The sequence below is a fragment of the Bos indicus x Bos taurus genome, chromosome 3 (assembly GCF_003369695.1).
Source record: "Bos indicus x Bos taurus breed Angus x Brahman F1 hybrid chromosome 3, Bos_hybrid_MaternalHap_v2.0, whole genome shotgun sequence".
NCBI classification, from domain to species: Eukaryota; Metazoa; Chordata; class Mammalia; order Artiodactyla; family Bovidae; genus Bos; species Bos indicus x Bos taurus.
Genome location: NC_040078.1, coordinates 26,263,615 through 26,406,939, shown reverse-complemented (window position 1 = coordinate 26,406,939; position 143,325 = coordinate 26,263,615). Strand labels below are relative to the sequence as shown.

The window sequence follows — 143,325 nt, the reverse complement described above, 5'->3', positions numbered from 1 at the left end:
GAAAGGACAGGGCCTTTTAACTGAAGATGTTAACATTTGTAGGTTGACATGGAGAAGGGTTGTTGTTGTTCGGTGTCCTTGCTAATGAATAAAACCAAAGGGAGAGCACTGTGTTGTATACCTAAAACTAGCACAGCGGTGGTGGTGGGGGGTGGTGGTTTAGTTGCTAAGCTGTGTCCAACTCTTGCGACACCATGGTTCCTCTGTCCATGGGATTTCCCAGGCAAGAATACTTAAGTGAGTTGCAATTTTCTTTTTCAGGGGATCTTCCTGACCCAGGGATTGAACCTAGGTCTTCTGCACTGTAGGCAGATTCTTTACTGATTGAGCCGCCAGGGAAGCTCAACTAATACAGTGTTATATGTCAATTATATCTCAATTTTTAAAAACTTGAAAAAATTAAAAAAGAAGTTAGAGGCTTCAAGGCCTTCCCCAGTGGCCCAGTAGTTAAGATTCCATGCTTCCACTACAAGGGGCAGGGGTTCGATCCCTATTCAGAGAACTAGGATCCCACTTGCTGTGTGGCATGGCCAATAAATAAATACGTTTTTTAAGTTATAGGCTTCCAGATGAAAGCTGGTAGAATCTTAACCCTACTCTACTCTAATTCCCCCTGGGAAAATAAATCATAAAATGCTACCTTTTCCCTGAAGATTCCTGACTTCCCATTCTCCTCAAATTAGATACATTCTTTCTCTTCTTCAGCTCTCCGTGTCTCGTTGCCACCGGTATTTCTCCTAGTGTGCCTCCCAGAATTTACCTTATGTGATAGCCAGTCATGTTCTTCTTTCTTTCCTGTTCACCTGCACCAGGCTCCGCCATCAAAATTTCCTAAGATCAGAGGCTACACTTTTCCATGTGTGTCTCTGGCACCTGGTAAGGTGCTTATCCTAAAGCAGGTGCTCCGTGAAGTAATTCATGACCTCATCATCTCTCCCAGCTCTGGCTTTATGTTAAATGCCCTAATTCAGGCCCGTACCATTGCTCCTACAGAAAATTGCAAAAGGCTGTATCTGGCCTTCCTGCTTCTACCCTTGCCTCCCTTCCTCACCTTGGTACTCAGCTTAAAAGGAAAACATGACCAGGCCATTTTCCTACTTAAAACACAAGCCAACAAACAACGTCTTAATAGCTTCCCTTTTCTATAAGGTTAAGACCAGTTTCTTAGGCCTGGCGTACTTGACCAACTCAGGTCTGTTCCAGCCCACCTCCATAGACCCTTCTCCCTTCGCACCAGCCTCTAACTTTACTCCAAGAGGGCACAGCTGATGCATCACGATCCATGCTGGATTGTCTCCCCAACCGCGCACCTCGGCGCCCCCCACTTCCTCCCTGGTTGCCTCAGGTGACCCAGCTGATCTTGACCCTCCCTCCCACCCACTCACTTCCCAGACTCCCTTGAGGTACCCCACTGATTGTTGTGCTTGCAAAATTACCTTGTGGTTATCTGAGTAAGTGGAAGCTTCCTGAGAACAAAGACTTTGTATTGAGTTGGTCAAAAAGAAACATTTTGTCCACCCCAGTATGTGCAGCACCTGCCACAGCACCCAGAAGATTAAAAAAAATAATCGTTGGATGGATTGGTGGATGGATGGAGCAGGGATCTGCTGTAACTGTGGCCTGAAGCAGACCAGACCATTCCTGACGTATCTAAATAGAGGCTTGGTCTGGAGAACTAACATCCTTAGTAAGCTTGTCCCTTGTACAGTCTTGTCTTTGAGTACTAGGATTAATTTGGCCTGGATTCAGGGCCATTCTTAGTGGCCAGGTCCACACTGAGCAGCTGAAGATTCCCTTAAATGTTCCTTGATATCCATTGGGCACTTCCTATGTACTAGATGTTGTTCTGAGCACTTTCAGTGAATTAGTTCATTCAATTCTCACAGCAATCTTATGGGACGTACACAGTATCTCTATTGTGTAGATGAGAGTTAGGAAATGTTAATTAACTTTTCTAAGATCAACTACTAAAATCAGAGTTTGTGTGCACACCCAGGCAGCCTGATTCGAGAACATGCCAGCATCACCGCCACCTCATGTTTCCCTGGGTTCCTGTTTTCCACCTGTGCTTCTCTCTTTTCTCAACCCTTTCCTCTCCCAAGATGGGAGGCAAGGTAAGGGCTAAGAAGAGAAAATTTCTTCTTGATTGTTTTATTTATTCTGTCTACTTAAATTCCCTCATTATGACCTAATTATGCATATTTAGCCAGAAGGAGGTCATCTTTTCTTATTTGTATCTATATATAATTACCTGCCCATGAAGATAACTTTTCACACCGAATTTGAATGATTATCAAAGAGCCATATAAAGCAAACTGTATTGCCCTTTGCAGGCCATCTCTGCTTCTCAGTGGGCTGGAAACCGCACGATTGCTTCCTCTTTATCTTTGTAGTGAGAGCGCAGCATTTGTCACTCGGCGTCTGAGCAACTTCAGTGACACCACCAGGAAAGGTCTACATTGGTCCAAATGGCACGCTTCCCACATGTGGCATCATTTTTTCTCTTTCTGAGTAAGTGTCATACTTTTGTATGTTACTGTTGCCACAGGAACTAGTCAAACAGAGACTGTAGGGTGATAAAATGGGACAGTTTGGTCTCTATAGGGAAAACACGTCTCCGGTGCTGGCAATCATTTTTGACTTTTGATGATGTTCTTGGCTACCTAGACAACCTTGATTCCAGGTGGTGCAATGCTTGGTTGAGCCCCATGAACCTGATCCCATAGGTTTTTATATTTGTGTGCATTGCTAGATCTGCCAGTTTTGCTGGCCCTGCCTTCACCTTATTTTCTTGGGCTAACTGATTCCTGGAGATAGGATGAGGCTTAACTCTTCAGACTGACAGGGGATGCCTGATAAGAGCTTGTCTAGATTAATTTACCTTGGGGATGTGGCTGGATGAAAGGCTTATGAGAGCATGTAATAGTTTTAGGCTAATTTAAAAGAAGGTTCCAACTTCACCTGTGAGCTGAAGTGGGCGTTGACTACTGTAAAGCTGAGAAGGGGGCAGGAAGAGTCACATGGCTCTGCTGAGGGGCATGTGGAAGGGCCTCAGTGAGCCTAGGGGCATTTGTACATGGTTGAACAGGGTGGAGGAAGTAGAAATTTGGGGGTGGATGGAGAACAGATGAACTGGGAAGGGCATGAAATAGTTTCAGAGCAGACAGAACAGGGAGCAAGTACTCTTTAGTGCTATGGGTTCGTTTAGCATCTGGTGAAGCTCATCTTCACCCCCATCTCAGAACAGTTTTTAAATATATAAATTAAAACATATAAGATTATAGGGAAAAACAATCATATTGAAATGCAGTTATCAAAATATTTTAAAGTAAATCATAATGTAGTCATTTATTTTCTTCTTTATTCATTATATGATAAGATCTAGAGGTGGTCTATTAACCCCCAAATTTCAATTTAGTAATGAGTGTGAACAATATTTCAAGACTCTGCAATAGATGTGATGTGAAAATATCTATGGTTTGTTGTCTACCTTCATAGCTGAAGAAAATACTGAATTTCCATAAAGGTTAGTGAAAATAAAGATGTAGGGTGTTTTTCCACCCAAGTTTACGAACTCTTTAATCCCCCAAGTGGACTCAGGTTTAAAACTTCTGCTTTAGAGTGACTAGATGGAATTAGTGAAGGAATTCTGACAACAGGGGAACGAAAAGAGCTTAGAATCAGAGTAACCAAGGCTGTGGCTAATAGACAAAAAGGGTGCTGCATTCAGCTCAGAGGGGCGCTTAAGAAACCCTTGGCTTGAATTGAACTGGGCTCATGTCTCAAAGGACATTGGGTAGTGAGAGGTGAAGGTCAGATATGGGGCCTGAAGGCGAAGTTACTGGGAGCAGTTGCTGGTTAATTGCTGCCCACCAGACTGGCTTTGCAGGCACTGATGACCAGGAGACTGTTGGGGTCCTCTGGGGACTTGCCTGCCATGTTCCTACTTGTCCTATTTGGGTATCTGAGTGTGATTCTCAAGTGTCTGTGCCTTGTGTCTCTGAACTGTGTTTGGCTTGTGTATGGGGAAACTGGGCTTACATTGTGCAACAAGTCAGACGGTTGCAAATTTTGTGTCTTTTTTTTTTCGGGGGGGGGGTTGGCGATGAGGGGTGAGCGGTCTGGAAGGCCTGGGAAAAGGAAAGTAACCAAGGTTCAAAAAGGGGAAGCTACCAGGCTTTCCCTAGTTCATTTGAACCATTACCTGAACTGGGTTATACATTTATTTCTTCTAAATTTAGATTCCATAAATACTAATTTTGTATAGAGCCACATATAATTTTGTATAAAAACACATTAATCAGAAAGTAACTTGAAAAAGATGTTGCAAGCCTGCTATTTGTCATTACAAATACAAAGGGAGAAATTAAGGAAATACACTAAACGATGGATGATCAGTTGAGCACTTGCATTGTTTAGCAAATGTTTACCTTGTCCTAATTAATTTTAAAAAATAAATATGTAAATGTATATGTATGACTGAGTCCCTTCACTATTCACCTGAACCTATCACAACATTGTTTAACTGGCTATAACCCAATATAAAATTAAAAGTTCAAAAAAATATGTAGAGACTGATGAATCCTGTTAGAATATGGGCCCAGATGAGGTTAAAGTCATGGATAAATGAGTCCTTGGACTTAGCTTTCTCCTCTTGGTCTGTCACCACTCACCCTAACTAGCTGCCCTACAAATAAAAGTCATTAACTTGGGAGGGTCCTGGGGAGGACATACTGTTTGTCCTACTACGACTGTATTCATGAAAAAAAAAAATCCACTAAATTATGGATGAAAACGCTTTCAGCCTCCAAGCATGCAGAGATTTTGTATGGGTAAAGAAAGAGAAGTTGTTTGTTGTGTTTGATGTTCTCCAGCTAGGTTTTGTATAAGGTGGAAGTATTTGAAGTTGCTGTTTTTGTATATCAAAAATGGTCAGGTGTGGACCATTTTATATAGTTCAATCAAATAACTTCAATTCAAATAACACTGAAATAGAAAATTTGGCAATGCCAGTGATGTTTTTGAAAAAAAACCAATACCATCAGGAAATTCTTCATGTATCAAAAGTGTTACTCTGATGCAGTATGTCATTATTAAGCTGTGTGTGCATCAGTCAGCAAGAATCTGCTGTCCAGAGGTGCCTAACCATCTGTCCATTAAAACAGAAAGCAACAGGCCAGTCCTCTAAGGTATTTTCCTCTTTTGGAGGAGAGATATGTGCAACATCCCACAGAAAATAGATTTATAATAAGATGCTTCAAGTGTATGATTCCCCATGCATGACCATTTGAACTGGCCTCTGTCCATCATTCCTTTGTACCTCCATAATGCCTATTAATCCTTCACATTGTCTTTTTCACTTTTCTGAGAAAGTGGTACTCTCCCAAACAAGTTCTTGACCTCATGCTTCCACTAAGACCTTACTGCATTCATCATCATCTCTCTGGCTTCATCCATCTCTCTCCCCTCAGCAGCTCCTCTGCCCATAAACATGCAGAGGCACCCGTGTCCATCTGTCCTCACTGCTCTGCCCCATTGAGCTGCTCTTTCTAACTACCACCCTATTTTTCTCTTTCCCTTCTACATGAAACTTCTTGAAGTAGTTTAGTTTAAGCTTCTTGTAGTTGCTTCTTACCCTTGAAATGCTCTGCTTCTGCTCTCTTGAAATCTCTTTTACAAAGATCACCACTGACATCCTCATCATCAAACTAAAAGGACACTTCTCTGCCTTTCGAATCCTTACCCTCTCAGCAGCATTCAGCAGTGCTGACAAGCTCTTTCTTCTTGGAACTTTTTGCTCCTTTGGTTTTCAAGCTGCAGTGTACTGGCTACCCTCCCACCTCCCTGATTCTTCTTTCTGTAGCATGCATTTCTCATCTTATTTCCTAAATAGAGAGATCCTCTAATAATCTCTCTTTAGCTCTCTTCTTATATCCCCTAACATTTTCCACTACTTAACGTGTAAATGACTTAATCAGCATCTACAACCCAGAACTCTCCCTAGTTACAAACAAGTGTTTACAGGAAGCAGTGAGGAAGCAATGGAGACAGTCAGGAATTTGACATTGGTAGATCCAAGTTCAAGTCTGGCTCCACCATTTATAACTTTGACATTGCTAAATACGGGAATATCACAGAGTTCTTAAGATAACTAGATGACAAATATTTTCAAAGAGTATATTTTAAAGTATAGAAAAAGATACAGATATTGACATATATTTTAATAATATTTCTAAATAATTGCTGGATTTCCTTGTTTATTCCATAGCACTCTAATTTAGTGTTTCCAAGATTAAATTCTTTATCTTCTCCTTCACCCTTGAAAGCACAATAGTACTTCTTCTTGATAGCCTTATTCCTGTTAATAGTACTGTTACTCCCAGTCACCCTTACAAAATCTGGTATCATCTTTGATTTCCTCTTGTCTTCCATCCACCTCTTTAACTTCCAAGCATCTAAGACGCTGAAAAACTCTATAGATTTATCTCCACAGTGGCTCTCAAATTATAGCCCCTTTCTTTCCATTTCTACTGCCTTCATCACTTATCTCCTGAGCTTCTGTAATTATCTGATATCTACTTCTAACTCCATCATCCTACACACCATCAGGTTAATTTTACTAAGAATTTTATAACACTTCCTGTGGGTTCCCCATTGCCTATCAATCAAGCCCAAACTTTTAAACATGCCAGTTAAGCCCTTCATGCTTTGGACTCAAAATTTCTGCCCAATCTTACCTCTTTCTATTAGTCTTTGTGTAACCCACCCCCGAATCCAACTGATTACTCCCTATTTCCTGAACAATTCTTTTGATTACTACTTATACAGTCTTTTCATGAAGTCTCCTTCACTGAAAAATACCCTTTCTCTCCACTTAAATTGCCATAACCTTCTCCAAGGTCCATTTTTAATACTATCTCTTCCATACACCTTACCTATTTTCCTCCTCTAAAATGTAATCTCTCCTTCCTTCAAATTCCTCAAAGAAGTTTTATCATATATCTTTCCAGGAGAGATGACAACCACCCTACTTGACTAAATTGTAAAATCGAGAAGTCAGAGACTATCCTAAACTCATCTTCATATCTTAGTCTTTGAAGCATCAGAAATACTATAAGTGGTTAGATAAATATTAATTGAATTAGCAACTGAAGCAGAAGAAAATAAAGTACTACTTTTCACAATAAAATGTTTCAAATGTACCCATCTCTCTGAAAAGTCATAAAAAATCTGGAGTAAATGCTGCCTAGGCACAAAAAATAATATTGTGGAAACATCCCCTGACATAAATGTATCAGTGGAACCTCAGAAATCATATTTTTTAAAAAATTTCTACTGTGCAAATATAACACATAAGAAAAGGGACTTCCCTGGTAGTCCAGTGGCTAAGAATCCACCTGCCAAGGCAGGGGACACGGGTTCGATCTCTTGTTGGGGAAGATTCCACGTGCTGCAAGGGCAGCTAAGCCCACGTGCCACAGCGACCGAACCCATGCTCTGGAGCCCCTGCTTGGCAACAAGAGAAGCCACCGCAAGGAGAAGCTCTCTCACACCGCAATGAAAGATTAGCCCCCGCTCACCGCAAGTGGAGAAAGCCTGCTTGTAGCAACGAGACCCAACACAGCCAAAACTTAATTAATTAAAAAGGAAAGCTAATAAAACACAGCAATGAAATTTAATAAATAAAAAGTAAAAACCATGTAATCGCTATGCAGGAGAAGAAATAGAACATCGCTAGGACCCTAGAATCACCCATCTACCTTGCTGTATGCCCCACCAGATACACACACAATCACTTTACTGACTTCCATGATTACTACTTCTTAGCTTTTTTAAAAAAAAAAAAAAAAAGGTTTAATTTCTTTTGTTTGCATCACTAAACAATACAGTGTGGGGTTTTTTTGCCTTTCTTTAAATTTTATATTCATTTTGCATACAGTCAAAAAGATTCTAAGTGTTCAGCATCTTTCCTTAAACACAGGGATCCATGTTTCTGCAGCCAGCTGCAATTCACTCACTTTCATTTCTGTATAAGATTCCGTTTTATGACTGTACCATGGCCTGCCTGTTCTACTACTGATGGACCTATAGGCTGTCTCCAGTTTGGGGCTGCAATGAACGGTGATGCTGTGGATGCTTTCCCATGTGTAGGCTGGTGCAGTGCTCACATTTCTTTAAGATGTATGCCTAAGACTGGCTAGCATTGCTGACAATGTTTCACATTGCCTCTGTAGAATAATTTTTTGGTAAATAATATTTTAAAATTTGACTACTGTATGGCGTAGGGAACTATACTCAATATCCTGTAATAACGTATAATGGAAAAGAATTTGAAAAAGAATAGATACATAAGTATGTATAACTGAATCACTTTGCTGTACACCTAAAACTAACACAACATTGTAAATCAACTATACTTCAATAAAAAGTCCTGTTTTGAAAAAAATTAAAGTAACAAAATCTTTTCTCATATTTTCTAACTTCTATTCCTAAGTGCTTATTACAAAAAAAAGCCTAGTGTATATGTATCATATTTAACTGGGATTTATGAATAAATTAGTATATTTTAAATGATTACTGGAAATGTATACAGTTGGTTGATTGATTGGATGTTTGTTTTCAGTTTTGCATTGATTGTATCCATATGCAATTTTTAGTTGACTGCATCGTGACCAGTTACACTTTCTCCCTGTTTTTGCAGGTCCCCTCCTATCAGAACTGTTTTCATTCTAAAATTTCTATATTTAACCTTACCATGGTCTCTGTAATGTCATTTTTCCCTTCTCCCACTTTTTTTTCCAATCTGGTCTCCCTTACTCTTTGTCCTTGTGGATTCACAAAATTCAGCAGATGCTCTGCTTCTTCCATTCCTGCTTATGAACTCTACTCTGTAATTCCGTAATACCAGTAATTGCTCCCTGCTGGACTCTTCTGATGTCTTTCCCCTCGGCCCTAGGCCCCGGGGAAAGACCTAGCTCACCTTTGTGGCATCTCTATCACTTGTTCATTGTTCTTTCTATAACACAGAATAAACCAGCCTTTAATATTAACATAAGAAATAAACACATACACTTTAATTTCTTAAAAAGTCTTGATTTTGAAAATGTGTATGTCAAAAGAAATATTATCACTAAATAATATTTTCTCCTTTAGATCTAATACTTGAGCTTTGTCCTAACATGAAGCATTCCACTGTGATCCCAACAGAAAGCTTTAAATAAGAGAGCAACTAAACTAAGTCTGATCCCGGATCCTGTTGGACTTGACAGTCATCTTTTATGAAGCTTTTCAATAAAGCTGTAGTGCCTCTTTAAAAAATTACAAAATGAAAAACCCTCTATGGTATAGAAAGGAAGTACTGCTGCTTCTTCAGATGCTAAGTTTAGCTAATCTTGCACCAGACCTGGCCGGGAGCTACAAATAGTTCCAACCAACCAGCAGGAAAAGGCATAGCACCAGGGCAGTACCATGGACTCGGTCTCTCCAGCAATCATTTCTGTCAGGACAGCTCGATGACAGGTACCTAAGAATTGGAGGCTTGAGGAAGTATACTGAGAATTTTTCCATAAAATAATATAAAAGGTGAATTATCATACATCATATTTACTTCAGGTGCACTTAGGTAAGTAGGTGTATTTTATAGAAGTGGTCATGTTACACTGATGAAGCTATTCTTTTTTAAGAGACTAGAGATTACTCTAGAAGTTAGAATTATAAAAGGACAATTAACTCATCAAGCCATTCCACTGCTCCTCACCCTGAAGAAGGTATTGAACATTTGAGTTGATTATAGCTAATAACCTGCGATCTCATTTTCTAGAACTGTAATACAGGGAGCTACATAATGTGGCACATTGGGAACTGGAGCACTAATCTATTTTTATTCCCTTTTCTTTCTCCTACTTGCAAGCTAAGCTCAGCATTGGCCAGCGAGAAGTAACAGTTCAGAAAGGACCGCTGTTCAGAGCTGAAGGTTACCCCGTCAGCATTGGCTGCAATGTAACTGGCCACCAAGGACCTTCTGAGCAGCATTTCCAATGGTCTGTTTACCTGCCGACAGCCCCGACACAAGAAATCCAGATCATTAGCACCATGGATGACACCTTCTCTTATGTGGTGTATGCAAACCGGGTAAAAAGTAGGGAAATCTACGTGGAGAGGGTCCAGGGTAACTCAGTCTTTTTGCACATTTCCAAGCTCCAGATGAAGGATACTGGCGAGTATGAGTGTTTTACACCCAACACTGATGAAAAATACTATGGGACTTACAGTGCGAAGACTAATCTTACTGGTAAGCTGTGTGTGCTTCTTTGCTAGCCAGCCCCTGACAAACCAGAGTCTCCATCATAACAATGCCTTGCACTGTGACATGGCTTTATATTGTTCTGTTCGTTTTAGCAAAAGAGCCCATGAACCCCTCTGGATATTTTGGAGTTTGTCACAGATAGATATCTCATGTTCTCTAAAACTCTCAATTCATTTTCCCAATCAACTTTGTCATGAAGAGTTAGATATGATGTGGTATTCCTAGGCCTTGCCCACAGCTATCCATAGGTTGATAATAACACAGCATCAGACAAAGCTTTGAGAGTTCTCATGTCTCTTCTTGGAAGCAGAATATTAACTTGATAGAAGAGCTGGTATTGATATAATACATTTATATATAACACGACTGAGTGATGGAACTGTACTGAATATCATACGAAGTAAGTCATTAATGTGGAAATAGTTATTCTCAAACTACCATTCTCTAGTGTATTTTCCTATGTGGCAAGGATCATATTTGAAATTACTGTTTTGTCCCTTTGCCTAGAATATCTTATCACTTCCTTTTCAGCCTAGCAAACTCCTACATATACTTTCAAACCCAGTTTAAACATTTCCTCTCCGGTGAAACCTGTTCTGACTGTTGTGGGCAGTATTCCCATCTTTGTTCCTTGTTGATGTTCTATTCACACCACTGTTATTAGCACTCACCCAGTTTATGTGGTAATTGGCTTCTTATATGACCATCTCTGATCTTACCCCAAGCACTGTAAGAGAACATTTACTTCACTCCCTAGCACACTGGTTAGCACTGAGTAGAGGCTCAATAAACATTCATTGTTGAATCTAAATGTTGCTTTCACATAAACTTAGGCTGTGTGATCTCCTTTGAGGAGGAAGAGAATGTTAGGGTATAGGATGGTTATGAAAACTTTGGTAAGGGTTGCATTTTGGCTCTGAAAGATAAATCATAACAGATTATTTCAGAACTTTGTTTTATAAAGGAGCAGGTGAAGGCCCAAACAAGTGAAGTGACTTGTTCCAGTTCCTGGAGTCAAATAGGGACAAACATAGGATCAGAATATAGGTCTTCTAGCTCCTTGTGCTTTTCCCATTTAAAACCTCTGTGTCTGAGTAGCTAAATGGGTTACAGACTGTGCTAAAAACATAACAGTGAACCAAGAGCTTTGCCAGGTTCCGTAGAGTGTATGTACTAGATGCCAATGTTCCTGTTGGTAATAGGTAAAGCATACGGCTGATGGGAAGCAACTCAAAGAACGTACTTTACAGATGGAGGGTCAGGCCACCACCTTCATCTAGAGAGGCTAGTCTAACTAAGCCTCTAATTGATCTAAGTCAATTACCATCATTCCTTTGTGTCCAGTTATTCCAGATACCCTCTCGGTGGCCATGGCTCCCCAGACTCTAAATAAGGAGGAAGGTGAGCAGTTGGAACTTACCTGTGAGGTGTCCAAAGCCACAGCTCAACATACCCACCTCTCTATCACCTGGTACCTGATGAAGGATGGAGAAGGAAGCCAAGCCAGCAAGATTATTTCCCTCTCCAAAGATTTTACGTTGCTCCCTGGGCCCTTGTTTACAGAGAGGTTTGCAGCTGGTGACGTGCGACTCGACAAGCTTGGGGTCACTACCTTCAGGCTGTCTATGGGGAGGCTCCAGCCTTCAGATCAAGGTCAGCTGTTCTGTGAGGCATCTGAATGGATTCAGGATCCTGATGAAACCTGGACTTCCATCACGAAAAAGCAAACAGATCGAACAACTCTCAGGGTCCAGCCGACAGGTAATTATCTTCTCAGGAAATTCATTAATATGCTAGTGGTGGGTATTTGGGGGATATCTTTCTGTTTGTTTGGGTTTTTTCCCCTTTTTTTGGCTGTGCCCCATGTCTTGCGGGATCTTGGCTTCCTAACAAGGGACTGAATCAGTGCCCTCAGCAGTGAAAGCCTGGAATCTTAATCACAGGACCACCAGGGATGGAGTCTTAACCACAGAACCACTAGGGAACTCCCGATTTTTATTTTAAAATCTTTGGTTGAATATAAAACAAGATCATTTAGAAAGTTTGGGTAAATTTTGCTTTTGTCATTTTTGGAGCATAAATAAGAAAGATATTCATTTGGGGCTCTGTCCACAGGCTTTGTCCACGGGAGGTTTTATATGGGATAAAATCTGTTGACTCTTAGGTAGATTCCACAAACCATACAGGGAAATAGTTCTGTTGCCATTTTTGCCAGGCTCTGTGTAAGCACTTCAGCTGCATTATCTAACGTAGTCCTAACAACCAGCCTCAGAGCAAGTTGTCAAATTCCGGTTTTCAAAACACAACCCAGAGCCCCAGCTAATGGTCTGCCTAAGCTTGCTCAGCTGGTGAGAAGTGGAGCTGGTGTTTGAAGACAGGTGTGTCTGTCCAAGGCCCTCTCTCCACAGTCACTTGGGCCTCAGAATAGCCCCAGTTTCCAATGTGAAGCCTTGTCAGTGCTCCCTTCGCCTGACTCCTTTACCTTGCAATAATGTCACTCTTCGTGATCCATTGGCATTTTCACCAGAGCAAGCAGGAAGCCTCCATTGTAATTTCTGGTCTCTCCACATGAGCTTCAGTCCACTAGGAGGAGATCTAAAACCATAAACATTCATGCTAACAGCAATGATCCAGTGGTGGTTGACTGAAGTTTTCTTTCTTCTTTTTTCTTAAAGAGGAGTATTAATCTGTTCCATTAAAAACTGTCCTGATGACGTTACATGTCCAAATTATACACGGGGAGTCCTGTGGAGACACATCATATATGCTTTTTTTTCTCCCCTTTCTTTGAAAATAAATTTTTTTAATGTAAAAGTCTTTATTTTTAAAATGTATTTATTTAAATCAATAAAAAATTGGATATGTTTAAGGTGTACAGTACTGTGTTTTGATATCTGTTTGCATTGTGAAATGACTATGATCAAGTTCGTTAGCATATCCATCACCTCACATGGTGTGTCATGTATGTGTAACACTTAAGATCTACTTTCTTAGCAAATTTCAGGTAACACCACACAGTATTACTGACTGTAATCATTAGATCTCCAGAACTTATTCATCCTGCATAACTGAAACTGTACTCTTTGACCAACGTCTCCCCATTTACCCACCTCCCACAAGCCCTGGCAACCACCAGTCTACTCTGCTTCCATGTGGTCAACATTTTTCGTTTCCACAGTCTTTCTGTGTCTGGCTTATTTCACATAGCAAAATGTCCTCCAGGTTGATCCATGTTTTTGAAAACAGTAAGATTTCCTTTTTTCTCATGGCTTAATAATAGTCCATTGTGTATATATACATTTTCTTCGTCCATGTATCCTTTGGTAGTCACTTGCGTTGTTTCTGTATCTTGGATATTATGAGTAATGAACATAGTGCAGTATCTCTTTGAGACACCGTGTCGTTTCCTTTGGATATGTACCCTGACGTGGGGATTGCTGGGTTATGTGGTAGTTCTACTTTTAGTTTTTGAGGAACCTCCACACCGTTTTCAATAATGATCATACCAATTTACATTCCTACTAACAGTATACAAAGGTTCTTTTTTCTTCTCCATCCTCACCAACACTTGCTATCTTTTGTCTCTTGATGACAGCCATTCTAACAGATGTGACGTGATATCTTGTGGCTTCAATTTGCATTTCCCTGGTGATTAGTGATAAGCATCTTCCTTTCCATATTTTTAGCCATTTATATGTCTTCTTTTGAGAATATCTAGTCAGATCCTTTTTCATTTTTATGTCAACTTATTTGGAATTTTTTGCTATTAATGTGTATGAGTTTCTTATACATTTTGAATAGGAACCTCTTTTTGAATACATGGTTTGCAAATAATTTCTCCCATTTTATAGATTGTCTCCTCACTCTGCTGATTGTTTCTTTTGTGTACAGAATCTTTTTGGTTTGATGCAATTCTACTTGTCTATTTTTGCTTTTGTTGCCTGTGCCTCTGGGGTCATATCCAGAAAATCATGGCCCAAACTAATGTCAGGAAGGTTTTCCTTCTATTTTCTTTTCTTTTTTCCTTTGGCCATGTTGCATGACATGTGGGATCTTAGCTCCCTGACCAGGGGTCGAACCCATGCCCCCTGCAGTAGAAGCACAGAGCCTGAACCACTGGACCACCAAGGAAGTCCCCCCTTTTTATTTTCTTCTAGTAGTTTTTCAATTTCAGGTCTTGGGTTTAAATCTTCCATTCATTTTGAGTTTATTTTTTTTAATATGCTGTGAGATAGGGGTCCAGCTTTATTCTTCTGCATATGGATATCCAGTTGGTTCAACACCATTTATTGAAGAGACTATCTTTTCCCTGTTGTGTGTTCTTGGCACCCTTATTGAAGATTAATTGACAAAGATTCATGAATTTATTTCTGGGTTCTCTATCCTGTTTCATTGGTTTATATGTCTTTATGCCAGTATCATAGTTTTGATTACTGTAGCTTTGTAATGCATTTTGAAAACAGGTAATGTGAAGCCTACAGCTCTTGCTCAAAATTCTTTGGCCAGTCAAGGTCTTTTGTGGTTCTATATGAATTTCAGAATTGTTTTTATCTATTTCAAAATGCTATTAGAATTTTGACAGGGATTGCAATGAATCTGTAGATTGCTTGGGTGATATGAGCATTTTAATAATATTAATTTTTCTAACCCATGAACATGGGATATCTTTTCATTTATTTCTTTCATCTTCAGTTTCTTTCATCAGTGTTCTACAGTTTTCATTGTACATCTCTTTCACCTCCTTGGTTAAATTTATCCTTAAGTATTTTCTTCTTTTTGATACTATTGTAAATGGGATTATTTTCTGAATTTTTTTGATAGTTTACTGTTAATGTATAGAGATGCAACTGATTTTTTTCATGTGTTGATTTTGTACGCTGAAGCTTTACTTAAATTCTTTATTAGTTTAACAGCTTCTTGGTGGAGTTTGGTGGGGTTTTTTCTTTTTTTCTTTTGGTTCCTATATGTAAGAACATGTCATCTGCCAACAGTGAGTCTTTCTTCTTTTTTTCCAATGTAGATGCTTTTAATTTCTTTTTCTGTCTAATTGCTCTGGCTAGGACTTCCAATACCATGTTGAATAGAAGTGGTGAAGAGTGATCATCCTTGTCTTATTCTTGATATTAGATGAAAAGCTTTCCGTTTTCCACTATTAAGTGCGATGTTAGCTGTGGATTTGCCATATATCACATATGCTTTTAACTTAGGAAAATTCCACTGGATATTCTCAGCCAAAAATGAGAGCAAGAAATCACAATTTATATCAGTTCAACATAGTATAAAATATTTTATTTTAAAAGATACATTACTATGTACTTTACACATCCATGCATTCATCTTGCTTAATAGTATTGCATTTAGAAAATCACATGTGTTGTTCTTTCCAGATAATTTAAAAAATAGTCAAGGGCATTTTGATTCTAGGCATTTCTTTGGCATCTCTGATCCCCCACATTAAATTCAATCCCTGTACTATCCTGATAGGAGATACCATCTCTCTCTGGTATTAAAGGGATAGGTGCAGTGACCTCTCTAAATATCTGCCTTGCTTTTGTTTCCTAGTGAGAGATTTTCAAGTCAACATTAGAGCTGAGAGCACAGTACATGAAGGAAAATCCTTAGAACTGGTTTGCCTGGTCATGGGCGGTGGCCAGGACCCACACCTTCAGGCCACTTGGTTCTTCAATGATGTTGAAATGGCCCACATTGATGCTGGCGGAGTTCTGGATCTGAAGAAAGATTACCAAGAAAGAGCAAGTCAAGGACAGCTCCAGGTTTCAAAGTTAAGCCCCAAGTCTTTCTCTCTCAAGATCTTCTCTGTGGGCCCAGAGAATGAAGGTGCATACAGATGTGTAGTGGCGGAGGTGACAAGAGCTCAGATGGGCTCCTGGCAGGTGCTTCAGAAAAAACAATCACCAGACAGCTTTGTGCGCCTTTGGAAACAAGCAGGTATGTGAATTCGGGGCCAGACACGGTTGGGCTGCATTTCGATGTCCTCCTTTTTGAGTACTGGATACCTTCATGGACACGGGAGGTCTCCTGAAGTCAGGTATCAATCAGGTCACTCTGAGGTGGAGTGGAATAAAGGGAAGCACCCAAACTAGCTGAAAACCTGGGAGCTTCCCAGGTGGTTTAGTGGGTAAAGAATCCGTCTGCAGTGCAGGAAACCCAGGAGACTCAGGTTTGATCCCTGGGTTGGGAAGATCCCCTATAGGAGGAAATGGCAAGCCACTCTAGTATTCTTCTCTGAAAATCCCATGGACAGAGGAGCCTGGTGGGCCACAGTCCATGGGGTCACAAAGAGTTGGACACAACTAAAGTGATTGAGCACGCACCCATATAGCTGAAGACCTGAGTCCTACTCCTGAGCCAATAAACAGGCTGTGACCATGAACACTCCATGTACTTCACTTCACTAATTCTCAGCTTCCTCAGTTGTAAGATAATCTAATTTCACTGTCTTTAAGTCCCTTCTTGCCATCTTAGATTCTTGATTCTATTTGCTATTATTTCTGATTGGTGTGTTGGGTTTTCTTTCAGCCGAGAATACCTGCATTCATGAAGCCCCTGTCTCCTTGTGTGTGTGTGTATTTTGAGTTGATTAAGGGAAAAGAGCTTATACTTGCCTCTTTCCTGAGAAATAAACACCCACATTACCCCCTCTACTTTTTCAACATCTTTCAGGTGTCTTTCATCAGTTCTCTGTGTTCTTAACCTGATACAGGGAACAATACTTAGTCTTAATTCTGCATCCACCCATGACACAGAGTAAGAAAAGAAGAAGCAAGAGTGGGCAGACTCTATTGCCTGCATGTTGCTGTGATGTGGTGAGATGCCTATCTGACCCAGATAGGCTGGGTCTGATTATCTGGAAGGCCATCCAGCTCCTGTTAAGTTTCTGAAGGCTGTGTGACCTTAAGCATGTTTGAATAATCAGTGCTTTTTGTGTGGAGAGAAAACTGATAAATCCACAAGCAATACTACGATTTTCTGGGCTGAGTATTAAATTCAAAGTCTAGGAAGATGAATTGCCCCAAAGCAAAAACCAAAAAAATTAAATAAATAACAAACCCAAAATGAAGATGTCCTTGTTGTACTCGCTTATTGGAGGCATCTCCATAGACACAAACACTTCCATGCTCTTCTCCATCACCCCATTTGCTTGGAGTGGAGATGCACAGCTTTGGCCTAGACTGGCGAGCCAGGAAGTGTGTTGGTGTTAGTTTTTACACTAAACATTTGGTCTTTCTTGTTAGGATTCAGAAAAAACTATGTAGGCGTGTTTACATATTTACACAGAGCTAAATCTCAACCTTGTGTATCCATCTCCACTGGAGCAGAACTGTAAACCTTTCATAAACTCAGGACATAGGAATCTGTGCCAGAGGGACCAAAAGGTATGCTTTGGGGCACACAGATCACACGCCTATCAAATAGGTGGTCTGCCCAAGCTGAAAATAATACTGTGCAGGCTGGAGTCCAAACTGTTTCTTTTTATGGAGAAACAGAAAAAGTTAGTAGCAGATTTATTAAAGACCCTATTGAGCACTTGGTTTTGAAACTCAAACCATTACTTGAGTATGAGCAGTTTCATCATCCCGTGAATGTTTTAAACAGAAGAGGGTACTTCCCTACCACTATGCAGGCGCGCCTCACGCATGCCTGGTGAGTGTGTCACTTCTGACTCAGAGACAGCAATGACCACAATAAAGTAAGGAAACCACAGTTTTTTTTAAAAAACTGAAACTGCTCGAAACCTATCATAATGGTTATATTTGAATAGTAAGATTATGACTAACAATTTCCCCTATAATTTTGAAACTTTAGTTATGAGTCTATTTTTAACTTCAAAAAAAAAAAGTGTAATAATGCCTCTAATACCCCAAATTTGGAAGCAAGTTTTATATAAATATATGTTATGTTATATACATATATATATAATAGGTAGATATATATTAATCTATTTGTGGACATTAGCCTTCTTTCTGTCTTGGTAACATATGTTCATCCATAAAGCTGTTAAAGACAGAATTCTTCTTCAGCAGAGAAGATCAGTTTGCAAATTCATTTAGATCCTATTAAGATTTCAAATGCCAGTTCTGTTTTGTTTTCCTGGAAATTCCCTGGTGGTTCAGTGATTAGGACTCCATGCTCTCACTGCTGAGGGCCCAGTTTATCCCTGATCAGGGAACTAAGATCCCACGAGTCTAGAAAATATAAAATTTTTAAAAATCTTTTTATTTTCCTTTTCTGACTTTGAACACCTCTGCTCTCATGAAGGGACTATCATTACACACTAATGCTAGTAGCTCTCTTTTGCTGGGAACTTTTCCTTGCCAGCCAGGGTAAGCCCTTTGCACGTGTCGTTCACTTAGTCTTCTCACAGTGCAAAAGTGAGGTGCTATTATTACCCCCTTTCCTTTACAGGAAAGGAAATTGAGGCTCAGAGAGGTTCACTTTGTTGTCCAGGGTAATTCTATAATAACTCCAGGGACCTTGGCCTTAAGCATGAGGCTGGGCTGCCTAGGATGCATGAGCTTGAGGGATCTTTGCATTGCCCGCAAAGCACTCAGGACAAGGCCTCGCACAGGAAGTATCTGTTGAAAGGAAGTCCACATTTCTGATCATCTTGAATTTTCCATCTGGGAGCCGGACTTACATTTACTGTTTTACACTGTAGTTCAGGTATAGGAAGGATGTCCCTTCAACCAACAATATATATGAGTGAATATATGATTTGAAAAAAAGAAATGTATATATATGTGTGTGTGTATAGGTGTGTATATATATATATATTTTAAAAATACTTAAGGGGGAAGTATATCTGTATTTATAGTATATATATTTATATATACATACATTTTCCCCCAAATAATTTTTTAAAATAAGACATTTTTAATTAAAAAAATTTTTTTATTGGAGTTTAGTTGCTTTACAATTTTGTGCTAATTTCTGCTAATTAACAGAAAAGCTAATCAGCTATACATATACATATATATACATATTAGCATATTAGCAGAAAAGCTAATAATCAGAACAGCTAACCAGCTATACATATACACATATCCCCTTTTGTCACCACGGAGCATTGAGTAGAGTTCTCTGTGCCCCAACAGAGGTCCTTGTTAGTTATCTGTTTTATACATAGCAGAGTATATATGTCAATCCCAGTCTCCCAATTCATCCCACCCCTTGTATCCCCTCTTGGTGTCCATATGCTTGTTCTCTACATATGTGTGTTTGTTTCTGCTTTGCAAATAGATTCATCTGTACTATTTTTCTAGACTCCACATATACGCATTAATACACAGTATTTGTTTTTCAACTTCTGACTTTCTTCATTCTGTATGACAGCTCTAGGTCCATCCAAGTCTCGGCAAGTGGCACAATTTCATTCCTTTTTATGGCTGAGTGATATTACGTTGTATATATGTGCCACATGTGCTTCACCCTTTTCTCTGTTAATGGACATTTAGGTGGCTTCCATGTCTTGCCTGTTGTAAATGGTGCTGCAATGAGCATTGGGGTGCATGTATCTTTTGTAATTATGGTTTTCTTTGGTATGTGCCCAGGAGTGGGATTTCTGAGTCATACAGTAGTTCTATTTTCAATTTTTAAGGAACCTCCATACTGTTCTCCATAGGGTCTGTATCAATTTATATTCCTACCACCAGTGTAAGAGGATTCTCTTTTCTCCACGCCCTCTTCAAGTAATTGCTTTTTAATGGCAGTATTTTGAACAGAAATATAATTAACAGTACTTCTTCACTGTTCAGATACATACTAATTAGGGAAAGATAAGTAAGGAGAGGAAGGTCATTTTGAACTGTGAAAGTCTGAATTCTAGAAAACTAAACATTGAAATAAACACAGCTTCATTACTTTCAGTCTCATACACCAACTCTAATTAATTTAACAAAATAATACCATGTGTTTTCCCAACTAGATGTGCCTAAGGAACAAATCACTAAAACTTAGGGCAAACTGTAAATTGTTTACATGTAAATTAGTTCTTCTGGTGTTCTTTCTGCCATTTCTACTATTTAAGTGTTGATTAAATCTTTTATTCTGGGGGATGGTGCAAGAGTGAACAATTTGATTGGATTTGTCACAAAGTAGTCAAGTCTTAATTAATGAGAGTTCACTGTTTTTTAGAAAACTTTTCATTTACTCGAAATATCTTTTTCTTCTAAAACCTGTAATCCACAGCAAGAAATGTGGTCGTGTCTACCAAGAACCGGCAGCAAGCAGTGTGGGAAGGAGAGGCATTAACCCTTCTCTGCAAGGCAGATGGAGCTGAGAATCTCCTGACTGTGGCCTGGTGGCATGTCCCACAAAACCAGACACAGCCGGTGTTTGTGGCTGGCATGGAGCAGGATGGCACCGTGAAGCTGGGTGCTTCCTATGCGGAACTCGATAACCTCAGAAATGCAAGACTGGAGAAAATGGACTGGGCCACCTTCCAACTTGAGATTGCCTCCACCACCCTCACAGACAGTGGCATGTACGAGTGCAGAGTGTCTGACAGGACCGGGAGCCAGGCCAGAAACCAGAGCTGGACTCAGAAGTTGTCGATCACTGTAAAGCCCCTTGGTAAGTGTCAGGGAAAGCCTTTGCTGAACTTGCATATCATCAGTATCTTCCTTCTGTAGTGGGATGCTGTGGAATTTGATTGCATGTCATCCTGAATCCTCTAGTTACAGTACGTATACCCCAGAATACAGAGCAGAGTCTCTGGTTACCATGTCTGCCAACTGGTCTCTAAAGTTTACTCATTTTTATAAAGATGGTCTTTAGGGTGCAACTTATTGTTGTTATTCAAGGCTAAGAACAAAATCGTATCATTTGGAGTAGACTTAGGAAAGAGATATGCCAAGCGAAGCAGACCCTCATACCTTCAGGCTTCTGACAGCTGCAGCCTGGGATTGCGGAATCTCCCTTGCAAGTGTAGAACAGGGATAGCGCGCCCAGCAGTGGGGTAAGGGAAGGAGGCTGGCCAGCAGGGCTGGGGCGCGCCCCACCCCCTCAGTAGCAGCTGTCTAAGCAGTGGACTGGGGAAACACTGCCTGTTTGTTGTCTCTGCTGAGAACACTCTTACAAGAGGGTCAACTTTAGAAAACTGAGGTCAGAATTCAGGACGGCCTGTACTGTGAATCAATTTCTACCCCCAAATATTTGATACTCCCAGTGTATGAACACATGGTTCAGTGTGAAGAGGTAATGACTAGGAAAACTTAGAAGCACTGTACCTCGATTTGATAAACATGTTAGGAATTGTGTTTTGCGTTTCTGCCCACAGAGTCAAGTTTACAAGTTAGTCTGATGAGCCGTCTACCACAAGTGAAATTAACCAACACCTTTGACCTGTCCTGCATAGTGAGGGTTGGCTACTCTGACCTCAAGGTTCCACTCACCGTGACATGGCTGTTCCAGCCCCCCAGATCTCGAGCCTTTGATCTGCTTCTTCAAATCACCCACAATGGCACTATTGAATGGGGGAGGGGCCTACCGCAGTTCCAGAGGAAGACGAAGATTTCACAGTCTTCATTTCATTCTCGGCTCCTAATCCACGATGCCACTGAGGAAGAAGCAGGAGTTTATCAGTGTAAAGTAGAAGTGTATGACAGAAATTCTCTGCACACAAACAGTCCTGTGAGGGCTTCTGCCTCCTCTCACCCACTAAGGATCACTGTCACTTTACCAGGTTAACACTACTTGAAATTAATTCCGCTTTTTAAAAAAACATTCTTCCCATTTAGGGAAAGTTGTGGAATTAAAGCATAAAATACTTTCTCCCCATGTATGTACTATAAGTAAGTACAATATATAAGTGATATCCAGGAAGCGGGGTAGGGATAGATTAGGAATTTGGTATTAACAGATTTAATGGACATGACAAACTCTGGGAGATGGTGAGGGACAGGGAAGCGGTCGATGGGGTCACAAAGAGGCGGACACGACTTAGTGAATCAACAACAACAACATTAACAGATGCTCACTAGTATATGTAAAGTGATTAAGCAACAAGGACCTGCTGTATAGCCCAGGGAACTATATTCGATAGCTTAGAGTAACCTATAATGGAAAAGAATCTGAAAAAGAACATAGAAATCACTTTGCTGTACTCCTGAAACATTGTAAATCAACTATATTTCAATTAAAAGAAAATTAACCAGAAACAAAAACATACCCCCCACCCACACACACATACAGACACACACATGCAAAGTGATCTAGGTTAACATTGAGCTGATATGCACAAAATGGCCACACTGGTTTTTAAAACATTGGAATACTTCCACACTAATAATAACTGTTGCCCTTTCCTCCTTTCCTGTAAGTCCCCACCACTCAGCAACTGGACACCGCATGGCACAGCAGGGGGCCTCCAGGATCGGCTCCAGTGCTGGGGCATTCTTTCAGATTGGTCCCTGCCTGTGCCTGGCCAGTCATTAAATGTTTAGAATATCTCTCCTAGTGGTATGGATAATGCAAATTCCATTCAATACACTTAGCCATTCATTTTGATATGTTAATGTATAAGAATTAGAGAATTTGTGATTATAGTCAACATAATTTACCTTGTCAATTGGTAATAGAGCATAGAGATGAAAAGTAAGACACAATTTACAAATTCTGCTGTGCCAGTATCTTCTTTCCTGATTTCCATCCTCTTAAGGTGGAGTGTTCAAGAGCCTTTGACATCACTTAGATCTAATGAGAACTTAATCTGTCCAAGCCTACTGACTCCATGGGTAAATTGCTGATGTGCAATTTAAAGATGGTGACATGTTTCTAGTGCAGTGCCTGACAAACCAAGCAGATGCTCAAACATGTTAACCATCATTCTCTCAGCTACTGAGCAATAGTTTTGGTTATAGTAGTCATCTCCTTGTTGATTAACTCATGCCTTAATTTACTTGTCTTTTCTGATGTATTTCAAATTGTTGGTTCAATCCTTTCTTCTTAAAACTTCTTTTTCCATGGCCTTGTGACACAAGATTGTCTTGGTTTCCTTCCTAGCCCTCTCATGGCGCCTTCTCATTCTCTTTTGCAGAGTCCTCTTCTCGCACTGACTCAGCCCTTTGGGCTTCATTCTCAACTTTCTCTCTTCTCATTCTATACAGTCTCCCAAAGTAGGTTTATTCCTACCCAGGGATTTATGCTATGTATTGACAACTCCCAAATTCACTATCTTGAATGACTTCTCTTCTGATCTCCAGACTCATGCAATTGCCTTCAAGACATGTCTACACTCAATATGTCAGAACATAAATACACCATTATCATCCTGCCAAAGCTACTCCTCTGACATCGTTCTCTATGTCCCCACCATCCATCAGTGATCCAAGCAAGAAACCTGAGTCATCCACTACTCCTCCACATCCAACTCATGTTCAAACTTGCGTTACATAGCAGGCAAGGTCCTTTGTGATCTGGTACATTTATGTCTTCCCAGCACCATCTCTTTCCACTTTCCATCTTGAATTTGAGCTTCAGCCACACTGAATCACTTGCAGTTCCTCCAATACGCTATGCTCTCTCTCATTTTTAGTCTTTGTTCAAGTTGCTTCTTTTGCATGGAATTCCTTTACCTCTTCTCCATCAGCTTAATTCCTATTAACCCTTAAGACTTAGCTTAAAGATATCTCCTCCAGGAAGCCTCACTCCCGTATTTGGGTTATACAATCCTGCTGTGTGCTCTGATAGAGCTCTTTTGCAGACTTCTGTCCTGCTTGGGTGACACAATCCTATAATCTCTCAGCCTCTGTCCCAGTACTAGTCTCTCCCTCTAGGCAGAAACTGAGGGGAGGGATCCACAGAGCCTGGAATAGTCTGGCACATAAAATAGTATGCATTAATGAATGTTTGTTGAAGGAGGAATAAAGAGACCTACTGGCAGCATCAGTAAGCAGCCACAAAAGTATAATCTGCGATGTCAGCAAGAAGATAAGAATAAGATTTAGAAGCCAGGTTTTGCCATTCATCTTTCTGACAAAGCAGAAAAGCTCTGGGGTTAAAGGATAGTTGACTCCATATCCATACAATGTTCCCAGAGTTGAGTGACTGCAAAGAGACATTCAGTTTTAATAGTGAACATACAGCTTTCTCTTGTTTACCCATGTCTGCAGACAGGTACAACTAGACTTGGGCAAATTATGGGTCAAGGAGTATTCTGGATAGCAAACACCCAGACAAAGCATCCAAGGGCCACTTTCTCTCAATTTGATTTATGAAATGGTATAAAAGAGAAGATGTCTGTGCCTAAATATTAAAGAATTTTCTTTTTTAAAATTTTATTTTATACTGGAATATAGTTCATTAATAATGTTGTGTTAGTTTCTGGTATACAGCAAAGTGATTCAGTTTTATATGTATATGTTCTTTTCCTGTATGATTTATTATAGGATGTTGAATATAGTTCCTTGGGCTATACAGTAGGTCCTTTTTGGTTATCTAATATTGAAGCATTTTCATGTGGGAGAGATTGATACTTCCTCCCTCCCCTCCCCATTCCACTCTCAGGGCAGGGTAGAACTAGGACCAGTGGGTGGAAATTATGAAAAAGTAAGATTCAACTTGATATTGGAAAGAATTCTCTAGTGGCAGCATGTCCAAAGATGGAATGGGTGCTTTGTTAGTGAGTTGTTCAGAGGCTGAATGAGCGGTTAGTGGGGCTACTAAAGAGAGAATTCACACAGCTGATGGATCTAGGAGCTGTGGCCTTAGTTGACCTCTAATGTTCCTTCTACCTTCAAGTTCTATTTTCTAGCAAAGTAACAAAAGTAACTGTACTGTTCTTCTCATTTAGAGAGCAAACTGAAGGTGAATTCAAGCAGTCAAGTCCAAGAGATTTCCATCAATTCCAACACGGACATAGAGTGTAGCGTCCTGTCCCAATCCCCTGGAAACCTTCGGTTGGCCGTGACTTGGTACTTCTCTCCCATTTCCACTGATGCACCCTGGCTGAGGATCCTGGAAGTGGACCAAAACCACGTAGTAAAATATGGGGATGAATTTCAGACCACACGGAGAAAACAAAAATTCCACGCTGAGAAAGTTTCCCAAGACTTGTTTCAGCTACACATTCTGAATGTGGAAGACAGTGATCAGGGCAGATATCGCTGTGCTGTGGAGGAATGGCTCTGGTCTACAAATAGCACTTGGCACAAGCTTGGAGGACAGACATCAGGTCTCACAGAATTGAAACTCAGGCCCACAGGTAAACCTTGCAAGTGTATTCTCTAGCATCTTTCTGTAGAATGACCCCCTTCTCTTGGGCAGCTGTTCTATGGGATGATAATATGCAGCTGAAAATATGACCTAGAGTCATAGGAATAGTGGCCACCAGCACAGTGACTGCAGGACGGAATAGCCCATCAGAGGAGGTAGGGGTCATTTCCGGTGAGTCAGTCTGAGATTTGGAGAAGTTTAGATGGGAACAAGATGCCTTTGAATGGTTGGCTTCTCAGCCTGGCTGCCTGGTCTAGGCAGCTACCCAGGGTATCGTATCTCCAGCTCTCTATAATAACAAGCTGTGTCATTCCAGTGGGGCTCTACCGTAATTTGGCAGAGAAAGAGTAATACAAAGCATATTTCTCCCACTGTGAACAGAAACTGTACAACTCTATAGGGATGTGTAGAGAGATTGCTTTTCAACATTCGGCCGCCTCAACATAAGGCAAATAAGAGTAGTTAACTGTTGGAATGGCTTACTGAGGGCATCTCCTCCCCCTCAGGAGATCTTTAAAAATGAAATAGAAGTTCCATTCATTTGCATTTGTCCAAGAGTGCTGTGGTCTAAATGTGGGCAGGGTTGATTAGATCTGTCAGCATTAGTTAGGTCACCTCCAATGTTGATTAAAATTAAATGAATGTCACATCTAAGGTTCGGGAACTGGCCGAGATCCAAAAGCACAATGCAAATAAGTTGATCTAGTTTGGCACTTAAAATTCTATTTTCAATGTAACATCAAAAAATAAGATTATAATGAACATTGCTTTGTGTTAGGCAATTAGGGCTCCAAAGATAAATAAGGCAGAGTCTTAAGGAGCTCACAGTCAGTTGGGAGCAGTAGGGGCAAAATAGTAGCTGAGTGCGAGGGTCTCTTCCTTCTGCTCTGGCTCCCCTTCTCCATGCCCTTCAGGCCCTTCTTCTTCTCCCTGCTCAATGTGAGTGTTCCTCAGGGACACATGAACCCATTTTTATTCTTACTCTCTGCTCCCTTCAGAACCTCCTAAACACTGCCTGGGTTCCAGCTACCACCTTCAGTGAAACAAGCTCTAAGTTTTTTACGCTTAGCCCCCATCTCCTGAACTCCAGGCCTTTCCACTCAATTGCCTGTTGCACATTTCTACTTGGCTGCCCCAAAGACCCTCACACTCCACTTGTTCCAAATCATCCTTATGTCCCGTATTATGATACTGTCTATCATCTGGTCCATCTCACAAGGCTTTCTGTTGTTGCTGCTCAGTCCCACAAGGCTTAGGCCCACTCAATTCTCCATCTGTGTGGCTGGCATCCCTTTCTTCCAATTGTCCAGGCTGAATCTTGATAATGCGTGCCCACCTCTTTAAAAAGTGCACACCAAGGGACCTGCCTGGTGGTTCGGTGAATAAAACTTTGCCTTCCAATGCAGGACGTGTGGGTTCCACCCCTGGTCAGGTAACTAAGATCCCATATGCCTCCTGGCCAAAAAATCAAAACATATAACAGAAGCAATATCATAACAAATTCAATAAAGGCTTTAAAAGTGGCCCACATTAAAAAAATCTTGGAAAAAAAAAAATTGCACACCATTTCTTAGCTGGAGCCAGTGCTTCCTGTTCAGAAATGAGGAACCAGTGTTGTCCAATCTTTTAGTCTATCAAGAAATGCCTGAGCTCTTTTTTTGGTGGCATCACCCATTTTGAGACTGTCCATAATGAATTCAAATTCTTTTAAAATACTGAAGATGTCAAATAAATCATTACTGTGGTCTGGGTGTGGCTAGCTGGGGGTAGCTAGCTGGTTACCCTGGTGTAGGAAGTAAGGTAAGGAAGAGGCCCCAGGGAAAGATACTGAGGATTGGTCAGAGCTGTAGGAGGGGGCGGGGATGTTTTCTCTGAAATCAAAGGAGGAGAGGATTTCGGAAGAAAATTGGTTTTGGTGACAAAGACTGCAGAGAGAACAGAAAATCCTGGAGGATCTCTTGAGTTGGGAAATTGCACCTTTACCGGGAGGGAACCTTGGCCAGAGCATAGTGATGGGATTGGAAAGCTGATGGCAATAAGTTAGAGAGTAATTTGATGTGAGGAAGCAGACACAGTACCATGTAAACTAATATTTCACACACTTCTCTACAAAGAGGAGAGAGTAAAGATATAACTAGAAAAGAATCTAGGAGCAGACACAGTTAATCTTTTAAAGATAGACCAATAAATATGTTTGTAGTAGAGTTGAAAATTTAGCACATACTCATTGGAAAAGGGGGCTTCCTAGGTGGCGCTAGTGGTAAAGAACCCACTTGCCAATGCAGGAGAAATATGAGATGCAGGTTTGATCCCTGGGTCAGGAAAATCCTCTGGAGAAGGAAATGGCAACCCACTCTAGTATTCTTGCCTGGAGAATCCCATGGACAGAGAAGCCTGGTGGATTGCAGACCATGGGGTCACAAAAGAGTCAGACATGACCAAAGTGACTTAGCAAGCACATTGGAAAAGACTCTGATGCTGGGAGAGATTGAAGGCAAAAAGAGAAGGGGGCAATAGAGGATGATATGGTTAGATAGTATCACAGACTCAGTGGACATGAGTTTGAGCAAACTCCAAGAGACAGTAGAGGACAGAGGAGACAGGCATGCTATAGTCTACGGGGTCACAAAGAGTTGGACAAGACTTAGTGACTGAACAACATAATTTCTTTATTTTGTTTGTGACTGCTCTAGACTTCCTTCCAAGTCCTCACCTGCTGGTTAACAGGAGAACATTTCAAAAAAGCAAATGTCAAAATCTGTTAAAAAGTTAATCTAATCTAGTAATGTAAATAGTCTCCTTGAATAGTATTATCTTTTAAAAAATATTTATTTGGCTGTTGTATTTTAGTTGCAGCACACAAGATCTTTTGTTGTGGCCTCAGTAGTTATAGCTCCTGGGCTTAGCTGCCCAGTGGTATGTGCGATATTAGTCTTCCCACCAGAGACTGAACCTGTGTCCCCTGCATCGCAAGATGAATTCTCAACCACTGGACCACCAGGGAAGTCCCTTGAGTGATATTCTAACACATGTGTGAAAATGTTCAGTCTCTCACCTAACCTCCTCTTTTCCTGTGTCCATACCTGAGGTTGATATCTAGGTATATGGGAAGAGGGTAATTTTCTAAGAAAAAGGGGTAGTGGTGGAATACAGGGCTTGAGGAGAGGACTAGAAGTTTCCAATGACCTTTCTGAGTAGCAGAAGGGAGAGCTGACGTGGGAGAAGTATTGATAAAAGCAGAAGGGCAGAGCTTCCCACAAACCTGGGTGGTTTTCAGGGACAGGGCCAGTGGACAAGGGGCGGGCTGAAGAATGAAAGTGGCTGGCTTGATTCACAGCAGAGAATGTTCTGGCAAATATGGAAGAAGGACAGGAGTCAAGGCAAAGTGTTAAAGATGAAGGACCTGATATCTAAAGGTTATCAGACAGCATCACTTCAACGAGAAGTAGTTTTTTCAGGGGAGGTGTCCAATCTGAAGTCTGGCTTCCTCTCAAATTTACTGCCATTTTGTTTCCTAGGAAGTAAGGTACGCATCTCCAAAGGGTCCCGGACAGAAAATGCCTCTGAGCACAGTGAGGTAACCATCTGCTGCAGCCTGGAGGGTGCCATCAGCCCTGCCTCCCTGTTCTCTGTGATGTGGTACCGGCAGAGAGAAGATTCTGGAAGTAGGATGTTGGTGCACCTGCAGCATGATGGCTTGCTGGAATATGGTGAAGAGGGGCTCAGGTGGCGCCTGCATTCTTACCGCTCATCCGCTGCTGACTTTGTCCTGGCGCTACAGCGGGTGGAGATGAAGGATGCTGGAAAATACTGGTGCAAGGTGGCGCAGTGGCAGCTCCACAGCAACCCAAGCAAGTGGGTCAGCCAAGCATCAGACGAGTCACAGCCTGTGGTGCTCAGAGTGCTGCCTTCAGGTAACCAGAGGTTCATCGGCCACGGCTCGCAGTCAGGAGAATCTCTGTCTCTGCTCCTATGCTTTCCTGCCCTGCTATGTTTTGCTTCCTCTCCGGCTGAACACAATTTACAGAAAGAAAATGACTTCTCCATTTCTCTCAATAGTAACTCATTCAGACAGACAAGGTTACATGAGGTTTTGGCATGGACGTTTAAATGTCAAGGGCATCTGACCTCCTCCCCCACTTCCCCTCATAAACAAAAAAGCCATCAATATTGTATCCCTTTAAGTAACCAAATAATGTTTGAAGCAGACAGCTTTATCTCTTAGCTGACACTCCAATCTCAGAATACTGACCGGTGGTGAGAGTGGGGTGAGGAATAGTGACATGGTGACTTTGTCTGTAACCTTGTTCAACCAAAATCAGCTACATCTAAATGCTCCCTGAGTCAAAAACCAATCAAACAAACAAACAAAGTCTTTCTCAATGAATAAGTGCCAAGCTTCTTACTGATGTGCTCAACAAACTACCAGATCTTTGATCGTGATAGTCACTGGGTGTGCCTCTCCTAATTGCAGCTCGAAAGGCATCACAGGAGCAAGTATGCCCCATAGAACTTGTTTACAGGCTCTAGCAAAAGTGCAGGTACGTGAAGACCATTGGCTACAATGGTCTTCTCTGTGTGGACAGTCAATCTAGTCCGCTGAGCACTCAGCTTCAGGAGGCATGCAGAATAAGAGGTTGTGAAGGAGAAGAGGGGTTCCTTCCAGCCAGTGCAGTGCCAAGCATATAACAGGCGTTCATTAAGCAAAATTTCCTCCAGCCAGACTGCTAAATCTTCCCAGGTGATCAATGAGCTGGTAGATGTCATAGTCTGCTCATCCTTTGAGCAACTTCTTTCTGGTGGGGTTTAAGGAGAAGGCGAGAGCTGAGCTATAGGTTGCACTTGCAGTAAGAGAGGATCACTGGAGAGGCAGGGGTGTGGTCTTGATGCCCCACGCCAGGAAGAGCGCTGCTGCTAAGTTGCTTCAGTCATGTCCGACCCTGTGCGACCCCAGGGACAGCAGTCCACCAGGCTCCCCCGTCCCTGGGATTCTCCAGGCAAGAACACTGGAGTGGGTTGCCATTTCCTTCTCCAGTGCATGAAAGTGAAAAGTGAAAGTGAAGTCTCTCAGTCGTGTCTGACTCTGAGCGACCCCATGGACTGCAGCCTACCAGGCTCCTCCATCCATGGGATTTTCCAGGCAGAAGTACTGGAGTGGGGTGCCATTGCCTTCTCCAGCCAGGAAGAGTAGAAAGCATCAATAAAGATGACCTCCTTACAGTGCCAGCTAGCTTTGGAGACAGACCATAGGTGGGAACGAGGGCTACTGAGAATGAATGGCATTGTCTCAGAGTAGTAATAGTTGCATCCCAGCCCCAGCAAGGCTTCTGGAGTGGAAATCAGAGTTATCTAACCTGTTCCCTGGAGTCCATCACTCCCTCTCCCTGACTATTCTTCATCAGGATTCTTTTGCCAAGTTTCCAAGCAGAATTGATTTTCCTATCAGCTTTTCTTCCATTCCAACAGTTGTAGGAAGTCCTTACCTTGAGCATATTCTGTAAACATTTTCCCACTGGAATTCCTGGGCTCTGTAGATTCAGCAGTTTGTATAGTAAAATAAATAGATAATAACTGTAAAAAGTATATATTCTATGACTAAAAAGCACATCTCTCCTGAGACAGATGGGATTGTTCACAGCATGTGTGTGTGTGTGTGTGTGTGTGTGTGTGTGTGTATACCGCTCATCTTTGTGGAATTCTTAGAAAGCAGGTGTAAGGTTTTTTAAAAAATGAACTCTGAAAAGAAAGCGTTACAAACCAAATGGTCTTTGTATTCTTCACCAGTGAAGGTGCTTAGAAGTCTGTGCCGTAAGAACCTGAGGGTTTTCATTGTAAGTATAGTTATGTGTTCCCAAGTCGATCTTTATAATACAGCATCTCACTTCCTCTACCTGACTGTTCCTTTCTGGTATTTGGGGAGACAGTGTGGGATAATAAAAATTCCAGCATTTGGAATCAGAGAAGCCTGGGCTCAAATTGTTGCTCTGTCATCTCCCTACTAGCTGTGAAGTCATCCCCTGGTTACTCAGCTTTCTCATAAAATGAGGGTCGTAATACAAATGCATATGAAGTATCTAGCAAGTCCCTGGCATGTTGTAAGTGCTTAACAAATGCTACCTCAGTTTCCCCTTATGCCTCCAGACATGCTAACACACACACACATCTACATTTGTATATTTCTATTTGTGTGGGAAGATATTTTAATTTGTTCAATAAATAACCGTATGAGATTCTAAGGGCACATAAAAAAATATATTATGAAGTCTGTTCCCACAGAGCTGAGGCTGGTAGGGGCAGGAGAATCCAACATAATAGGAGTCATGAATGAAGTAGTCTCAGGATGCTAAGGAGGGAGCAGAGGCAGGGCTAGGTGGGGAGGGGGTCTGGGAATGTTCCCAGAGTATGGGGCCTGTACAAAGGAAAGCACAAATTTTGGGAAAAGGAAAGGATATGCAAGATGATCAGAGAAATTGTGGTAGGATGGCAAGAGAGGAGGCTCGGGAGATGGAAAGGGTACTGATGTCAAATGGGTCCTCTGTACAGAGCCAGGAAAGGTGAACTTTATCATGGAAGTTACAGAGTGTCATTGAACAAATTCAGGCAGGGTAGTGACATGTCAGATTTGCATTTTAGAAAGCTCCCCCTGGGAGCAATGTTAAAAGTGAATTGGAAGGGAGGCAGGCACAGACCTGGAAGAACTATTTGAAATTGACTGTAGGGGCCCAGGAGAGACGAGATGAAGGCCCAAATGAAGTCAGTGCCCATGAGGGCTGAGAGGACAGCACTCGGCATAGGAAATGGCGTCTTCGGGATTTAGAGACTGATTATGTGTATGTGGCTTCCCCAGTGGCTCAGGAGTAAAGAACCTGCCTGCAAAGCAGGAGATGCAGGAGACGCAGTTCGATCCTGGGTTGGGAAGATCCCCTGGAGGAGGGCACGGCAACCCTCTCCAGTATTCTTACCTGGAGAATCCTGCGGACAGGAGCCTGACAGGCTATAGTGCGTGGGGTCGTGAAGAGTCGGACATGACTGAAGTGACTGAGCTCACATGCCTATGTGTGTATGTGGAGGGTGAATGAGCAGAAGAAGAGAATCAAGAATAAATACCAGGTTTCTGGTATAGGGGGGACAGTCACTAGATGAGGTAATATAAGAAAAGGATCTAAAGAAGATTAGTTCAATTTTGAGTAAGTTGGGCTGGAATTGAGTTTGGAGTACCAGTGTATTATCTAGGGAGATCTATCCAATAAACTTTGGAATTTCCAAGTGAGATCTCTGCCAGAGTTATAGATTAGAAATCAACTAATAGCCTATAATGATGCCCAAGGATGGACCCCTGAGGTACCACTATTTCTCAGGGGATTGCAGAAGAGAAGCCTGTGAAGGAGAACGGAAGGAGTAGCCAGAGACAGGAGAACTGGGGTTTGGTGGTATCACAGACACCAAAAGTGGAAGGGTATCAAGAAGAAAGGGAGAGCCAATAGATTCAGCTGGTTCAAGGAGATCAATTAAGACAAAAATAGGAAAATATCCTTTGGGTTTGACAACATAGGACAATCACAGAAAAGTAGTAAAATGAGACTGCAGGGAGAAAGTGGACACATCAAATCCAGCCCATGATTTTAAGAGCTTGTGTGTGTGTGTGTGTGTGTGTGTGTGGCTGCACTGGGTCTTCATTGAGGTTTATGGGCTTTCTCTAGTTGCGGTGCAAGGACTTCTTGTTGCAGTGTGTGGACTTAGTTGCGCTACGGCATATGGGATCTTAGTTCCCCAACCAGGGATCAAACTCATGTCCCCTGCATTGGAAGGTGGGTTCTTAACCATGGGACTACCTGCAAAGTCCTTCAAGAGCTTTGACGTGAAGGGAGAGAAGACAAAAACAAAAGGCAAGAGGTTCACTGAAACTTTGCTTTGTTCTGTTTTGGTTTGAAGTTAGTAGGGAGTTGAGCATGTTTATATTCTAGAGAGAAAAGAGCCATTGGAGAATCAGAAGAGGAAGTTTAGAAGAGAGTGGATAAGACTGACAGTCCAACATCTTGAGTGAATTTATACCACCTCCTGATTGGATTTCTCCTTCATGTTATCTGTCCCTGGTCAACACTCACTAATCCTTCACCAACCAACTCAACTGCTACATTCTCAGTGACTTACTTTTGTCTCTTAGTCATCACACTTGTTTGACATCCATCATCAGGGCCAGACAGTACCTTCTGGGAAGGCAGAGACTGAGTGTCTTGTTCTCAGCCCCAGCACAGTGCCTGGCACACAGAAGATGCTCAAATACACTTACTGAATCAGTATAGCTGCCCTCCTGGTCAGGACCAGCTCTGTATGTTAATGAAGTTCAGGTCAAATGCAATAGGCTACCAGTTCTCGCTTCTCAAATGGTTTTCTACCATCTCTGTTTGTCAATACTGGGTTGGGTTAGTTTGGGGCTACTTAATAAAACCATGAAGCATGTGACTCCTGCGAAGGCAGAAAATGGAGAAGTGTTTCCCTGGTGGATCTCATCTTGCATTTTTCTCTCCATCTTACTTTCTTAGCTATGACTAAGCCAGCGCAGGGGCTAACAACTACCTGAGTTGTTTTGTATCTCATTCTAGAGAATTCTCTGATTAATTAATAGGCAAGGTTATAAGGCTTTCTGGGTGCTGGATTATTTGTAGTAGTATGGTGTTTGTTACTATTTCCCAGCTTTTGGATGGTAAGGATATGTTTAGAAAGCAAGTCCTCATAGGAGACTTGAGCCCCTATCACACTGACGTTTCTGGAGAGGACGTGTCATTTATCAATGCTACTCCGGTGCTTTCAATAAGGCCTGGCACATAGCGCTCAGTTCAACAAATGCCTGATGAAAGAATGGGCAAGCGAGTCTTAATGGAGTTGAAACCAATGCTGTCAGGGGCTCATTTATTCTGGGATGTACTTGTATCACATTACCTACTCTTGCCTTCCGTTCTTGGCAGGAGCCACCTCTCCCACATGGCCACACCTGGCATGTCAGTTGCCCAAGGGTGGGTTGGGGTTGAGGGGGAGTTGCTAGTCCCCTCATTATCCTCTGCCTTTCTCCTCCAAAGTCTGTATGCATGTGTGCATGCTAAGTTGCTTCAGTTGTGTCCGACTCTTTGCGACGCTATGGACTGTAGCCTGCCAGGCTCCTCTGTCCTTGGGATTCTCCAAACAATAATACTAGAGTGGGTTGTCAGGCCCTCCTCCAGGGGATCTTCCCAACCCAGGGATAGAACCTGTGTCTCTTACATCTCCTGCATTGGCTGGCTAGTTCTTTACCACTAGCCCACCAGGGAAGCCCAAAGTCAGTATACCTGGGGTAGTATCAGACAAGAACACTCCTCATGCTATGCTTGGCTGCAAGGTGGAAACAAGTTATGAACTAAACCCTGTGATGGAGCATTCTCATTACACTTCTGGCTCTGCCTCACAGGCCTTGTGCTTGGAGCACGGGTCATTTACTAGGATTGCTTCAAAACGCCAAACCTTAATGGTTCTGAATGTCACTACTGCTCATCCAGATATGGGTGAGAGGCAGATGGTGGGAACAGTGACTGTGGAACCCAGAGCAAGTGCTGCCCTCCCAGGAGAGGTCATCTAGAAGCACTGGAGCTGACAGCTTCTAGCTGCGGGCCAATTCAGCTCTGTGAGGGGTCTGTTTTGTCGTCCTTGGATGACAGGTTGCTCGAAGTCAAGCAGCCTCCTCCCCATTTATATAGTCAGGCCCTCTGGCAGTCCCTTCATGCTGAAGGGTAGAGTCTCAGTGGCAGAAAAATCCAAGAGCCAAGTTTCTTTCCACCTTCTCTGCGCCGGCCCTGTCTCCCCATCAGCATGCCACCATCCTAGCAACAGTGACACATGGGCGCCATGGGACTCTTACCTCCCAATTCTCTGCTTCCCATGATTGGAAAAGGAAGCCAGAGTCTCACAAGCAATCATTTGACTCTCAACTGAATGTCTCCCTGCCTTGGGGACAGAGAGATTAGAGATTTGAGGAAGAGGCTTGGGCTGTGGAAGGACAGAGCCAAGCCTGCGGCCTTCTTTTCTGCCTGGTCTCCTGGGGAAAATTTGCTTGTGATTTTCCTAACTTTGTTAGTAGCTTTCTAGCTGATATTTATTCTTTGTTGATTCAACAAATGTGCCAAGCGCTGTTTAATGCTTTACTAAGCATTATCTCATTATAACTCTGGAAATTATTATCCTCATTTGATTGACAAGGAAACTAATGATTAGAAAGAGAGGATAAGTAATGTATCCAAAGTCAATAATGGTTAAGTTGTAGAGTCATAATTTGAACCCAACTATCTTTGAGACAAAGATACTCAACCCTGACTCCCTACATGAGTAGTGTGAAGTAGCAAGGCCAGAGCTCTTGCTCACTGGCCTCTATAACACCATTCTTTTTGAACATTGCATTCTGTACCTTTTTCTTAACTATATGCTTTCAAATGTATTCAGATAAGACCTAGAAGAATCATTATAGGAGGGCCTTGGAGAGAAGAGTCAGGAAGGATGTGGAAAGGAGTGAGAAAGAATTCAAAATCTAGCTTTATCATTGCCCACTCTTTCAAAAACAAAAGCCAGATTTAGGGTGGAGAATATAAATGAGGCCAGAGAAAAGCCAGGGAATAAACCCTTGTAGCTCCTTGCCAGCCCTGTGCAAAGCTGCCAGCCTTATGTTTAGAGATGATCTGTATTCTGGGGAACATCATGGCAGTGACCCCTGACTTCCTGTGTGTGCAAATCACTCATGCAATTATCTCATTCTTTAATCTCCACTGATGACCTGTGAACAAAGAGCTACACAGGAGGAAAAGAAGCGTAAGACTTGGGCCTTCTCCTCTGGAAGTTTGCAAATGCAGGAGCTGTACCCAGGTTAAGATTCTTTCTTGACTTCCCACAAAGAGACGTTCTTCAAGGTACAAAATGTATTAGCAATGCCAAAAATGGAATTCTTGCAGCATGAGGTTGGTCACAAGGACATCTCAACCTGTTGTCCTCATCTGGAAGCATCTGTAATCCCACGAATCCTATAGTTTTACCTCTGAAGAAGAAAGTGCTTAGGTCATTGCAATTTTCCAATAAAAGCACAGCTACCATTAACATCAGATTTTTCAGAACAGCCCTGATTTTGAATATCCTGTTGTAAATAAACGTAGTTGGAAGACTGCATTTAATAGTTGGTGTCTCTTTAAGTATGTGTCTTTCTGCACCAAGAGACTAAATCCCTGTCTTTTGACTAGTAACTCAGGGCGCTGCTTCCTAGAGCCTATGGTGTTGGCAGTCCTCCGCTTGCCTTTGCTTTCCTGGTTGCAGGGCCAGGAACCCCTCGGGGCTGCTGGTGCGTGCTCTGCGTGTCTGTGTGCTGATAGCACTTCCTCGCGGGCTGCAGCTGCCAGATGCTTCAGCATGCCTTTATATAGTAGCCTTTGCCCATGAGGTTGCAGGCCAGCCAGTTTAATTCAGATCAGTAAGCATTATCAAGGCACATGTGCTAGGCACTGCAGGGGCTATAGAAGCAAAGGACACTGTGAGACCTACTGGAGTAACTGTGATGACAAAGATGGTTAAAAGGGAATGAAAGAAGTCTAAACAAAGGTATATGTGAGAAGAGGATGGAAAGAAGAGAAAAACTGTGCCTGAGGCAAGGTGGGACGGCCAATGTGATGGACAGTGAGGCCGGCAGGACCCAGAGGCTATAGGATATGATAGATGGAGGATATGATAGGGGAGCAGAGAGCTCACAGGTAGAGGCAACAGTAAGAGGGAGAGGTGAAGGGGCTGAATGGGGTTGAGGCGGGGCTGCCAGGGGATGAGAGGCCAATTTGGAGATTCAGGAAGGCATGGTGCTTCTCATTTGTGGGTGCTCTTGTTATATAAGGACAGTGTAGAATGTGTGTGTGTGTGTGCTCGCCTGTGTGTGTGTTTCAGAAGCAGCCAGTGGGAATAACTCAGTTAAAAATTCAGGATCGGCAACAGAGTTGGGAACGAGGGTTGAATTATAGATATCTTTTCTGAGGAAAGAAGATTAAAGGAGAGGTTTTCTTTTTTGTTTTGTTTTCATTTCTGACTGTTAGTTTTAAGTAGGTCATCAGAACCTCTGGTGGTTGGAAATTGCTGGGTGAGGGGGAGTCGGGCTGGAAGAAGCCGCCCTAGAGCCCTCTTCTCCCAACTCCCTTTCCTTGGCTCCTCGAGTGTGATTTAAGGGGCCCCCTGCTATCTGGCCCCGTTATTTTTACATATATTTTCCTGTAACAATAAATCCCAGAAGTGTTTATAATTGATGAGTACAAATAAGCTGGAGACTAATGATTTTCTTTATTTTCTTCCTTTTTGGTACAGAGCCCACGCTTCCTTCCAGGATCTGCTCGTCAGCACCTTTAGTCTATTTCCTATTCATCTGCCCCTTCGTCATACTCCTCTTTCTGCTCATGTCCCTCCTCTGCCTGTACTGTAAAGCTAAGAAGTTGTCAGCTCTGCGTCTAAGCATGCAGAAAGAACAGAGCCTCTGGGTGAACTTGAAAGAGGCTGGAGGCAGGACCACAAACAGGATGGGAGATGATGATGAAGACAGCTGAATCCTGAGAGGTGCCCACAAAGAGGAAAGACTTTGGAACTGGACTGCCCAAGATAGGCGCACCCCTCGGTTCTGTCCTTCTCTGAGTCTGTGGCCTGGGGTAAAGTACCTAGGACTCAGAGGGAACACGTATTGAACGTGTTTGTGGTTCCAGAAACAGTTAAGTGTTTCTTTGTATTTCATCTAATCACCCCCTTGCATCCCCTACAGGAGCTAGGTCTTACATTTGCCACACCTCCCAAGGCTTAGGCTCCTCATCCGGAAGACCTGTACGGAGAAGAGTACCTCCCTCACTCAGTTGCTGGGGATGAAGTGAGATCCTATGGCAGACTCCAGGGCCATGCTTCTTTTGCCTTGCTCTCTTAGGTCACTGATTATCTGGAGAATACTCAGCGGTCCAGCCCCCCTGGCTCTAGGTGATCTTTGCCTCCAGATCAGAGGCATAGGAAAGGACCAGAAGCCAGCAAGGCAAGAAAAGTTGGGAATGTGCCCTTCATTCACATCAAATGTGCCTCCCAAACAGACTGTGACAACCTTGAAGACAGAAATCCCATCTTCTCCTCCACCCCATCGCCATCTCTTCTCTAAAAGCTACTCACAAACAAGCTCGGCATAGTAGGTTCATAATCAATATGGGTTCCTTAATGAAATGATCAAGAATTTTGTAGCGTTTCTTTCTTTTTTTTTCCTCCATAAGACTTAGTAAGTCATTGGTAAAAAAAAAAAAAAAAAAAATTTTTTAATTTTTGCAACAGTGCTCCGGTCAGCTCCCCAAGGCCTCAAATTCCCTTTCCTCCCACACCCAAAGGTCCATCTGGCTTCTGGCTCTTCTTAGCCAAAGGCCTTATTTTCCTTGACCTGACAGCACTGAGTAGCTGGAAAAGGGGCTGTGGTTGGTATGTGAGGGCAGAGGGTTAACAGTGCTTCTCTCCTGCCCTGCTCTGGCAGGGACTAGGAGCTCCGGGGGAGTAGTGGGTCAAACTGGCTCCTCTGCGTCCTCTATTCTCAGCCAGGAAAATCAGGGGCTGGGGGATGGGGAGTGTCATGGCTGATGACTTTCAAACACCATCCCCTAAGAGATATCAACTGTCCCCACTGAGCCTGAGGTCCCCTCACCTTTGTTTCAAAAGCTGCTCAGGCCCTGTTGTAGCCAGAATTGGAAATCAATCAGTGCCACCTAACAGACTTGAGAAAACACGTCTATTTATTAGCTATGTGACCAACAGGGTTGCTCTAACACTCGTTAATTTGGATTTCCAAGGAGAGCAATTTATTTTTAATTATTTTATCAGGCACACACGTCTTCTCCAAACATAATTAGTTCCTTTGCAAGGGGATTATGGGTGACTATGAGAACTCCCATTGCAGACCTACAGGTTCCTTGAATTCATCTTCCATTGTAGCCCTATTTGAAATATTCCAAATATATTCTTAAACAGGTCAGTGCATTTATTTCTTCTCTCTCAGGTGAAGGGAACAATGTTTTCCAAAAACAAAGCTAATGTTAAGATATCTTAGAAAGTGTGATGCCTTCCGTACCCCCACCATTTTTTCCCAGAAACCTTTATTTTAATTAGATATTGAAGGGAAAGAGTGGAATGGAGCTCCATCAGAGAATCAGAGTAGATTCTAGCGCTGCCCCTGCTCGGGTACCCTTTTCCCCAAACACTGTTCTCCCTCATTACCTGAATACTGCTTTTCAGCTCTCAGCTCAAACAGCAGTTCTTGACATTTGAATTCAGCACAGAGATTGCACAGAACACACACTCAGATATCCAACTGCTCCCCCTGGAGCAGATTTATTGAACAGTGAGCACTTCCTGGGTGTGAAGATTGCTGTTGTGACTTGGGAAGACGTAGCCCCGTCCCCCTGGGGTGATCACCTTGTTTTGTTCTGGACGCTCTGCTTTCCTGAATGGGGGCTGGAGCACATTAGATTTTCTAAGAAGTCACATCATGCTGTTTGGCCCACAGTAGTTTTCTGGCAGCTAAAACCTGAGTGTCCTCTTTTTACCTTTCTGAACTTTTTTAGAATAAAATTTGTTTTTATCCAATTCAGTAGGCATTTTATATGGAATCTCTCTGATTATGGGCTTGTTCTTTTTAGTTTTTTAGACTCCACAGAGATCTCCTCCTTGGCAATGGGACAATCCTCTACCTCAGGAGTTGGCTACCTGTAGCCCACAGGCCAGAAACAGACCCACCGCCTGTTTTTATAAATGCAATTTGTTGGAATACAGACGCTCTTGTTTGCCTACATATTATCTATGGCTGCTGAAACGATATAAAGTAGTTGCCACAGTAACCTAAAATGTTTACTATCTGACCCTTCATGGAAAAAACTGGCCACTCCCTGCTCTCTTTCAGTAGCTTATGTTCTATCTTAGCCATGTATTATGTTCCTAGGAAGCTTGATTTGAGCAATTATATCTGTCTCTGTTATACAGCTCATGACTTTAATAAATAATTTTAGGCTCTCCGGATTGGTGTCTGGTCCAAGTAGTTCTGAAGCATGAATCCTTTCCTGCACATTCCCACTGAAGATGAGAAACACATCACCCTGAGGTATTCCACACCATCCTAAATTGCAGGATGAGATGACACAGAGAGGAATAAGGCATGAATACATTCCTTTTGGTATTTTCAGTCTCTTGAGACATGTATGGAAACAACTGATTCATGGCAGAAGGTGAATGCCATTGGTACAAAGTCATGTGCCATGATAATTTCTCACAATTGCACAGGAGTTGTTCATCATCTCAGAGGTTCACAGCATCCCCATGCGAAATGAACTGTTATTCCTCTCCTGCCGGTAAGAAATTAAAGCTCAGAGATTAATTAATTAAAGCTCAATATTAGGCCTACTGACAGTAAGTCTAGACTCTTTCCACAATCAATACTGTGCTCAAATCCACTAATATCAGAAAAATCTGGTGATAATTAATTCCACCTCATATGGTTGTTATGAGGTGATCAAATCAGATACTTACATGAAGATAAGTTTTAAACCATTTCAAGTCATAAATGAACATTTGTATAACCCAAGTTTTTCCAGGCCTTCCTTGTCTGTGCACATAAATGAAATTGAATCAACACTAATAATCCAAATTCTATAGGCTTTTGCCCCAGGTTTACACAGAGTCTTGTGTGTGTGTGTGTTAGTCACTCAGTCGTGTCTGACTCTTTGTGACCCCATGAACTGTAGCCCACCAGGCTTCTCTGTCCATGGAATTCTCCAGGCATGAATACTGGAGTGGATTGCCATTCCCTTCTCCAGAGGATCTTCCCGACCCAGGGATTGAACTCTGGTCTCCTGCATAGCAGGCAGATTCTTTACCATTTGAGCTACAGGGAAGTCCTTACACAGAGTCTTGGCCATCTATTAAGCATTCTTAAAGCATTTCTGAGGCTTCCATCAGATTCTGGGAATTCAGATGAACTCACAGACAAGTCCCTTCCCACAGGACTTCCCACTGCTCTGCTCAGATCTATGGGCTCCCCGTGCAATGCTGGAGCCCACGAGATGCCAAAGCTGGACTCTAAGACTGGGAGAGTGCCCACCCTCATTCTGTCTTTGCATGACTCTGCTTGGATTGCAGACAGATCCAAGGTTGCTTGTGCCCCCATATCTCTAAAGATTCTCTTGTGAACACTGCTCCCTTAGGTTCACGCATCGTCTCCTTTTTCTCTATAGGGCCCAAATGCTGGCCAGTCTAGAACCAATATGGGAAACAAACCTTGCACTGTGCTCTTCACTTCCCATTCTCAGCTCCCAGGAACCCCTGAAACGTCTTCATCACAGGCCCCCTTTTTCCTGCAGGTGTGTCATGAAGATTGTGCTCGTGGGAGGCTCCCCACTCATCAGACAGGTCTGGAGAAATTGGTATTCCTGGTAGGCTCAGTTCAGATTTCTGTCATGCTAGCTTTCAATTTTTACCTCCCCCTCAGTGCAGTGAAGTGCTGTGGGCAATGGGAAATCAGAGACAATTTCACAAAAGAGGTGTCATTTAAACTTTCAAAATGTCAGGAAATATTTTGATAGAAGTTGGAGTAAACAGTAGTCTGAAGGCAGAGATTGTTCCATGTAGAGCACAACGTGTAGAATATCTTTGGTTTGATTTTAAGGGTCAGATTTATGAAGGGGAGAAATGAAAGAGTTTGTTACATGGAAAGGTAACAAACTCTAAGGGTGGGGAGGGGCAGGAAAAGAGGTTGCGAACATGGGTAAGAACTTGGACCTTAAACTGGAAGATTGGGATTGACACATACAGTCTTCTATATATAAAATAGGTAACTAATAAGAAGCACTTCCCTGGTGGCTCAGTGGTAAAGAATCCACCTGACAATGCAGGAGACTTTGGTTTGATCCCTGGATCGGGGAAGATCCTCTGGAGAAGGAAATGGCAACTCACTTCAGTATTCTTGCCTGGGAAATCCCATGGACAGAGGAGCTTGGTGGGCTACACAGTCCATGGGATTGCAGAAGAGTGAGACACAGTTTAGTGACTAAATAACAACAACAACTAGTAAGGACCTTCTGTATGGCACAAGGAGCTTCCCCGGTGGCGCTAGCAGTAAAGAACCTGCCTGTCAATGCAGGAGACATAGGGCATGAGGGTTCAATCCCTGTGTTAGGAAGATCCCCTGGAGGAGGGCATGGCAACCCACTCTAGTATTCTTGCCTGGAGAATCCCATGGACAGAGGAGCCTGGTGGGCTACAGTTCATAGGGTCACAAAGGAGTCAGACAGAACTGAAGTGACTTAGCACACACGCACATGTAGCACAAGAAACTCTACTCAATACTCTGTAATGGCTTATATGGGAAAAGAATCTTAAAAAGAGTGGATATATGCATATGTATAACTGATTCATTTTGCTGTACACCTGAAATTAACACAAATTGCAAACCAACTATACTCCAATAACTTTTTTAAAAAAAGAACTTGGATCTTATTTGGTGGACAAGGTGGGTCATTTGGGTGTTATTTAATAGGGAAAAGAACAGGTGTCCTTTAGGAGGATTGAAAAAGCAACAGCTTAATGGAGACGCAGACACAGAGAACAGATTTGTGGAGCAGAAGGTGGCGGGAGGGTGGGGGAAGGAGAGGATAGGATGAATGGAGAGAGTGCCATGGAAACACATACACCACCATATGTAAAATAGATGGCCAGTATGTATGACTGGCTATATGACTCAGGGAACTCAAACTGGTACTCTGTGACTACCTAAAGGGCGAGATGGGCTGAGAGGTGGGAGGGAGGTTCAAGAGGGAGGGGACATATATATATACCTATGGCTGATTCATGTTGATGTATGGCAGGAACCAACACAATATTGTAAGCAATTATCCTTCAATTAAAAATAAATAAACTTTAAAAAAAGCAGCAGCTTGGGTGATGGAGAGGGTTTGGGGTGAGGGCTGTGGTTGTACCATGATAAAGCAAGGTAGCCATCCTCAGCAAACTATCTCTGCTTTCCCAAGTTATATAATGAAGATAATACCAATTTTTGTGAAGATTTTGAACACTTAACAAAATTATCAGAAAGTTTCAAGTATTCGATCAAGCTCACAGAGGTAGCTAGTATGTGTGCTTAGTCACTCAGTCTTGTCCAGCTCTTTGCAACTTCATGGACTTTAGCCCAGCAAGCTCCTCTGTCCATGGGATTTCTCTAGGCAAGAATACTGGAGTGGGTTGCCACTTCCTCCTCCAGGGGATCTTCCTGACCCAGGGATTGAACCCATGGCTCCAACATTGGCAGGCAGATTTTTTTTTCTTACCACTGAGCCACCTGGGAAGCGTTTAGTAAATATTTGTTAACCAAATTTCCTACTGATAAGTGTAGGGACAAGATAGAGTTACATTGTTCATTATCTTAACTGGTTTTCTATTTATCTTTCGATACTTGATTTTACATTAGAAATTTGGAGTTCCTACCATGTCATGTTTGAATCCAAGTCTCCTTCTGCACCTCATTCTGCAGCTCTGACTGCCAGATAGAGATGTTTTGACTAGAAGCATATTTATCACATTAAACCACTTACTAAGATGGAGGATCACATTGGATAAGGAATTATTAATAAGTTCATAAGTTATAAATAACCCTCAAATGAAAACTCAAATTCATTACATCAAGATGGCTAAAATTGAAAAGACTGACAATATCAGATGCTCGTAAGACAGGGGCTTCCCTGCTGGCCCAGTGCTTAAGACTCCATGCTTCCAGTGCAGGGGGTACAGGTTCTATCCCTGGTCGGGGAACTAGGATCCCATGTGCCACACAGTGTGGTTAAAAAAATAAAATTGAAAAAAAAGGAAATGCTCATGTAAGAATTTGGAGGAATTGGAATTCAATACATTGCTGAGGAGAGTATAAGTCTGTACAACTATTTTGTAAAATAATTTTGTAGTTTCTAATAAAAGTAAACATACCCTATGACCTAGTAATTCCATTCCTTGCATTTACCCAAGAGAAATGAATGCCTACATGCACTAAAAGATGTACACAAGTATATTTCTAGCTTTATTCATCATTGCTAAAAACTGGAGACAAACCCACTGTCCATCATTAGGTAAGTGGATTAATTACAGTTTATATAAACCACAGAACACTGCACAGTGGAAAAAGTGAACAAACTACTGATGTACATGACAATATGGATGAATCCCACAGCACTGTTGAATGAAGGAATCCAGACACAGCAGGGAACATAGTCTAAGAATGAGCAAAATGAATCGACGGTGACAGAAGTCAGAATAATGATTTTCCCTAGCAAGGGGAGCCTTGACTACAAATAGCGTGAAGGAAACTTCTGAAGCAACTGAATTGCTTTTTATTATATTTATCTGGGTGGTGGTCCCATGATTGTATAGATATGTAAAAATTCACTTAAGAATGAGTCCTCTTAAGATTGAGTACTTTATTGTATGTAAATAACTGAACTTAATACTAATAATACTAATATATAACTTAATAGGTAGCTTATATGTAAATAACCTAAACCTGAGTTTTTTAAAAAAACATCTTTCTCTTTAAAAAAGCATTTAAGAATCAACTAGATGACCAACATATAGAGAGGTATTTTAACATATGAGAGAAATGAGACACACATTTTACAAGCACTTTTTGATGTCTAACATAAGCCAAGACATACACTAGGAGCTGCTGCTGCTAAGTCGTTTCAGTCGTGTCCGGCTCTGTGCGACCCCATAGATGGCAGCCCACCAGGCTCCCCCATCCCTGGGATTCTCCAGGCAAGAAGACTGGAGTGGGTTGCCATTTCCTTCTCCAGTGCATGAAAGTGAAAAGTGAAAGTGAAGTCGCTCAGTTGTGTCCGACTCTTAATAACCCCATGGACTGCAGCCCACCAGGCTCCTCCATCCATGGGATTTTCCAGGCAAGAGTACTGGAGTGGGGTGCCATTGGAGCTAGACATAAGGAAATAACTGACATCATCCATTTCTTCAAAGAGGAAAGAAGAAAGGGGTTCATGAGTGATGATGACTAGATCTTTATGATAACCTGCAAAGAAATGGAAATTAAACCACAAACCAGGAAAAAGCAGTTAAACATTATGCCTAAGGTCACCAGGCGTTAAGGGGCAGAGCACGAGCTTGGCCTCCAAAAACAATGCTCTGTCACAGCATGCCTCCTCTAGCTGTGGAGATTCCACAGTCTGATCACCAGTGAAGATCTATATTTACAAGGTAGTGAGAGGATGGCTGGGACAGAAAACAATGCCATGTGCTTCTTTGCCGCTTGCTCTCTGAGGCCAGTTAGCTCTACAAAGGGGAGATGAATTTGGACTGGAGGACCAGGGGATCCCATTGCCCTCTTTGCCCTGGTTCCCACAGATCTCCATTCAGCTCAGTGCAAGTTGATTAAATGGCTACTCTGCATTGCCTGATGATGCTGTTCAAATAGACACACGAGAGCATGTTGTTATAGTCTCCCATGACTAAAGGCAGATGCTATGAGTTCTTAAGACTGTCTTAAGGGAATCTTTGTATTGTTTAATGGTCTGTCCAACAACAGCTATTTATACCACACTGCTAGCAGCAGGAAATTATTTGAAGATTCTTCTGTTCTCCATATCCAAGATAGAATCAGCCCAATAAAAGGATCCAAGTGTTAGGGTGCCCTTTTTTTCCCACGTGTGGGCCAAATATCTTTTAGCCTTAAAATTGGCAAATGAGGATGCTTGTGTAAAAAGCATCACCATGGAAGCAAAAAATTGAGCAGTGTTACAAGAGTCTGAAGTGCCTGTGGGCTGGCCTTTAGCATCCATACTGAATGAGGGTTCCTGGCTCCGTCTAATGTCAGCGCCTAACACACACGTCTAAACTCTTCACTTGAAACAAGTGAATTTGTTTAAATTTTATTTTTATTTTAAAATTTATATTGAAGTATAGTTGATTTACAATGTTGTATTAATTTCTGCTATACAGGAAAATGATTCTGTTAAACATATATATATATTCTTTTTCATTTTCTTTTCCATTATGGTTTATCACAGGATAGTGAACATAGTCTCTTGTGCTATACAGCAGGACCTTGTGTTTATTCATTCTCTATATACTAGTTTGCATCTGCTAATCCCAAACTCCCAATCCATCCCTCTTCTACTCGACCTCCCCTTGACACCCTCAAGTGTGTTCTCTACGTCTGTGAGTTTGTTAAACCTTTTTCTTGATTGATGGAAGGTATTCAGTATGGTATGAAGCATGAATCATTCAAATGAAGTAAACCAGGAGACTTCCCACCTGGCAACAGAAGGCTAAATGGCGAGGTCATATTTAGTAACCCTTCTATACAAAAGAAATAGTCAACATATAAATCCTCCTGAGAAGTAAACTGTACTGAGACAAAATCCAGGCTGCTAACTACTCCTTCTTAGGGTCTTCCACTTTGATTTTTGGGTCTTTTTAGATGGCATGCCCCATGAATTCTTCTGGTAACTTAATAGTCAGGAATGTGAGATCTGGATTTAGATGCCTAAATTCAAATCCTGATGACATCACTCACTGGATGTGTAATTTTTGGTGGTTAATCTCTTTCCCTCACTTCCCTCATCCATAAACATGGAGAGACTGTCCCTTACGTCATAGCATTTGTCATAAGGATTAAATGAATATTTGTAAATGTTAGATATCATCCTTATCATCATCGAGAAATTGGCCATTTTAATCCTTTTTGCTCCTGTAAAGGAAACCAGTTACTTACATTTAAGTCCTAATTTTTTAACATAACAGCAGAGAGGCAGGGTATGGAAATGAAATGAAAGCATGGGCTTTGCTACAAAATGGGGTCATTTTTTTGGGCCCACAGTCCAAGAGGCTAATTTAGGGATAGATAGGTGTAAAGTTTCAGGAAACGGTCAGGATATCAAGGTAACAGGGACAGGAGAACATTTAGATAAAACTGTCTGAGTGGTTTACAGTTAAATGAGAAGCCAATATAGTTTAATCCAGGAGTTCCAAGGGAAGACATATAAATATACAGGAATTAATGGGAAATGAAGTCACCAGGGACTCCTATCCTGAGGTATTTTATACCTGTATTAATTAGCTAATTCAATTTACATGTAGATTTGAGTGCAAATGGCACATTTGGAAAACAAATGTTATGGCAGATAGCAAATAATTAGCCTGGGAATTTGTATCAGTCTGCTCTGGCTGCCGTAACAAACACCATAAACTGGGTGGCTTAAGCAACGGAAATTTATTCCCTCCCAGTTCTGGAGGCTGGGAAGTCCCAGACCAAGGTGCCAGGTCACTGGCAAGGGTCTTCTTCCTGGCTTGTAGACTGCCAACTTATCACTGTGTCCTCACAGGACTGAGAGAAAGAGATGGACAGACAGAGGCTCTCGGGTATCTCTTCTTCTAAGGATACTAATGTGATCATGAGGGCTCCACCCTCATGATCTCATCTAAACCTAATTATCTTCCAATGGCCCCACTTCCAAATAACCCTCACACTGAGATGCAGAGCTTCATCATAAGAATTCGAGGGAACACCGTTAAGCCCACAGTGGATCTGACAGTGCAACGTGATGACCTGAACTGTGGTTTGCCCTGTACCTGTGCCCTTCATGCCTGTTTACATGTGTCAGATGGAGAAAGTTATTTGAGTGCTACATGTTTGGTATTTTCTACTGCACACACATGGATAGGGTGTACAACTTAGAAGCAAAGCCATTCAAACCTGCAGCATTTTCCCACCTCCTACTTAGCCATGCTTCAGCTCTTCCGTCACAAATAGGTGATGACTGAAGTGGCAGGTATGGTGTCATCATGAGAAAAGTTGCAGGCTGAAAAGGGACTGCTTATTGCAGAGCTCTGGGTGAGAATATACAGAACCTGGAAGATCATCCTCCACAGCCAATCATTAATGTTGGGTTTGTCTCTTCTGGACCAAAGGGTTGGAGGAGGTGTAGTGGGGGGGAAATGAGGAAAAAAGGGGAATGGGAGAGAAGAAATGGGCAATTAGCACATACAGCAAGAAAGCAGAAATTAAAGCCACAAACTACAGAAAGAAGACCCTCACAGCCCCAGCCCCATCCAAGCTCTTCTCTTGATGCCCTGCACCAGGTGCTGGTGGCTTCTGAAGGAAAAAGCTTTCAGAAAGAAACCCTTTGGATGCCAAGGGAGGCAGCAGTCCCAAAGCCCTGGGGCAAGGCTCACTGTGTCTCCAGAATAGTAGAGAAAGTTCCGTCTACTGTGTGTGGAAACAGACCCGTCAACTTCTGCTTAGAGTAATGTGGGAGTCAGTCCAGGAAAGGGAGGGTGAGAGAGTATAAAGAAGAACCGAAGAGCTAGGAAGAGCTACATCTTTTGAAGGGGATGTCCTGGGCTACCCAGGAAGGCTGCCTCAGATCTTCATCAAAAGGATTACTAGCTCTTCTTCTTCTCATCTTTGGACTGTAGCAAATCACTCCCTTAGAACTTCCTAGCCTTCATCCAAATGCATGTAAATCTTGAGAGAGGACCAAGAGAGAGAAGCAGCAGGTGGCAGATTAGATAAGAAGTGAGAAGTGAGAGATGCTGTGAGGCAAATCAGTGAGACAGGAGATGTTGTGACTGAATGAATCATTAGGCCAGTGCAAAGCACAAGCCTTTATCCTGAAGAACCACATCCCCCTGAGGGTTCTAGGCTGCTTCCTGTGCTGCTCACCAAGAAAAAAAAAAGTCACCCAGATTCACCTCACTTCCTTTTCTGCTATGCTTTGCAGGCTGAGATATCAAGGGATAGCTATACAGATAGAACGTGAATGGCCTGCAATGAGGCATTTGAACAAAAAGGAGCAATATGCATTAATGAGACTCCACGCCTGACTGAATGACCAAACCCAAAGTGTGATGTCCAAGGCGCCATGTTTACCCGGAAGAGATCTGTCTAAGTTGTGCTAATGTGTCTGCGTTGTTCAGCATTTTTACTGGCAACTTGGATAAAGTCAAAATGAGCAAGCCTGTCAAGGGTTCAGCTGACAAAGAGCCATGAGATAGCACTAATAAGTCAGCTGACAGGAACAAGATTCAAAGAGATCTAGACAGGTTAGAATGATGGATCAGAACTAACAAGATGAAAGATGGAAGCCATAGTTAAGTTCAAGCAATTAGATGCACCAGGTAGGGAGACTTGAGTACATGCATGAGAAATGAAAACAGTGGTTTTGGCTGATTGCACTCTTGATATAAATTACTAGCATGACATTTGTTAGAAAAGAGAGAAAACAATTTTTACAGCTTTTATTACATACATAAAGGGGTCGTATTAAAAAAAAAGGGGGGAGATAATTACCCCACAGTATTCTTCATATTGAATTCTATTTGAGATGCCTCAAATTAAGCAAACATTCATTGAAAAATGCTGGTGAGGGGGTCTGGTGGGGGGAAAAGTAATTGAAGCAGTTGGAGCCGTTTCTCTGAGGAATGAGAATATGTGTGGAGTGTGGGGAGGAAGAGATAGTCATATTCAAATATTTGAAAGTGACATTGAAAAGAATTAAGTCTATTATGTGTACCTCCAGATGACAAGTAAAGGGAAGTTTCAGACAGAAACATAGATTTCTATTCAATATACTTTAGAATTAATTGACATTTTGAGATATCCAAATACAGCGTTTGCTGTGACCCAAAGTTTCTATCTTGAACTCGTTAGGAAAGATGTGGAGGGAATTGAGAAGATACACTAGGTGACCTCGGGGTCTCTTCCACTCTATGGTTTAATTTATTTCACTTAAAAGGTATATATTGAAATTCTATGTCCTGTGAATATAGTGAGTGGTGAGCAGAACAGAAGCTGCTCTCTCAGCACCTGCCTGTGTAATCGATGGAGGAGATAGACAATCAACAGGTAAGCAGACAACTGACTACGTTAGGATGCTGAGACAGAGATCAATTAGGAAGGCCCTCCGTAGCCTTCTAGGTGGCACTGGTGGTAAAGAACCTGCCTGCCAATGCAGGAGACATAAGAGATGTGGGTGAGATCCTTGGGTTAGGAAGACCCCTGGAGGAGGGCATGGCGACCACTCCAGTACTTTTGCCTCTAGTGAGGCTCAAAACATCATGGCGGAAGCCTCTGAAGCACTGGGCAGTGTATGCATTCTCAACTTGAGAACATGGAATCTACCCTAGTGTCATTTGTTGCCTTCCAGAAGAAGTGCAACGCAGGGTGAATTCCAGCAAACAAGTTCAGAGCCTCAGACACCTTGAGACTCTGCTGCTGCTGCTAAGTCGCTTCAGTCGTGTCCAACTCTGTGTGACCCCATAGATGGCAGCCCACCAGTCTTCTCCGTCCCTGGGATTCTCCAGGCAAGAACACTGGAGTGGGTTGCCATTTCCTTCTCCAATGCAGGAAAGTGAAAAGTGAAAGTGAAGTCGCTCAGTCATGCCCACCTCTTAGCGACCCCATGGACTGCAGCCCATGAGGCTCCTCTGTCCCTGGGATTCTCCAGGCAAGAACACTGGAGTGGGTTTCCATTTCCTTCTCCAATGCATGAAAGTGAAAAGTGAAAGTGAAGTTGCTCCATCATGCCAGACTCTTAGCAACCCCATGGACTGCAGCCCACCAGGCTCCTCCGTCCATGGGATTTTCCAGGCAAGAGTACTGGAGTGGGTTGCCATCCTTGAGACTCTAGGTTACCTATAATTTCTAAAGAGGTAAAGGTCTTAGAAAACAAGTGAGAAAATGTCCTTGCTCTCTAGTAATATTTAGAATTGGAACTGAGGATATGGTTAGAATTAAGCAAAATAACAACTAGAATAGAGTTAAGGAAAGAGGGATTTTGCTATAAAATTGAAATTAGATACCAAGAAGGAAATGGGATGAATTAAAAAAAAATAAAATAAAGGATCAATTATTGGAAGGTCAGGATTGAATAGCTAGATTAAGAACTAAGCAGATTTAAGAGGGGCTGTGGTGAGGCATGGAGATGTGGTTCCCACAGTCACTTTACCCAACAGTATCATAATACTGCAGGCTGTATAGTAAAAGGGGGAGAAAGAGAAAAAAGCTACCAATAATCCTTCCACCTTCAATTGGCATCATTATTAATTTTGTGTATTTCTTTGTTATTTTTCCTTTGTGTCTGCTTTTAAGATCTTTATTGGATTTTTTCTAAGTCATAAGAGCACTACATGTGAGCTGTAGAAAATGAAAACTGCACCCAAAACAATCTCTCAGAGGTATATAAATGGAATATAGTCCTAAAAGTTAATAGTTTGTTAAAAGAAGATATGATACACACACACACATACACACACATACACATACACACACACACACACACACACAATGGAATACTGCTGCTGTTGCTGCTAAGTCGCTTCAGTCGTGTCTGACTCTGTGCGACCCCAGAGACAACTGCCCACCAGCCTCCCCCGTCCCTGGGATTCTCCAGGCAAGAACACTGGAGTGGGTTGCCATTTCTTTCTCCAATGCATGAAAGTGAAAAGTGAAAGTGAAAGTGAAGTCTCTTAGTCTTGTCCGACTCTTAGCGACCCCATGGACTGCAGCCCACCAGGCTCCTCTGTCCATGGGATTTTCCAGGCAAGAGTACTGGAGTGGGGTGCTATTGCCTTTTCCACAATGGAATACTACTCAGCCATAAAAAAGAATGAAAATTTTGCCATTTGCAGCAACCTGGATGCACTTGGATGGCATCATGCTAAGCAAAGTAAGTCAAGAAAAACATTGTAGGGTATCACTTATATGTGGAATCTAAAAAATACAACAAATTAGTGAACATAACAAAAAAGAAGCAGACTCACAGAGGACAAACTAGTGGTTACCAGTGAAAAAATGGAAGAAGTAAGGGGCAGCACAGGGGTAGGAGAGTAAGAGGTACGAACTATTAGGTATAAAATAAGCTACAAGGCAGACTTCCCTGGTGGTTCAGTGGCTAAGACTCTGAGTTCCCAATACAGGGTGCCTGAGTTTGAACCCTGGTCCAGGAACTAGATCCCACATGCCACAACTAAGAGTTTGCATGCTGCAAATAAGACCCAACCTGGCACAGGCAAATAAATAAACTAATTATACAAATATTAAAAAAAATAAGCCACAAGGATATATTGTACAACACGGGGAATATAGCCAACATTTTATAATTACTATAGAATATAGCCTTTTAAAATTGTGAATCATTATATTGTACACCTGTAATTTATATAACATTATACATCAGATCAGATCAGATCAGATCAGTCGCTCAGTCGTGTCCGATTCTTTGCGACCCCATGAATTGCAGCACGCCAGGCCTCCCTGTCCATCAACAACTCCTGGAGTTCACTGAGACTCACATCCATCGAGTCAGTGATGCCATCCAGCCATTTCATCCTCTGTCGTCCCCTTCTCCTCCTGCCCCCAATCCCTCCCAGCATCAGAGTCTTTTCCAGTGAGTCAACTCTTTGCATGAGGTGGCCAAAGTACTGGAGTTTCAGCTTTAGCATCATTCCTTCCAAAGAAATCCCGGGGCTGATCTCCTTCAGAATGGACTGGTTGGATCTCCTTGCAGTCCAAGGGACTCTCAAGAGTCTTCTCCAACACCACAGTTCAAAAGCATCAATTCTTCGGCGCTCAGCCTTCTTCACAGTCCAACTCTCACATCCATACATGACCACAGGAAAAACCATCAACTATACCTCAATTATAAAACGTTAATAGCTTGTTGTTAAAATATTTCTCACAGGGGACTTCCTTGGTGGTCCAGTGATTAAGACTCTGCACTTCCACTGCAGGGGGCATGGGTTCCATCACTAGTCAAGGAACTAAGATCTCAAACGCCATGTGGTGGCACAGCCAAAATATATATATATATTTTTTTCCCACAGAACTATATTATAGTATATATTCAATTTTCTTACTTAATGTACAAACATTAACATTATGCATTAATATTTCTTTGGTTTCCTTGAGTTAATAAAAATTAATGCCAGCAAATTTGGAGCAAATTTGGAAAACTCTGCAATGGCCACAGGACTGGAAAAGGTCCGTTTTCATTCCAATCCCAAAGAAAGACAATGCCAAAGAATGTTCTGACTACTGCATAATTGCACTCATTTCATAGGCTAGCAAAGTCATGCTCAAAATCCTTCAAGCTAGGCTTCAACAGGACATGAAGCAAGAACTTCCAGATGTACACACTGAATTTAGAAAATGCTGAGGAGCCAGAGATCAAATTGCCAACATCTGTTGGATCACAGAAAAAGCAAAGAGATTCCAGAAAAACACCTACTTCTGCTTCACTGACTATGCTAAAGCCTTTGACTGTGTGGATCAAAACAAACTGTGGAAAATTCTTTAAGAGATGGGAATACCAGACCACATTACCTGCCTCCTGAGAAACCTGTATGCAGGTCAAGAAGCAACACTTAGAACCAGACACGGAAAAATGGACTGGTTCCAAATTGGGAAAGGAGTACGTCAAGGCTGTATGTTGTCACCCTGCTTATTTAACTTATGTGCAGGGTATATCATGCAAAATGCCAGGCTGGATGAAGCTCAAGCTGGATTCAAGATTGCCAGGAAAAATATCAATAACCTCAGATATGCAGATGACACCACTCTAATGGCAGAAAGTGAAGAGGAACTAAAGAGCTTCCTGATGAAGGTGAAAGAAGAGAGTGAAAAAGTTGGCTTAAAACTCAATATTCAAAAAGCTAAGATCATGGCATCTGGTCCCGTCACTTCGTGGCAATAGATGGGGAAAAATGGGAACAGTGACAGACTTTATTTTCTTGGGCTCCAAAATCACTGCAGATTGTGACTACAGCCATGAAATTAGAGGACATTTGTCCCTTGGAAGAAAAGCTATGACAAACCTAAACAGCATATTAAAAAGCAGAGATATCACTTTGCCAACAAAGGTCCGTCTAGTCAAGGCTATGGTTTTTCCAGTAGTCATATATGGATGTGAGAGCTGAACTGTAAAGAAGGCTGAGCGCTGAAGAGTTGATGCATTTGAACTGTGGTGTTGGAGAAGCCTCTTGAGAGTTCCTTGGACTGCAAGGAGATCAAACCAGTTAATCTTAAAGGAAATCAGTCTTGAATATTCATTGGAAGGACTGATGCTGATGCTGAAACTCCAATATTTTGGCCACCTGATGCGAAGAGCTGGCTCATTGGAAAGGAACTGATGCTGGAAAAGATTGAAGGCAGGAGGAGAAGGGAACGACAGAGGATGAGATGGTTGGATGGCATCAAGGATTCAATGGACATGAGTCTGAGCAAACTCGAGGAGATGGTGAAGGACAGGAAAGCCTGGCGTGCTGTATGTAGTCCATGGGGTTGCAAAGAGTCAGACATGACTGAGGGACTGAACAACTACAGCAAATGTCATTTTTGCTTTTTGGTTTGTTTCATACAAACCTTTAAAGGAGAAAGCCTTTCAAGACCATCATAAAACAGGAAGATGATGCCTAATAAGCATGTGAAAAGGAGCTCAACCTCAGAAGTCATTAGGAAATGTACATTAAGGCTGACATAAGATACCCCTTCGCAGCTGCTAGAATGACTGTAATAAAAAAGAAAGACAATAACAAGTGTTGGTTAGGACGTGGAGAACTTGGAACCTTTATATGTTGCTCCTGGGATTATAAAATGGTACCACCACTTGGAAAACAGCTGGGTAATTTCTTAAAAAGTTACACATAAACTTACCACCTGACCAGCAACTCCTCTCATAGGTATCTATAGAAGAGGAATGAAAGCAAATGCCCACATAAAGACTTGTTAATGTTCATAACAACATTATTCCTAGTAAATGCAAAGGGAAAACAATCCAAAGATCTATCAACCGGTGATGAATATAATGGAATACTGTTCAGCCGTAAAAGGAGTGAAACACTGATGTGCATTACAACATGGATGAACCTCCAAAACATTGTGCTAAATGAAAGAAAACAGAGGAAACAGGCTACATAGTGTAAACTCTACTTATAAGAGATGTTCAGGATGGGGAACATGTGTATACCCGTGGTGGATTCATGTTGATATATGGTAAAACCAATTCAATATTGTAAAGTTAAAAAATAAAAAAAAGAGATGTTCCCAAAAGGCGTATTTATAAACACAGAAAACAGATCAGTGGTGGCCTTGGCATTGGGGTTCTTACAGCAGGCAGGTAGCTAGGTATGAGCAGAGAAATGGGGGAAGGGGCCTGGTGGCAGGAAATCAGGCAGCTTGTAAACAGCAGGGGTCCAGGGGCAGACAAAGAAAAGCAGAAACCTCCAGACTGACAGGAAAATACACAGGATGTTGGATGATAAGTGCCATGGAAGCGTACAAAGAAAGGTGAGGGAAGGTGGCAATCCCCTGCATAGGAATGTAACCTGTTGCTCATTATGATCTCATTACAATAAAATTAGCCTTGCAGATAAGAAGTACCCATCATGCACTGACACTGATGCTTCTTTTTTTTTAATTTTATGTATTTATACATTTTTGGCTGTGCTGGGTCTTTGTTGCTGTGCAGGCTTTTCTCTAGCTGCAGCAAGCAGGGGCTACCCTCCAGTTGTGGTAGGCTTCTCACTGTGGCGCCTCCTCTTGTCGTGCTCTAGGGTACGTGGGCTTCAGTAATTGTGGCGCACGGCTGTGGCATGTGCAGTTTTCCCAGACCAGAGATCTAACCCGTGTCCCCTGCACTGCCAGGTGGATTCTTCACCACTGAGCCACCAGGGAAGCCCAACACGTCTATAAAGACAAAAATCCCTCCTCCCTTTGGGAAGATGGAGCTGGAATGAAAATCAGGGAATATGACAGTGTGATCCCCAAACTCCTCCTTCTCCAGTGAAATATCCCGTCCCTTCATTTGTATGCCCCTCAAAACTGGCTTGCCACAGAAACCCAGGACAGCAACTCCTCACCCATCTGCCTGCTTTCCGTCTGAGAGCATCAGTTCAGTTCAGTTCAGTTGCTCAGTCGTGTCTGACTCTTTGTGACCCCATGAATCACAGCACGCCAGGCCTCCCTGTCCATCACCAACTCCCAGAGTTTACCCAAACTCATGTACATTGAATCAGTGATGCATCCAACCATTTCATCCTCTGTCATCCCCTTCTCCTCCTGCTCTCAATCTTTCCCAGCATCAGGGTCTTTTCCAATGAGTCAGCTCTTTGCATCAGGTGGCCAAGGTATCAGAGTTTCAGCTTCAACATCAGTCCTTCCAATGAACACCCAGGACTGATCTCCTTTAGGATGGACTGGTTGGATCTCCTTGCAGTACAAGGGACTCTCAAGAATCTTTTCCAACACCACAGTTCAAAAGCATCAATTCTTCAGCGTTCAGCTTTCTTCACAGTCCAACTCTCACATGCATACATGACCACTGGAAAAACTATAGCCTTGACTAGACGGACCTTTGTTGACAAGGTAATATCTCTGCTTTTCAATATGCTGTCTAGGTTAGTCATAACTTTCCTTCCAAGGAGTAAGCGTCTTTTAATTTCATGGCTGCAATCACCATCTGCAGTGATTTTGGAGCCCAGAAAAATAAAGTCAGCCACTGTTTCCCCATCTATTTGCCATGAAATGTCTGAGAGCATATTCTAGCTTAAATAAATTCTCACTTTATATTCTTAATCTCCCTGCTACCTCTCTGAATTCTTTCTCAAGATGAAGCAAAAACCTTCAATTCATTGAGAACAAGTGTGTTGTGTCAGTTGAGTATACACAGGTTTGAGGGAAGTTTTGGGGATGATGGATGTGTGCTAAAACTAGATTGTGGTGATTGTTGCACAACTTTATAAATGTACTAAAAACAGTACTGACTAGGACTTAATGAAAAACAAAAATAGAGAAGGGGTGCCAGGTTTGAACCATTTTGGGGATAATAATTTAACACCAGTGACATTTGGAACCTAATAGAAAATATTGGCACAACAAAAGAATTTGTAAAATCTCTTTCCTTTTCCAAATAACCAAATTTGTCCTTACTACAGTCTCATCTTGACTATGCCTTTATCAATGGTAAAGTTTAAAATGGTCATATATTTGAAAGGCACAAAACAAAATGAAACTGAATTTCCATTGCTTATCACTAAAGAGCGGGGAAGACAGAAGCGGGCCTTGTGTTCGGTTTCTATGTTAATATGCTGCCACCTAGTGATCGTTTATAAAACAGCAGGACTTGGTTTGTTTGTTTCCTTGGGTTTGTTGGGCTGCATTTGTATAAACACAATATCTGAATGCTTGGCTATGTATAGGTTAAATGTCTGAATGCATCACCGAACAATTTATGCTTCCTAAAAATACTGTGGTGGCAAGAACTGGGATAGGGGTCCCTCCAAAGTGACTTCCAGTTCCTGATCTGTCTGATGTCAGCTTTGTGACTTGGAGGCAGGAAAAGATTAATCTTTTGGTTCCAAAGTTCAAGTAGTGCGGCTCGGTAAGAAAGTGGCTAATAGTTCTCTAAACTTTGGTGTTCCATTCTTTAAAATGGGGATAAAGGAATACCTGCTCCCAGGGTAGCTGTGTGAATTAAAATCACTTAGAAGTGCTGTCTGTAAAAGCACTTATCTCAGGGCTTTCCTGGTGGTTCAATGGTTAAGAATTCATCTTGCAATGCAGGGGACACAGGTTCTACGCTTGCTCTCAGAAGGTCCCTCAGGCATGAAGCAACTAAACCCATGTGTCACAGCTACTGAGCCTATCTATGCCTTAGAGCTCAGGAACCACAGCTACTGAGCCTGTGCTCCATACCGTGAGAAACCACTGCAATGGGAAACCTGCGCACTGCAGCTCGAGAGTAACCCCTGCTTGCTGCAACTAGAGAAAGCCCACATGAAGCAACAAAGACTTAGCACAGCCAAAAATAAGTAAATAATTTTTTTTTAAAAGCACTTCCTCAAAATATATTGCCGAAGTAGGCTACAGTGATGTTTCCCTACAGTAAATATGCCTCACAGGGACAAAAAATCCTTTACCTACTCTTTAAAATTAGTTAACCCTCCCACCCCACCCCAAAGCAATGAGCAAAAACCCAGAAGGATATAAAATCGAAATAAACTTAGATTATCAGCTAATTGGAGAGGCATATTTGGACAACTTAATGTTTAAAACAGTGAAAAGGAAAAAAGAGGAATGAGTTTTTCTATTCTTTCCTGAGAACAAAGAAGATAGAGAACAGTGAGCAGGCCTGATCATTCCTAGTTTTCACTGTAACCATTCCTAATTATTGTCTACAACTTAAGTTTGCTTTTCTGCCCTCTAGCGCTGCATGAGCTACATTCTGCACTTACTTCTTTTAACTCTATGCTAATTACATCCTATATCTGGTGCTCACCTTTACAGCACTCTCTTGGAGACCATCCCTTGTAGTTTTTCTCTTTTTGCATTATATTAATAGAAAGAAGGCCACAGTACAATACACAGAAGACAATGGACCCAATTACCAGGCTACCTGACACCAGCCTGTGACCATTTTTTTTGAAACAATGCAAGAGGAAGAATAAAAGATCCTTACACCTTTGAACAGCTTTGGTCATCACCAACCACTGATTGCGAGTCTTCATCCATATAACCCCTCAGATTTCTCATGGAGGGGGGGCTTGAGTCTGCTTTGTCTCCCCTCTACATGCTGAGGATTAAAGCCACCTTTCTATTTCCTCCAAAGGCTCTCTCCATACTTTTTATTTGGCTTCGGTGGGCAGAGAAAGCCAAGATTTTGGGAGGCATCAGTTGCATAGAACGTGAATTTTACAAATAACTTAAAACTTAGAATTGCTGATTATTTCCATCACTCAATGGACATGAGTTAGAGCAAACTCCAGGAGATAGTGAAGGACAGGGGAGTCTGGTGTGCTGCAGTTCATGGGGTCACAGAGAGTCGTACATGACTTAGTGACTGAAAAACCAGAAGTGACAAGAAAGTCAAGGGGTGACTTCTAGCTGATACCCTCACCACCAGTATCTTATAGATGCCTTTCATGTTTAATATATGCCACCCAGCACAATGCTGACTAGATAATATACAACTGCTTTATTTCCCAAGAATTAAAACGTGTGTTTGTACCACTCTGGATTTTATTCCACAGGTCAGAGAACCAGTCTGCTTAAGGATTAATACCATCTAAAACTAAAGAGCCCTTAGGATGCTGAAACATTTAGGTGATTGAGCCGAGATTTTCTTTTCCTTGCAGATGTTTTGGTATTGCCTATACACTGTTTTTAACAGCTTTACTGAAGAATAGACACCATAGAATTCACCTATTTAAAGTGTATAGTTCCCTGAGTCTTAGGAAATGTATACAGTTGTGCAGCCATTACCACAACCAAGTTTTAGAACAATTCCATCATATACGTTATGTCTGACCACCTCCATGGACAAATAATTTATTGGCTCATTAACCTGTGGATTTAAACCACTGAGCTTTAGGACCTAGCCTACGCATTCATTTTTGAATACATCAAGTTTTGAAGCAAAACAAACTCAAAGTCTCAACTTTACTCAAAATAAGGCTCCATAAAGCACATTGTGTCCAAAGGGCTCTCCAACAGTCTATAGGCTAATTAAGGATATAAACAATATACACACACTAATGTATATATTTTGAAAAGTGTATATTGTATAATTCTCTATGCGTGTTAGTCAGTGTGGACTGTGACCAAATTTATGGGAGAAATAATCCCCCATTCTGTGATTTGGCTGTGCACCCTTTCATGGGGTTTGACCTGAGACACTAGCTTGAATACTTGACAGAGGAAGAGTTCCCTCCTTAATGGGACATTTAAGAGGCCCTGATTTTGTCTTGTTTCAAAAAGGCATTTTTAAAGAAATAATTAAATTATCATGCCCCTTGTCCTGTAAATCCAATATTCATGTTATACTTCTCCTAATATAGCATTTATTAAACATATGAATAGAAATCTCTCAATGCAAGAATTACAATCTGGGTATAATGAAACTGTCTCTATTTGCTTTTTTACTCCTTTCCTATTTCTACATTTATCTATAGGTGTTTCAGAAGGGATAATTATGTATAAACTTACTCTACTTTGATTCCAGACACATCTTTAATCCTAAGAGTTTACTGGGATCTCCAGTCATCATGCCATTCAAATGCTATTACACTGTTATGTAAGTGTTCAGTATGTGCTAGACCAGTCTCCTCCAAATACTGATCAAGTTCTTTGTGGTTAGAACAGCCGTCTTAAACTTTATATGTGGATAAATAGATTGTATATTTCCTAAGCACCTAGTCCACATTGGGTATACAAAAGGCTATTTATTAAGAAATTGTTTAATTCTTAATAAACAAGAAGAATTGTTTGTTCTCAGGTTTGTCTCCCGTCCTCTGGCTCCCTACGACATTTACATTCACCATTTAGCTCAGATTTCCTAGAACTTGCAATTTTCCTGTCCTACTGTCTCTGTAAATACAGTTACACACGCCACACCATATGTCTGTACATATGGTCCTCAATAGTTGTAAGATTAAGCCGTCTCTCTTGCCATGTCTGATTCCTATTCCTCCCTTTTTGTTGACTAAGAGATCTGATTACGATTTCAAATCGTCCCCTTTCTTTTAATTACATCCTCGATTTTTAATATTACAAACGCATACCAATAGAAAAAGTCTGACAATACAAAATGTACAGTATAAAACTCCCTTTCACCAAAGGCGATCCATTCCTCCTGTTGTTTCCACTTTGACATTTCTAACTCAGGTCTCCTACATTGGGTGCCTAGAGAACATACAGGACACACAGGAGGCAGTTTTCTGAACAATGTCGGCCAACTGCCAACTCACTAATTCTCTGACCTGGGGGGACTCACTCAAACTTTTGAATCTCGGGGTCCTTAAAATGCTGCGCATCCCACCAGGTTGTCAAGACAGACGTGTATGGATAAGGACTGTGTTGTGGGTTCTAGAGAAGTCTTTATATCCGCTCTACAACAGACTTGTCAGTTCACCGCTTAGCTATAAAGGACGCCCCAACGGCCATCACTCGCACCCCGCTTCGCCTCCACATGCAAATCCAGTGCCTCTTCCTGAGGCGGCGGCTTCTCTGGGACTCCCCTCCCTAGTGATCGAGCGCGGAGGCGGAGCGCCCACCAGCGCTAGGACCCGGCTGGCATCCCGAAGACCGCGAAGCTCTAGGCGCTCTCGGCCTCGGGGAGAAGAGAGTCTTCTTTGTAGAGCTCCTCTCTGCAGTCTGTAATGCCTTCTTCCTCTAGGGATGCCTCTAGGTTTTAAATGCGTGCAAGGTAGAGTCGACCAGTTCCTTCCTCGCAAAGCTTCCCTCCTCCAGAAAGCCCCGCCAGCCTCCAAAACTCACTCCAGTTTCAGCCACGCCCCACCGGCCAAAGACCAGGTTTCCCCCGCCCCATTTTTGATTTCGGCGCGCCGCGAATCTCAGGGCGGCCGTGTTTGGTTGGAGGTGAGCACATTTCCCGTCTGATTGGCTGATAGTAGTTAGGGTGGGTGTGGCTAAGGCCGCGGCGGTGAATTATGGGGGATTAAGAGTGGAGGAGGTGGGTGACGATTGGTTCCTGAATGAGGAGGGCGGAGAAAAAGGCGGAAGCAGCCGTTGGGAGAGGCGGTGGCTTCGGAGAAGACAAAAGCTGGAGTGAGATGGAAGTAGTTAGGTGCCCGGAGCATGGTAGGAGGTCAGGGTCCAAGGGTCCAAGGGTCCAAGGGGTCTGCCAGCCTATCGTGGTGTAATCGTTGTCGACCTTCTCTCCTTAGGGACTTTATGTCTCCTGAAGACCGGCGTCCGAGAAGGCCCGAATAAAGGAAAGAGCTTCTACGTGTGCCGGGCGGACACATGCAACTTTGTGCGGGCCACCGAGTAGGTCTCCGAGCTAGGCACAATTCCCTGGGTCTTCGCGTGGCCACTCAGGAGGAGTCGGCGGCCCCCCGCTGCCCAAAAGGACTAGGAGAGCTGGGACTCCTGGTCTGCAGAGCCAGGGCCCTTGAAGTAGTTGGTAATCCCCGATATGTTAGGGACACGCTCCACTACTGCTTGCTATGTGACCCATGGCTGTTTACTTTCCCTCTCTGGGCCGCCAGGGCTCTCACTTGTAATCTGGAGGATTGGCTACGTCTGGATCCTTCTGGACCTTTTCAGTTCTGGGTTCACTGGCCTGGACATTACTCCCATCCCGTTTATAATTGAGAACGTGCAGACATGGCAGAAAATAATTGGCTCCAGCTTTACACTAGTCTTAGGCCGAATTGGTTGCCAAATGTTTGAGGTTAAAACACCCTGGTAGTTAGATTAACGGGACCCTTTAAAAACAGGATTCTTTGCATTTAAGTGGTGAGTTTGATACTCGAAAAAAACAAATTAGGGATTAAAGCTGAAAAGACGTAAGTAATCTGATTCAGCACTCTAGTTTTTACAAAATTAAAAGCTGCGACCGAGAAATAATAAGCATCTTCTTTGAAGTGAGAAAATACTGTTCTCATAAGTGTTGTTAGTATTTCATAGTACCTGGTGTCCACAGTTTCTATGTGAAATTTTAGACTATCACAAAATTATGCATTTTTTCCTGCTTTCTACTGAACTTGGTTTAGAAAAGGCATTTTCTACATGTGTAAGACACCATGGATATCAATAAAGTATTTTTTTTCAATACATATATTAGCTTCTCATGTTTTCCCCAAATGATTTAGATGATTTGTGTTTTTGTTACACTTTGAAACTTAAGTGGAAGATTTTTACCTTTTTTCAGATTTAGAAAATAAATTTTTTAGAGGAAGTATTTTCTTAGTCTTCTAATAAGTTGTTTTTTCATTTGAAAGAAATTACTGGGATCCATTTAAATACAAAATGACTTTATTTAAATTAGTGTTAAATCTTAAGATAGAAGGGACCAGATTACTCAAGCTATAAACATCATTATGTCAGGGTTTACTGTTTAGTTTCTAATATGTATATGGAGCTTCTTAGGTTCAATACCTAGCTCAAGTTGCATGAGACATGAAAGCACATTCAGATTTGTAGAAATTAAATATTAATGGAAGCATAAGATTTGGTTTTAAATGAGAAGGAAAATGCCCTTATGTAAAGTACCATTTATGAGAACATATTGCTATACAAACTAGTATAATAATATTTGACTCAAAGATGGTTATTTGATAATTTGACCCATTTAGAATATGTCTGATAACCAGATTATAAGCAAAGAGAAGGAAAATACCACAGGTCATATGAGAGTACTTTGGATTTTCACTCTCAAATATTATACATTATTTCTTTCCTATTAAGAAGTTGGAAGGGAGGAGTTAAACTTAGGCCAATCAAGCATGAAGTGTAATTAGTAGAATGTGTTGCCAGAGTCCTCATGTTGATAGTGACAGCCAGCAGGTTATTAGAGGGAGAAGGATGGTAGGAGAACCTGGGAAAAATTTACAGGATAGTGGTACATAGCACAATATCATTTTAAACTTGAGTCCTTAGGAAAAAGATAGGTATGTTTATTGTCATACTTTCTTTGGGGGCATGAAAAAAGATGAAAAGATGGGCCCTTTCCCCAGAGGAATGCACATGGACAAGAAAGTATGTGGGATTTACAAACCCAGTAGAGATTATACATGGGCCCTTATGTTTAAAATATATTTTAGATTTCATTTTAGGATATTGACCTCTATTCTTTGCCTCCTAAAACGCAAATTTCCATTTTTAAATTTTTCTTCTAGCATTCCTGTTTCTCACTGTTTATTGCATGAGGACTTTGTGGTAGAGCTTCAGGGTCTGTCTCTATCACAGGGCAAGAAAGAATACAGGTAAGTGTCCAAAAGGAACAGCTAACTGTATTTGTTTTTGTTTTCCTTTGCCTGGAAGGGTTATGGTCAGGTGTTTTCCTAGGATTGACTAGTCTTTAAAAGTCAGTAAAAAACAAATGGTATTTCTGTATGTATTGAATATCTTCTGGACTGGCACTTCCTAACTTCTGAGCTACTTGTTGATGTGAGAAGCCTGACCTCTGGTTAATTTCTGGATAAACTGCTTCACCTCCCTCCCTCTCCAGCTTTCAAGTAGCAAATAACATCAGCTCACCAACAGTCATTAATCTGCACTTGCTTGTCAACTTTCTCATTCTGGTAGTAGAACGAAAGTGAAAGTTAGTTGCTCAGTTGTGTCCGACTCTTTGCGACCCCATGGACTGTAGCCCACCAGGCTCCTCTGTCCATGGGATTTCCCAGGCAAGAATACTGGAGTGGGTTGCTATTTCCTTCTCTAGCGGATCTTCTCCACCCAGGGATCAAACCCACGTCCCTGGCATTGGCAGGCAGATTCTTTACCACTGAGCCATCGGGGAAACTCTGTTCAGTGGTCGTTTAGCATATATTTAAGTGGAGAATTCAGAAGATAAGACTGGCCAGGAAGTCAGGGGCCATATATAGTGGTCTTTATATGACATTTATATGTAATGGTCTTTATATGACAGTTTGAAATTTATATATTCTAGATTGATTCCCCCCCCCCCACCCACCCAAATATAGGCACTCAAGTACCATCCTCACAATTTTATATAACTGAAAACTGCCTGTACTACTATATTCCTTTACTGAGTTATGCATGCAGTAAAATGCACAGTTCTTAAGTGTTCAACTAGTTGAGTTTTGTTTGTTTTCTGATTGAGTTTTAAGAAAGGTATATACCCATCCTTAAAACCAAGATCCCAGTCAAAATATAGAATATTTATTTGCATTACCCCATTAAGTGCCATTGGATCCCATCTAGATAATCCCCCCACCTATCATAGCTGATCACTGTTTCAATTCATACTGCACGTATTCTTTTGTATCTGGCTTCTTTTATGTAACAGTGTCTATAGAGATTTGTCCATGTAGTTGTATCTATCAGTAATTCAGTCTTCATTATTGCCCAGAATACCATTTTAAATACCATTTATGAAAGCCATTTTGTTTCATGTAGTTTTTTGCTATTTCTGTGTATCTTTGATGAAGTGTCTGTTTAAAATTTTGCTCATTTTTAATTGAAATTTTTATTGAGGTAATTATAGATTCACAGGCAGTTCAGGAAATAGTACAAGGAGATCCTCTGCAGACTCTACCTAACAGTAGGTACACATTTATGCATTTAGTTCTCTGCAACTTTATCATGTGTGCATGCATGCATGCTTAGTTGCCGCATCATCTCTGACACTTTGTGACCTCATGGACTGTAACCTGCCAAGTTCCTCTGTCTGTGGGATTCTCCAGGCAAGAACACTGGAGTGGGTTGCCATTCCCTTCTCTAGGGATCTTCCCAACCCAGGGATTGAACCTAGATCTCCTGCATTGCAGGCAGATTCTTTACCAACTGAGCCACCTTTTGTGTATTTACAACAACAGTCAAGATATTGAGCAGTTCCTTTACCAGAGGATCCTTCTTGTTGCCCTGTTGTAACTATACCCACCTTCCTCTTATTTCCCTCTGTACACTCCTGGCAGCCATGAACTGGATCTCTAGCTCTAAAATGTTGTCATTTCAAAATGTTACATACATGGAATCATACAGTGTAACTTTGGGGGATTTTCTCTATCTTTAAAATTGTATTGTTGTTTGTTACTGAGTTGGAACAGTGCCTTATGTATTCTCTGCACAGGTCCTTTGGCAGATATATATATATTGTGTATATTTTCTCCCAGTCTGTGGCTTTGGTTTTCTTGACTGTCTTTTGAAGAGTAGAAACTTTTCATTTTATGAAATCCAACCTATCATTTTTTTATGATTTGTGCTTTTTGTCTTCTGTGGGAAATCTTTGCCTATCTCAAGATCATAAAGTTCTTCAGTGGTTTCTTTCAGAAGTTTTATAGTTGTTTTCTTTATTTTTTTTGATGACTTTTTTGTTTAGTCTACGCCTTTTGTTGTTGTTCAGTTGCTCAGTCTAGTCCAGCTCTGCAAGCCCATGGACTGCAGCACACCAGGCTTTTCTGTCTTTCACTATCTCTCTGTGGCCTACCTCAGATTAATTTGACATACCTTATGAGATAGAAGGTCATTTATTTTTTCATGTGGTATTGAATGAATACTATCCAATTGTTTCAGCACCATTTTTTGAATGTTTCCCATGGAAACACTTGGCAACTTTGTGAAAAATTGATTGACCACCATGTGTGGATCTGTTTCTGGACTTGCTAATCTCTTCCATTGATCTTTTCGCCTATCCTGACATGATCAGATAAGATCCTGTCAGTCTTCCAACTTTCCTTTTCAAGATTTGCTATTCTGGGTCCTTTACATTTCCATATAAAATGTAGAATCATCTTTTACAGTTTCCTCGGAAAACTTCGTTGGGATTCTGTTGAATCTGTATAGATCAGTGTAGGGAGAACTGATATTAATCTTGATCTTCCAGTCCATTAACATGGTATATTTATTTATGACATTTAAAATTTCTTTTAGCATTGTGGAATAGTTCTGATTATAGAGTGCTATATACCCTTTTGGTGAAATTTAGTCCTCAGTGTTTATGTTTCTTGACACTCTTATTCAGTTCAGTTCAGTTGCTCAGTCATGTCCGACTCTTTGCGACCCCATGAATCACAGCACGCCAGGCCTCCCTGTCCATCACCAGCTCCCGGAGTTCACTCAGACTCACGTCCATCGAGTCAGTGATGCCATCCAGCCATCTCATCCTCTGTCGTCCCCTTCTCCTCCTGCCCCCAATCCCTCCCAGCATCAGTCTTTTCCAATAAGTCAACTCTCCACATGAGGTGGCCAAAGTACTAGAGTTTCAGCTTTAGCATCATTCCTTCCAAAGAAATCCCAGAGCTGATCTCCTTTAGAATGGACTGGTTGGATCTCCTTTCAGTCCAAGGGACTCTCAAGAGTCTTCTCCAACACCACAGTTCAAAAGCATCAATTCTTCGGCGCTCAGCCTTCTTCACAGTCCAACTCTCACATCCATACATGACCACAGGAAAAACCATAGCCTTGACTAGACAGACCTCTGTTGGCAAAGTAATGTCTCTGCTTTTGAATATGCTATCTAGGTTGGTCATAACTTTTCTTCCAAGGAGTAAGCGTCTTTTAATTTCATGGCTGCAGTCACCATCTGCAGTGATTTTGGAGCCCCCAAAAATAAAGTCTGACACTGTTTACACTGTTTCCCCATCTGTTTCCCATGAAGTGATGGGACCAGATGCCATGATCTTTGTCTTCTGAATGTTGAGCTTTAAGCCAACTTTTTCACTCTCCACTTTCATTTTCATCAAGAGGCTTTTGAGTTCCTCTTCACTTTCTGCCATAAGGGTGGTGTCATCTGCATATCTGAGGTTATTGATATTTCTCCCGGCAATCTTGATTCCAGCTTGTGCTTCTTCCAGCCCAGCATTTCTCATGATGTACTCTGCATATAAGTTAAATAAGCAGGGTGACAATATACAGCCTTGACGTACTCCTTTTCCTATTTGGAACCAGTCTGTTGTTCCATGTCCAGTTCTAACTGTTTCTTCCTGACCTGCATATAGGTTTCTCAAGAGGCAGGTCAGGTGGTCTGGTATTCCCATCTCTTTCAGAATTTTCCACATTTTATTGTGATCCACACAGTCAAAGGCTTTGGCATAGTCAATAAAGCAGAAATAGATGTTTTTCTGGAACTCTCTTGCTTTTTCGATGATCCAGCGGATGTTGGCAATTTGATCTCTGATTCTTCTGCCTTTTCTAAAACCAGCTTGAATATCCTCATCCCTTATGATTATACAGTGGAAGTGAGAAATAGATTTAAGGGACTAGATCTGATAGATAGAGTGCCTGATGAACTATGGGTGGAGGTTCGTGACATTGTACAGGAGACAGGGATTAAAACCATCCCCATGGAAAAGAAATGCAAAAAAGCAAAATGGCTGTCTGAGGAGGCCTTACAAATAGCTGTGAAAAGAAGAGAAGCGAAAAGCAAAGGAGAAAAGGAAAGATATAAGCATCTAAATGCAGAGTTCCAAAGAATAGTAAGAAGAGATAAGAAAGCCTTCCTCGGCGATCAATGCAAAAAAATAGAGGAAAACAACAGAATGGGAAAGACTAGAGGTCTCTTCAAGAAAATTAGAGATACCAAGGGAACATTTCATGCAAAGATGGGCTCGATAAAGGACAGAAATGGTATGGACATAACAGAAGCAGAAGATATTAAGAAGAGGTGGCAGGAATACACAGAAGAACTGTACAAAAAAGATCTTCACGATCCAGATAATCACGATGGTGTGATCACTCACCTAGAGCCAGACATCCTGGAATGTGAAGTCAAGTGGGCCTTAGAAAGCATCACTATGAACAAAGCTAGTGGAGGTGATGGAATTCCAGTTGAGCTATTTCAAATCCTGAAAGATGATGCTGTGAAAGTGCTGCAGTCAATATGCCAGCAAATCTGGAAAACTCAGCAGTGGCCACAGGACTGGAAAAGGTCAGGTTTCATTCCAATCCCAAAGAAAGGCAATGCCAAAGAATGCTCAAACTACCGCACAATTACACTCATCTCACATGCTAGTAAAGTAATGCTCAAAATTCTCCAAGCCAGGCTTCAGCAATACGTGACACTCTTATTATGAATGGAATTTTTAAAAAAATCATTTATTTACTTATTTTTGGCTGTGCTGGGTCTTTGTTGCTTTGCACAGGCTTTCTCTGGTTTTGGTGAGTGAGGGCCACTCTTGGTTGCAGTGTGCGGGCTTCTCATTGCTGCGGCTTCACTTGTTGCAGAGCACAGGCTCTAGGCTCTCAGGCTTCAGCAGTTGTAGCATGCGGGCTAAGTAGTTGCAGCTTGTGGGCTCTAGAGCACTGGCCCAGTAGTTGGGGCTCACCAGCTTAGTTGCTCCACACATATGCGATCTTCCTGAACCAGGGATCCAAACTGTGTCCCCTGCATTGGCAGGCGGATTCTTATCCACTGCGCCACCAGAGAGGTCTTTATAAGTGGAATTTTTAAAAATTTCACTTTTCTGTTGTTTCCTGCTAGTACAGTGGAGCCAGTAAGCCTTTAGTGCCTGAATTTAAAACAATCTCCTTTACATACTACTGGGGGCCCTGGATCATACAGAAATACTGTTCTATGTGGTAGGAAGATGCTAAAGAATTTTTTATTCAATTTGCATCAAAAGAAGAACTATGGAAGTTAGATTAGGAAGTGATGGCAGTGGAGGCAAGGAGCCCACTGAACTATTTGGGGCTATAGAGTGCCTACTACATGGCATGTTCATGACCTCTTCATAGAATCTACTGTGATAGGTTTCAGTATCCCTGTTTTATAGACAGATGAGGAAACATTTAGAGAGGTCAGAAAAGGAATTTGAGGTCCCAGCATTATAATGTGGCATGGCTGGGATTTGAGCCTTGTTGTTGTTATTGGAGAAGGCAATGGCACCCTACTCCAGTACTCTTGCCTGGAAAATCCCATGGATGGAGGAGCCTGGTAGGCTGCAGTCCATGGGGTCGCTAAGAGTCGGACACGACTGAGCGACTTCACTTTCACTTTTCACTTTCATGCACTGGAGAAGGAAATGGCAACCCACTCCAGTGTTCTTGCCTGGAGAATCCCAGGGACAGGGGAGCCTGGTGGGCTACTGTCTACGGGGTCGCACAGAGTCGGACACAACTGAAGTGACTTAGCAGTAGCAGTTGTTGTTATTTAGGTGCTAAGTTGTGTCTGATTGTTTTGTGACCCCATGGAATGTAGCCCACCAGGCTTCCCTGTCTATGGGAATTCCCAGGCAAGAACACTGGAGTGGGTTTCTAGTTTCTTCTCTAGGGGACCTTCCCAACCCAGGGATTGAACCTACGTCTCCTGCATTGGCAGGCAGATTCTTTGCCACAGAGCCACCAGGGAAGCCCCTGGGATTTGAGCCTAGATCTGACCAACTCCAGGCACACCCACTTTCTCTAAGTGAAAGATGAACTTGGATTGAAGCCCAGGCAGTAGAGTTGGGTGTGCTTAGGCCAGTGGATCAGACAGTAAAGAATCTGCTTACAGTGCAGGAGACCTGGGTTTGATCCCTGGATTAGGAAGATCTCCTGGAGAAAGGAATGGCTACCCATTCCAGTATTCTTGCCTGGAGAATTCCATGGACAAAAGAGTCTGGCAGGCCACAGTCCATGGGGTGGAGAAGAGTCAGACACGACTCAGCGACTAACACACACACACAGACTGGAGAACACTTGCTGAAAGAGAATTGATACAACATGTTTCCCGGTGGTTAAGCATGTTCTTTCCTCCATTTACTCAGCTGGGATAGCGGTCATGGTAGCACTGGATTCCCTGGGCTGTGAGGGTCAGTGCAGTCATGTCTGTGATCACTTCGTTTGGTGTTTAGCACATGGTCAGTGCTCAGGAAATGGTTTCCTGGTTGGATGAGTTTCAGTTCAGTTCAGTCGCTCAGTCATGTCCGACTCTTTGTGACCCCATGAATCGCAGCATGCCAGGCCTCTCTGTCCATCACCAACTCCCAGAGTTCACTCAGACTCACGTCCATTGAGTCAGTGATGCCATCCAGCCATCTCATCCTCTTTCCTCCCCTTCTCCTCCTGCCCCCAATCCCTCCCAGCATCAGAGTCTTTTCCAATGAGTCAACTCTTCGCATGAGGTGGCCAAAGTACTGGAGTTTCAGCTGCAAAACAAGGAAGGAAAGTTGACGTCAGTAGAGGATGGCTGACACATACAGCTTTGGACTCATTGTGTCTTATGTACACATGAAGCAGGCTGGAAAAGTGAGTGGGCAGCTCCAAAGAGAGGTCTAGGCTGAGGATAGAATCTTGAAAACTTGTCTCTATCACTCTTCACACAAGGTAGACGAGGCTGAGGTGCTCATTATTTTAAAAATAGAAAAAGAATGCTTGAATGCATTTCTTTTAGCTCAAGTCTAGAACACTTATTAAGAGGTACTTTCTAGAGCTTTCAAAAGATTGTTTTTGCACAAATAAAAAACAGTTCTACAGCACACAACAAATTAACAACAAAGCAAAAAAACAAAAAACGAACAGCAAAAAATCCAATAGGTATACCCTGATAGGTGGTATAGGCTGAAAATTTAAAAAAGAAATAGGTAATGTATCTATGGATGGTGACTTCCTTAGTAGACAGTAAAGCATTTAGCCAGAATCCCTGCACTCTGGAGAAAGACATCAGGTAGCACAAGCTTTTCTTCCCCAGAATTGGGTTTTCTTTTCAAGAACTTAAAGGACTTTATATCCTTGAATTAGTACTGTTACATTTAATGGTTAACCTAGCTAGAAGACAGGTGTAGCAGGTTATTGGAGGGGAGGTGTAAACCAAAGTAGCACTAAGGTGCCCATTTTTCCTACCTTGGCATGAAGCTACTTTTTTGTGTAGTTCTCTTACTAAACACCAGATGGTACCACTCATCAGCATTTGACCGGCCCTTCAGCCATGACCCTGTTGTTGGGCATTAAAGAAAACTATAATTGTTGCTCAGTAAAACCAGAGAGAAGAGCTCCTGCCTTGACATGAATGATGTGGCACATGTTGATATACAGATGTTGGATATGGTCGTCAAGCTCCTGAGTTCCTGTTCTCTCTCTTCCCTCTCTCTTTTTTTTATTCTCAAGGATCCAAACAGATGGTAATATTCTTCGTTTATAGATTGGTAAAACAGGTTTTAGTTCTTTAAATAACTGGTTGTACTGGGATGTTCAAAATACTTTTATGTTTTTGCTTTTTTTTAAGAGGTTTTTTTTTTTTTTTTTTGGCTTCACTGGGTCTTCATTGCTGTGCAGGGGCTTTCTCTAGTTGTGGAGAGCAGGGGCTACTCTTCGTTGCAGTGTCCAGGCTTCTCATTGCAATGACTTCTCACATTGTCGAGCAAAGGCTCTAGGCACGCGGGCTTCAGTAGTTGTAGCAAATAGGCTCAGTAGTTGTGGCTCACCTGCTTGGTTGCTTCAAGGCATGTGGGATTTTCCCAGACCAGGGATGGAACCCACGACCCCTGCATTGGTAGGCAGATTCCTACCCACTGTACCACCAGAGAGGTCCCCAAAATGCTTCATTTTTAATAGCATATGAATCTGCGCACATCTAGGACACCCCTTTTGTGGTCGGTTGATTACTGGGTAAAATTGGGCTGCAGATTATTTAACCCAATGATTATTAGCTAGGCTGATGACAGAGAGGCACTGGGACTTGAGGCAGACACATGCAGAAGGACCTCGGGCTCCAGCAACCCATAAAGATCCCACTCAACAAAGCCGGTGCTGTGACTAGGTACTGTGGAGTATCATGCACTGGCTGTACCACAGAAGCGATCCTTGTACAGAAATGTTATTATGTGTGTGTGCTCACTCACTCAGTTGTGTCCGACTGTTTGTGGCCCCAGGGGCTGTAGCCCCGCCCCACTCTTCTGTCCGTGGGATTTTCCAGGCAAGAATACTGGAGTGGGTTGCCCTTTCCTTCTCCAGGGGATCTTCCTGACCCAGGGATTGAACCAGCATCTCCTGCCTTGGCAGGCTCACTGGGACACCTGGGAAGCCCTTGGAGGGGATATTAACCCTTTATAATGTGTGCAGCGGTTCTTTCCCCAGGTTGCCTTTGGTCTTGCAATTTTGCCTATGGTATTTTTACTGTATGGACATTTAATACTTCCATGTAGTCAAATTACTAAATCCTTTATCTCTCAGCCACAGGATTTTGTCATTCCCTTTTTACTTTAGGATTGCCAAAATATTCATCTCTGTTTTTTTTTCCCCTAGAACATTTACAGTTTTATTCTAGACATTTTTGTTCCATCTTGAATTTTTGTGTAAAAGGTGAGGTAGAAATCCAGCTTTATGTTTTTCCATTGCTCCATGTGGAGAAGTGAATCTGTATTTCTAAGGGCCCTAAGACACAATTGGGCTAAGAGTTAGACACAGAAAAGTTGGTGAGCAGTCTGATCTGCATGTTAGAGTGCTAAATTGTATGTGTCCGAATGCCAGATGTTTCTCTGACTGTAAAACCAACAGTAAGAGATTAAGGCTGATGAAGCTTACTGAGAAAGTGGAGGAATTGAGACTTGAACTTGGCCTTGAATGACACCTGTCTGGTTTCTTCATTTTTCTTGTTCATAACCTATGCCTTGGAAAATAATTAGTGAATATACTGTAGAAATTATGCTCTTTTTCATAGTGGACTCAGTGTTTGCTTTCTCTATGACAAGGTATTTCCACCGCTTTCTCTATTGATTTACAATTTAATAAACTTGACAAACTTTTATCCTAAAAACAGAGAAGCTCATCTAGATTGTTTTTAATAAAAATGCAAGCAGAAACAGTTTTTGCAGCATGCCTAGCACATAATTGATGCTCATTGTGTGTTGTTTACTTCCCTCTTTCTCCAAATCTTGCCCTTCTCTGACAGTCTATGAAGTTTGGGCTTTAAAATACATGCTATTTATAAAATATTCTTTCAGTTAAGGTTTCAGGTACTTGATACACTTTCAACAGCAAGAATTTGTTCTTGACTTGTTTTCATAAGTAGTATTCCCTAATCAGAGAAGGCAATGGCAACCCACTTCAGTACTCTTGCCTGGAAAATCCCATGGGCAGAGGAGCCTGGTAGGCTGCAGTCCATGGGGTCGCTAGGAGTCGGACACGACTGAGCGACTTCCCTTTCACTTTTCACTTTCATGCACTGGAGAAGGAAATGGCAACCCACTCCAGTGTTCTTGCCTGGAGAATCCCAGGGATGGGGGAGCATGGTGGGCTGCCGTCTCTGGGGTTGCACAGAGTCGGACACAACTGAAGCAACTTAGCAGCAGCAGCAGCAGTACTCCCTAATAGTAGCCTTTGAGTTTTTTGCAATCAAGGCATTTCAGGAATTTTCAGAACTAAATTTTCTTATTGCAGTAAGAACAAATTAAAGATACCAAAACAGGTTTTTTATTGTGAACTTGAATGAGAAAATTATGAGTTTGTATGATAGGAGCTGGTTCTTTCTTCTTTTTTAAAAGTAATTTTATTTGTTTTTTTTTGGTTGCATTGGATCCTTTGTTGTCTGCATGGGCTTTCTCTAGCTGTGGAGAGTGGGGGCTGCTCTCTGAGGCTGTGTGTGGGCTTCTCAGTGTGGGGTCTTCTTCTGTTGTGGAGCACAGAATCGAGGTGCACAGATGTCAGTGGTTGCAGGATGCAGGCTCAGTGGTCGTGGCTTGTGGGCCCTAGAGCATGCAGGCTCAGTGGTTGTGGTGCACGGGCCTGATTGCTCTGTGCCATGTGGAACCTTCCGGACCAGCGATCAAACCCGTGTCCCGGCCTTGGCAGGTGGATTCTTATCATCTGCACCACTAGGAAAGTCCATGTCTTCTTTCTCACTCTTATAAAACACTTGCCAATTTGGAGCTTGGTATTTTTGCTTTTACATCCAAGTGAAGTAATGGCATTGAGGGGTTGTGATCTGCTCAGGATTCATTTTGAGTTAGGACTCAGACTGTTGTGATTTGTGTTATATTTGTTATTTAGTCGCTAAGTTGTATTCGACTCTGTGACCGTGGAGTGTAGCCCCCCAGGCTCCTCTCTCCCTGGGATTTCTCAGGCAAGAATCCTGGATTGAGATGCCATTTCCTTCTTCAAGGAATCTTCCCAACACAGGGATCAAACCCACATCTCCTGCATTGGCAGTTGAATTCTTTGCCGCTGAGCCACCAGTGAAGCCCTTATGTTGTGTGTCACAGTACTAATTTAAGAAGTTAGAAAAAGGGCAACAAATTAAACAGAAAGAAAACAGAAAGAAGGAATTAATGCAGGTAAAATTGAACTTAATGAGGTAGAAAGGAAAAAAAAGTGAGCTAATAAATAAAATCTAGAAGCTAATTGATGAAGAAAAACGGAGAAGGCTCTAATATACAGCATGAAATATAGAGAGTTTCCCAATGGATATATTAAAACACATGTTAAATGACATATGCAGAAGGTTATTCATTGTGATATTGTTTTTAATAATAAAGGATTGGAAATAACCAGAGGGGTCTGGTTAAATAAATAATGGAACATCCTTATAATGGAAAACTGCTGCTGTGTAAAAAACTGTGCAATTGTAGAAAATTTGTACACATAAGGAAGTCCTTTATGTATATGTTTTTATAGAAAAATCTCCAAGACATATTGTTCAGTTTATTTAAAAAAAAAACAAGCAAGATATTTAGTAGTATGTATATTATGCTACCTGGGCTTCCCTGGTAGCTCAACTGGTAAAGAATCCGCCTGCAGTGCAGGAGACTCCAGTTTGATTCCTGGGTCTGGAAGATCCCCTGGAGAAGAGATAGGCTACCCACTCAAGTATTCTTGGGCTTCCCTGGTGGCTCAAACAGTAAAGAATCCACCCTCAATGTGGAAGACCTGGGTTCTATCCCTGGGTTGGGAAGATGCTCTGGAGGAGGGCATGGCAACCCACTCCAGTATTCTTGCCTGGAGAATCCCCAAGAACAGAGGAGCCTGGGGGGCTACAGCCCATGGGGTTGCAAAGAGTCGGATACAACTGAGTGACTAAGCACAGCACAGCATACTATGCTACCCAGTTGAGTAAATAAGGAAGAAATAAAGAAAATACATTGACCTGAATATTCATTAAAGCCATCTCTGGAAAGGCAAGCCAAAAACTAAGAGAAATGGTTACTTGGGAGGGATGTGAACTGAACAGATGGAGAGGAGGTGCTTTTCACTGTCGTTCTATGCTTTTTGGTTGAGCATTTTACCTATTTAAACAGTTAAATGGAATACATATGTCAAAGGCTCTTGTTTAACTGATTAAATGTTTTTGAGGAGTTATTTGGGGTAAGGAAGAATTCAGTTGGTTCTGTTTAATTCAACAATACTTAACTATTATGTACAAACATCGAGGCTTAGGGATAAAGAGAGAGTTATCACATTCTAGTTGCTGACAGGCAGATTTAAGCATAATACAACTATATACAACAAAAATCCAGAAGCAGTACAGTGAACAGGGCAGAGAGCATGCAAAGGTGGTATGTCTTGAACTGGGTGTGGAGGGACCTGTGGGACTGACAGCTGGCGATGGGGTAATGGTGGGCAAATAGGGATAAGGAGGACACTCTTTGGATGGAGAGTGGTACACGTGCAAAGTCCAGTAGGATGGAGAGTGTGTGGCTTAGTTTGCGCTCGGGACAGCACAGCCATTTTTGCATAGCTGGAATATAGGTAGTGTTCGTGTGAGCAGGGACTGCCTTGCCCTGGGATGCAGGCCTGTAGTCAGTCTTTTTTTTTTTTAATGAAAGATTGGAAACATATACAAAAGTAGACAGGATAGAACTACTGCAGGTGAGCTTCAGCAGGCACACTCATGGCAAATCTTGTTGCATCTATATCCTTGCACTCTACCCACCAGCTCCTCCATGTTTGGAGCCAGATTCCACATAATGTCATTTCTTCTGTAAATATTTCAGTGTGTAGCTGTAAAAAATCCTGACTGTTATTTTGTTTTCTTAACCAGTTGGCGTACAGATTTCCAGAAGATTCATAAATATTATAAATAGTTTATTTTTGGTAGTTTTGCTTGTTTGCTTAAGTCAGGATTCTAATAAGGTTTATAGATCGCAGTTAATTGATATATTTTTTTAAGTCTCTTAAATAGGTCCCCCCAGTCTTTTTCTTCTCCCTTGTGATTTACTTGTTGAAGAAATCAAGTTGTTTGTCTTATAGCATTTCCCACTGTTAAGAGTTTGCAGATTACATCCCCTGGTCTAGTTTTATGTGTTCGTCTGTTTGCATTTCCTGTAAATTGTTAATTGGATCCAGGGGTTTGACCAGATTCAGGTTCGTTTTTGTCTTAGTTTTCTTTTCTTGGCCATGCCACTATAGGTTTTGTGGGGTCTTAGTTCCCAGACCAGGGATGGAGCCCAGGCCCCCTGCAGAGGAAGTACACAGTCTTAACCATTGGATGACCTGGGAAATCTTTGTTTTGATTTGGCTTGGTTTTTTGTTTGTGTGTGTGTGTTTTTTTTTTTTTTTTTTTTACTTTATAGGAAGTATTGTGGCTTCTCATTAGGGACACATAATGTCTGGTTATCTCCTTTTTTCTGATTTTAGCAGCCCTTGTGGATCAGTGTTCCCATGTCAGTCATTCTGTAGAGTTAAAAGAATAAATTTATGAATACCCTCTGGTTACTATGACATCTGTATTCTTTCACTTCTCAGGTCTTGTAAATATCCTATGTAGTAAAGAATTTTTAAATGTAGTACATGTAAGAGTAATTGGTTTCCAGGTTCATCCACCTCATTAGAACTGATTCAAATGTATTCTTTTTAATGGCTGAGTAATACTCCATTGTGTATAGGTACCACAGCTTTCTTATCCATTCATCTGCTGATGGACATCTAGGTTGCTTCCATGTCCTGGCTATTATAAACAGTGCTGCGATGAACATTGGGGTACAGGTGTCTCTTTAGCCTATTATACAGAGTGAAGTAAGCCAGAAAGAAAAACACCAATCCAGTATACTAACGCATATATATGGACTTTAGAAAGATGGTAATGACAATCCTGTATGCGAGACAGCAAAAGAGACACTGATGTATAGAACAGTCTTTTGGACTCTCTGGGAGAGGTGGGGGGATGATTTGGGAGAATTGCAGTAAAACATGTATAATATCATTTAAGAAACAAATCGCCAGTCCAGGTTCAATGCAGGATACAGAACGCTTGGGGCTGGTGCACTGGGATGACCCAGAGGGATGGTATGGGGAGGGAGGTGGGAGGGGGCTTCAGGATGGGGAACACGTGTACACCCATGGTGGATGCATGTTGATGTATGGTAAAACCAATACAATGTTGTAAAGTAAAAAAAAGAGTAATTGGTTTCAAGTGACCTTTCAAAGCTGTTATCAAATAATTATAAAAGGGTTTCTTGAATTAAAAACAAGTTCATCTTTCATTTTAATGGATTTTCACAAGCTTGATTATTTGTGTTTTATACTTTATCAGGTTGTTCTTCCGATGTGTTAAAAGTAAAGCTGAGGGGAAGCAGTGGTGTGGAAATATCCCATGGCAGGTAGGAATTATTCACCTGTTTTCAGATCTGACTGTGTAAAGATGTTTAACCTGTGGGATCACCTTAAAAGACCCTAAAGTCCATTGTAAACTGATTGGTCTTCATCGTACTTTCTCTGAAAGACAGTTCTCTTCTTTCAGCAAGGTAGACCCTGTTGGGACTCTTAATTCAAAGGACTATGGATCTTTTTTTTTTTTACTTTTAATTTTATATTGGAATATAACCAGTTAACAAACAATGTTGTGGTAGTTGTAGGTGAACAGCGAAGGGACTCAGTCATACATAAACATCTGTCCATTCTATAGTTAATAATAGTAGTGTTAATCGCACAGTTGTGTCCGATTCTTCTCGACCCCATGGACTATATAGCCTGCTAGGCTCCTCTGTCCATGGAATTTTCCATGCAAGAATATTGGAGTGGGTATCCATTCCCTTCTCCAGGGGATCTTCCCCACCCAGGGATCGAACCCAGGTCTCCTGCATTGCAGGCAGATTCTTTACCATCTGAACCACCAGGGAAGCCCATTCTATAGTTAACATTCTCCTATTTAGGGAAAAAATTTAAATTTACTTGACTAACATCAGGATTTTTTTTTTAATATTTATTTATTTGGCTACTCTTATCTTAGTTGTAGCATATAGGATCTTTAGTTATGACATGTGGGATCTGTTCACTGACCAGAGATTGAACCCAGACCCCCTGCATTGGGAGCATGAAGGCTTAGCCACCAGACCACCAGGGAAGTCCCAACATGTTTTTATAGACTGATATCTAGTTGATGTTTGTATAAACTGGGTGTAATTCATAAGCTTCTGGAATGTAAGAACTAGGAGAGACCCTGCAGATGTCTACTACATGAGGAACTAGACTGAGGGAGGTCTTGAGACTTGTAGAGGGATAGCTTGGACGCAAGGCCCTAGATTTGCTCTGTGCAACCATCCTAAAGCCAAAATCAGAGCTGTTTAGGTTTGGGGAAAAGTTCATCTTGAGAGAGTCGTTTTCATGAAAAATACACATTGTGGCTATTGCTATTATTAAAAGTTTGACCTGGACACTGCTTTTCCTTGAGACCTATAAAAGCAGTGATCATGGACAGAGAAGGAACCAAGCATTGAAAGTACTGTTAAAAAATGAATACTTAAGTACTGTTAAGAAATTAAAAAAATAGAAACGAGTTTGGCAGTCCTTTCTAGAGCAAGAAATGATCCCAGGAACATTTAGAAAAACTGGACTGCTTTTACTGTGTTTCCATTTCCTCTAAAGAAAGGCCTTCTAGGTGTGAAGGTTGCATTCATATTTTATATTAAGATTAGATTATTTCCTTTGTCTTTTAGGATCCTAATTCTAAAGAACATTCTGGAGCCAGTAAGTCTCAGCTTGCCTCTGAGCCATCTCATTATCCTTCCAGCCACCAGAGAAACCCGTTCAAGGTACTTGATAAGAATCAAGAACCATCCGTCTGGAAACAGTTCATCAAAGGTGAAGATGAGGAAAAGACAGCTGATAAGAAGCAAAGAGAAAAGGGAGATCCACTCCTGGATCAAAAGAAGGAACAGAAGCCAGAATCTAAGTGTTGGATGGAGAAGGAGCTCTCATCTGGCCTGGGAGTAAAGAAAAAACAATCTGCAGTTCAAGACAAGCAGCAAAGGGAGAAGACAGAGTTTCAGTGTGAAGCAAAGGAGATAGAAGGGATGCACAAAAGAAACCTTCTGGAGATGAAATCCAAACAGGTCCATGGAAATGTGCTCAGAGAACCATCTGCGTTTCAGGTGAAGTCAGATAGTGAGAGTCATTCTGTCCAGAAAGAATCAGAACCTCCGACAGAAGAGGAAACTAAGCCTTTGCCTCGAATTGTTCACAGTCAACACTCAATAAGCCAGCCCCTGAAAGAGGAGCACCTCAACAAGGAGCACCCTAAGAGCTGGGAGGCTAGAGAAACAAAGACAGGGAATGACCCAAGCACACAGACCCTCCAAAAGAGTCTGCTCCAGGGCCATTTTCAGGCTCAGTCGGAGACCCGGGACATGCCTGCTCCAAAGGAACCAGCTGCTCAGCCTGCACCACTGGCCACGGGGCATCCCGCAGGAGAGGGGCGAGACGCTGGCACAAGCAGTGGTGACAGTGAGGACGATGACATTGTTTTTGTTTCGTCTAAGCCAAGGAGCCCCTTACTCTTTGACTTGCCTCCAGACACACAGGAGAAGAAGAACCTTGAACTCCCTGGTCAGAGTGTGCAAAGAAAAGTGTCTTCAGCCCCGGGTGTTTCCAAGAAGGGAGAACCTTCAGACCCAGCAGCCCAACGTGTGTTCCTCACAACACAACTGCAACAAAGGAAGGTAACTACTACCTGTGTGTCTATAAGGTCGGAGCATCGCTTCTGTGGGCAGGTAGGGTCCGCCACGAGCAAGTGAGATGTATCAGTGTAAGGAAGGTCTCACAGGTGGATGTTTAGTTTCTGCCTTTTGCTGTGCTTATATGTTCAGGATTGGTAAATCAGCTGGGTTTAGAAAGAAGAAAGGCTCTGGTTTTCACACATACGGCTAAAAGACTAATGTCACAGTTTTAGCTTTCTGGGCTGCTTTAATCTGAAACTACCTCTGACACCTCGAGAGGAGCGAGTGACCCATTTTATAGGATCTGTTTTCCAGAGCACACTGGCATCGGTGAACATCCAGGCTCTTCCAGACAAGGGTCAGAAGTTGTTCAAGCAAATTCAGGAGCTGGAGGAAGCGCTCAGTGCCCTGGCCCTCTCCCCAGAGCAAGGTAAAAGGGGTTCTGCCCCTGAACTTGGGGTTTGCATGAACTTCACAAGATATTCAAGAGCCATTTCGATGAAGAAGAGGTTGGGGGACTTCCTTCGCTGCCCAGTGGTTAGGACTTCACCTTCCAATGCAGGGGGTGCAGCTTCAGTCCCTGATAGGGGAGACGAGATCCCAGATGCCACGTGGCCCCACACCCCCAAAAAAACCCAAAACCTAAAAAGAGGAGCAATGTAACAAATTCAGTAAATACTTAAATTAAAAAAAAAATGTGAGGACCACTTCCTGACATTAAAAGAATAGGTTGATGCATTCACCTGCCCATCTCGTCTGTTTCAGAGCTTCCTTTTAAGTTGCATCTGTGATTGATAAAAATTTCCTCCTATTTCCTGTGGACTCAAGTCTTTTCCCATTGTTTAAGAAGCGGTTTAAATTCTATACTCTCTAGGAAGGCTTCCCCTGCTCATGGTGATCCCACCCTCTTGACCTCACCTCGCTCATAGAATTCCTTCACTTTCCTGAAGTGTAATCTGTTCTTCCCTGTGTTTTGAGCAGACACTAAGGAGAAGAGTAACACTCAAGAACCTCAGCAGAGTAACTTCACCAAAGAGACCACTGACCCTCCCCACTTGGTGCCTCCCAAACCCCTGCAGGGTCAGGATCTCTGGCCTCTGGGTTCTCGAGGACTGAAGGCTGCCCACCAGGAAGCTGCCGGAGGGTCTGGCCAGTGCTGTGGAGGTGAGATCCGAGGGCCTGGCCCTGGGGGGAATAGCTACACCTACAAGTGAAGTGCGGCCTCATAGCTGCCTCTGTGTCCCTGAGAAGGGAGAAACCGTTCTGTGGTGGGTAATAAAGCTGGTGGTGCGCAGCTGAGTTTTTGCACAGTGTAATTTAGATCTTCTTGAGAGCAGAGACTGTGTCTGCCCTGTTCATTGACCTTGTTCATGGCCCTTAATCAACCAGCTTGGTGGCCGGCATGTGGGAGTCATCTACTAAATGTTTGTGAGTGAAAACTCAAACTCACATCGTGAGGAGGAAGGCAAACCAGGGGATATGTTTGTAGTCCTGTGTGTGTGTGTGTGTGTGTGTGTGCGTGCGTGTGCGCAGAGGCAGAGTAGGGGAGTATGTGACCATGACCAATAAACCCACAGAGAGCAGCACCACCCTATTTAAATGAGCGTTTCCATCCTGAACTCTACAGACAGCAATGAATTCTGAAGCAGCTGCAGGAGAAGGATCCCCACGAGAGCCTCAGCTATGTAATATGATCGTATGGTTTACTGACCAGGACACAGGAACTTGGGTGGGCTGACAGTGATGAGAAAAGCAAAAGCCAGTTTTCTCCTGAGAACTGCTCAGGATGTGGAAAGGAAAGGAGAGAAAAAAGAAAACCGGAGGGAGGGGAGAAAAGTTGAAAAGCAGTAGTCAGAAGAGGGTAAGGGATAGACAGGGTGCCATGTGACACAAGGATCCCTCTAAAAGGGCACAGAGAAAATGTACTTATATAGGTAAAATAGATAAGCAGCAAGAATCTACTGTATAGCACTGGGATATCTTATAATAACCTATCATGGAAAAGAATATATATAAAAAATACATATAATGAGTCACTTTGCTGTACATTTAAAACTAACCCAGTGTTGTGAATTAACTACTTCCACTGAAACAAAAAAGAAAACATATTTAGTCCAGTGGCATGCTTAAGCTATGCTTCAGACTGAAGAAACCTGCTGCATGACAGCATCATTCAGTCATCACCATGGTGATGGAGTTGCCTAGAGAAATTAAGGTGGATTATTAAGGTAAGAAGTTATGTAATATATTTAGGAAAGAATCCCATTAAAATAGATTTTCATTTAAAAACATTTTCACGTTTAATTGGATAATTAATTTTTATTCATTTAGAAATCTCTTATTTGGGTACTTCATCCCTAAATTTGCAACCAGCTAAGGTGCTTGTATTTATTACTTAACCTCAGTAGAAGTTCTCTGTGTATTAATAGAATGAGTGGTCTCCAGCACTGAAGTATTCCTGGTGCAGAGCAGGCATCTTGGGATGTGCATATTTGGGGCTCTCTCTCTGCCTGAAGTTTGACAACTTGTAGTTTGGTCTCTTCTATTGCTGGCTTTTCTTCTTGGAATCCAGCCCCAGGGGTCTTTTTTTCCAAAAATTCTGATGGTATTGTTTTCTCTGCCACCTCTTCAAAGCTGAAAAAAAATAAAAAATATTGTAGATTATCTTATATTTTAATTATACTTTCTATTACTTTGTCCTTTATTAGACTTTATTAGAGCACTTGTTAATGTGAACTTTAAAAGACATACAGAGAATGAGGCTAAAGGAGCCTGAGTGGCTGGGAGAATCTGGAGGCAAGACTTTTTAGCCCATACAGATCCATCATCTGGCAAATAAGGAATTGCCTTTTTGCAGCTCTGGTCAGGACGTAATACTCACAACCTTGATTTGCGTGCAGGCGCTGTGAGCCAGAATGGCCTTCACGCAGTGTGGAAGATCACAAGTGAAGCCATTGATGAGCTGCATCGATCTCTTGAGTCTTGTCCTGGGGAGACCGCCATGGCAGAGGATCCAGCTGGGCTGAAGGTGAGCTGGGAAGGCCCGCAGGCCAGAGTATCCTGGATAATGCCCTAGCGCCCATGAGGAGGGGGCCCAACCATTGGGAAAGTGCCTACCGGAGTGCCATTCTTCGTTGTTTTTCTTTAAATAGTCCTTTTTGGTTTCTTTTTTAATGTACTATTTAAAAGTTTTATTTATGTGTTTTTAGTTTTGGTTCGGAGAAGGCAATGGCACCCCACTCCAGTACTCTTGCCTGGAAAATCCCATGGATGGAGGAGCCTGGTAGGCTGCAGTCCATGGGGTCACTAAGAGTCAGAGACGACTGAGCGACTTCACTTTCACTTTTCACTTTCCTGCATTGGAGAAGGAAATGGCAACCCACTCCAGTGTTCTTGCCTGGAGAATCCCAGGGATGGAGGAGCCTGGTGGGCTGCCGTCTATGGGGGCGCACAGAGTCAGACACGACTGAAGTGACTTAGCAACAGCAGCAGCAGCTGTTTTGGTTGCTCTGGGTCTTTGTTGCTGCACATGAGCTTTCTCTGGTTGCATGCGGCAAGGGTGTGCCACTCTTCCTTGAGGTGCACAGGCTTCTCATTGAGGTGGCTTCTGTCGTGGAGAATGGGCTCCAGGGTGTGGGCTTCAGGAGTTGTGGTGCTGGGGTTAGTTGCTCCACGGCACGTGGAATCTTCCTGGACCAGGGATGGAAACTGTGTCCACTGCGTTGGCAAGTGAGTTCTTTTCCACTTTGTCACCAGGGACGTCCCAGAGAGCTATTCTGACATATCTTTTCTACAAATCACACTCAAGTGGTTTCCCTTATGGTGTTTTCTTTTTTTCTGTTTAGCAGTTAAAATAAAAAACACTTTTTTTTTCTTTAACATCATTACGTTATATGTCTGTAGCAGTAACAGATGCATTTATCATTTATTGAGCTTCAATAGGCGCCACAGGGATGCAGAGGAATTGCTGCTTTTAATGAACTAGTTGGAGTGAAAATGCATGTACAATCAATGTAAGATGATTAGACAATCATTGTAAGACAGAAAACGTGCATTGTCACATACTGTGAAGTGTATGCAAAGTACAAAGGCATTTGAAACAAAGGAGAAGTTTTTCTACGTCAGCAGTATTATTTGTACCTTAAAGAAACTGCAAGCCTTTAGATAGGGTAGAAACCAAACACTCCAGTGAGAGGGAGTGGTGGTCGGAGGGAAGATAAGATATTGATATTAACAAGTGATGATCAGGTAACAGCAGCCCCTGAGCTCGGAGCAGCAGGTGGTGTAACTTAGCACAAAGAGTCTCTTGCTGTGGAGCCTAGCATTGGTGGAGGAATTTAGACTAGGATAGCATAAGAGAGGAGAAGGCAATGGCACCCCACTCCAGGACTCTTGCCTGGAAAATCCCATGGGCAGAGGAGCCTGGTAGGCTACAGTCCATGGGGTCGAGAAGAGTCGGACACAACTGAGTGACCTCACTTTCACTTTTCACTTTCATGCCTTGGAGAAGGAAATGGCAACCCACTCCAGTGTTCTTGCCTGGAGAATCCTAGGGATGGGGAAGCCTGGTGGGCTGCCGTCTCTGGGGTCGCACAGAGTCGGACATGACTGAAGCGACTTAGCAGCAGCAGCACCAGCAGCATAAGAGGGAGCTTCCCTAGTAGCTCAGCTGGTAAAGAATCCACCTGCAATGCTGGAGACCCCAGTTTGATTCCTGGGTCAGAAAATTCCCCTGAAGAAGGGATAGGCTAACCACTCCAGTATTCTTGGGCTTCCCTGGTGGCTCAGATGGTAAAGAATCTGCCAGCAATGTGGGAGATCTGGGTTCGATCCCTGGATTGGGACGGTCCCCTGGAGGAGGGCATAACAACCCACTCCAGTATTCTTGCCTGAAGAATCCCCATGGACAGTGGAGCCTGGCGGGCTACAGTCCATGGAGTTGCAAAGAGTTGGACATGACTAAGCATAGCACAGCTTAAGAGATGTTATGGAATCACTGTAGAAATTTGAGCAAGGATGTTTTAAGAAAGTTACTTATGTCACAGAATTCCAGATAAACTGGATGAAGGGAAGACTAGCAGGGAGGCCCCCAGTTAAAGGGCCATCAGTTTATGACTAGCACTGCAGACTGAGACATTGCCCGCAGAGAGGAGAATCACGTTGCAGAGATAACGAGGAAGAGCCAGCAGGATGGCTGGTGGAAGTAGGGTGATTACTCAGAGATCTTGACTTGGGCTGATGAAGCAGACAAAGCAGCGGTCACTTGAGAGGAACAGAGGCAGCCGTTGATAGACAGGCTGGGCAGTCGGCATGAATGAAACCTGTCCTGGGCAGGCCAGGACATGTGGCCCTCAGTGAGAGAGTGGAGTCCAGGACTTCAAGGTGAAAGGAGCGGCTTATCTGACAACCAGAAGTTTGGGAGGGTCACTTACAGAAAATAAACGAGTGGAGGAGGGAGTCCATGTGGCCAGGCTCCAGCATAGCCTCTCATCAGAAATCGGTACCTAACTTTCGGTTATTACCTTTGTCAGATCTCTTTGCTGCCACACCAGAAGCAGGCATTAGCCTGGCTGCTATGGCGGGAAAGCCAGAAGCCACGAGGAGGAATTTTGGGTGAGTCTCGCATTAGGATAAGAGCCCACAGATACATTGCTTTGTTCAATCCTCTCAACAACTGTTGTGGGTAGCTACTCTAACACCCTGTTTGACAGATGAGGAAACTGTAGTGTGGGAAGCTTAAGCCACATGCTCCGGAGTACACAGCCATAGGATCAGTCAGGAAACTTTAAGCCGTGCGCTCCAGAGTACACAGCCATAAGATCGGTCAGGAAGCTTAAGCTGTACGCTCCAGAGTACACAGCCATAGCATCAGTCAGGCAGCGTAAGCTGTACGCTCCAGAGTACACAGCCATAGCATCAGTCAGGCAGCGTAAGCTGTACACTCCAGAGTACACAGCCATAACATCAATCAGGAAGATTAAGTTACGTGCTCCAGAGTACACTGCCATAGGATCAGTCAGGTCTTGGCTGCAGGCAGTAGAGACTTGACTCTGGCTGATGAAGCAGAGGGAGGGTTTATTCTCTGGTGGTCCACGGAATCTTTGGAAAATGTGCAGGGCCAAGCTTGGAGGCCAGACTTCTAGGAGCAATGGCCAGAGTCAAGTTACCAATGGAATGTCCTGTGAGAATGATACGGCTGCTCCGTGCCTCGGAGCAGTAGAGGAAAGCACCACTCCCCAGGGCCACACACTGCTGTCTCCAGCCCTTCCTGTTGAGAGGGCTTCACGGGGACCCTCATCTTCTGAAGTTGCTGACATCTGAAACAAAGTCTGCTGTGAGTGTAAGTCTCTGTAGAGCCTGGTCTTGCTGCTGGTGCCTTAGCTACAGAGGAGGCAGGAAGCAAGTTTTCCAGGCTCTGCTTTGGAGCCTCATCACACTAAAAATTTCCAAGGTGTTCAACTTCCAGAAAACGTGACAGAGGTCCGCTACGGCTAGTAAGTGGCTGTGTCTTGGTCCCCAAGCTCACCTCCTGGTTGGATGATTTGTAGAATGCACAGCATATAGTCATATGTTGCTGTTCAGTCGCTAAGTCATGTCCAACTCTCTGTGACCTCCATGGACTGCAGCTCTCCAGGCTTCCCTGTTCCTCGCCATCTCCCAGAGTTTGCCCAAACTCATGTCCATTGAGTTGATGGTGCCATCCAACCATCTCATCCTCTGTCGCCCCCCACCGTCAATCTTTCCCAGCATCATATTCATGGGTGGAATTTATTGCAGTCAAATAAACTGAATAATAATTTAGTTATTTTGATTTGATATAAATCAAAATCAGCGAGGGAAAAAGGCACATGGGGCACAGTCTAGGGGAAACCGGGTTCAAGTCCTGTCCCAGTGGAGTCACTCTGTGTACTTAATCTCCCAGCAGCAATGTATGAAAACACAGGTAAAACGTTGCCAACCACGGAAGCTTGTTAGAGACTTGGCACCCAGGATTTTTACGGCGGGATAAAAACCCACATAGGCAGCTTCAGGCTGGCAGGTACTGAAATTCTAGATTCCCAGAGGGAAAGCAGGCATTCAGTATAAACTGTACTGTGGGTCCAAGCAGTTAAGGTGCAGTGAGCCACTCTTCCCAGTCTGGGAAGGGGGGCACCCCTCCTGAAATGAGTTCCAAGTGCTAGCCGAGAGCCAGCCTTGTAAGCTGGCCTTTCAGAGGAGAGTAGTCAGCTGCTGTGGTAACTCTTCTGCACAGTGGCCGAGCCAGAACTTGAACCAGAGTCCATGTTATGACATTTTACTTCTGCTTATGTCAGAATGCATATTTAATCCGTTAAAAAGAAGATAATACCACTTTGTAGGGTGTAAATGGTAAATTGGATAAGCTCAGCAACTAGCACGATGATGGTACCCAAGAAATGCTAATTTATGACCTTCACTGATGAATTCAAGTTAAGGGGATGGTGAGGACTGTCTTAAGTTAACTCTAACTCCAGAATTGCAGTAGTAAATTGGGTAGTAGGATATATCTACTGGGACCTTTTTGCTTTTGCATGGTAATAAATAAGGCAACTAGGCAACATCTGGAACTTTCCCTGGTGGCTCAGATGGTAAAGAATCTGCCTGCAATGTAGGAGACCTGAGTTTGATCCCTGGGTCAGGAAGATCCCCTGGAGAAGGGAATGACAACCCATTCCAGTATTCTTGCCTGGAGAATTCTATGGACTTCGGAACCTGGTGGGCTACAGTCAATGGGGTCGCAAAGAGTCGGACACGACTGAGAGACTAGCGTACACACAGGCAACATCATCAAACTGAGAGAGATACCAATGAATGTACTGGATAAGTGACAATAAAACACAGAGACTCAAATAAGATCTAAATAATAAGTTTTAAATTTTACAGAGGTCATAATAAATGTCTGTGACCTAGATCGCAAAATAAATGGCAACGGTTAGTGTTCATTTTAAAAAGACAAAGACTTCATTAGAGGAGGCAAAGCACAGCGACTGGAGTGGTGCTGACAGCAGGGGGACCAGGCTGATGTCTACCCCGGACCGCATCTCTTGAAGTTGAACTGATTCCTTGCCCAAAGTAATTACCTCTCTTATTTTTGTTTTCATTTTCCAGCGGATGATATGGGGTTAGGAAAAACCCTGACAATGATTGCACTCATTCTGACCCAAAAGAAAAGCAAAGAAAAGGACGAAACCACGGCTTTGACTTGGCTTTCCAAAAATGGTATTCCCGAGTGTCTTGCTTGCCTGCTGCTTCCTAAGTCACGTGTGGGTGGAAGGCAGTGGGGAGTGGAAGTTTTTCAGCCATGAAAGGATGCCTTTGGTCATATTTAATTTTTTGGAAAACTGTTACTTTCCTATAGTATCATTTCTGACACTGAATATGCTAACTAGAAGTGATCATTTTTTTCCTTTAAATATAAGATTAGCTTGACCTGTGATTAGAAACAGTTTTATGGTGGCAGCTAAAAGTCTAAAAATGTTAGTTTAAACCTAATGATTGTTTTTGTTAATGTTGAGAACATAACTACAGGGTAGACCCAAATAATTAAAATATTATTTTCTGAAGGAAGATCTGTAACAAATTCAGACTTCAGCCACCATAGTAGACAGTTTTCCATGTTTCTGAAATTCCAGAAATTTCCATATTCTAGAGAGTTTTTCTTATTTCTATCTCTGCTTTTAAAATGTAATAACTGTATAAGTACTTTAAAGGTCCTGTATATTACATAGAGATGACACCACATGTAAACTGCATGTACACAAGTACATTTCTCAGTTGGTTAGATAGTCAAAGGATCTGGCCGTCTGCTCTCAGGGCCTCCACTGACCACTGTTGCAGCTGGGTCCTCTGTCCCTGTGTGGAGCAGCAGCCTGTGTGCACTGCAGATGCACAGGGGCACGGGCACAAACACGCCATCACCATCTGGTTCTGAAGTCATGTTTGCTTATCCTAGAGGATTCGGTACTTACTCTTCAGTATGAATGTAATTAAGGTATGCTTTTCAAAGGAAGGTAATAATACTGCCCTCTAATGAATCAACGAAGAGTTAGGAAATGACCCAGCTTCTATCTTCTCACCACTGGGAAAGTGCATTGAGGTTTTTTGGTTTTTTAAACTGAAGAAATGTACTAGCCACTCTCCTCTCCCTTTTTAGCCTCTCTTTCTTCCACTTTTTTTTTTTCTTCCACTTTTATAGGGGAAAAAAAACAAATAATTGTTTTGAGTTAAAAGATTATTTTTTTCCAGTTTCTATTCCACTTCATGCATACCTCGTTTTATTGTGCTTCACAAATAGTGTTTGTTTTGTTTTTACATGTTGAGGGGCTGTGTCAACCCTGTGGTTTTGGCACTGTTGTCGCACCAGCATTTCCTCACTTCATGTCTCCATGTCACATTTTGGTAATTGTTGGAATACTTCAAACCCTCTATCAGTAAAAAGATTACAAATGATGTTAGCACTGTCTAGCAATAAATATATATTTTTAAATTAAACTATATATCTTTTTAAACAGTATCTAAAAAGTATTATACTATTGAACACTTAATAGACTATAATGTAGTGTAAACATAAATATTCATATGCACTGGGAAACCGCAACGTTTTGTGTGACTCTCTTTATTGTGATATTCACTTTATTGCTGTGGTCTGGATCCCAGCCTGCCGTATCTCCAAGGTATAAGCTATATGAAGAAATAAGAGCAACAGTTGTTAAAAATATTGATTAAATGAATAGACATCAGTCAAGGAAAAGAGGTAATGCCTTGAAGAAGTTAAAGCTATTTAATGAGTGTAACTGGGTGTTGATTTTTTTCCCCCCTCTCAAGACTCCTCTGAGTTCACTTCTCATGGAACACTAATCATCTGTCCTGCTTCTCTGATCCATCATTGGAAAAACGAGGTGGAGAAACATGTGAGCCACAACAGATTAAGAGTCTGTCTCTATCATGGGCCAAACCGGAATCAACATGCAAAAATGTAAGTGCAGAAACGTTGCCGTCAGTACGAGGTGTCCAGCGTCTTGGCTGAAGGGTCATCTTGGCCTTTGTGTGCTCTGGTATTTCATTTAATCAAGGCTAATGGTATTTGTGAAGACCACAGGCACTGTCATCGCCCAACAGCCTTCGCCTGTGCTGAGGGATGCATCTTGAGAGGGATTGGTGTTTGGAGCTATATCCCGTCACCATTCTCAACAAGCTGCCATGCAAGTTAGCCTGAGATGCCTGAGTCATCAGCTAGGCAGTAGCGGAGTTCCCCTGGTAAAAGGGATATGTCACAATTATTTCATGATTGAATATCTGATTCCAAATCCACATTCTTTTTCTGTTAGTGTAAATGGAACCAACTCAGTCTTAACAGAGCATCTTGATATACTATTAATGGTTAGTTGATATATGCTGCTGCTGCTAATTCGCTTCAGTCATGTCCGACTCTGTGCGATCCCAGAGACGGCAGCCGACCAGGCTCCCCCGTCCCTGGGATTCTCCAGGCAAGAACACTGGAGTGGGTTGCATTTCCTTCTCCAATGTGTGAAAGTGAAAAGTGAAAGTGAAGTCGCTCAGTCGTGTCCGACTCTTTGCGACCCCATGGACTGCAGCCTACCAGGCTCCTCTGTCCATGGGATTTTCTAGGCAAGAGTACTGGAGTGGGGTGCCATCGCCTTCTCTGGATATATGCTAGTTAAATGTTTATGGCTGTATTTTTCATATGTGAACCATCTAAGAAGTTTAGATTCAAAAGTTTAGGATTAAACCTAACTGAATTCCTAAAAGGGGATGTCCAGGAAGGAGGAAAGAAAATGTTTCCCCAGATGGTGATTGTAGTCCTATTCTTTGTCTTTCGGTTTTAAAGGACCTGTTTTTGTTCTTAATTATGATATGATGGTCTGGATTGAATACTTGCTGATCTAGTCAAGAACTGAGTTGTTTTTCCGTCTAAGTAATCTTTCTCCCCAACCTCTGATACTGGATATTTTATCTCTTAAAGAACAACACAGTAGTCTCTCGGGGGTGAATTGCCAGAATCGTGACCCTAAGTCTTAAGGGCACACCAGCTCTCATGACTGGTAGTCATTTCAGCAGACGAAAGGAATCAGGGCAGTTGTGGCCATTCTGCACGCCTTCTCTGGCATCGGGTACTATAGATTTTTGTTTAGAAGTCAGTTCCATCTTATATGATTTGCATTTTGATTGTACTGGGTTTGGTGTCCTGAGTGCACTAGCTGACTGATAGGAATCATTCTCAATCATACACCTTTATATGATGCTCAGGCAACAAGTAGGCATCACTGCCTGTCCAAATTCGCATGTCGTCTTTATCAAAAGTATTTACTGAAGTTCTCTCAGGTCCACAATATTAAGTTTCCTTGGAGAAAGATTTGTGCTTTTCATTAAGAATCTTTACATGTAAAGAGTATAGGCGAGGTGAGCTGAAAGTGTACAGCATGTATTTTTGTGCCCAAATATCAAAGCTAGATGAATGGGTTTTCACGAATCCATTACAGAACAATGGGGAGAAAGCACCATTGATATAAGATGAACATGACTTCAGAGTTTTCTTACTTCCTTGGGACTTTAGAATCATCTGTGTCAAATTAACTAAATATTAAATTCCAATCCTGCCCAACTTTCTGTTCTTGTCAGATTTCATCAAGCTTAATTTGACCCCAGCCAGAGATGATCCTTTGTGACTTGGCTGGGAAGAGGGGGGCTGTTCTAGTTACAGTGAGTAGTCTCTAAAAATGACCAGTGGTAAGTGATAAGGAAGTCAAGAGTGTAAAATTTACCTCTTCAGAGTGTGTGTGAGTGTGTGTGTGTGAATTGACACAAATTAATGAGTTCTGCTGGAGGGATTTTTGTGAAGGAAATCAACTCTGTCTTATTTTGTTAGAGTCATGCTGGATGGTTTATCTTTTGCTTTGTGTTATATCTGCAGCCTGTCCACGTATGACATCGTGATCACCACCTACAGCCTCCTGGCCAAGGAGATTCCCACAGCGAAACAAGACGAACAGATCCCGGGTGCAAACCCCAGTGTGGAGGTGAGGCGTGGACCCTGCTGGGGAAGTAGGGTCAGAACCGCAGATAACAGGAGTCTTTTCAAGCATCAGAGATGGAAAGGTCCCCTTCCTGGAGTCGTGGGCATTCGTGCTGCTTCTCCTGTGGAAACAGTTCTTTCCTCTGTCCCTTCTCTTTTACTGTAGGCGTCCTCCTCAGTGCTGAAGGTGGAGATGCAGTTTGCTGCTTTTTAGAAATAATGACTACTTTGCATTTGCATTGATCACGGTGTAAATATAGGGAAGCTTCACTTGTTGCAGTGTTTGAGAGTCTTTGGGGTGTACTCTCAGGATGTGTTTTGTATTCAGTGTCAGGACTAGTATTTTGATATTAAGGCATTATTCCCTTCCTTTACTCCACCTCCCAGGAAAAGGGGTTACAAAGAAAAAGGCTACAATGAGCCAGAGGCTAAACAATAACCAGGGGAAAAAACCTGAATGTTGCTGTGTCCAGGCTAGTCTCAGTTATGTAGGGGCTTTATTGCATAACTCTTATGTGCTTTTCCCCCCTGAAAATGCAGTGTTGTTCCAAGACCTGCTGTTTTGCATACACTTTTATTCTTAGTGCAATAGAATATTCACAGCTTCCTATATTTTGGGTGATCTCTAGAGTGCTTGATTCATGGACCTGACATTCCAGGCTCCTATGCAATATTGCTCTTTACAGCATCGGACCTTGCTTCCATCACCAGTCACATCCACAACTGGGTGTTGTTTTTGCTTTGGCTCCATCCCTTCATTCTTTCTGGAGTTATTTCTCCACTGATCTCCAGTAGCATATTGGGCACCTACCGACCTAGGGAGTTCCTCTTTCAGTGTCCTATCATTTTGCCTTTTCATGCTGTTCGTGGGGTTCTCAAGGCAAGAATACTGAAGTGGTTTGCCATTCCCTTCTCCAGTGGACCACATTCTCAGACCTCTTCACCATGCCCGCCCATCTTGGGTGGCCCCACACGGTATGGCTCTACACAGTACAGCACTACACAGCATGGCTTGTCTCAGACAGGAGATGGCAAGACTGAATGTCGACATTTTAGGAATCAGTGAACTCAAATGGACTGGAATGGGTGAATTTACTTCAGATGACCATTATATCTACTACTGTGGGCAGGAATCCCTTAGAAGAAATGGAGTAGCCATCATGGTCAACAGAGGAGTCTGAAATGCAGTACTTGGGTGCAATCTCAAAAACGACAGAATGATCTTTGTTTCCAAGGCAAACCATTCAATATCACAATAATCCAAGTCTATGCCCCAACTTGGAGATGGCAGTGGCACCCCACTCCAGTACTCTTGCCTGGAAAATCCCATGGATGGAGGAGCCTGGTGGGCTGCAGTCCATGGGGTCGCTACCAGTCTGACACGACTGAGCAGCTTCACTTTCACTTTTCACTTTCATGCATTGGAGAAGGAAATGGCAACCCACTCCAGTGTTCTTGCCTGGAGAATCCCAGGGATGGTGGAGCCTTGTGGGCTGCCGTCTATGGGATCGCACAGAGTCGGACATGACTGAAGCGACTTAGCAGCAGCAGCAGCAGCAGCATGCCCCAGCTGGTAATGCTGAAGAAGTTGAAGTTGAACAGTTCTATGAAGACCTACAAGACCTTCTAGAACTGACACCCAAAAAAGATGTCCTTTTCATTATAGGGTACTGGAATGAAAACTAGGAAGTCAAGAGATACCTGGAGTAACAGGCAAATTTGGCCTTGGAGTACAGAATGAAGCAAGGCAAAGGCTAACAGAGTTTTGCCAAGAGAACGCACTGGTCATAGCAAACACCCTCTTCCATAACACAAGAGACGACTCTACACATGGACATCACCAGATGGTCAACACTGAAATCAGATTATATTCTTTGCAGCCAAAGATAGAGAAGCTCTATACAGTCAGCAAAAACAAGACTGGGAGCTGACTGTGGCTCAGATCATCAACTCCTTATTGCCAAATTCAGACTTAAATTGAAGAAAGTAGGGAAAACCACTAGACCATTCAAGTATGACCTAAATAAAATCCCTTACAATTATACAGTGCGAGTGAGGAATAGATTCAAGGGATTAGATCTGATAGAATGCCTGAAGAACTATGGATGGAGGTCCATGACACTGTACAGGAGGCAGTGATCAAACCATCCCTAAGAAAAAGAAATGCAAAAAGGCAACTTGGTTGTCTGAGGAGACCTTACAAATAGCTAAGAATAGAAGCAAAAGGCAAAGGAGAAAAGGAAAGATATACCCATTTGAATGCAGAGTTCCAGAGAATAGCAAGGAGAGATAAGAAAGCCTTCCTCAGTGATCAAGGCAAAGAAATAGAGGAAAACAATAGAATGGGAAAGACTAGAGATCTCTTCAAGAAAATTAGAGATACCAAGGGAACATTTCATGCAAAGATGGGCTCAATAAAGGACAGAAATGGTATGGACCTAACAGAAGCAGAAGATATTGAGAAGAGGTGGCAAGAATACACAGAAAAACTGTACAAAAAAGATCTTCATGACTCAGATAACCATGATGGTGAGATCACTCACCTAGAGCCAGACATCCTGGAATGTGAAGTCAAGTGGGCCTTAGGAAACATCACTATGAACAAAGCTAGTGGAGGTGATGGGATTCCAGTTGAGCTATTTCAAATCCTAAAAGATGATGCTGTGAAAGTGCTGCAGTCAATATGCCAGCAAATCTGGAAAACTCAGCAGTGGCCACAGGACTGGAAAACGTCAATTTTCATTCCAATCCCTAAGAAAGGCAATGCCAAAGAATGTTCAAACTACTGCACAATTGCACTCATCTCACACACTAGCAAAAGTAATGCTCAAAATCCCCCAAGCCAGGCTTCAACACTACTTGAACCATAAACTTCCAGACATTCAAGCTGGATTTAGAAAAGGCAGAGGAACCAGAGATCAAATTGCCAACACCCGTTGGATCATCGAAAAAGCAAGAGAGTTCTAGAAAAACATCTACTTCTGCTAAATTGACTACGCCAAAGCCTTTAACTGTGTGGATCACAACAAATTGTAAAATTCTGAAAGAGATGGGAATACCAGACCACCTGACCTGCCTCCTGAGAAATCTGTATGCAGGTCAAGAAGCAACAGTTAGAACCAGACATGGAACAACAGATTGGTTCCAAATCGGAAAAGGAATATGTCAAGGCTGTATATTGTCATCCTGCTTATTTAACATATATGTAGAGTACATCATATGAAATGCTGGGCTGGATGAAGCATAATCTGAAATCAAGATTGTTGGGAAAAATACCAATAACCTCAGGTATGCAGATGACACTACCCTTATGGCAGAAAGCAAAGAAGAACTAAAGAGTCTCTTGATGAAAGTGAAAGAGGAGAGTGAAAAAGTTGGCTTAAAACTCAACATTCAGAAAACTGAGATCATGGCATCTGGTCCCATCACTTCATGGCAAATAGATGGGGAAACAACAGAAACAGAGTTTATTTTTGGGGGCTCCAAAATCACTGCAGATGGTGACTGCAGCCATGAAATTAAAAGATACTTGCTCCTTGGAAGAAAAGCTGTGACTAACCTAGACAGCATATTAAAAAGCAGAGACATTACTTTGCCAACAAAGGTCTGTCTAGTCAAAGCTATGGTTTTTCCAGTAATCACATATGGATATGAGAGTTGGACTGTAAAGAAAGTTGAGCACCAAAGAACTGATGCTTTTGAACTGTGGTGTTGGAGAATACTCTTGAGAGTCCCTTGGACTGCAAGGAGATCCAAATAGTCCATCCTAAAGGACATCAGTCCTGAATATTCATTGGAAGGACTGAGGCTGAATCTGAAACTCCAATACTTTGGCCACCTGATGTGAAGAACTGCCTCATTTGAAAGGACCCTGATCCTGGGAAAGATTGAAGGCAGGAGGAGAAGGGGACGACAGAGGATGAGATGGTTGGATGGCATCACTGACTCGATGGACATGAATGAGTAAACTCCGGGAGTTTGGTGATGGACAGGGAAGCCTGGTGTGCTGCAGTCCATGGGGTCACAAAGAGTCAGACAGGACTGAGTGATTGAACTGACTAGAGTGCTTACCCATCTCTTGACCAGCTCTGCCTTCTTGCAGATGATTAACTTTTCAGATTCCTCAATGGTTTCTCTTAGCTTTCAGGTTAAAACCTTCATTCCTTTAAATGATTTTTTAGGCCTTGTACAGTCTTGCCCTTCCTGAGTGTCCCTAGTCCCCTACCTGCCCGCCTCCCTCCCAGGGGCAACCCCATGCTCAGCTGTACCAAGGGCTGTACTTCCCTCCATACTCTGTCGTGTTATTGAGCCATTCTCCCTCTGAATGGAGTGCTTTGCTGCCCTCCGTGCTCAGATGCATCTCCTGGCACCTACTGCTGGCTTATATCTCGACACTCCATTCATTCTGCAAATACTGAGTATCTACCATGTACCAGATGCAGGTATACAGCAGTGAGCAAGACCCACTAGATTCCTACTGTTCTGTATTAAATCATCTAGTAGGACTTGCTGTATATACATTGTATATAATGATCTTTATGCTTGTTTTATTTTTTTCTCCCCTGCTAGATTGTGAACTCCTTGAAGAGAAGAAATGATCTTTGTGTCTGGCTTAGTATCTTACATGTAAAAGGAGACTTTTAGGGAATTTTCCTGGTGACCCAGGGGTTAAGACTCCACGCTTCCACTGCAGGGGGCGTGGGTTTGATCTCTGATTGGGGAACTGAGATCACACATGCTGTGTGGTATGGCCAAAAAAGGAAACAAAGTAGACTTTTAGTAAATTTTTAGTGAACTATTGTAAATTTAGGGAAAGTGAGTAAATATTTTATTGATTGAATGACTTTGCAGCCTTGACAGCTAGTGTATCCCTTACCTGTGGCCATTGCTCAAAAGTGGGTTGAAAGAATACAGAAAACTAAAATGAGGAAACATTTTACCCTTAAACATCTTATGCTCAACAATGGGGAAGTCAAGTGAGTTGTTTATTTGTACTCATTGAGTTTCTGCTCTTGGTTTCTTAAGCTTAATCCTTATTTCAGTGTACCTGATCTAGGTCCTCAAACTTGAAGATAAGAGTGAGTCTTTGAAATTTGCTTATTTCCCCTTATTCCTGGAAGACACACATGTTTTCCTGTATTTTTGCTAGATTTCACTTGTGTTTCTTCCAGGGCACGTCATCACCTTTGCTTCGAGTAGTGTGGGCTCGACTCATATTGGATGAAGCTCACAACGTTAAGAATCCCCGGGTACAGACTTCCATGGCCGTGTGTAAGCTCCAGGCCCAAGCCCGTTGGGCTGTCACTGGAACCCCAATTCAGAACAACTTGTTGGACATGTATTCACTGCTGAAGTGAGTAAACTCTTTGAGATTAGGTAGCTGTGAGCCCTTTCAGTACCCTTCTTGATTATTTCATATCTCGTATCACCGGTGTGTGCACCAGATTAGCGTGTGTAGCAGGTGACAAACCTGTCAACGTGTAAAGGACAAGGGAATTAATATTTATGAGAATATAATCTGCTGACTGACTGGCTGATGCAGGGCTTTTATGACATGCAGTCCTTCTATGTGGAAAAATACAGGACCAGTTAAATTAAAGGAAACAGAAGTCACTTTCTTCAGACCTAGTAATGTTTTGAGCTACTTTTGCTTTAAAACATATGGCCTGAGGTCAGGGCTACAGTTTATTTGAAGCAAACAGAAAAGAATGCTGATTTTTAAATACTTGCTTTTATTTAAGTCAGCTCATAAGAGGATATAGAATTTTTATATTAGCCTTTGAACCTTTAGGAATGAGTTCTAGCTATTGGTTATATGTCCTATTATGATGATATAGACATTTTAATGGGAAAAGGCACATTTTTATAATGTGGTTTTATGATGTGGTTATTGACTTGGATCCTTTTGCTCTGTCTAGCAGAGCTTTGCTATGAAATTGACTTTTAACATTGATTGGGATGACATGTAAAACCTGATTTGCCTTTCATCTTATATCTGTCTTTGACTCTCTCCTCCATCCTCCCATGCTTCTTTCCTGTTCTCTGTCCTCTAATGAAAAAGATTTCTCCGTTGTTCTCCATTTGATGAGTTTAAGCTGTGGAAGAGTCAAGTAGACAATGGCTCAAAGAAAGGAGGAGAACGGTTAAATATCTTAACCAGGAGCCTTTTGCTGAGGAGAACAAAGGACCAGCTGGACTCCACCGGCAAGCCCTTGGTAACCCCACTGACACTTGTCCCTGTGTGGATGTGGGGGGGTCAGGAAGGAGGGTGACCATGGCCTTGACTCTGCTTGCACCGCCATGGCCTTTGCTTCAGGAGCTTCTGAGTCTCCCGTGTTCCTACACAGAGGCCCTTGATTGCTGTCCTGCCCCCGGGGTCATAGCTGTCCTGTTTTGTGGTGTGTTAGAGCCATTCTGCTTTCAGGGGAGGGCGGGAGCTGCCGTCTAAGGGTTGACTAGATTTCCAGTGTCAACTCTGGGGAACGTGCTCTGTAATATTCAGTTAATTTGTAGAACTTCATTGCAGCTACTTTTGTCTTTTACTCTTCCAGGTGGTGCTGCCCCACCGTAAATTTCAGTTGCACCATTTAAAACTCTCTGAAGATGAAGAGACTGTTTATAGTGTCCTTTTTGCAAGATCGAGGTATGTGCTGTGAAGAAGCACCTTCTCACAGCTGTTGTTTTATTCTTCTTCTTGCTTGGGATTGAGTCAAGGTTCTTCTAACTGCAATTATGGTATTATTGACAAGCTGAATATCTGTGTTCCTTTTTAAAAAAGCTCCCTTGTTCTCTCACCTCGCCCCCAGCTCACCTTCGTCTCATATACACTGTGAACCTGTTCTCCACTGGCTTTCTTGTATAGAAGGTCTAGGGTGTGCACACTGTCACCAGGTCTTTCTGGTCGTTGTGGGGCTGTATTAGGAAAGTATTGGCCAACTTAGTACATCTCTTTGACCTTTGACCTGTTATCCAGCCTCTCAGCAGAGCTTTTAAGAAGCTGTTCATCAAACCTTCCAAAGTGATTAAGTTTTTTCTCTTTGTAGATCTTATATTTATTAATAAACATTTTAATATTAATCAACTATATTACTGTTACATATTTAATATTAAATTGATATAGAATGTAATAATATTTTATAGTATCAATAAGCTTGTTAATATTTATTAATCATTTTTAAATGGTTTAGCTTTTACAGTAGTTGTTTTTATTACCTTTGGCCAGTGCTTGCTGTGAGCCTGCCTTCATTTAACAAGTCCACTTTTCCACTGTTTTTTAAATTAATTATTTTTGGCTGTGGTGGGTCTTTGTTGTTGAACATAGGCTTTCTCTGGCTGGAGCAGTCGGGAGCTGCTCCTCCTTGTGCTGCGCTGGCTTCTCGTTTCGGTGGCGTCTCTCGTTGCAGAGCACAGGCTCACGGGCTAAAGCGTGCAGTCTCCGTAGTTGTGGCACACAGGCTTACTTGCCCCACTGCATGTGGGATCTTCCCAGAGCAGGGACTGAACCCACGTCCCCTACATTGGCGGGTGGATCCTTAACCACTGGACCACCAGGGAAGGCCAAGTCCACTTCTATAATTTTTCAAGGTCCCGCCACTATCACAGTTAAGCAGTGACCATGGTAGACCTGTTTGGTCTTAGTGACCATTGCACGTGCATTTTGTTTCTCGATCTGAGGCAGGTTGGCTCTGCAGTACTATCTAAAAAGACATGAAAGTGGGAGCAACCAGTCTGGAAGAAGCCCTGACAATCCATTCAATAGAGGTGAGCAGTGGGCACTTGTAAATACAGACTCGTGAAAATGTGGGTGCAGGTTTGGTAAACTTACAGAAATGGGGGGTCATGAATTCTTGATAGCAGAGACTTGACCTTAGCTTAGAACCTCAGACTAAAGTAAAATATAATCTGCAAGCACCAGACCTGGTGATGTGAACTTGTTTTTAGTTATTTCCGAAGTCTGTTTTATTAAAATGCAAATACAGTAAGTCTGTAGAGAAAATGAGTATTTTGTTTTTCTTCATTAGTAGAGAAGTGAGTTAGAACTGTGTTATTGAACCTCAGATCAAAGAAGGTTTCAGATCTCCTCATTTAGTTCAGGGTTCTTCCCCATGTTTCTGTTTTAAACACTGTAGTATTTCCTGTGTCTGTTTTCCTTCTTGGAAGTGGCCCAGGAGTTTGGGTCCAGCGGGCCCGGGCCCTCCACGGCAGGCAGCCAGGCGACATCCAGCGCCGTCCACATACTGTCCCAGCTGCTGAGGCTCCGCCAGTGCTGCTGCCACCTGTCTCTGCTGAAGTCGGTAAGCAGAGGGCCCGTGTGGGGCCTCGAGGGCTGCGGAGAAGGCCGCCTCAGTCTCCTGTAGCTGGGCTCAAAGAAAGTGGGATTTGAGGGTATTTTGTATTTTGGTGGGGCAGCAAAGAGGAGACTGCTTATTTTACTGTATTTTAATTGTTAGTGATCTTGAGCTAATTCCCGTGATGTGGAGAACAGTTTTTATTTTTTATTTTATTTTTAAAAATAGCTTTATTTTAGAATAGAAAATAGTACCTCATTATAAAGGAAACCATTTGTGAATACTTTGGAATTTTGGAGTGTCATAAAGCTAATAAGCTTAGTTACGAAAACTCAAGCATTTATACAATTGGAAAAGTTGTCTCTATAATGGATAGAGACACATTCATAATTAAGAAGATATGTTACAGGCAGAACACTCTGACATAAATTGCAGCAATATGTTTTTGGATTTGTTCTCTAGAGTAATGGAAATAAGAGCAAAAATAAACAAATGGGACCTAATTAAACTTAAAAGGTTTTGCAAAACAAAAGAAACTGTAAACAAAATGAAAAACCAACCTATGGACTGGGAGAAAATATTTGCAAACAATGCCACTGACTAGGGATTAATTTCCAAAATACACAAATAACTAATAGAGGTAATATCAAAAAGCCAAACAATCCAGTCGAAAAATGGGCAGAAGATTCACATAGACATTTCTTCAAAGAAGACATACAGATGACCAACAGATACATTGAAAGATGCTCAATATTGCTAATTATTAGAGAAATGCAAATCAAAACCACAATGAGCTACCACCTTTCACTGATCAGAATGGCTATCATTAAAAAGTCTACAAATAATGCTGGAGATGGTGTGGAGAGAAAGGAACCATTCTACCCTGTTGGTGAGAATGCAAATGGGTGCGGCCACTATGGAAAATAGCAGGAGGTGCCTTAAAAAGCTAAAAATAGAGTTACCACACCATCCAGCAATTGTGCTCCGGGCACATGCCAGAGAAAACCATTTCAAAAAGGTACATGCACCCCAGTGTTCATAGCAACACTGTTTACAGTAGCCAAGGTATAGAGGCAACCTAAATGTCCATCAACAGAATAATGGATAAAAAAGATGTGATATGTATACATATATATATACATATATATGTATGCACACATGCATGCATACATACAGACGTACATACGATGAAATATTAGTCGAAAAAAAGAATGAAATAATGCCATTTGCAGCAACATGGATGGACCTAGAGAGTTCATATTAAGTAAGAGAAAGACAACTGCAATCCAGAAAGATGATATGGATGAACTATTTACAAAACAGAAATAGTCTCACAGACGTAGAAAACAAACTTACAGTTACCAAAGGGGATAGCAGAGGGCTAGGGGGAGGAATAAATTAGGAGTTGGGGGTTAACATATACATACTACTATATGTTGAATAGGTAGCAACAAGGACCTACTGTATAGCACAGGGAACTAAACGCAGTATCTTATAATATCCTATAATGGGAAAGCACCTGAAAACGAATATATATGTATATAAAACTGAATCACTTTGCTATATGCTCAAAACTAATAGAACTTTGTAAATTAACTATACTTCAATGAAAAAAAGAGAAATACGTTACTTTTTTTCCTCCTTGGCAGTTAAAATTTATATTATTTTCTCCTTGGTTATCAATGATTCTTTTCTTTATACTCTTCTGAACTTTTCCAGATTTTCTGTAATAAGCATATATCATTTTTATGAACAGAAAAAAAAACTACTTAGTACTTGAAAATTCTTTTTATTTAAAAAGTTTTTATTGAAATATATCATCTTTTTGAGGCATTGAAGTAATGTGTCTTTTTTTTTGGTAGTACTGTAAATTATGTCTTGATTATCAATAGCTTAATTAACTCTATTGTTCTAGCTGGGGCAAATAGAATAATCTTGTAGTCAATCTGGCAATTTTCTAAAAAGTTCCACTTTGGTTTATTTTTGATCTAGTGAGAAAAACTTGTTAAGGCTTCATTTTAATCTGGGTTTACTCAAGGGGGTACTGATGGTAAATTACAAAACATTTTGCCACGTGCAGTGTTGAACAGTCAGCACTTTGCAAGTCCCATGGCTTGCTGCCTCAGCCGCCCATTTGCTGTATCCCCTGTCTGATTCTGGTCAGGCCCTGGATCCGACGGAGCTGAAGAGTGAAGGTCTGGCCCTTTCCCTGGAGGAGCAGCTCAGTGCTTTGACCTTGTCCGAATTCCACGACTCAGAGCCGTCTGCCTCCGTTTCCCTTAATGGCAAATCCTTCAAGGTGGAGCTTTTTGATGACAAGAGAGAGAGCACCAAGGTAGTATGATTACCTCTATTCTAGTAGAAAGACTTCAACTCCTCACATATTTCCCTGAGAGCTGTATTTGTCCAAGTGGGTCTAGCCATTTGATGGCAGAGCTGGAGCTACCAGATGTTGGCTGGTCAAATTCTCCCTCTAGTCCTGAATTCTGGTTTCATTTCACGAATAGAACGGAAGTGGGCTTTCAGAGAGTGGCCTGGGCCCACCTCTCACATCAAGGCAGATTTCTGGCGTGGATTCCTGGGGAAAGAGTCTGTCAGGTTTACATGGCGACGGGGCCTGGGCAAGTGAGCAGTTTGTTTTGGGAAAACCGCAAAGACCTGAGCCGTGAGACAATGTCTTATGTCTGAGCGCCAATTGCTTTCCTTTGTTGAGAGGCTTCAATCTGCCAGGTTTGATTGTTACCAGCCTTCTGTCCTCATTAGTCACTCTATTCCCACGGGAGCTGGAGAAGGGAATAGCAAACTACTTCAGTATTCTTGCCTTGAGAACCCCATGAACAGTACGAAAAGGCAAAAAGATAGGACACTGAGATGCTTTTGAACTGTGGTGTTGGAGAAGACTCTTGAGAGTCCCTTGGACTGCAAGGAGATCCAACCAGTCTGTTCTGAAGGAGATCAGCCCTGGCTGTTCATTGGAAGGAATGATGCTAAAGCTGAAACTCCAATACTTTGGCCACCTCATGTGAAGAGTTGACCCATTGGAAAAGACCCTGATGCTGGGAGGGATTGGGGTCAGGAGGAGAAGGGGACGACAGAGGATGAGATGGCTGGATGGCATCACCGACTTGATGGACATGAGTTTGAGTGAACTTCGGGAGCTGGTGATGGACAGGGAGGCCTGGCGTACTGCGATTCATGGGGTCACAAAGAGTTGGACACAACTGAGCGACTGAACTGAACTGAACTGAGGAAGGAGGTCACTGCCAAGGAAATGGTGTTACCTAAGAGTTACTTTTAATTAGAGATTTAAAAATATTTACCTAAGTCTTTACCATCAGTAACTGATGGGAACATGTGAAGGGCACCCTGTGTGGCCAGGTTTCAGGCCCTGGCACCCTCAGTTAGCAGATGGCTTGAAACCTCACATTCCTAATAATCTGTGTTCCTCACAACTTGTCTGATGCTCAGTTAATGATTCACAAGCCTTCTTATTGTGAGCACATTACTCATAGTTCAAACCTCTTAAGGTGGTTTCACGTAAGGAAGTGAGTTTGTTCGATAGCACAAACCAAAACTCATACAGAATGTTATTAGAATAAGTCTACATCTCACAGACCATAAATCCTGCTCTCCCACTGCATTTTTTTCCTTCAAAATACCTATGGCTAGGTTTTTTACGTGGCAATTCAAGAACTTTCTGTAAGTTGTCAGCTTTCTGATTTCTGACAACTTTCTCAAGTTGTCAGAACACCAGGCACTTCACGTACATGCTTTTTTAATTCCTACTGATTCAAAATGATACAGTCCTATGACTGTCTTTCTGCCCAGTCATGGGAATGTTTGTTTAGATTGGAATGCAGCCTCACGTGGGGGCCTCTACAGGTTACCAGTAACGTCATGACAGCATAGAGGGGAAGAGCTAAGCGCATCTCCATTGCTCTGGGTCAGCTCCTTTTACCCATGAGGAAGCTGAACTCTTCCCTAGGAGTTTCAGAGTGATCTAGCCCTGTGATTGCAAAGTAGGAACGCTGTTCATCTCCTGGTTCCTAGTCTAATGCTCTTCCTCTTCTACCACTCTGGAGATGAACTCTAGGCCTCTTAGAAACTTTAGAAAGGTCATTCACCTTAGCAGTCAGGAAGAATGAACTCAGTTACTCTTTGAAGTCCTGCCCATGTGTTCTTACTGTCTGTTCCTTCATTGACTTGAATGTGCCCTGAGCAGTTTTGGATAAATAGCCAGGGAGCTTGTCACAAAGCTTGAGCAAGTGTTCCTCAATCTGGAAAGGTTTTCTTCAACACCATGTGCAGCAGGCCTCAGACCAGGTCAGGCTCTTTTACTTTCTCCTTCTGCAAATATTAGGATAGTATCTTCTGTGGTCCCGCAGTGTGCTGGGTGCTAAGGGTGCAGATGAACCAGACACATGCCAGCTTTGCCTCCTTGGAGCATCTCTGGCCTCGAAAGCAAGAGATAACTAATAAGCAATTAGTATATAATTTTTTTAAAAGACCATGATAATAGAAAGAAACGGTGTATAGTTGCACATAGTCAGTGGGCACCTTGGATTGGTGAGGACCTCCAAGAAATGACATTAAGCTGGCACCTAAGGCTGTGTGGATCACAATAAACTGTGGACAATTCTGAAAGAGATGGGAATACCAGACCACCTGACCTGCCTTTGAGAAATCTGTATGCAGGTCAGGAAGCAACAGTTAGAACTGGACATGGAACAACAGACTGGTTCCAAATAGGAAAAGGAGTACGTCAAGGTTGTATATTGTCACCCTGCTTATTTAACTTATATGCAGAGTACATCATAAGAAACGCTGGACTGGAAGAAACACAAGCTGGAATCAAGATTGCCGGGAGAAATATCAATCACCTCAGATATGCAGATGACACCACCCTTATGGCAGAAAGTGAAGAGGAACTCAAAAGCCTCTTGATGAAAATGAAAGTGGAGAGTGAAAACGTTGGCTTAAAACTCAACAAATTTGCTTTTCTCCATTTTCTCTCCCCTGAATTAAAGAATCAGTCTCCCCCAGGGCCTCTCGGCTTTAAGTATTACTCCTTTCTGGTTCCCTCTCCTCCCACTCCCAATCTCCCAATCCCTGGGAGGGATTGGGGGCAGGAGGATCTTAGTTTTCAACAGAAAACTAAGGTCATGGCATCCGGTCCCATCACTTCATGGGAAATAGATGGGGAAACAGTGGAAACAGTGTCAGACTTTATTTTTTTGGGCGTCAAAATCACTGCAGATGGTGACTGCAGCCATGAAATTAAAAGATGCTTACTCCTTGGAAGGAAAGTTATGACCAATCTAGATAGCATATTCAAAAGCAGAGACATTACTTTGGCAACAAAGGTCCATCTAGTCAAGGCTATGGTTTTTCCTGTGGTCATGTATGGATGTGAGAGTTGGACTGTGAAGAAGGCTGAGCGCCGAAGAATTGATGCTTTTGAACTGTGGTGTAGGAGAAGACTCTTGAGAGTCCCTTGGACTGCAAGGAGATCCAACCAGTCCATTCTGAAGGAGATCAGCCCTGGGCTTTCTTTGGAAGGAATGATGCTAAAGCTGAAACTCCAGTACTTTGGCCACCTCATGCGAAGAGTTGACTCACTGGAAAAGACTCTGATGCTTGGGGGGATTGGGGGCAGGAGGAGAAGGGGACGACAAAGGATGAGATGGCTGGATGGCATCACTGACTCAATGGACGTGAGTCTGAGTGAACTCCGGGAGTTGGTGATGGACAGGGAGGCCTGGCGTGCTGCGATTCATGGGGTCGCAAAGAGTCGGACATGACTGAGTGACTGGACTGAACTGAACTGAACTGAAGGCTGTTCTAAGCAGAGGGAACAGAATGGACAAAGAGGAGACAAAGCACGGCTCAGTGGAGGGAGAATGTTGGTATCACCCAAGCATCATTTGGGTGTAATGAGGGATAAGGCTGGAGATGTGAGAGGAAGTGAGAATCTGGGAGGTCATTGTAAGGAGCTTGGGCTTTATTCTCTGTGGGAGGCCACTGGAGGTTCTTCAGTCAGCGAAAGAAAATAAGAAAGTGGCATTTTGGAAATAGTCCTCTGGCTGCAGAGAGGAGAGGGAGCCAGAGAGGAGTAATACTTAAAGCCGAGAGGCCCTGGGGGACATTGATTCCTTCATTCAGGGGAGAGAAAATGGAGAAAAGCAAATTTGCTTAAACCTACTTATGTTAATTCAACCTTTTCCCAGATTTCATCTCTGTTGGCAGAATTGGAGGCAGTCCGAAGAAATTCAGGGTCCCAAAAGAGGTAAGTGTGTTATTTCATTATCCAAGTGTTGCTTGTAATTATGCAAGAAAATTGGATATTGTGAATGGTTACAAATCTTAGCTTTTTATATCAAGGACCTTGAGTCACACTCAGCAGAAAGTACTGAGGTTACAGCACAAATTCCCTGTGATTTCTAATTAAAATATTTCTGACACTGGTTGCAAAGGCAATCCTTGGAGGATCTAAGTAAGCTGAGCATCTGAAGAGGTGTTTAAGAGCAGAGAAGAAGCATCTTAAACAAAGCAAGACAATAACAGAGGGAGATGGAGGGAGAGGGGTGTGGTCAGACTGGGAGCCCCCACAGTGCTGGGCATGTTGCTGAGCTAGGGGCGGGGATGCAGGAGGTTCAGTCATTGTTTGTTTTACTTTACTCTGTGTTACTTGCTGCATTTGTAGATCAGAAAGATTTGATCTAAACATGTAAAACTCTAATTAAAGCACAGCATGGGGGGAACAGAGAAGCCCTAGAGGCTTATGGTTCTGACTGGCAAGGGGAGGGGCCTGTCCTCCTTTTCTGCAGGAGGACAGACCTCCTGTAGATGAGAACTAGGCCCCCAGATAATCGGAGGCTGCGGCCGTCACTTGAGTTTCACCACCACTTTGTTCTGACTTCATTTCACACAAGATAAGTTGCAGACTAGATATAGAAATACCTGGGAGCATTATAATCTTATGTCACCTAAGTGTGTACCCTTAGGTATCAGAAGGCTTTCCTTCTTCCACATTTGATAACTGAATCGTATGGATAGCAGGTGTTGAAGCCCTGCAGATGAGTTTGTTTCATCTGCGTTGGTTTTCTGTTTTCTCCTTTCTTCCAGTGTCATTGTCTCTCAGTGGACCAGCATGCTGAAGGTTGTAGCCTTGCATCTTAAGAGATGTGGATTTACTTATGCCACCATCGATGGCTCTGTCAACCCTAAACAGAGAATGGACTTGGTAGAGGCATTTAACAGCCCCCGGGGCCCTCAGGTATGAGCTGATCACAGCTGAGTTCTGTAATTAAGAGCAGATTGTTCCCGATTACACAGAAAATTTTAACATAGATCATTTGAAAAATATTCATAGCTTTGATCCCTCCAGGTATTTTTGATTCTTTTGTCATTTATCAGGGGTACATATCAAAGTGTGAAAATACTCTAAGAGAATAAAATATGAAGGTTAAAGAGAGTAAGGACAGAACTGGTTAGGATCAAGAAACTCTTTGTGGAAAAGGCAAGCCTGGAAGGATGTGTGGGATCTTGATATGAGGAAAGATGGAGGGCAGTGGGAGAACAGTCAGTTCAGTTCAGTCACTCAGTCTTGACTGACTCTTTGTGACCCCATGGACTGCAGCATGTCAGTCTTCCCTGTCCATCACCAACTCCTGGAGCTTACTCAAACTCATATCCATTGAGTTGGTGATGCCATCCAACCATCTCATCCTCTGTCGTCCCCTTCTCCTCCCACTTTCAATCATTCCCAGCATTGGGGTCTTTTCCAGTGAGTCAGCTCTTCGCATCAGGTGGCCAAAGTATGGGAGTTTCAGCTTCAGCATCAGTCCTTCCAATGAATATTCAGGACTGGTTTCCTTCAGGATGGACTGGTTGGATCTCCTTGCAGTCCACGGGACTCTCAAGAGTCTTCTCCAACACCACAGTTCAAAAGGATCAATTCTTCAGTGGTCAGTTTTCTTTATAGTCCAACTCTCATATCTATACATGACTACTGGAAAAACCATAGCTTTGAGTAGACGGACCTTTGTTGGCAAAGTAATGTCTGCTTTTTGATATGCTGTCTAGGTTGGTCATAGCTTTTCTTCCAGGGAGTAAGCGTCTTTTAATTTCATGGCTTGCAGTCACCATCTGCAGTGATTTTGGAGCCCCCCAAAATAAAGTGTCTCACTGCTTCCATCTATTTGCCATAAAGTGATGGGACGCGATGCCACGATCTTAGTTTTCTGAATCTTGAGTTTTAAGCCAATTTTTTCCCTCTCCTCTCAAAAACATCTAATTATGGATGATGGGAATTTAGGGCTTCCCTCGTGGCTCAGTGGTAAAGAATCTGCCTGCCAAGGGGGAGACTTGGGGTTGGTCCCTGGATTGGCAAGATTCATTGGAGAAGGGAATGGCTACCCACTCCAGTATTCTTGCCTGGGAAATCCCATGGACAGAGGAGCCTGGTGGGCTAGAGTCCTCTTTGTGGGTCACAAAGAGTCAGACATGACTGAGCGACCAAACAGCAGTTGAGTGATAGGCAGGAGAGTCATAGCAGTGGGGGGGGACTGGTGGATTAGACAGTATCTGGTTGATGGAAAGTGTATTGAACTGACCAGCTGCAGTCCTCTAAATGGTAGTATTCATATATTTGGCAGGCACGCAATTAATGTCTTGAGATTGACTCACCAAAACAAGGTTAAATGAAAATCTTCTCAAAGGTGAGGCAGGGAAAATAGCATCTCAAAGTTTTGAAACAGTGCCTTTATGACTGCAGAAGGAAATTTGATAAGAACATGTTGCTTATTTGTGTTGGTCTTGGTATTGAACCTGTAACAGGAGGAGAGATGCTTTATGAGACCGAATCTGTGTAAAGTGAATGGTGTGCTTCCTTTTGAAGGTTATGCTAATTTCTCTCTTGGCTGGAGGTGTCGGTCTAAACCTGACTGGAGGAAACCATCTTTTTCTTCTGGACATGCACTGGTAACAGTTATGGATTTTTCTTGAGTTGTCCCTGCATCGCAGGGAGACCAGAGGGGCAGTAAAACCTGACCTCATAATGAGTGTGTTCCTTTCGTATTGTGGAGCTGCCTCTGTGCATATGTGTATATAGATACAGATCAAAATGGTATAGGCTGAGTTGATGGCCCTGTATTCCTGAGCAAGGCAGGATTCAAATGACTATTTGAAATAGTTTGTTCACTTTATTGTTAACCTAATGTCTGTTTCCATGGAAACTGGGAGTAGGGCTTTTTCTCATGGCTAAGAGCTACTTTACTCAACGAAGAGTTTTATCTCTTCAAAATACTGTATTTCAGACATACTTGTTCACGTCCAAGGATATCTCAGCATTGGCAAAGAAGGAGAACCATTACTCCTAAAGGAAAAGGCAAAGAAATTTTCTAATTATGTTAGATACATGCTTAACACGTAGTCTTGGACTCACCGCTCATAGTGTCAACACCAGGAGCATAGCAGCATCCTTCCTAGATATGAAGCAAATGATCATGTGTTGCTAGGAGAAAGTATCATAATCTGTCCCAGTTTTGCTTTTTCAATGCCAATTAGGGATTGCTGCACCAGGCACCGTTGCCAGGGATTGTCATTTGTTCTCCAGGCAGCCCAGATGGGCACAGACAGGCCCACCTGTTGTTATCTTCCTGGAGAATGTGTTTAGGTCTTACTTGGGACCCCTCCCACCCCCATACATGAGGAAAGCAGAATTGGAATCATGCTGGTTTCTGAATTGGAGAAATGTTATTCAAGTTTTTAAAGAGGTAAGATGAGAAACTAGTTTGGAATTGAAAAGGAGAATCTAGAAAGAAGGAAACAAATTAAGTCTTCTTATTTGAATCATAGAAAGTTAAAAGTTGAAAAAGGCATTAGAGGGGACTTTCCTGATGGTCCAGTAGTTAAAAGATTTTGTCTTCCATCGCAGGGGGTGTGGGTTCAATCCCTGGTTGGGGAGCTAAAATCCCATAAGCCTTGCAGCTAAAAAACCAAAACATAAAGCAAACAGTATTGTAGTAAGTTCAATATAGACTTTAAAAGTGGTCCACAGTTAAAAAAAAATCTTAAAAAAGATAAAGGCATTAATGATCATTTGCCAGTCCTCCCATTCCCAAGCCTTTTAGGTTATGGTTAGATGACTTGCCCAGAGTCATCCAGCTAGTTAATGATTGGGTTTGAGCATCACTTTAGCCTCTGTTACCTATAGTTTTCAGCTGATGGTGGTGCTAAGAGTTCCTATTGGAGGCAAATCTGAGCCCAGTTTCTCATGAGAGGTCAAGAAGACATCTGGGAGTCTCCAAGCCCCACATAGACTAGAACAGAGATCTACCAACTTTTTCTATAAATAGTTTAGGCTTTGCAGATACATAGGTCTCTGTCACATATTCTTTTTTGTGGATTTTGGTTTTGATTTTTTTTTTTTTACCAACCTTTAAAAATGTAACAGCTATTTCAAACTCAAGAGCCATACAGAGACAGACTGCAGGCTGGATTTGGCCTGTGGGATTTGCCCGCCCCTTGTCGAGGATGTCAGTTCCCCTGAGCTCAAACCCTGTCTTCTCACAGGAATCCATCACTTGAAGATCAAGCTTGTGACCGAATCTACCGAGTAGGGCAGCAAAAAGATGTCGTCATACATAAGTAAGTATGTAAAGGTCTCCTGGGGCCAAGATCTGCTCCTGTGAAAATCTTTCTTGGGTAGTGTTTAAACAGAATGTAAAGTATTTGGTGGTCACTGTACTGATGGTTTTTGTGGGGCTCATCCTCCTTGGCACTCATGGTCAGGAGGGGAACTCAAGCAATCTGGGAGTAACTTTGGAGCTGGTCCCTGCAGAAGGAAACTTAAGTACAGTGATGAGCCTTATCTCAGTCAAGGCTGCCCATGAAAGGACCCTCCTCTTTCTTTCTTTCGCTTTTATTTTGACATAACTTCAGACATAGGAAAGAATGTAAGAATTCTTACAAAAATACCCCAGAGTTCTTGATTGTAAGAATAATACCAAAAAATTCCTGACTGCTGTGACATTTGTGGTGTGTGTGTGTGTGTGTGTGTGTGTGTAAGCTTTTTTCTGGACCATTTGACAGTAAGTTGCAGACATGATGTTCCTTTACCTCTAAATACTAAAATAGGCACTTTCTAAAAATGACATCTCTTACATAATCACAATAAAGTTATCAAAACCAGGATGTTAACAATGATACAATACTATCATCTGATCTATGGACCTTATTCAATTTTGCCACTTTTTCCAGTGATGTCCTTACCAGCAAAAGGTCCTGCATCGCATTCAATTCTCCTGACTCTCTTGTCCCCTTTAATCTGGAACAACACTTCAGTCTTTCTTTGTGTTTTCTGACAGTGACATTTTTAAAATGCACAGGGCAGTTATTTTGTAGAATGTCCCTCTACGTGACTCCCTCCTCTTTTTAAAAACAATGTTAGAACCTGCGTTAACAGTGCAATCCAGCCCAGTTATGGACTGCTTTCCTTCATCTTCATGGCCAAGTTTCTTGAAGAATTAGAAATCATTGTCTGTCTTTACTTATTTCCCATTCATTCCTCAACCTGTATGAACTGGCTTTCACCCCTGTCACGTCACTGAAGCTGCTCTTGCTAAGGGGCACCCATGAATTCCAGAATGTGCCAAGTACAGCAGTTGTGTCAGTTGTTCTGTCTTTAGCTGTCTTCTCAGCTTACTTTGTATGCACCTCTCAATAATCCTATCTACTCCAGCAAGTCCAAAATCTATACCATCAGTTCCAAGGTCTCCTAACCTTCAGGCCCAGATATCCAAATCCCCACAAAATATATGAATCCAAGTGTCCACATCCGCACCCATTATTCATTTACTCATGGATTTATCTCATTCAACTCAAAACAATGAATACCTATTAGGCTTCCCAGGTGGCTTAGTGGTAAAGAACTCTCCTGCAATGCAGGAGACCTGGGTTCGATCCCTGGGTTGGGAAGATCCCCTGAAGAAGGTAATGGCAACCCATTCCAGTATTCTTGCCTGGGAAATACCATGGACAGAGGAGCCTGGCAGAATGTAGTCCATGAGGTTGCAAAGAGTCAGATACGACTTCACAACTAAACAGACAACAAAAGTGGGGAGTCCCCATGTAGCAAGTACAGTTACATGCTCCAGGGACTCACAGTATCACACGCTGAGATGGTTTCTCCCTACTTCCCCGTATCTGTTGATTCTTCTGAATTCCTTATCTTTGTGAATAGTGCCACTGTTTATCTAATCATGGAGCCAAAACCAGACTCCATCTTCTTACTTTTCACAAACCATGTCCATTCATTTTATTTCCTAGATGTTTCTTATAACCATCCCTTTCTTCCCATCCACTGCCATTTCCTTCTTTCAACTCTTAAGTTTCTTAGCATTGCAGGAATGGTCACTCATGACCCCGCCCCCACCACGTTGTAGTACAGCGTAGTGTTTGCCTTTTGCCCTGGCCAGATTGAATGACCTCCCCAAGCATACCGTGTTCCAAAACTCGGCAAAGGTTTTGTTTCTTTTTTTCTAAATGTAAGTGGTTACTTTATAGCTTAAACATGTAATCATACTCCTGCTTCCTTTGAGGCTCAGATGGTAAAGAATCTGCCTACAATGCAGGAGACCTGAGTTCGATCCTTGGGTCAGGAAGACCTCCTGGAGAAGGGAATGGCAACCCACTCCAGTATTCTTGCCTGGAGGATTCCATGGACAGGGAAGCCTGGCGGGCTATAGTCCATAGCATCGCAAAGAGTTGGACAATTTCTCTATTCCATTCATTCTGTTTTTTCTTTGTTATTTTTAATTTTATTGACGTACGGTTGATTTACAGTGTTTGTTAATTTCTGCTGTATAGCAAAAGTGGCAGTTATATATATTCTTTTTTATATTTTCCCTTATGGTTTATCACAGGACATTGAATATAATTCCCTGTGCTGTACAGTAGGACTTTGCTGTTTATCCATCATAGAATAGTTTGCCTCTGCTAACCCCAAACTCCCAAGCCGTCCCTCCTCCACCCCCACCCTCCTTGGCAGCCAAAGCTTGTTCTCTGTACCTGTGAGTCTGTTTCTGTTTCATAGATATGTTCATTTCTGTCGTATTCTAGGCTCCACATATAAGTGATATCATGTGGTATTTGTCTCTTTCTGGTTTAGTACGATAATCTCTAGATCCATCCATGTTGCTGCACATGTTAGCCATGGTTTTATACATGTTCCCATTCCCTGGGATGCCCTCCCCATTGTTCCATCTGGCAAACCCTTGCTCATCCTACAAGTCACATGAAGAATTAACTCGTCAATGGGGTCGTCCCTGAATAGCCCAGACAGATTTCCTTTCACTCGTCTTGTACAGTGGACATATTTCCATTAGAGCAGTTCCCAGGGCCTGTCATTATTCTTGCTGTTTGTTTTCACGTCCTTATCTTGTGTCCTCTGACTGCACGAGCATGTTCGTCTCTTATGTTCCTATACCTAGCATGGTGCATGGCATACAGTGAATCTCCATCAGTTCTTATTGAATGAGTGAAGAAAGGACAACAGTGGCATTTCCTCAACTGGTCAAACCTGTTTTCAGTGTGAATTAGCCGTGAAAGAAGACACTCTGTACTTTAACCAGTACACATATTTCTAGCAGAAGCCTGATAGCTTTACACCTTCTGAACTTGCCAAGATGGAGCTTTTTGTGTGAAAGGTGGATCTCTACAATTTTTATTTTTTGGGGTTGGCATATTCCTTAGTGGCTCAGTTGGTAAAGAATCCGCCTGCAATGCAGGAGACCTGGATTCGATCCCTAGGTTGGCAAGATCCCCTTGAGGAGAGCATGGCAACCCACTCCAGTATTCTAGCCTGGAGAATCCTCAAGGGCAGAGGAGCCCGTCAGGCTGCAGTTCATGGGGTCAGAAAATCGGACATGACTGAGTGACTAGGCACATATCTCTTGTGATTCTGGCGTTTCTCAATTATCTCAGCTTTGAAAAGAAATAAAAAGCCAGTCTGAGTTCAGATCACTTTAAACGCATGTATATATTTAGTCTAAGTTGTTTAGGTTTCCTAAACATAGAGTTATTAATCAAACCTAAGGAAAAATAGAGGAAGAAATCTCCTTTAAAAACTAAGCATACGTAGAGTTTGAATATTTCTTGAGATATGCTGCTTTGGGGTTTTGATTGTTTGCTTGTCTGTTTTTCAGATTTGTTTGTGAGGAAACAGTGGAAGAGAAGATCTTGCAACTCCAAGAAAAAAAGAAAGATTTAGCCAAACAGATTCTATCAGGATCTGAAGAATTTGTCACCAAGCTCTCCTTGGCTGACCTCAAAGTCCTTTTTGGCATCTAACTTCCTGTTTCTTGGGCGCAGAATAGCGCCACGGTTGGTTTGCACTAGGATCTGCGGGGATCGACTTGACCCTGGTCCTTTGAGCTCTCCTTGGCTTTCAGTTTCACCTTCAAGCCTGATGCCCTTCTCCAAGCGAGGATGAATTATCATGTTAACCAGCTAGTTAACCAATCAGTGTATTAAATAAAACCAATAAAGTACTTTGGATAAACAGCCCTGGGAGAGTTGTACCTAAGCTTCAGGAAACACTTAAAAAGCCCTCTGTGCCTTTTTCTTCTCAGCTGATGGGCACCCGGTGTTACTGCCTTTTCTAACACAGACTCCCTCCCATCTCTTCAGTTCCTACCAACAAGGCTGCTCCTATAACCATCTCTTCTAGACCATTTTTCTAGATTCCACATATACACATTAATATACAATATTTGTTTTTCTCTTTTTGACTTACATTATTTTGACAGTTTCTAGGTCCAAATGACTACAGTTTTGTTCCTTTTTATGGCTAATATTCCATTGTATACATCTCTCCAATGACTCAGTTTTGTTCCTTTTTATGGCTAATATTCCATTGTATACATGCATCACATCTTCTTTATCCATTCCTCTATTGATGGACGTTTAGGTTGCTTCCATGTCTTGGCTCTGCTGTTGTAAATAGCCAGGACATGGAAGCAATAGACACTGGTGTGCATGTATCTTTTTGAATTATGGTTTTCTCTGGGTATATGGAAAGTAGGATTGCTGGGTCGTACAGTAGTTCTGTTTTTAGTTTTTTAAGGTACCCCCATACTGTTCTCCATAGTGACTGTCTCAATTTACATTCCCACCAACAGTGCAAGAGAGCCCCCTTTTCTCCACACCCTCTCCAGCATTTATTGTTTGTAGATTTTTTAATGATGGCCTTTCTTTCTGACAGGTATGAGGTGATACCTTGTTATAGTTTTGATTTGCATTTCTCTTACAATGAGCGATGTTGAGCATCTTTTCTTGTGTTGTTGGCCATCTCTAGATCTTCTTTGGAGAAATATCTATTTAGGTCTTCTACCCAGAGTTTGATTGGGTTGTTTGTCTTTTTTTCTTTGATGTTGAGCTGCATGAGCAGTTTGTGTGTATTGGAGATTAATCCTTGGTCCATTGCTTTGTTTGCAAATATTTTTCTCCCATTCTGGGGGTTGTCTTTTCATCTTGTTTATGGTTTCCTTTGCTGTGCAAAAGCTTTTAAGTTTAATTAGATCCCAATTGTTGATTTTTGTTTTTGTTTTCATTACTGTAGTAGGTGGGTCCAAAAAGATCCTGGTGCTTATGTCAAAAGAGTGTTCTGCCTGTGTTTTCCTCTAAGAGTTTTATAGTAACCATCTCTGTATAGGCTGAGCAGAAGTGGGTTCCTACCTAATACGTGGTTGGGTAGTATTTGTATTATTATATCATTTAGAATTTGATATCATATCATTTATGTTATTATATCATTTTGTGTTGTCATGTAGTATTTGTGTCATGTAGTTTAACATTTGTATTTTTATAGTATTTGTAGTTTTACACATTTGCGGTATAGAAGCACTTAGTCTCATTGTTATATTCAGGATTACTGAACCATATATTATTTTTATTATCACTGGCATAATCCACTAAATATGTGTTTGACATGTAGCAGAGATAATGCTTTGTGTCCACTAACCCCCATGTCCCTTTTCCTCCCCACTACCAGAGACTACATTTCCTATTCTTCACTGCGGTTACATGGGTCGTATTACGCAGTTCTAAGTCAGTGGAATGTGGAGAGAAGCGATGTGTAAGTCATTTCTTATCTGCCCTTCTAAAACTTTGCATATGATTCTTTGTGCTGTTTCTTTTCTTGTTGGCCCGCTGAATACAAAGGAACTGATGGACAACTGCAGGGCCCTAGAGAACTGTGGAGCCACTAGATCAGAGGTTTTTAATCTGCTGTTGGCCATGGACCCTTCGGTAGACTGGTAAGCCTCCGCTCCTGAATGACAGCGGAACACAGGCTTCCAGTGCCTCCCTTCTCATCCCAGCTCACCCACGTCGGACTATGACCTAATCAAGAAATAATTTTTTTTTTTTAGCTATGAGATTTAGGGATTGTTTATATAGCAGTTTGTATCCTAACCAATACAAACTCTTTGAGAATTTCCCTTTGGGGAACTATTCAGATTCCCTTCTTCCTGTTGGCGGTCATTTTCAAAGCACTTACTCTGCAAATTTCTGCTGAAGAGAGTTGTATTTCTTCTTCGCTAGAATTGTTGTCCTCTTTTGAGTTAGGATTACATGGCAAAGCCCTGTGTTTAGGCCAGTCACAGCGTGGACTGAGGCCCTGGGGCCTTTTTAAGCAAAGGTGCCCTCTAAGGACATAGTCTAAAGGCCGCAAAGGTAGAGATAGGTGGCCTGGGGGAAAGAGTTCTGACTTTACTTCCGGGTTCACCTTAGCTGGGGGTGTAGCCTTGAAGAAATCATTCCCTTCTCCACACTTTGGTCTCTGTGACTGTGGTGGGCATTGTTTTTAGAACTTCAGCAGCTACAGTGAGGTCCCTGATAAAATCAGGAAATAGAAGATGTAAGATTACCCTCCGAGAGTTTGGTTGTATGTTCCACACACCAGGTTAAAGGGAATGTCACCTGAGAAGCCCTGGCTCCCAGGCTGGTAGGAACATTTGCTGACTGTCTGGTGTTTAGCTAGTTGCAGATTCCCCAGGCACCTCAGTTCTTTCCGTCTGTGAGGTGTGAGGATTGGCATACACTCACTGCTCCACAGGGATTTTAACAACATACATACACACACTATACCCATTTGACACGACAGGTGGGTCATGTCAGTTGAAGGCACATTAAATCAACACTATCAGTGTCCTTTCCGGGCACTGTTTAGGAGAGTGTGTGTGTGTGCTCAGTCATGTCCGACTCTGTGACCCCACAGAGTAACCCACCGAGTAACCCCACAGAGTCATGTCCGACTCTGGACAGTAACCCACCAGGCTCCCGTGAATGAGGAAACAGAGCTGGACCCCATCTTAGGCCTGTTCATGCTGATCATGCTCGGGCACCTCTCCAATGGACTCTGAACTCTGTGCTTAGTGCCTATGGAAACTACAATAGAAGGATAAGACCCCCTCTGGACAGGGGAATCTTGAAGATCACATCCAGGTTACTCATTGCCTAAGAGAAAACAAACTCTAATCACGCCTGCCTCCGGACAGGTCATAAACCCTTTCTGTATCTATTGGGATGTAACCGCAGGCTTATTGATTATTAACTGTTTGAACACCTAACGCATGAATGATGGGGTTATTGTGATTGTATTTACCCTTCCTCTGTTTTGTGTACGTCTCAAGGAAATTGGGGTGGTGGGCTGATCAGGGTCCTTGGCTAAGAGGAGACTCTGCCTTGGGCCCGCCAGTGTAATAAACTGCACTCCACTATCTGCATTGTCCTTCGGAGTGAGTTTGTTTCCCGGAACGCGTGGCTTTAACACCTGTGTCCATGGAATTCTCCAGGCAGGAATGCTGGAGTCGGTTGCCATTTCCTCCTCCAGGGGATCTTCTCAATCCAGGGATAAAACTCACACATCTCCTGCATTGGCAGGCAGATTATTTACTGATGAGCCACCTGTGAAGCCCTGTTTAGGAGAGAGGCAGTGTTAACTTTGAGGTTCAAGTATGCTTGCTTTTAGACTGAAGATGGATGCAGGGATTGTAATGTACACTCTTCAGATATTCAGAGCCCACTGACTGATGGAATCTACTATAAGATTCCTTCTGGTATCTCAAACAGTTTCTCTAGCTTTCATCGTTCAGATTCTAAACTGGCAAAGCCTCCCAGCTTTGTCTTGGTGTAACAGGGAGATGCAATTGATGTGAGGTGTATACAGCAAGGATGGGAGCCACTGTCATTACCAGATGTGCATCCTGAAATCTCAGCCCTGGGCTGGCAGTGTCTCATGAATTATAAGTAGCATTCTGGAATCCGTCTCAGGCTCACATTCATTTTAGTTACTGTGAGTCAGTTTCTTAAGGTCAGGGCGTGACAAGGTGGGTCTGCACCCACAGGCAGTGGGCAGTGTCTCACAACGTAACAACTTAATTGACCTGCTGCCCTATGAGTTCTGCCAGTGTCAAGCAACCTCCCTTTACGTGACACCGTAACTGTTGGATTTTCCTTTTACATCTCCCTGCCTACCTCACCAGACTTAGGCAAGGACAAAATGGGGTAATAAATGCTTTATTAAGCATGACATGCTATCCAAATGCTAGTGTTATTGCTGTGGGACCAGGTATTGGAATATGAGAATAAAATAGAAGCGTGGGTGCAGCTGAAAGAGCCAGATGGTGAACATCTGTCTCCAAAGTGCAACACTGTCGAGCACCCAGCTTACAAGGTATTTTTATATGAAAGAGTTGCCCTCAGAGTTTATAGTTTGACTTCTGTTTGGCAGTATTAATCAAAAAAGGGGCATTGTGCATGCCATGGCTAGATGGAACCTGGGCCCTTGAAAACCTTCCCTAGGACTCCTGTCGCCACTCAGTTATTATGAACACAATAGGATGATGTCCTTCTGGGGCACAACCCCTTCCTCTAGCAATCAGGGATGTGATTTGAAATGTCTGCATATGATTATTGGGTTCTTTCCTCTCTCCCATTGTCTTGCCCGGTGAAGTATTAATGGCTTTCAGCAGGGCTCAGTGGTGAAGCCAGATTCTCCTTCATTAACAGGACGGTCATGGAAATGCCATTGCGCAGTGTGACCCCTGTTTGTCTATAATCTTGGTATCTACCGTAATACCTTGAGAGAATTTGCGTTTATAGAATGGGATGTTGTGCTGCTATTTGCTTTGCACTATCTAGCTTTAGAAAAAGCCAGAAAGAATTAAAAGGCATACCTTCAAGCACAAAGAGAATAACAATAGGAATTTAGAAATTGTAGGCATACAACCTAGAATAAAATGTTTTCATAGATAGCGATGCAATTAGCGAAGGTTACATACAAAGAACCACTCAATCAGTAGCCAGGGGACAGGAATGGAAATGAAAGAATCTGGGGATCCCCAGCCTCTGGGATCTGATTCCTAATGATCTGAAATGGAGTTAATGTAATAATAATAGAAATAAAGTGCACTATAAATGTAATGCACTTGTATCATCCCGAAACAATCCCCCATCCCTGGTCCATGGAAAAATTGTCTTCTATGAAACCAGTCCCTGGTGCCAAAAAGGTTGGAGGCTCCTGCTCTAACCCCTAGGGGGAAACGGGAGACCATGTCTTCATTAGCTCACGTCCTTTGTACCTAGAATCCTTGGCTAACTCTGCATGTAGTAGAGATTATGTATGAAGGGAAGGATGGGAAAATACGTTTTTGTTGTTCAGTCACTCAGTGTCCTTCACCATTTCCTGGAGCTTGCTCAAACTCAAGTTCATCGAGTCGGTGATGCCATCCAAACATCTCGTCGTCCTGCCTTCAATGTTTCCCAGCATCAGGGTCTTTTCTAATGAGTCTGCTCTTTGAATCAGGTGGTCAAAGTACTGGAGCTTCAGCTTCCGCATCAGTCCTTCCAATGAATATTCAGAATCAGGGTTGACTCTGTAGGATTGGCTGGTTTGATCTCCTTGCAGTCCAAGGGACTCTCAAGAGTCTTCTCCAGCACCACAGTTCAAAAGTATCAATTCTTCAGTACTCAGCCTTCTTTATGGTCCAACTCTCACATCCATACATGACTACTGGAAAAACCATAGCTTTGACTTTATGGACCTTTGTCAGCAAAGTAATGTCTCTATTTCTTAATATGCTGTCTAAGTTTAATATGCTGTCTGGTCATAGCTTTTCTTCCAAGGAGTGAACGTCTTAATTTCATGGTTGCAGTCACCATTTGCAGTGATTTTGGAGCCCAAGATAATAAAGTTTGTCACCGTTTCCATTGTTTCCCTGTCTGTTTGCCATGCAGTGATGGGACCGGATGCCATGGTCTTTGTTTTTTGAATGTTGAGTTTTAAGCCAACTTTTTCACTCTCTTGTTTCACCTTCATCAAAGAGGCTTTTTAGTTCCTCTTCGCTTTCTGCCATAAGCGTGGTGTCATCTGCATGTTTGAGATTATTGATATTTCTCCCGGCAGTCTTGATTCCAGCTTGTGCTTCATCCAGCCTAGCATTTTTGCATGATATACTTTGCATATAAGTTAAATAAGCAGGGTGATGATATATAGCTTTGACATACTCCTTCCCCTGATCCTTTTGGGATCAGTCTGTTGTTCCATGTCCAGTTCTAACTGTTGCTTCTTGAGCTGCATACAGGTTTCTCAGGGTGCAGGTAAGGTGGTCTGGTATTCCCATCTCTTGAAGAATTTTCCACAGTTTGTTGTGATCCACAGAGTCAAAGGCTTTAGGCACTTCAATGTCAAAGAAGCAGAAGTAGATGTAGAAGTAAAAACTTTTACTGTTTGATTATTCATGTGCATCCATGCTTAGTCTCTTTGATTGTGTCCTACTCTTTGAGACCCTATGGACTGTAGCCTGCCAGTCCCCTCTGTCCATGGGATTCCTCAGGCAAGAATACTAGAGTGGGTTGCCATGCCCTCCTCTAGGAAATCTTCCTGACCCAGGGATCAAACCCACATTTCCTGTGTCTCCTGCATTGCAGGTGGATTCTTTACCACTGAACCACTGGAGAAGCGCTTGATTATTCATACATTAATTTAAAAACATTAAATGTGCCAGGCACTTCTGAGCACTAAGTCCAACTCTTTGCTACCCTACGGACTATACAGTCCATGGAATTCTCCAGGCCAGAATACTGGAGAGGGTAGCTGTTCTTCTCCAGGGGATCTTCCCAACCCAGGGATCGAACCCAGATCTCCAGCATTGCAGGCAGATTCTTTACCAGCTGAGCCACAAGAGAAGCCCAAGACTACTGAAGTGGGTAGCCCATTCCTTCTCCAGGGGATCTTCCTGAATCAAGAATCGAACTAGGGTGTCCTGCATTGCAGGCAGGTTCTTTACTAGCTGAGCTACCAGGGAAGCCCGTATAAGGGTGAGCAAAACTGAAAAACAATCTGTCCTCCTGAGGCTTCCAGCCTTATTAGGGGAGATGGGCATTAATCAGATCATGTATGACTGTGAAGTGGCTGTGGCAATCAGTGCTACAGTCCGGAGGTCCACATAGCTGGGAGGACTTAGAGCAGGCTTGAAGCTAGTTAAGAAGGACTTCTTTGAGGAAGTGGTGAAGGAATTGAAATCATATAGAAGTTAATAATCGGGTTCTCAAGTGGTACTAGTGGTAAAGAATCTGGCTGCCGATGTAGGAGATGCAAGAGATGTGGGTTTGATCCCTAGGTTGAGAAGATCCCCTGGAGCAGGGCATGGCAACCCTTTCCAGTATTCTTGCCTGGAGAATCCCAGGACAGAGGAGCCTGGCAGGCTGCAGTACACAGGGTCACAAAGAGTCGGACACGACTGAAGTGACTCAGCACACACACACACAGAAGCTAATAAAGCAAAAAGAGTGAAACGCCTCTTCCTATATTATACTTTTAATTAGCATTCGCTTCACCCAGCCACCTCTTAATTGAGACAAACCTAACTCACAGGTATACTTCCTCTGCAGTAAAGCTGAGTGACCACTACATTTTAGAGGTTAGAGAATGGGTAGACTGGCAGGTTTGTGTGTACGTATGTTATCCACGACAACCCGGATGTTTATCCTGTTACACCATCCCAGGGGACAGAGGCTGTCATCTGTGGCTCTCTTTTTCCTACCTGTAACACCAGAGATACAGCTTACATCATAATGCTGTACCTTGATGCTTCCGTGCTCTCAACTCAGAGGTGATTTCTGAAGCACTTGGTTACACTGGGGACAGTTCTTAAATCCTGAAAATTCTTCTTGTCCTCACCTTGGAATCTTGGGCTCTGCTGACCAGTCTTACTTTGCCAAGTCTTTCAGCTGGATTTCAACTCAATTGTAGCACAGACTAAAAATAGCCTCTCCCTCCCCTCCAACACCTGCACAAATTTTGTAAATATTTGTAATGGAACTGTTACCATTCAGTTCAGTTCAGTTTAGTCGCTCAGCCGTGTCCGACTCTTTGTGACCCCATGAACTGCAGCACACCAGGCCTCCCTGTCCATCACCAACTCCCGGAGTTTACTCAAACTCATGCCTATTGAGTCGGTGATGCCATCCAACCATCTCATCCTCTGTGGTTCCCTTCTCCTGCCTTCAATCTTTCCCTGATGCAGGGAAAGCTCTTCGCATGAGTGGCCAAAGTACTGGAGTTTCAGCTTCAGCATCAGTCCTTCCAATGAACACCCAGGACTGATATCCTTTAGGATGGACTGGTTGGATCTCCTTGCAGTCCAAGGGACTCTCAACAGTCTTCTCCAACACCACAGTTCAAAAGCATCAATTCTTCGGCGCTCAGCTTTCTTCACAGTCCAACTCTCACATCCATACATGACCACTGGAAAAACCATAGCCTTGACTAGATGGACCTTTGTTGCCAAAGTAATGTCTCTGCTTTTGAATATGCTATCTAGGTTGGTCATAACTTTCCTTCCAAGGAGTAAGCATCTTCTAATTTCATGGCTGAAGTCACCATCTGCAGTGATTTTGAGCCCCTCAAAATAGTCTGTTACCATTGATACTGCTTAAAAGCTAGGTAGGCCATTTGCCAGACCTAGACACCTTAATCGGAGAAGGCAATGGCACCCCACTCCAGTACTCTTGCCTGGAAAATGCCATGGACGGAGGAGCCTGGTAGGCTGCAGTCCATGTGGTCGCTAAGAGTCGGATACGACTGAACGACTTCACTTTCACTTTTCACTTTCATGCACTGGAGAAGGAAATGGCAACCCACTCCAGTTTTCTTGCCTGGAGAATCCCAGGGACGGGGAAGCCTGGTGGGCTGCTGTCTATGGGGTTGCACAGAGTTGGACATGACTGAAGTGACTTAGCAGCAGATGCCTTAATTTTCTCTCATAATAACAGTTCATCTACAGTATAGTTGTCCAGTGACCAAAATCTTTTTCCAACTGAAATAAATGATAAACTTTTTCTTTCTTAGTTCTGAAATCTGATTCATTAAAAGACATATGGTGGGGACTTCCCTGGAAGTCCCATGGTTAAGAATCAGCCTTCTAATGAAGGGGATGTGGGTTTGATCCCTGGTCAGGGAACTGAGATCCCACATGTGACAGGGCAACTAAGCCTGTGTACTGCACTACTGAGCCCCCACAATCTAGAGCCCATGCTCCACAAGTAGAGAAGTCCCCACATGGGAACAAGAAGCCCACACCCCACAACTAGAGAAAAGCCTCCATGTGCCGCAAAGGACCTAGTGCAGCCAAAAAAAAAAAAAAAGACACATGGGGAAAAATGATGTAACACAACCAGCTTCTTCATGATAAGTAATTCCCTAGATGTCTGAGGTAATTGGAAAATTCAAGGCTCGTCCCTAAGGTGCATAGAATTTATCCAACAGGTTTGGGAGGCTGAGATTTTTTTTCCAAATGGTATCTGGTTGAAGGAAAAAATATCAGTTTGGGGGAAGAGTAGTCTGGCTTGTAGAAACAAATACCAAGGAGATCCAAACTAAAAATTCTACCAGTTACATCTTTATTCATTCAAAATATTAATTAAGCCTCTACTATTAATATGTGCCAGAAACTGTCTTACACGGGGATAGTATAGTGGTTTTGTGTGCCTGCTAAGTTGCTTCAGTCATGTCCAACTCTGCAACCCCATGGACTGTAGCCCGCCAGGCTCCTCTGTCCATACAATTCTCCAGGCAAGAATACTGGAGTGGGTTGCCATGCCCCTTTTCCAGGGGATCAACCCAACCTCAGGATTGAACACACATCTCTTATGTCTCCTGCACTGGCAAGAGTTATTTACCACTAATGCTACCTGAGAAGCCCAGTATAGTGATTAATAAATGTCAAATCCCTGCCTTCACAGACCTTATAGTCTAGGATAAGAGGACAGACAAGAAATAGAACATATATGTTAGATGGTGATGAAGCTGAGCAAGGATGATACAGAGTGTTGGAGTGGGAGTTGCTAGTTTATACAGGGTAGTGAAGGACCGGAGAAGGCGATGGCACCGCACTCCAGTACTCTTGCCTGGAAAACCCCATGGATGGAGGAGCCTGGTAGGCTGCAGTCCATGGGGTCGCTAAGAGTCAGACAGGACTGCGCGACTTCACTTTCACTTTTTCACTTTCATGCATTGGAGAAGGAAATGGCAACCCACTCCAGTGTTCTTGCCTGGAGAATCCCAGGGGCAGGAGAGCCTGGTGGGCTGATGTCTATGGGGTCACAGAGTCGGACATGACTGAAGCGACTTAGCAGCAGCAGCAGCAGCGGAGAAGGACCTCTCCAATCATGATATTTAACACAGGAGCAAAAACCTGAGCAAAATGAGGGAGTGAATCATGTAGGTATCTGTGAGAGGAGTATGCTAGAGGGAGGGACAGTGATTGTAAAGGCTGTAAGACAGAGTTTGAGGGCCCCAGACAGGCCAGTTTTGCTGGAATAGAGTGATGGAAACTGCTCTAAGATGGGACGCCTTTGGAGGGCTTTCCAGGTGGTGCTAGTGGTAGAGAACTCGCCTGCCAATGCAGGAGACGTAAGTAATGCAGGTTTGATCCCTGGGTCGGGAAGATCCCCTGGAGGAGGGCATGGCAACCCACTCCAGTATTCTTGCCTGGAGAATCCCATGGACAGAGGAGCCTGGTAAGCTAGTCTGTGCATGCATGCATGCTAAGTTGCTTCAGTCATGTCTGACTCTTTGCGACCCCATGAACTGTAACTCACCAGGCTTCTCTGTCCATGGGATTTTCCAGGCAAGCATACTGGAGTCAGTCAGCATGCCCTCCTTTAGGGGGTCTTCCCGACCTAGAGATCAAACCCACAGCTCTTGTGTTTCCTGCATTGGCAGGCACTTTCTTTACCACTTGAGCCACCTGGGAAGCCCCAAGCTACAGTCCATAGCGTCGCAGGTCAGACACAGCTGAAGCGACCAAGCACACACACACAGGAGGTCTTTGGAGGGTGCTGAGCAGAAGAGTGACGTGATGTATTTTAAAGGACCTCTCTGACTGTGGGGTGGAGAATAGACTGTAGAGGATTAAGGGCGAAAGCAGAGACATTAGTCAGGAGGCTGTTGGAAAACTCCAGATGAGAAATTGTGGTATCTTAGATCAGGATGGTTAGCCGTGCATGGAGCAGTGCTCTGCTGATATATTTTGAAGGGACAGCCAGCAGGATTTGCCCGTGGTTTGGAGGGGAGTCAAGGATGTTTCCAAGGTGATTGGCTCTACCATCTGTAAGAACAGACATGGACTTTCCTTTTAAAGAGATGGAAAAGACTACAGGAGAAACACTTTGGTGCTGGTGGGCAGGCAGACAGTGAGAATTACGTATTGAGAGTCCTGTTTTGGACATCTTAAAGACAAGGTGCCTATGATACATCCAAGTGGAGGTGTTAGGTAGGCTCTTGGATATACAATAATCATAATGGAATTTGGAGCTGGAGATAAATTAAGTAGTCATCAGTATATAAAAGGTACTTAAACTCATGAGAGGATGACATCGCCTAGGATGTAGAGGGGAGATGAAAATGCAAGGACTGATTCTTGGAGCTCTTAAAGGTGTAGCGAATGGAGAGAGGAGGCTGCTGCTGCTAAGTTGCTTCAGTCGTGTCTGACTCTATGCGACCCCATAGACGGCAGCCCACCAGGCTCGCCCATCCCTGGGATTCTCCAGGCAAGAACACTGGAGTGGGTTGCCATTTCCTTCTCCAATGCATGAAAGTGAAAAGTGAAAGTGAAGTCGCTCAGTCGTGTCTGACTCTTTGCGACCCCATGGACTGTAGCCCACCAGGCTCTTCCGTCCATGGGATTTTCCAGGCAAGAGTATTGGAGTGGGGTGCCATTGCCTTCTCCGGGAGAGAGGAGGAGGAACTAGCAAAAGAGACTGAGAAGAAAAGTCAATGATATAGGTGATTAAGAAGAGCAATATGCATAAGCCAAGTGAAGAAAATCTTTCTTGGAGGAGTAAGTGATCAGCTTTGTCCAATGCTGTGGGTAGGTCAGAAGGATAAAGATCAAGAACTGACCCCTGGATTCCATGGCATGGATATTACTGGTGACCATGACAGGAGATGTGGTGTGGTGAGCATGAAAGACTGGATTAGATCTAAGATAGGGGATACAAGGAGGGGAAGTAGAGATAACAAACAACACACTTTTTAAAGGGAAGTAGAACAATGGAGTGGCTGTCAGAGAGTGATGAAGAAAACCATTATGGACTGAATGAATTTTGTTCTTCCCAAATTCATGGGTTGAAGCCCTAACCCGCAATGTGACGATATTTGAAGATAGGGCCTTTAAGGAGATAATTGAAGTTAAATGAGATCATGTGGCTGAACCATAAATGAGTAGGATTGGCTTCTTGATAAGAAGAAAGAGAGACACCAGGGATACATGTGCAAAGAAAAGGCCACGTGATGACACCAGAGACGGTGCCATCTGCAAGCCAACGAGAGGCCTCAGGAGAAACCAACCCCGCTGGCACCTTGATCTCAGACTTACAGTCTCCAGAACTGGGAGAATGTAATTTATGTTGCGCTCATCTCACATGCTAGTAAAGTAATGCTCAAAATTCTCCAAGCCAGGCTTCAGCAATATGTGAACCGTGAACTTCCTGATGTTCAAGCTGGTTTTAGAAAAGGCAGAGGAACCAGAGATCAAATTGCCAACATCCGCTGGATCATCGAAAAAGCAAGAGAGTTCCAGAAAAACATCTATGTCTGCTTTATTGACTATGCCAAAGCCTTTGACTGTGTGGATCACAATAAACTGTGGAAAATTCTTCAAGAGATGGGAATACCAGACCACCTGATCTGCCTCTTGAGAAATTTGTATGCAGGTCAGGAAGCAACAGTTAGAACTGGACATGGAACAACAGACTGGTTCCAAATAGGAAAAGGAGTACGTCAAGGCTGTATATTGTCACCCTGTTTATTTAACTTATATGCAGAGTACATCATGAGAAACGCTGGACTGGAAGAAACACAAGCTGGAATCAAGATTGCCGGGAGAAATATCAATAACCTGAGATATGCAGATGAAACCACCCTTATGGCAGAAAGTGAAGAGGAACTAAAAAGCCTCTTGATGAAAGTGAGAGAGGAGAGGGGAAAAGTTGGCTTAAAGCTCAACATTCAGAAGATGAAGATCATGGCATCTGGTCCCATCACTTCATGGGAAATAGATGGGGAAACAGTGGAAACAGTGTCAGACTTTATTTTTCTGGGCTCCAAAATCACTGCAGATGGTGACTGCAGCCATGAAATTAAAAGACGCTTACTCCTTGGAAGGAAAGTTATGACCAACCTAGATAGCATATTCAAAAGCAGAGACATTACTTTGCCAACAAAGGTCCGTCTAGTCAAGGCTATGGTTTTTCCTGTGGTCATGTATGGATGTGAGAGTTGGACTGTGAAGAATGCCGAGTGCTGAAGAATTGATGCTTTTGAACTGTGGTGTAGGAGAAGACTGTTGAGAGTCCCTTGGACTGCAAGGAGATCCAACCAGTCCATTCTGAAGGAGATCAGCCCTGGGATTTCTTTGGAAGGAATGATGCTAAAGCTGAAACTCCAGTACTTTGGCCACCTCATGTGAAGAGTTGACTCATTGGAAAAGACTCTGATGCTGGGAGGAATTGGGGGCAGGAGGAGAAGGGGACGACAGAGGATGAGATGGCTGGATGGCATCACTGACTCGATGGACGTGAGTCTGAGTGAACTCCGGGAGTTGGTGATGGACAGGGAGGCCTGGCATGCTGCGATTCATGGGGTTGCAAAGAATCGGACACGACTGAGCAACTGATCTGATCTGATTTGAATTTATGTTGTTTAAGCCCCCCAGTCTGTGGTATTCTAGCACACTAATACAAAAATCAACAGCAATTTGTTTTTTAAGATGGGGAGGAAATTCCCTAGCATTCCAGTGGTTAGGAGTTGGCACTCTTACTGTTGAGGGCCTGGGTTCAATCCCTGGTTGGGGAACTAAGATCCCACAAGCGCCGTAGTTCAACCAAAAAAAAGAAGATGGGGAATATTGTAGCATGTTTATTTTCTGAAATGAGCAATCCAATAGAGGGAGAAATTACTGGAGCAACGTTCTTGGGTTGTAGAGATGGAATGAGAACTCATATAACAGTTTACTTTTTATAGGAGTATGGGTCGATTTGTTGATATGGTGGGAAGGTTGGGAAATTCTCTTCTGAATTATTTTGTTTTCTTGGTGAAGTAATAAGCAGGTCATAAGTGGAGAAGAGAAATGGGTACAAATTGCAGTTTGAAAAGAAGTATGAAATAATTTTCTAGAAGAGTGGAAGAGTAAATGGACTAGAGAGATGTTGTCAAACTACTGGGCAATGCTAAGTCCATTGAAATCAGTGGTCTCAGATTTAAAGTGAGACTAGTCATCATAACATTTTTGTTTTTTCTCCAGGACCATTCAGTTGGGTTAGATGGAGATCTAAATCTAATCTGGAGTTTTTCCAGGGAAAAAGGACAGAGGGATACTACATGCAAGAATGCAATGATGTTCTGTAGAGTTTAAGCTGAGTAAGGCTGAAGGAAAGGACATGAGGCAGGAAGGGAATAGTGGGGAGGTGGTCACTATCCTGGGACTCTAGGAAAGTAGAATTAGAGTCAGGTGGGTGAGCTGGAAAGATGGGAGGTTATGGTTGCAGGATGCTTGAAGTTGAGATTATGCAGAGGGAGCAGGTGGACTCAAGGTCTAGGGTATGACTGATTGTATGCTGAGTAAGGGAATAAAGAACATTAGAGAATTGGTCATAGAATCACAACCATTACGTGTACATAGATATTGAATTATTCTAAGACTGATGAGGGGTAGTACTGGAGTATCAGCAAATTTGATGCTAAAATCTTCAAGGAATAAGGGAGAAATGACTCAGGGCTCTGTTGATGGCTGAACCACGTACAGGTCTTTGTATAAAGACAGGAGCTTCAAGGCTGGCCATTTTTAAAGGGGGAATAATGGTCTAGAACAAGATTTCTCAACAGCAGCATTATTAACACTTTGACCTGGATAATTCTTCGTTGTGGGAAGCTGTTCCAAATTGATCATAAGCAACATTCCTGACTTCTCCCTAAAAGCTGCTAGTGGCACCCTGCTCCCAGCTGTGGCAAGGAAAAATGTCTGAGACTTTACTAAACATCCTTGAGGGGCAAATTCACTCTTGGTTGAAAACCACTGATTTTAAAGCAGCAGTGCTGAGCTAAAGCACTGTTACCTGACCTCTGGGCCCAGTGATTGATTATAAGGAGTGAGGAAGAGCAAGTAATATTCTCAGAGGATTACAGGGCCGTCAGGGCTTCTGGGAAGATCAGATTTTGGTCAGAGATAGGGCTGAAGGGAATCTTTCCAGAAAAGAATGAGCATATAGTATCTTCAAATTTACAGCTACAATGTAGCTACCTCCTTAAGGAGGAAACATATTCCATGATGACATGACAGTCAATGTGTTTTGTCTGATTATTTCACTTCCTTTGCCTGAGCCAACTCATCAATCTAATGAGTCGCTTCTTAATGAATCTTACGATGCAGACTTCAATAATTATATTTAATACATGCTGTGTTTTTGCTATATAAGAAATCAAATATCCTAGAAGAACACATTGAACTGAATGTGAACACACTGAATATATACAGTGAAGACCTTGGCAGAGCTGGGGCACCAGTCCTATGTACTTCATCTCCCAAGAATTCTCTTCCGTTAAGCTGGCATGCTCTGGGAGCCAAAGCTTCTAGTTAATTTCCTAGATATGCAGACAAAAGTGAAAATGACTCTCTAGAAGACAAGGCTGTGAGATGTGAGGACAATGAAGGTATGTGGATCGCCTGGCATGAGTACATCTGTAAGGAATTTGTAGGGTCCTATTTCAACAGCATTCCCTTTTATTTGCGGGCTATGTGTCTAGCCTTGACTAAATAGTAACCTTCTAGGCTCTGGGGGCTATGAGATGAACATGGTGTACAGGGCAAGTGGGGACACTCCCACCTAAACAGCAGTATCATAATCCATTTAAGGTGTGCTAGCAACAAGTAGACATGAGGCAAGGTTTTTATTCTTTGAGGGAAACAAATATCTAATGTGCAGCTCGGGGAAAATTTTTAAAAAGTTATGTATCAAAAAGTTAAGGAACTAAATTACTCCCATGAGCTCTAAATTCCAATGGCATAGGTCCCTCCATGCCTATACAAAATAGAAGGTAGCCTCCTTGGTATAGAAATGAGGGGGTAGAAGGCAATGGCACCCCACTCCAGTACTCTTGCCTGGAAAATCCCATGGACGGAAGAGCCTGGTGGGCTACGGTCCATGGGGTCGCCGGACACGACTGAGCGACTTCACTTTTGCTTTTCACTTTCATGCATTGGAGAAGGAAATGGCAACCCATTCCAGTGTTCTTGCCTGGAGAATCCTAGGGATGGGGGAGCCTGGTGGGCCGCTGTCCCTGGGGTCGCAGAGAGTTGGACACGACTGAAGCGACTTAGCAGCAGCAGCAGCAGCCTACAGTTTATTGAATTAGATTTTGCTATTTACAACTGAGATCAAATCTACATACTATTTTGTTAGTATACATGGATACATTATTTCTAACAAGTTTAGACTTATGATGAATGGGTTCAGTCATACAAAAACAGGAGCACACACTCATACTAATTGTCTTAACAACAGTAGTGCATACGTTATACACCTCCTATAAAGCCAGCTTTGATTAAAAACTGCAAGTTTCAAAGATCGATCTGATTTTGAAGATGACCTAAGATACACACTGTGTGATTCTAAAATCTATTTTAGTCATTTTGTACAGTAGCTATCTTACTGGACTACAGTACATATTTTTTAAAAGGACAGTGATGAGGGGCACCATCTGGTATTTAACTTAAACCAGATAGCCTATTACCTCCCCCTCCCTGCAAAGACCTCTGGCCAAGAAGACAAATGTAATGTGGTCTCTGGTGCCTGATTGCCCATACATGCCATCAGTGAATAACTCACAAAGAGGTCCTCGGATTTCAGAGTGTAACATAAGGCACTTTGTTTTTAATTCTATCAGTTTCTTCAGAACTCAGGTCTGTGGTCCTTAGGTGATCTGAAGCCGTGCTGGCCACAGCTGTGACCATGGGCGCAGGAAGCCATCAGAGGGCCACCGTCCTCAGGAGACTCCTGGGTGCGCTCTGCCCGCCTGCCCACGTGCATTCCGACTTCTCCGCAAACTTCCCACAGCACGACCAGTGGGGGCGTCCTGGGTGGCCTTTGTGCCCGTGGCCACAGCCTAGGTACCCACCTGCGTGGTCCAAAGAGGAGAGGGAAATCCGTCAGAAGGCAGTCCAGCAGTTACCATGGAAATGAACACTCCTGGCCAAATTCAGACTCATGGATATTTTTACATCTAAAAACAACCCAGCGAGAGGAACAGGCTCTCGGATGCCTCTGTAGTTGGGAAGACTCTCAGGACAGACGACAGCAAATCAATTAAGGTTAGCTGGAGTTGTAAGAACAGTGTTATTTTAACACTGTGAACTTAAGGAGAAGAATTGGTTTGGATTTTAACGTAACAAAATCTAAATAAAAGGGCACAATGCTAGAAATAAACAGAATAGATCCTGAAGTGTTTCTAAGAAAGTTTACAAGAGCCTACGTTAAGGCTCACCGTAAGAGTTAGGACAGGACAGAACACTGAAAATAATTAGATTTCTTGCGGGGATGCCGACCTTTCTGCCCACGTTTCCTTCCCTCAAGAAAAGAGCCAGACTTGGTTCAGTTGATTTATTCATCTGTTCTCCCATCCCTGGAATTTCTTTAAGGTTTCAAAAGGAACAGGATGGGTTTATGTTTTTGACAGCGCTCAGGCTGTTGGAAGGGGTACAGACTGAAACTGACCATCCCAGGAGAAGCACAGGGCATCTAGAATCAGTGAACTGTATCAAAACTAAAAGCACTCAGAACTTTTCATCTTGCTATTTCAGTTTCCATAACCAAGAAGCTTTAAATGAAACTTTCAGAACTGTGATACATTTAACATGCACGGACTACATTCCTAGGAACAAAGCCTGAGTCTGAATACCCTGACCCTGGTCACGGTGGTGGCTGATCCCACTGCTGGGAGACAGGCACAGAGGGAGAGTGAGGGCTTTCTGGAGCGACTGGTTCCCCTTACCTGGCATGGTGCCTCCACACGCGCAGCGAGCAGTTTTCTGGCCTCCGCTGGAGCAGAATGTGCAACAGTGAAACACGCCCGGGTGTGAGCGGTGTCTTTTCCTCACAGTCACAGTGAATGGCGAGCCCTTCAGTGTTCAGACCAAGAGCAAAGAACAGTGCCTCATGAGTCAACAGGCATGTGCTGAGCATCACACAGACTAAACAGAGCATTGGCCACAGGCCCTGCCCCTGGAGGGACGAGGACAGCAGAGGCAAACAGTGACTGGGGTCAGTAACCAGCTGGGTGCTCAGCTGGACAGGGCCGGATACAAATGCAAGGAGAGGCATCAAGGAGTCCGTGCTGCTGCCCTGGCACGCAGACCGCCTGACACACTGAAAGCGTTAGTCGCTCAGTCACGTCCGACTGTTTGCGACCCTATGGACTGCAGCCCGCAATGCTGCTCTGTCCATGGAATTCTCCAGGCAAGAATACTGCAGCGGATTGCCATGCCCTCCTCCGGGGACCTTCCCGACCAGGAATCAAACCTGGGTCTCCTGCATTACCGGCAGATTCTTTACCATCTGAGCCACCAGGCAAGCACTAGTAAACTCAACTGTGCTTTTAAGTCACTGACTTCGGTCTCCATCTCCTCCATTCCTGAGCAGTCTAAGAACATCTGCGGTCCCTTCTCCAATTTCTCAGCCACACACTCCCATCCCGCACATCCTAAGCCAACTCCTTTCCTTTCATCCCTCCATCCTGGACACAACTGTTTACCCATCCACTCATTCTAGGTCGGTGAAGTTAGATGAAATAGAGGAAGATTAGGCATGTGGTTAATAATTCTTGGATTAGAAATTCTCCTACCTGCCTTCTTTCCTTTAAGAATAGTTTTCCTTCTTGAATTTATACCCTATGCTAAACAGTAAATATTTAATGAGTGTTGCTATCTGCCTATTCCTATATGAGAATCACATACCGTGCAAAAACACAAAGCAGAGAGGCTGGCACCTTAGAAGCCTTTCAGATGTTAAATCTCTCTTCCTTTAAAAAGTTTAGTCTTTTTTTTTTTTTGGCTACATGGTATGTGGGATCTTAGTTCCCTGACTAGGGATCAAACCCATATTCCCTGCATTGGGAGTGCAGAGTCTTAACCATGGGATGGCCAGGGAAGTCCCTACAATCTGTTTTAAAAACAACTTGGGAGTTCAAACATGTTGTTTCAAATTCTGATTTTTCTACCCAGGTACTGTGTATTGCGGCAAGTTTGTTTTCTTGGTCTAATTGGATGACGATCCTTATGTTTGAGTGGTTTGTTAGAAAAGTGAAATGTTTGAAAAAATATCTAACCTGTCTGGCATCCTGTAAGTAGGCAAGCAGCAAATGGCTACTATGAGTCTTCCCAGGGCACAGGCCACAAGCCTAACACATGCTGATGCTCTATGGTGTTTTCTTGTCCCTGTCAGTGTTAATTTCCCGTTGGGGGAAACACTCTGGCAGCTTGTATGTCAGCAGAGATTCTGCTGGGCATGTTGAGTGTTACTCAATTTTTAAAAATTCATAATCTCTAAACCAGAAAGTGTTACATATGTCTGTGGAAGTGATGTAGTAACCATGGTAACAGATAAGCATATATATGTGTGTGTGTGTGTATACACACAAGTATACATATAAACAGAGTAGAGAATTATCTGGGCAAATGGTTAGGCAGATAGTTGACTGATTAGTTACAGGAGAGGGCGTAACTCTCCCAGTGGTACTCCAGTAAGTCCATGTCTGGTCACAGTCTGAGCAAAGCTGGAAAATCCTGAGTAAGGTTATATTTCTTGTATGTGTGCATACTCATCTGCTGGTAGATTGCCTGCTGTGATCAAGGCATCTTTCCCAAATTAAGAACTCCAATAAACTAACTGGGAGAATGATAAAATACAGGCATAACTGCTAACAGGTGAAGTAGGGATAAAGAGGATTTAGGGTCACCAGTATCCTCTAGTAAGAATAAGAGCTGCAAAATCTGGGCCCTTTCTAAAGTGAGGTGAAGTAAGAAAGAAGAGAATCCTGGTCAATCCCTCTACACAGCTGGTCCTGTGTGAAATGTCTCCACATTCTAAGATGACAAAACTGGGGGTGGGGTGGGCGGGGTGAAAGGTCAGGGAAGTGAAGGCAAGGCCTCACTCACCTGCACGTGCTGCTCCTTGACACAGACCAACACAGTATAGGTGCCAGGTTCCTTGGGCGTATAGGAAACATAGTATGTCCCATCCTTGTTATCATGGACCATCGTTTTGACGGGACTGTATAGAAACGGGAGTTCAAAAATACCACTCATTCTCACAAAGCCTGCTTCAGCAGCCTGCTGATTCAGGATGTAAACTCTATACCATACAGCCAATGTTAACTTTAAATGTCCCCCAAGCAGGATATGTCTTCTCCATGTCTCAGAAAGTAACTTTACAACAGAAGGTAACATCAATCCTCATTTAATCTGACATTCAGAAGAATTCCAGAAAACATCAGTGTTCTCTCTAATCAGCTTCTGTTTTACCTCCTGCTCTTCTTCCTCCCTCCTCCATCCTCCAATCCTGAAGACTTTGCTTATAACTCGCTCCCAGCACAAATAGTAAACATTGGGGCTGAACTTTGAGAAGGGCACCATTCAGTCTAACACAGAATATTTTGCCGTCTATTCAAAGCTTGGGATAAAGACAGTCTGTGGGGGCAGATGAGACCTTTGGGAGACAATCAAATATGAGCCTAAAACCCACACAAGGAATTGCATCTGGTCCACATGGTCCTATGGTACTTCTTAATGGCATCATGGCGGGGTAGGCTGAACTACTGGAGTTGCAGCCCCATGACTGCAAAGAACCTTGGATTTCCAGGTCCGTGATGCCTGGGTGCATGATACAAACCTGTCTTTCTTATCGTTAGGGATTACTGTGACTTGAACGTTGTCTCCTCCCCTGCCCATGCTCTCTCCTGTTGCATCCTTACAAAGCACGATGAAAGAGGCTGGCTGTTTCTCACGGGCTCTGTGAAGATCTGTGGAAGATAAACACTCAGTCCTCAATCTCAAAGGCCAACGTAGTGACCGCATCCCCAGATCAGACGCCATCTTGCTTTTTCTGTTTAGTACAAAAGGTCGTGTTTCCAGTTTCCTCCCTTTCTTTTCTCTTCCTGTCTGTTTCCTGGAGCATACTTCTTGGGAGTCACTTCTGGTGAACCTGGTTCTCTCTCAGCCAGCAGCAGCTCTTGGATTGTCAAGGATCCTGGATCTTAATTTCAGCCTTAAGAAAGCTTTGAAAAAACTCAGGCTTGACGTATGTATTCAGAGAATAAAAGAGAGGCTGTGCTGTGTTGTGCTTAGTTGCTTAGTTGTGTCCAACTCTTTGCAACCCCATGGATTGTAGCCCACCAGGCTCCTCTGTCCATGGGGATTCTCCAGGCAAGAATACTGGAGCGGGTTGCCATGCCTTCCTCCAGGGGATCTTCCCAACCCAGGGATCAAATCCAGGTCTTCCACATTGCAGGCAGACCCTTTACAGTCTGAGCCACCAGGGAAGCCCCCAAAGAGAGGCTGGTAACCCCAAACTACCCTCTCCGAGCAACAGATCCTGCTAGAAGAGGCAGGAGGTACACGTGACCGGTTTAGGCTCTGCATGCCTGAAGTCCTCTACAGCATGGTAGCTGTGCCTAGGCACTGGGGGGCATATTCAATAGCTATAGCCTCTGGTCCAGGGTTTCCCTGATAGCTCAAATGGTAAAGAATCTGCCTGCAATGCAGGAGACCCGGTTTTGAACCCTGGGTTGGGAAGATCCCCTGGAGAAGGGAATGGCTACCCATTCCAGTATTCTTGCCTGGAGAATCCCATGGACAGAGGAGCCTGGTGGGCTACAGTCATGAGGTCGTAAAGAATTGGACATGACTGAGCAACTAATACTTTCACTCCATTTCTGGTTCAGAAGACAGATGAAATAGGCTTTTTTTTTTTCACCTGGGGTCTATAAATATTATGAGGCTTTCTGAGGGGCAAAGAATCTCCTGAAATCATATGCTCAAATGAGTGGGCGTTTTCTGGTGGAGAGATCATTTTCAAAGGGATCTGTGACCTCCAAGCAGGTAAGAATTCCTGGCCTGGGTCAGGATGGCTCTAGAATACAATCTTCCTGTTAAAACTGATCTGTGAAATGTTTGAATAACGTGCTTCCTTTAGGAAGCGAACACCATGGTCAAAAGAAATTGTTTCTCCCCCTACTGACTGAAATGCCTACCATATTCTTTTCAATGCCAGTATCTGGCTTCCATGAACCAGAAAGGGCATCAAAGAAAGTAAACCATCATCCCTTCTTCCTCACTCCTCAGAAATTCTCTTCAGAACCATCCTCTCCGAACATCCTCTCTGAACAGGCAGGATTTCACTCTACTCGGAGGTCTATGCTGTTATGTCTTATGGCACTGCCTCGGTTCTGTCACCTGAGAGAAGCGGTCTGATCCTTGAGTTCTTTGGTTATTACTACTTTTCTCAACTGGAAAAGGGTCAAGCCTCACCCCTGTCTGGGATCTTAAGTGCAACCTGACCAGAACAAACCAGAAAGAAAAGGACAAGGGAGGGATCACCATCCGTTGGATGGGTATGACTCTCTCCCTAGCCGAATGAAGACCGTAGCTGAAAATGCCACACGTCTTTGACACCATGTCCTGCCGCTGCCCTTTCCACGCCAATGGGAGATGTTGCCCTACCTTCCCCTTGGAGGACACATTTGGCTGGATCGACCTCTTTGGTGTTGATGGCCCCGTAAACTTCATAGCCACGGCACAGGCCTGCTTTCTGCTTGGGAGAGAAGCTTATCTTCTCGTTGACTCCGGGATGGGCACTGTATTCCACTTTGTTCAGCTTGGTGAGCCGTTCCACCACCACCCCCTTGGTGATGAGGATCTCCAGGTCGGAGCCACTGGTCAGCAGGTGCTCGGTGAACTCCACTCCCGTCCGCATGTCTGCCAGCAGCTGCTCCAGTTGTGCCTTCTGCAGCTGCAGAGAGTTTTCCTTCTGGACTCGGATGTCTTCCAGCTGCTTCAGCAGCTTGTCCCGATGTTCCTCGATGGCCTTGATATAGCCCTCGGAGAAGGTGCGGATGTCGGCGGCTACGGCCTTCACCCGCTCCTGTACGGCGCTGTTGGTCCCTTTGATCTGTGCCAGGGCCTCCTCCAGGGCCTCCACGTGGGGCTGGGTACCCCTGAGCAGCTCCCGCACGGAGTCCCCGTGCTTGTGAATAACGTTGCTAGTGAAGTCACAGGGGTGCTCCCGGTGCTCCCCCACCACGCAGTCCCGGCACACAGGCCGGTCGCAGAGCTCGCAGAACAGCCTCAGCTCCTCTGCAGGGTGAGCAGGACACAGAATGGGCTTCCCAATCTGGCTGTAGCCTTTTAAGTCTTTCAGATCCACCATGGTATGGTAGGTCGTCTTCTTCTGCCGCCTAGAGGCAAACAGAGGCAGGAACAGAAAATGAGGGGACGAGTCCAGCAGGGAAACAATCCGGCAGTTTTAAGGTCATGGGTTCGGAAGTTCAACAAATCTGGGTTCAGTTCCTCATTCTAACCTCTTACTAATCACATGAGTCTCTAGGATTCCAGTTCCTCCACTGTACACTGGGGTAATACCTATGTGAAAGGGCTGCTTGCTCTATGGGACGAAATGATAGGAGGCTAGGGCTCTCTGGCTTGGTGCATGACTTTTGCAATGGTAAGGCTACCTCCTGGGACCTTCCCCAAGAGTTCATTTGTCAAGTTTAGGCAAGAGCCACAGCCTAGTGCTACAGCAAGCTAGAGGGGAGAGTTTGGTGGAGACCCAGCAGCGAGATGAGACCTGTGCCAGACAGCTTAGCAATAAACTTCAGGCAGTTAAAAAGCAGCTACCTGGGCACAACAGAGTCTCCCTCAGCTTTCATCAAACTCTCTGGGAAAGCATTTCCTTTGACCAGTGCCTCCGTGGCCCAAAGCAGCAAGCTAGAATTTTCTAGAGGAAAGTCATCAACATTATTAGAAAGAGTAAAATCAGTGGTCAGTAGAACCAAAGCTCTCTTTTAATTCCCTCTTTTTATAGCCCTCTAGAGATTCAGGGAATCCTCAGAAACCACGGTGACTGTTGAGAGTTACACCATGTTTAGTGTCTTAGCAATGTCAAGCTTACATGCCTGTTCTGGCACCAGCAGAGTGGCTGTGGACAAAACAGGGTCAGCTGCTTAGCTGGCAGCAAAGTAGTCATCATTACAAGGTAAAAATAGAAGGAATGAAGACTGCTAACTTGTTCCGTTGGTGAGGCCAGAAAATACCTGGAAGGCAGAACTTAAAAACCACTGTAGCTAAGCCTGAAACATTGGCCATTTCATACTGTGATGTTCTGGAATGGCGGGAGGTGGTCTGAAGGCACAAAGTGATTTCCCGTGACAAACTGTTCACCAAACACCATAAAAGACATAATCCCCACCCCAAGTCCATCTCACCAAGTTCCAGAGTACCTCTAGGGTACAGGGCAAAGGTTGAGGTGGTAGCCCACCAATCAGCACCTTATACTGGGAAGGCAACAGAGATGAGAAAACACAGCAGGCAGGTAGAGGATTTGGATTTTAAATTCAATTGTTGTATATTACTTACCAGTTATGGGACCTTGGCATACCACATACGGCTGAGCTTCAGTTTCCTCCAATAATAAATAGGGGTGAAAATAGTGCCTGCTTTTCTGAGTTCCAAGGATCAAATAAGATTGAGGGCAGGGGATCTGCTATCATACTCTTTCTCTAGCACCCCATACAAATGATTGACGAGCCAAGGAAACTGGGTAAGAGCTTTGAAAAGTGAAATGGACCCTGCAAACATGTGATGCTATTATTACCATGGGTATTATATAAAGGCTGCAAAATTTAACTACTGTTCTGGAACATCTGTAATCACATTGTATACTGTTCTCTGACCTTCCATGGCATTTGAGCTTTCCTTTCCATCTGCTCACCAAGGGATCTCTCTGCCTTGACACCTCTTTATACTCCGCTCTTAAGCCACACCAGGTGGGTTTCCCGTCTTTACCTATGAGCCTGGCAGCAAAAGCGGCAGAGATTGGCTTTGCAGGTCTGACACCTCTTCTCCACTTCCCTGTCGCTGCACAGGTCACACACCAGGCCCTGGCCTTCCCCACGCAGACTCTCCAGCATCACATCATTCATGGCCAGGTGGTCTATGGTTAAAGCCTTCACTCCACCCATGGGCAGGTCCACCTGAGCATCACATACCGGACAGAGGATGCCAATCTGTGGCTGCAGAGCGCGTGGCTTGAGTTCCTGGAATACGGACCCCTCAGAGCTTGTGTCAGATTCTCCCCCTCGGATGTCCACTACTGAGAAGGGTTCCAGCTGCTCCAGACAGGTGGTGCAAACTGTGTGCAAACAAGGCAAGAGCCTGGGGGCTTTGAAGAGCCCCATGCACAAAGGGCAGTGAGTTTTGCCTGAGTTTCCGGCTGTGGTTCCACTGGGGAGTTTGCCCACGAAGCCCAGCAGCGGCCTCCTCTTTTCTGCCATATTCCCCACGTTTGTGCTCAGTATCAGAAAAGGCCCTGGGCAGTTCTATAATGAAGTAGCAGGTGATTAGGCCCACCCAAAGAGACAGTTTCCAAAACGTGTACAGAGACCATGGGGACTCCTTCGGCAAATCAAAAGGCAAAAAGGAAAAAGAGTATTCCTCAAAGGAGCCACCCACAGATCTACTAAGCAAGGTCCCCTCCTTTGCAAGGCATCCCATACCAGACACGCCCACGCCCTCCTCTGCCCCCCAAGTCCTCCTCCCCGGAAGCGCTCCCAGGTCTAGGTCTCCAGCTAATTCTGCTGTCGACCCCTGGACCCCTGCACCTCTATCACCCTCTACTACCACCCACCCGACCGCCGGCCCCACTGGTCCCACGCCCGACACGCGATAACTGCCACTCCCGCCCCCGCGTGATGAGCTTGGGGGTTCTCCGCTCCTTCTTTCCACCCGGCCCTCCGCGGAAGGGACGCGGCGGACAAGGGAGCTGCGAGCCCCCACCGGCTCCTCGGTTGCCACCGCCTCCCCACCCTTCGGTCCAAGGTGCCCGACGGCTCTGGCCCCGCCTCGCACCAATCCCGGGGCTACTCAGACGACTCCAATCACCGTCAGAGAGGGGCGGCCGTCGCCGCTGCGAGCCCCGCCGCCCTCCAGAGTGACACCACCAGCATCCAATAAGCTTTGGAAATTCCACATCTTCGCCGGTCCTCTCCGGGGAGGGGCGGTATTAGGCAAAGGGCCGGGGGCGGGGCGGCCTCAGGGCTTGGGCCTCGGAAGAGGAAAAGGGTAAGGCTGTGAGTGAGCGGCATAGTATAGCCAGCGTCACCATTTTACGGCGACTGTCTCCCTCTCTATGGCTCTGGCGACCAGAGAGGTCAGAGGACAACTTAGAAAGCTGCGCTGATGTGCCACGGGGAAGGCTTCCTTTGCGCCCTCGGATTGGTCCCACGAACCCACCCTGGGGCCTCCCATTGGTGGCTCGCGCTGTCAGTTGCCCCAAGCTCCGCCCAGGGTTTGTCGAAGGGGAGTTGAAGGGGGCGATGTTTTCTTGGTTCCCGAGTACTCGGAAGCGGCGAATGGCGTTTTATCCTTGGCTCTACTGTGAACCTGCGAGTTCCCCTCTGGGCGTCCCAGCTTATTTTAAATTCAGGAGTCCTTGAGGCCATGCGTGCGGGTTACCGGAGCTTCTGGAAGCGGCTCGCTGGGTCCTGGCATTTTCCGGGCCAGGCTGGTTTTCAGGACCCATCAGGGAGACTGTTGGACCAAGGTCTGGCTTTGCCTTCGTGTGGCACTCGCCGGGAAGCTCGAATCCCGGTTCCCTGGGGCTTGAGAAGCTGTTGTTTCGTCCGTCGGGGCTAGAGGTGCCGATGACTAAGGAGTTGTATGTCAACCAGAGTTCTACAGTTTTGTGTAAGAGAAAGAGGGCAAGTTTGTCTCGCTGTGGGTTTTTTTTTTTTTTTTTTTTTTAATCAGAGAGGGCCCCTGACTAGTCACAATGGTATAGTGGAAGATGTCAAAGAAGGATAAGTCCTCTGTGGGCTCACAGAGTAGTGGTAAGATGAACACGTAGGACATCCTTTACTTCACAGTTTCTCTGTCTTCGTTCTTAGAAGGAGTCTCCTGATTTGGCTGTATGGGGAATTTGGCATCTAGAACCTGTACCTCCACAATTCCAGAAGTGGTAACACTCTGGCTCCTTATGCTCCATTTGTTCCTGTTATCTTAAGACCGACTAGGATGCCTGATTATCTCACTGCTTGCTTTGTTCATGACTTTCCCTACTTGATTTGGACCCAATGGACAACTGTTTCAATGATGTCTTCATTATCCATTTCATGCTATAGGCACAGTGCCTGGAGCCTAAGCTTTAAAAAATATGGAATCTGAAACAAACGAACAGAAATTTGACTTTGAAATATG

The 143,325-nt window shown here is 43.1% G+C and overlaps 3 protein-coding genes across 5 annotated transcripts; 2 read left to right on the top strand and 1 right to left on the bottom strand.

The window, feature by feature from the left end:
* The first annotated feature begins 517 nt into the window (after window positions 1-517).
* Window positions 518-40,609, top strand: CD101 (CD101 molecule). Of its 2 annotated transcripts, XR_003510055.1 has the most exons (10): window positions 518-2,511; window positions 9,911-10,291; window positions 11,651-12,067; window positions 15,869-16,255; window positions 20,516-20,899; window positions 21,606-22,010; window positions 25,119-25,529; window positions 29,059-29,454; window positions 37,892-38,741; window positions 40,234-40,609. XR_003510055.1 is itself a non-coding variant. In XM_027535781.1 (9 exons), exons 1-9 carry the CDS (start codon window positions 2,469-2,471, stop codon window positions 38,125-38,127), a joined length of 3,060 nt encoding a protein of 1,019 aa, XP_027391582.1. In that variant the 5' UTR covers window positions 518-2,468; the 3' UTR covers window positions 38,128-40,609. The 2 variants fall into 2 exon arrangements, 1 of the variants encoding a protein (XP_027391582.1); XM_027535781.1 differs by having other exon boundaries at window positions 37,892-40,609.
* Window positions 40,610-62,133: 21,524 nt separating this feature from the next.
* Window positions 62,134-115,806, top strand: TTF2 (transcription termination factor 2). 2 transcript variants are annotated; one of them, XM_027535773.1, is made up of 23 exons: window positions 62,134-62,231; window positions 62,318-62,420; window positions 64,274-64,360; window positions 78,499-78,565; window positions 79,901-80,902; window positions 81,215-81,329; window positions 81,881-82,063; window positions 83,800-83,927; window positions 86,431-86,512; window positions 89,027-89,137; window positions 90,743-90,893; window positions 92,850-92,955; window positions 98,123-98,304; window positions 99,013-99,166; window positions 99,503-99,594; window positions 100,630-100,712; window positions 101,112-101,245; window positions 103,404-103,574; window positions 107,467-107,525; window positions 108,365-108,515; window positions 110,139-110,221; window positions 111,815-111,889; window positions 115,447-115,806. In XM_027535773.1, the coding sequence occupies exons 1-23, from the start codon at window positions 62,204-62,206 to the stop codon at window positions 115,589-115,591; spliced, it is 3,492 nt and encodes a 1,163-aa protein (XP_027391574.1). In that variant the 5' UTR covers window positions 62,134-62,203; the 3' UTR covers window positions 115,592-115,806. The 2 variants fall into 2 exon arrangements, with proteins under 2 accessions (XP_027391574.1, XP_027391576.1); XM_027535775.1 differs by having other exon boundaries at window positions 62,176-62,238.
* A 16,373-nt stretch (window positions 115,807-132,179) lies between these two features.
* On the bottom strand, window positions 132,180-142,282 carry TRIM45 (tripartite motif containing 45). Its single transcript, XM_027535772.1, has 6 exons — window positions 140,917-142,282; window positions 138,577-139,310; window positions 136,748-136,877; window positions 136,015-136,129; window positions 133,854-133,980; window positions 132,180-132,980 (listed from the first exon to the last, which is right to left on the bottom strand). The coding sequence occupies exons 1-6, from the start codon at window positions 141,402-141,404 to the stop codon at window positions 132,832-132,834; spliced, it is 1,743 nt and encodes a 580-aa protein (XP_027391573.1). The 5' UTR covers window positions 141,405-142,282; the 3' UTR covers window positions 132,180-132,831.
* Between the last annotated feature and the right edge of the window lie 1,043 nt (window positions 142,283-143,325).

Bases quoted from the DNA above. Each gene is read 5' to 3' on its own strand.
- TTF2 (XM_027535773.1), top strand. From the start codon at position 62,204: ATGGAAGTAGTTAGGTGCCCGGAGCATG. The intron at 92,956-98,122 runs GTGAGGCGTGGA...TGTTTCTTCCAG, and splicing joins GTGCAAACCCCAGTGTGGAG to GGCACGTCATCACCTTTGCT. The intron at 103,575-107,466 runs GTAGTATGATTA...ACCTTTTCCCAG, and splicing joins ACAAGAGAGAGAGCACCAAG to ATTTCATCTCTGTTGGCAGA.
- CD101 (XM_027535781.1), top strand. From the start codon at position 2,469: ATGGCACGCTTCCCACATGTGGCATCATTTTTTCTCTTTCTGA. The intron at 20,900-21,605 runs GTAAGTGTCAGG...TTCTGCCCACAG, and splicing joins GATCACTGTAAAGCCCCTTG to AGTCAAGTTTACAAGTTAGT. The intron at 29,455-37,891 runs GTAACCAGAGGT...TTTTTGGTACAG, and splicing joins GCTCAGAGTGCTGCCTTCAG to AGCCCACGCTTCCTTCCAGG.
- TRIM45 (XM_027535772.1), bottom strand. From the start codon at position 141,404: ATGGCAGAAAAGAGGAGGCCGCTGCTGGGCTTCGTGGGCAAACTCCCC. The intron at 139,311-140,916 runs GTAAAGACGGGA...GTTTGCCTCTAG, and splicing joins TTTTGCTGCCAGGCTCATAG to GCGGCAGAAGAAGACGACCT. The intron at 132,981-133,853 runs GTAAGGGGAACC...TGGACCACGCAG, and splicing joins GTGTGGAGGCACCATGCCAG to GTGGGTACCTAGGCTGTGGC.